This window comes from Cryptomeria japonica, chromosome 3 (assembly GCF_030272615.1).
Source record: "Cryptomeria japonica chromosome 3, Sugi_1.0, whole genome shotgun sequence".
NCBI classification, from domain to species: Eukaryota; Viridiplantae; Streptophyta; class Pinopsida; order Cupressales; family Cupressaceae; genus Cryptomeria; species Cryptomeria japonica.
The window spans coordinates 246,462,477-246,606,655 of record NC_081407.1 but is presented as its reverse complement, the minus strand read 5'-3'; positions in this window follow the sequence as shown (position 1 = coordinate 246,606,655).

Below are 144,179 nucleotides of genomic sequence, written 5' to 3'. Positions count from 1 at the left end.
ATGCACTAAATGGTTTTTGTTGACTGTGAAATGTTAACTTTTGCTGCCAGGATGGTGCACTAATATGCTCTGCTGAAGTGCTAATGTTTGGCCTGTATGCACTACTGAATAAAAGGTATGCGCTATACTGATGTTTATATGCACAAATTTGAACTTTTAATGCGCTAAGTTGTCCTAGTTTTCTCTACTTGATGATTTTTGTGATTTTTTTGAAACAACTCTATCTTGTTTGATGGATGATCTTCTGAAAGATGTTTTGAAAACACAGTAGACAAAAGCAAACAATTTACCTATGCTAAGCATATAGTGTATGTTCAATAGGATCTTTTCAAATCCTTGTTTGTTTTCACAAGTTTGCACATGAAATACACATCAAACAAACCTCTTTATTCTCAAGGGTCATTTAAAATATCGATGTAGACACAAAATTTGCCATCATAATCCCGGGTGAATCCACCCCATTTTTCATGCATTATTCCATCTATTGTCATTTATCATCATTTATCCATTATTAATATTATCATTCATATTATTATTTTTCACCATTTATCCATTATTAATAATTATTATTAATTATTATTGTAGTCACATAAATCTGTCCATTTTAATTAAATGAATATTTCGTATTTATTTGATTAAAAATCCACTAGCCATCAATTAATTAAATTAATATTTAATTAATTCATCCCCAAACATTCTTCTATTAATTAAATAAATTATTCAATTTATTTTAATTAATTCATTAAAATCAAATTCCCATCAATTAAATAAATAAAATCAATTTATTTAATTAAATCCCCCTTTTCCTCTTTTAAATAAATTAACATTTATTTAAATCATTTTAAAACCCCCCCCACTTGCATTTTCCTACAAATGCAACTTGCACACATTTATTGAAATAAATGAATTTTTATTTTAATAAAATCCTATTTTCCCTCACCCACCAAATCCACTTGCAAAATCTAATCCCCTTCTAGATTCTTCTAACCCCTTCCTAATTAACTTAATCCATCCCCTAATTATTGTCACATTCCTAAGCAAAATGGAGTCACTTCTCAAAGACTCCAAAGTCTTTGAAAAGCATTTAATGCTTTGTGTGTTCAACAAATTAACCTCCAAAGTCTTCCAAGACCACTAATGGCTCTTACATGACCATTTATGGCTCTTACATAACCATTTATGGTTATTTCAATCTTGTCTCCCCAAACATTTATTGTTTTGACCATATTCATCCATTTCACATTTGCACAAGAGTTTATCCATTTGATAAAAGCTTTATTCTTTGAATAAAGAGTTTATTCATTCAACCAACCTTGACTCAAAATCCCAAGGTCATATCAGGCATTTAATGCTTATTCCCTCTCCTCTCAACCTATCTCACATTGACACTTGTCATCCTGGGATTGGGTTGAAAGCCCTCACATGGATTTGAAATCATTCAATCCTGACCCTTGTTGAGATTACTCAATCTCAACCATCCATTGCTCCATTTTTCCTATAAATAGAGCTCATTCCTTCATAATCCAGATCCTGAAAACTTGTATGCATCTAAGCTATAGACATTTTAGAGAGCATTTTAGCATAGCATAACTAAATCTTTTCTTTTGGTTAAAATACATCATTTTAGCATAAAATTAGCTTTTCATTTCATATGTAGAGCTATACTACAATCTCAATCCTCCATAAGCATCCATAGTGCAAAAAGCTGCTGAGAGCTACACTATTTTGGAACTTGGAGAGGAGAGGAACAAGGGAGAAGAAGCTAAGGCCATGCTAAGAGGCAGTTGGAGATGTCTCATGATCATTTGTTCTATTTATTAGATATATTTAGCATGTCTCTTTTAGTGTCTCCTTTGGAATGCCTTCATGTGTTTGGTTTTTGATTAACTAACTCTAACATCTTGTGTGTTTTGTGTTCTTTGATCTTGGACTAATCTTGTGCCATTTAGGAGGGCATCATTTGGTGAACCCGACGTGAATCGAACACGCAACCTTCTGATCTGTTGTTTTTGAAAATTAACATTTTTGCTTGTTGAAACTGCCACACAGGTCGCGCTTCGGCGCTATTGAACACGTTCTAGCGCTATTGCAACATTTTCTTTTAGCGCTATTGTCCATATAATAGCGCTAATGAAAAAGTTTTAGCGCTATTGATTCCATTCTGGCGCCTTTGTCACAGTTCTAGCACTATTGAAACTATTTTAGCGCTTTTGACTTTCTGGATTTTTCTATTATTTCAGCGCTACTGTGTAAAATAGCGCTTCTGCGACCGCAGACTAGCGCTATTGTATTAATTAGCGCTTTTGCAAAAAAAAAAAGCAGAATAGCGCTATTGCGACAGAGTGTTGTCCAATTCGCTTTGTAACCCAAAATCAGCATTTAGGCTTGTGTAAGCCCACACTAACACTTTGACTATTGACCAGGTGCAGGTTCTAATCTTTTTGTGTGCAGGGAAAGGAGTTAGTAGATGCTCTAAAAAAATCTTTCTTTTTACTTTCTTTAAAAAGTTGGCTAAAAAGAATTCATTTTTCCCTTATTGCATAAGTTAAAATAAACCTCACATCTCATTTTGGAGTGCATAAAATGAACCTCAAATTTGTTTTTGGTGCTTAAAACAAAATTCATCTTTCTTTATTTGCAAGGTAAAAAGAACAACAAAATTCAAACATTTGTTTTCTTGCAAGTTAGGAAACACACTTTATTTGGTGCTTAAAACCAAACAATTCCATTTTCTTGCATCAAATCTAAAAATCACAAGCCACACTTCAAATTTTGGTGCAAATAAAATACACAATCCACTTGTCTTCATTTTTGGCAAAAACAAATTTTCCTTCATGCAATCGTGTTTTTCATTAAGTTGACCAGGACTTTCAACTTCTAGATTACAAAACATATTGCTTTGAAGTTAAAAAGAACACCATGGCTGTTGGAGCAACATCTCCAAATAGTTAGATCACATTTGCAAATGCTAGATTAAAAGGAACAAGTGTTTTACGTGTTTGGCACGCTTGTGCACAAAAAGTCAGTCGAGTGGTCCTACTTCTAACACACACTATCCTCTCCCTTGGCTCTCGTGGTCCTAGGTGCAAGAGAAAAGTGTTAGTAACGCTCAAAATTTTATCTTTTTAAGAGAGGCCTGCCAAGGGATCGATACTCTTGGGAACGACCTCGAGTGGTAAATCCTTCGAGCCGCTATAGAAATCAGGTGAGAGCGAAAGCTGTAGCCTTGGGTATAGCTGTTCCTACAGTGTAACTAGCCGAAAGGACAAATGGGCCCCACCACCAGTTACAAGGCTCTTAAGTGAGTCACTGCAGAATGAACTTATGTCCAAAGCCATCGAACATGACTAAACACTTTTAAGTAGTAGCCCACCTGTTCTATTGATTGAGAATATTTGAGGTATAATTTAGTGCAAGAGCATAGAAGGTTTTGCTCCCAAGATACTCACCATACATATTTCCTTGAGTAGAAACATAGCTTTTTGAAAGGTCACTTGTGACTTGATAAAAGTGGTGACTCCCCCATCATAGGGATCATCTATTTGTTATGCTCGCGCAAGACTTAGTATATCACATCCTTACCTGCCACGGCGGGATTCATAAGGTATGTAGTACCAAAGTCGAAGAAATATCAAGATGTGGGCTAAATTTATCACAACTGGCCATTTGACCTTAGGGATAAAGAGTGTTTGAAGTGTGTTCATTTTACAGACCTAGTGCAAATTGAGCCGACTTCAGGCTTTGGAAATACACCTTAAAATAAATCTAAAGGAAGGGTCAAAAACAAGTCCAAGGATTGGGTTAATCTAGACCCATACTCATTTGTGCCTTTGGGGGCAACATTCTTGTGTTTGTGTGCTTGCTTTGTTTTCTTGTCAAAGAAAAATCAGCAAATCACTTTCAAAAACAAAGTACTCATCCAACATTTCTCAAAAACAACCAAAAATACCAAAAACAAAGTGCAAACAAACAAAGAGTCAAAAATTTATGACCATTCTTCACATCTTGTGAAAGAAGAAGTGTCATCAGAGTATCACCTTGAAAAGGAGACCACTAAGCTCAAAGACTTTAATCAAAAGGAGGAAATTCTTCTATATCAATAGACAAATCTTTGTCTCACATAGAGTCTTTCTACATCGCATGCGTCTATACCTTCAAGGTAAAACAAACGAATTTGATTCTGAATCATTAAACCGCAGAGCTCTTATGCAATATAGAGCTCTGAGTTATCACAAAAATCAAGGAGGAAAGATTAATCCCAATTTCTTCCCAAACATCTGTATCACCTACAACACAGCTCGAGAAGTGCCACCAACCCCTGAAAGAGAAGAAGAAGAATTTGTCCCATTTGTGACACAAAGTTTTTATTGAAAGTTGACAAACATTTTCATCCATCATCCCACTCATACATCGTCACTTCATCATCAATTCATCCCAAAACTCTCAAAACATTCAGAGGTTCTTGTCCCAAGATCCCTTTTTAGATATTGCTTGAAATCAAAACACATCACTTTTAGATTGTTTCTACATCTAGGATAAGCTCATCCTAAGAGACACATCTACGCAGGTTAAAACTAGTTCATGAGTGAATCCTCTCATTGCTAGGTAGTCAAAATCTGTAACACATCTCAGATTTCTCTACACCTTATCACATCCAAACTTATCAAACAAACAAGCAATTCAAAGAAAGGAATTTCGGTTACATCTACCTTAAAGTGCTAGAGATCCCCATACAACACAAATCACCAACCAATCAATCTTGCATTTCATCACCACTCATCATCATCTTCAATCAACTTCAAAACCAAACTTGTAAACAAAATGGCTCAAACCCGATCACGATCAAGGCAACGAGAAATGGAAATTGAGGAAGAAGAGGACAACCTCAATGAATTTCAAGAAGCACTTGGAGGAAATGGGAATGATGAAAACCCAAGTACTCCCACTCCTTCAACAATCGAAAGGGTTCAGCATAACCCTCATTTTAATAGATTATTCGATGAAATACTAAGGAGCAATGCGGATGCTCACTTTTTACGACTTGCTCAAGAAGGAGCCAAACTCCCCTCTGACTTTGATCTTGCCCAATTAAGACAAGCATCAGAAAGACAAAGTCGCCATGAGGAGGAAAGGCATAGAGATCCCATCAGATATAACATCCCTTGAGGTAACCCACCACCTCCTCCTCCTAATGAAATAGAGATGTTGCGGCAACAAGTTGAGAATCTCGCCCAACAACTTCATAGTGGTGTTAAAACCAATCAATTCTCACTTAACGACATCTGTCCCTATCCGTTTGACAGGAATCTTTATATGCCACCCTTTCCACGCGGGTTCGAAACACCAAAATTCGAAAAATACAGAGGAAAGGGAGATCCCCGCGATCATGTCCGAGAATTTCATTCTGCTTGTCTTGAAGTAGCTTATGAGGACACATACTTAATGCGCCTTTTTCCCCAAAGCTTGGGAGGAACAACCACATCATGGTTTTCCCGACTACCAGGTGGCATAAGAACATTTGAGGAACTCATCCAGAAGTTCCTATCTCATTACTCTTATAATATTGAATGCGACATCACCATGGCTGATCTATGCAACACCAAACAAAAACCAGGTGAATTATTCTCAGTATTCCTGCAACGATGGCGTCAAATGTCTAGCAGACGTTCTCTTCAGTTACCTGAATGAGAACTAGTGGAAATTTTCATTTCCAACTTAAACGAAGAAATGGAATTTCACCTGGATGTCAAAGACACCGATTCTTTTAACGATATGATCACCAAGGGTATAAAATGTGAGCGGGCACTCATCAAAAAAGGACTCATCAAAATCTTTAATGAACCCAAAGATGGTCCTCGCCCGCGCTTCAATAGCGATAAACCAAACTTCTGGAACAAGAATAAGAATATCGTCAATGATGGGGTTGTGGATGCTCGGACTGTCCAAAATGCACAACCTGTGGTTCGGTTTGCAGGACAAAATCCTCCACCTCAAAATAACATAAATGTTCTTCCTAATCAAGGTCGCATCACATCTCAGGATGAACCAAGACCTCGTCTACAAAAACAAAAACGCACATACACTCCCCTAGGGGAACCCATTGAAACAGTGATGCGACAACTCATTTCTCAGAATTTGATCACTCTACCTAAGCTATCCAACTATGAACCTCAGGTCAAACCAGCGTGGTGGCGAGATACTGAACACTGTGAGTTTCATCAAGGAAGAGGACACAAGACAAGTAATTGTCACCGATTGAAAGATCTCATTCAAGATCTTATTGATCAAGGAGAAATTGAGATTGAAGGACATGATCCGAAAACGACCAATAATGATCATCAGATGTTCAAGAATCCACTTCCATCACAAGATCAAACGGGTCCTTCCATGTCTAGACGAGGTCCTGATACCACTGATTATACGCAAGCTGCGTATAATTACACTGTCAATCACCTGTATGATGCCAGTGAACAAATTGCAACTATCACCTTCAAAAATCCCACCTCAAATTGCAATGTTGTTACACGTCGTGGCAAGGTCACCATAAAGGCAGCTCCACAAGGCACTACCCCCATCCCAAAGCAGTACAATCTTGTGGAACAATTAGATAAAACACCTGCGCTTATATCCATCTTGGAGCTTTTGCGTCTGTCACCCTCTCATAAAACAATCTTGGATCAAGCACTCCAAGAGGCGTCAGTCCCTGCAAACCTGAACACGGACCAATTTCAAGCCATGGTTGGAAGTCTAAAGTCATCACCTTGTCTCACTTTTTCTGAAAGTGATAACTCTTCCTTCCAGCAACCTCATAACGCCTCACTCCACATTGAAGGCTTTGTCAACCAACACAGGATCAAGCGAGTCTTGATTGATAATGGAGCAGGCCTAAACATTTGCACACTACAGTTGGTCACAGCATTGGGCTATGCAGTAGAATCAGTGGATCCTCGCAAGAAGATCACCATCAAGGCCTATGATGATGCAGAGCGTTCATCCAAAGGAGCTGTGGTACTACCAATCCGAGTAGGCCCTGTGGTAAAGCACATCATCTGTCAGGTTCTGGACCTTCCTCTGCCATATAATCTATTATTAGGGAGACCTTGGATACATGCCATGCAAGCCGTTCCATCTACCTACCATCAATGTATCAAGTTCCCACATAACGGTGCAGAGATCACAATCTTGGGCGATGCAAATCCCTTTGCTTTTTGCCATAATATTAGCCATCAACCAGAGATTACTGTTCCTAATAATAGGGAAGCCATTTCCTCCACATCATATGTAAATCCCGCCTCTCTTGCCAGTTCGAACACCCCTATACCCAAGCAAGAAAAGCTTAAGATGAAAGTCGCAGAGGAAGGTCCTGGAGAATACAACTTGAGTCAACTCTTTTGTGTGGGACAAATGCCCACTTCTCCAAAAACACATGGTAAACCACAACAGTTGCTCCAGCAACCACTAATCACGCCAGCATGTGCCTTAACGCCTTTCATCCTTGGAAAGAGTCAAGAGGAAGAAACACAAGATGAGGACCTAGCGGACTGGATCTATAAGGATCCCATCACCACTGACATACCGCGAGTTACACTTCCTACGGAACAATATGGAAAAGGCCTCCTCATTATGCAAAGAATGGGATATGATGGTCAGAGTGCTTTGGGATACTGCAAACAAGGACGACATGAACCATTGCTGCCAGAGTTTAAGCCCAAAGGTAATACAGGCCTAGGCTTTGAAAAAGAGATCCTTCCTAAACTCAGATTTAAAGGAAAACCTAGCAAATCATTTTGCCCGCCTACTGTAAAGAGGACACCTTTCATAATCAAAGCACCATCAAACACTATCCCCACTGCCCCATCGAGGCTCACAAACCCACCGCAACCATCACCAGTGCCAAACATACCACCAATCGAACCAGTAATCCCGTCAATAACACCAATAGCAGCAGCAATTGTATCCGAACCCGCAGCGACATCTATGGCACCAGTAGTTCCAGCAAAAGCCACTGAGTCACCATTACCAATACTTCCAGTGACAGATCCTTTAAATCCCATCACGGTTCCTGCAGCACCGATCACTACAAAGATACATAAACCAATCACACCTGCCGTGTTCAACTCCAAAGACATCCCAGTATGGTATAGCAATCGGATGCTGGAAAGTGATTCAGAGACCGACTCACATGAGTGGGAATTTGATTCTGTACAGCTTAACACTTCAGATGAGGAAGACACATCACCACCTCCACCACGCAAAGACATCCCTGTTTACGGAGAAGCACAGATAAAGACCACTTGGGTACCTGAGCTGGAAACATCTTCCACAGACCCTACGTCTCATCCTACGCCTGATTCTGACAGGGAAAGTACCATCAACTACCTTCACCACACTATCTTAACCCTCATTGATACATCTCCCGCACTTAACCTAATCGATGACATAATGCCCCTTATCCACCCTGAACTTATCGAATGGAACCAACCAAATCCCCCATGTCTTGACCTCTTCCAAAACGATGAGGCTATCATTGACTTTTTGGAATTAAGGGATAATCTACCAAGCGGGGATCACAAAGCTGGATTCGCTATTCAACTTAATAGCGCAGCATACTTCGGGGCGGATGCCAAACCCTTCAGCTGCAAAAATATAACAATAAAACATGGATCTTCCAGTGAAAACCACACTGTGGCACTGTTTGATCCGACAAAAGTAAAAAGAAAGAGCGTATCCAATGGTGAAAACCTCTCTGAGGCGCTTGAGGATGAAGGGTTTGACATTCTCCCTGCTAGTACACAACAGGAACGATCGACAATTCTCATTGAGGAGACTAAAGAATACAATGTGGGGACTGTTAAAAACCCTCATATCATACATCTGGCATCTCTTCTCACTCCAGAGGAACAGCCTCAATTTATAGAGTTTTTCCAACAACGTCAGATCAACTTTGCATGGTCATATGTAGACATGCCTGGGCTTGATCCTGATTTAGTCATGCATCATCTCACAGTAGCAAAAGGAGCCAAACTTGTCAAGCAGAAGCTTTGTAAGATGCATCCCCAGATTGCAGTGCTAGTCAAAACCGAACTCAAGAAACTCCTAGATGTTGGTTTCATTAGGCCAATTGATTATGCAGAATGGATCTCCAATATTGTGCCAGTTGGCAAACCAAAAGGGGGCATCCGCATTTGTACTGACTTCAGAGATCTGAATAAGGCATGTCCTAAGGATGACTTCCCCCTTCCAAATATCGACATCATAGTAGATCTAACAGCAGGACATGCCATGCTTTCACTCATGGATGGATTTTCAGGATATAATCAAATAAAGATCGCACCAGAAGATCAACATAAGACAGCCTTCACATGTCCATGGGGCACATATTGCTGGAATGTAATGCCTTTTGGTCTAAAGAATGCAGGAGCGACCTATCAAAGAGCAATGACCACCATCTTCCATGACATGATGCATACTATGATGGAAGATTATGTGGATGACTTACTAGCAAAATCACTCACAAGAGGAGGACATCTCCATATCTTAGATCAAATCTTTGATAGACTGGAACAATATCATGTTCGACTCAACCCAAAGAAATGTGTCTTCGGAGTGACCTCCGGGAAGCTTCTAGGATACATTGTCTCAAGCAAAGGCATTGAGGTCGATCCAGCAAAGGTTAAAGCAATCATGGACATGCCACCTCCAAAGAATATCAGTCAGCTAAGAACACTACAAGGACGACTTCAATCCATCCGTAGATTCATTGCACAATTGGCTGATAAGTGTCACCCATTCACACACCTGCTACACAAGAACATCCGCTTTCAGTGGGATGCCCGATGCCAGCAAGCATTTCAGTCACTCAAAGACTATCTCATGAATCCACCATTGTTGATGCCACCAGATCCAAGTAGACCATTATTGCTCTATATCTCAGCAACAAGTACAGCATTGGGTGTACTACTAGCACAACATAATGCAGAAGGTAAAGAGTGTGCTGTATACTACATCTCTCGCACACTGGTTGGCTATGAACTCAATTACACACCTATTGAGCGAGCTTGCTTAGCAGTAATCTTGGCAGCCACTAAATTGCGGCACTATCTATTGACACACAAGGTGCAACTCATCGCAAAGATTGATCCACTCAAGTACTTACTCAGCAAAGCAGCATTGACAGGTCGTTTGGCCAAATGGGTAATGATTCTAAGTGAATTCGACATCGAGTATGTGGACCGTAAAGCTATCAAAGGGCAGGTCATTGCAGATCAGTTGGCCGATGCACCACTCATAGGCAATCATCCCCTCATTTCCAATTTTCCAGATGAAGAGATATTCATGATCACAGAAGCACAACCATGGAAACTATATTTTGATGGTTCATACACTAGGCACGGCTCGGGGGCAGGCATTCTGTTTATCACACCTCAAGGTGATAGCATCCCGAAGTCTTACAGGCTCACATTTCCATGCACAAACAACATAGCAGAGTATGAGGCCTTGATCACGGGACTCAGATTAGCCATACAATGGAAATTAAAAGAACTTCAAGTATATGGCGATTCACAACTGGTCATTCGACAAGCAACTGATGAATATCAGACCAAAGATGATAAACTCATGCCATACAAGCAAATGGTGGACAATCTAAAGGCATCATTTACTACTATCACTTTTGAGAAGATACCAAGAGATCAGAATCGAGCTGCTGACGCCATGGCTACCATCGCATCTCTCCTAGATCTTCCACAAAATTCAACACGCTACGAGTTCTTGGTAGAACAGCTTTGGATTCCCGCTTATGATATCCCCGAATCCGAAATGATATGTCGCCTTGTCGGTTCTGAATCCCCATGGTACGGTGAGTTCTACACCTATCTCCGCGATCACACCCTTCCTCCCGACCAATCAAATAACCAACGAAAAACCTTCATTTGCCAAACTGCTCGATATACCATTATTGCCGAAACCCTATACCGACGTAGTCTTGATGGTACTCTCCTTCGATGTCTGGAACAAGCTGAGATAACAAAGGTTTTGGAAGAGGTACATGAAGGAATTTGCGGGACTCACTCAAGTGGTCCATCACTAGCCAAGAAGATCATGCGAGCTGGATACTATTGGCCATCTATGGAAAAGGATTCCTACTACTTTGTCAGGAAGTGCAAAAAATGTCAAGTTCATGGCGACTTAATACATGCACCAGCTCAAGAACTGCAACCAATCACAACACCATGGCCTTTTTGTCAATGGGGCCTTGACCTTGTGGGTAAGATTCATCCATCTTCATCCAATGGCCATAAATTCATTATTACCGCCACTGAATATTTCACCAAGTGGATCGAAGCTGTTCCACTTACCCAAGTCATCGGCAAGCAGATCGCCTCATTCATCCTCAACTACATCATCTGCCGGTATGGTGTACCCATGTCCATCGTCACAGATAACGGTCTTCCTTTCAAAAATCAGGATGTCTGTGAGCTTTGTGAGAAATTTCATATCCAACACCGCTTTTCCACTCCCTATTATCCACAAGGCAATGGTCAGGCCGAAGCATCCAATAAAAACATATTGAGGATCCTAAAGAAGACAGTCAATGATGCCGGTCGTGATTGGCATGTTCAATTGAATCCAGCATTATGGGCATATCGCACTAGCATTCGAACCCCTACAGGTGCAACTCCTTATTCATTGGTCTATGGTGCAGAAGCTATCTTACCTATTGAGGTTGAGATACCATCATTACGAGTTTCCTTGCATAATCTCATCGATGATGAAACCTACAGAGTATCCCGTCTTCAGGACTTAGAGTTACTTGATGAGAAACGACAAGCTGCATACAATCACCTCAAAGCCTATCAGCAGCGCATGAGCAGAAGCTACAATCACCGAGTTAGACCTCGTACATTTGAGGTAGGTGATCTTGTTCTACGAGAGAATCCTCGCAACCAACCAAACAGAGAACATCAAGGCAAATTTGAATCAAACTGGTTGGGCCCATATGTTGTCACTGCTGTGTTCGGATCCGGGGCATATCAGTTGGCTACATCAGAAGGAGAACCGCTTGCAGATCCAATCAATAGCATGCACCTCAAAAGGTTTTATACCTAAGGTGTACAAGGCATCCAACTCCCTTGCATATCAGAAAATACCAAAAACATTCAGAAAATGTCCTAAAGAAAATACAAAAACATTCAAAAAAGTAAAGAAAAATCATGCATCCAAACGGTGAACAACCACTCCGGTGGCACCTTGGGTAAGTGCGATGGTGAAAACCTGGCAAACAGGCGCCACTCGTAAAGGCAATAGCTCCATTATCTTTCAGGCTCGTTGCGATCACATTCATGCACACACACATCCATCCATCCAAACTATGGCTTGTTATTTGATCTGCAATTAAGAAAGTACTCCACGCATCTAGCATCCCACCTTTTCATAGTTAGGTCTAAAAACTGGGGGCAATACCCTTAACCTATTGATGGAAGTGGATTCTACATTGTCTTATGTGTCATTACACTCTTCATTCAGGCAATCATCAGAAAATACCAAAAACATTCAAAAACAAATACAAAATCCAAAAACATCAGAAAACATCAAAAATCAAAACAAAAACATGACAACACCTTGTACATATTCATCCGATCAGATACAAAACAAACATTGACAAACTACTCACACAATGACCATTTACCAATCAAACCAAAACAATCAACATCCAACAAATCAGAACCTGTCTTTAAAACAAGGATGCATCCTTCCTTATCCAAAACAAAGACAAGATGACGTTTTCTTTGACAAGAAAATTATGTTAAGCTATCAAATGCTTGGTTGATTCGTGAGTAATTCATTTGTTTATCTGTATCGGGATCTTTTCAGCATTGTTTTGTATCGTTTGTGCATTATTTCCGATGAAGTTCTGGGGCATGTACTAATGGTGTCTACGTGGGAAGTTCACCAAGCTACGTGATCTTATGCAAAAATACAATCATAGATCACTACGGCTTGCTGACTACAGCGTATACCTCGACCATATGAGCATGAGCCATTACCAAGGATCCTTATTCTTTATTCTTTATGTAAATATGCTGTTTGGTTGCAGGTACAATGCTCATCCTTTGGTTCCTCTTCCTCCAAATTGGATAAAGGTTTTATTTTCTTAGTACGGTATGAGCTTGTCTCAGGATATGATCAGCCTAAGATCAAGGAGGACGATCCAAGTCATGCACGAAAGGAGATAATCCTTGTCTGTTCCGCAAGCAATACTCTGGTCGACTTGACCCTTATATCAAGTCGTTTGTATTAACTTGCTATATTAAAATCCATGAAAGAAATACTCAGGTCATCTTGAATCATTGTGTCAAGATGCTTGTATTCTCTTCCAACATTTTAAAGCTCAATGATGAAAATAGAGCACTATGGATCATCATTTCACCTCATCTGTTTATATCTTGCATTCCGTTGCATATCACCCATCCACTCATTCATTCATATGTAGGCTTTTACATGCAAAAATGACTAATAAAAACTGGTCTTGGATACACTCACAACCGAGTACTCTGATACATCATCAATGCATTATGCAAAGTCTTAAAACAACCTTGCATTCCTCATGATCATATCATCCTTGCATTTAGGTGCATCTTGCATTACGTCCATTCATGTCATTTTTCAAAACATTGCATATAGTTCATTATTGACATTACTTTTCATTTAACAATCATTTTCATCAATCATAAATAATTAGATCCATTCATGGGATTAAATTGTCTTTGATTGTATTAAATCATTTAATAAGCATTCATCTTATATCAATTATCCATTATCATTTTATTAAACTTTTCATCATTTATCCTTTGCATTCATTTCTTTATAGATAAAAGATGCATTCATTTATTACTAAGTATCTTATAAATGTTCATTATAGGATTCATTTACATTGCATTTATTATCATTACATTAAGGTGCAGTTATTATCCCCATTAGTTATCATATCATCCCATTATCATTTGCACTTACCAACATATTTAACACGCATTTAGAATCATTCATTTAGGCATTATCATATAAACACTTGTACTTTACATTTGTTTATCCATCTACATTCATTTCGACATCATCATATCAACATTTGAACTTAACCTTTTGTTTATCCATATGCATTCACTTAACATTTTGTTTATCCATATTACATTCATCTAAACACATCTAGATGCATATCCATACATAAAATCATTCATCTAACCATTGCATTGACATCATCACATAAATCATCTCATCATTACATCGCAAAAGGAAACATCATACCATCTTGTTCATCCATCAAAAACATAAGCATATATCATCCTAGTATATTTATACATAACATCATTTATTCAACCATTGCATTAAATCATCTCATCATTACATTGCAAAAGGAAACATCATCAAATCCTGTTCATAAAATCCAGCATACGCATATTATCATCATAGCGTTCCATACATAAAGCATTACATAACTTAAGAACATATCATCCTGCATTCATATGTCAGTATCTCACATCATAACTCATCATAAGAACATATCATCCTGCATTCATATGTCAGTATCTCACATCATAACTCATCATAAAAACATATATCAATAAACACATCATAAAAACCTGCATTCATATGTCAGTATCTCACATCATACCTCATCATAAAAACATGCATAAAAGAAACATCTCATCAAATGCATACATGTCCACATATACATCTAAGCAATAAATCACAAACATGCATAAACATCCATACATCATCACATGCATATCATCACAAAATGGGATCTCCTCATATATATCATCTCATATATCAGAGTACAATGAAGTCTACAAAATCGGCTACCAAGAGCCATCCAAGATACAGTCCAAAACATAGACAATGATACAACACATGTATGCAAAAATGCTCTCTCAGATGCCGCTCTGGCCAGATGCTGTACCTGCCCCACCCCTACCTACTCCACCGCTGGTACCTGCACCACCTGATCCATCTCTCCGTGGAGGCCTCATCGAACCCCCACTCCCTCCTGCATCTCCTGATCTATCCTGCCGCAAAGGACCCATCACTCCCCCACTGCTCTGCATCCTCTATGATCGCTCGGATCTGGCCTGCCGCATCTGTGAGTAACTGAGAGCTCGCTGGCCAATCGGTACCACATGCTCATATAACCCCCGCCAGTACTCTATCTCCGCCTGTGCTCGCCGTATCTCCCTCATAACCTCTCCTGACGGCCCCTGTGCACCAGTCCGCACTCTCTCCTGCAGCTCTGCCAATCTCTCCACCACAGTATCTCTCTCCCGCAGCACCACTGTCAGCTCTGACTCACGTGCAAATAGCTGCACATCTCTAGTTGCTACCTCCGCCTCTAATCTCTCTACCCGGGTCTGCAAATAACCTATCATATGCTCCCGCAGATCCCCTGCACCACACTCCCCTATATCCATGGCTGCTGCACCTGTATCACCCCCTCCACTAGGTCCCTCCCCTGCACCACACTCCCCTGCACCACCCTCTCCTGCACCTGTATCCGTCGGGATCTCTCTCTCCATCCCCCTCCCACTCAGCTGCACTCCTCCCTGCATCAACGGTCCCTGTGATATCTGCAGAGGTAGTCCCCCTCTCCCTCTCCGCTGCCTAGGCATCCCCAAACCTCCTCCACCGACACCTCCTCCTCCTCCACCTCCTCCTCCTCCTCCACCACCACCTCCTCCTCGACCTCCTCCTCTCCGTCCTCGTCCCCTCTCATCCTCAAACGCTGGGATCGGCTCCGCTGGATCTGATATCCGTCGGATCGGGTGCGCCGCCCGATACTGGGTATACTCTGCTGTAACCCCTGCATCAACGACCCTCGGTCGTAGATCCCATGGCCTCGCCTGCAATGTCCGGAACTCTGCCAGTGCCTGATCATACGGTAGCACTGGACCCCATGCATACCGCTCTCGGATCACTCGTGCATACTCCCCTGATCCGCTAGGCAGTCCCTGCTGCCGTCCAAACTGCCTCATAACCCGTCTTGGCACCTGTCTCTCTACGTGATAAGAGGTCCTCCCAATGAGGAATCGGGTCATGAAGACATACGGCAGTGCCTCTGCATCATCCTCCCATGCCTCACACTCCAAGTATGGCCGCCAGATCACTGCATCTAGGTCATCTAATGCTCGCCTCCACCACTCTAGCTTCCCCAAGTGGGGCTGGCTCATCATACCACTATACATGAACATATAGGGCTGGTCCACGGCTCGGAATCTCAGACTCACTGGTAGATGCTCCCATGCCCACACATGCAGCAGCGTCATGCCTACTGCAAGCGAACCTCTCCCCCGGTACACTACCTCGTGTAACTCCTGGTACATGTGCGCTAGCACGCACGGCCCCCAGGCATATCGGGTCCCCTCTGTCACCATCATCTCTATAACCTGTCCCCATCCGACCGCCAATCCATGTGACCGCCTGTCTGGACACAGAAGCCCTCCCACGATCCCTGACAATACTGCTGGAAGGGGCTCATATAGTGCCGCTATATCCTCCCAGGCAATCGACCCATCATCAATGAATACGTCCTCATAAAAAATCCTCTGGCAAGACACTGTCCCCCAGGATCGATCATACGTCACCAGCTGCCCTCGAATCGGAATCCGAAGAATACGCCACACGTCCTCCAAAGTCACCGTCATCTCGCCCTGAGCCAGATGGAACGTGCATGTCTCACTGTGCCATCGCTCTGCTAAAGCTGTAATCAGGCCGTGATTCATCCGAATCACGGGCATATGCATCACCTCATAGAGCCCAGTCGCCGCAATACAATCTATCTCGATCTGAGTCAAACGATCTCGCAACCCCTGTGTCGCGGGGTGGCGCTCGCGTAACTGCAACACGCGTAGATCCTCCTGCACATAGACATTCATCAAACCACCATCAGTTGTTTTGTTATCAAACTTTCTTAAGTTTAAACCTAGACTATCATCAGATACTTTGATCAAGTATCTTCGGGTCTCAACAGGTAAGCAATCATGGCCGCCTAGACTTCAACAAGCATTTCTCCTAACAAATGACCTAAGTCTCATCAGGCTGCTCTGGTTCAAAACAACTCCCACTTCACCTCGTCATCCATCAATCGTTAGCCATCCGGAGTCTTATTTTGTTTGAAACTGGGGCATCTTGTATCCTAAAGCACAAGCGCTATTTAATCTACAAAAGCGCTCATTCTGCACAATAGCGCTACAACAACATCAATAGCGCTCAAAAAGCCCTACAATAGCGCTACAAAAACACAAGCGCTAAAACCACTCTACAATAGCGCTATTAAAAGACAAAAGCGCTCAATTAACTACACCATAGTGCTATTTAATCAAAAGCGCTAAAACCTCTATACAATAGCGCTATTAAACATCCATAGCGCTCAATTGACCCTACCGTAGCGCTACTTTATCAAAAACGCTCAAACTTGCTTGCAAAAGCGCTAAATTAATGCAAAAGCGCTACAACTAGCCTACAAAAGCGCTATTGCGGCACAATAGCGCTAATTTATGGAGCAAAAACGCTAAAAACATAGTTCCAGCGCTCTTGCTCCGACTTGACTTGGACTTAGCTAAAAACATACCAAAAATGCATAAAAAGGAAGTTTTCGAATTTGCGTACCGCTGGTCCATAGTCGGCTGGGCGCTGGTACCGGCGGACTCACTCAAATCGGTGCTCGGTGATCGGAAACGGCATCGTTGCTCCTCCTTGCTCCTCCAAATGTCACTGTCAGAGCTATAGTTTTCAACTGGTCGCGGTCACAAATGATCCTATTTTCACCCCTTTCACCCCATTTATACCCCCCGACGTCCCCGTAACTTCGCCCTGCTCATCGCCGTGGTCCCCGTGAACTTCCCGAGCCCCCCATTTCTCCTTGTTTCCCCCAATTTTTTCTATTTTTCCCCAGTATACCTAACTTCTTCTCTTCTATCACCCTGCCACTTCTCATTCTTTTTCGAGAGATCGCCCGATTTTTTTTTGAAATTTTTCGGCCCATCTCTCGAGGGGGCATACCACCCATTAAATTTACATTTTATGGGGCATTTCCTCACACCAGTTTTTCTTTCTTTGAAACGATGCGATAAACTGCACCGTCTCAAAGAGGGGCAAATGTAGTCACATAAATCTGTCCATTTTAATTAAATGAATATTTCGTATTTATTTGATTAAAAATCCACTAGCCATCAATTAATTAAATTAATATTTAATTAATTCATCCCCAAACATTCTTCTATTAATTAAATAAATTATTCAATTTATTTTAATTAATTCATTAAAATCAAATTCCCATCAATTAAATAAATAAAATCAATTTATTTAATTAAATCCCCCTTTTCCTCTTTTAAATAAATTAACATTTATTTAAATCATTTTAAAACCCCCCCCACTTGCATTTTCCTACAAATGCAACTTGCATACATTTATTGAAATAAATGAATTTTTTATTTTAATAAAATCCTATTTTCCCTCACCCACCAAATCCACTTGCAAAATCTAATCCCCTTCTAGATTCTTCTAACCCCTTCCTAATTAACTTAATCCATCCCCTAATTATTGTCACATTCCTAAGCAAAATGGAGTCACTTCTCAAAAACTCCAAAGTCTTTGAAAAGCATTTAATGCTTTGTGTGTTCAACAAATTAACCTCCAAAGTCTTCCAAGACCACTAATGGCTCTTACATGACCATTTATGGCTCTTACATAACCATTTATGGTTATTTCAATCTTGTCTCCCCAAACATTTATTGTTTTGACCATATTCATCCATTTCACATTTGCACAAGAGTTTATCCATTTGATAAAAGCTTTATTCTTTGAATAAAGAGTTTATTCATTCAACCAACCTTGACTCAAAATCCCAAGGTCATATCAGGCATTTAATGCTTATTCCCTCTCCTCTCAACCTATCTCACATTGACACTTGTCATCCTGGGATTGGGTTGAAAGCCCTCACATGGATTTGAAATCATTCAATCCTGACCTTTGTTGAGATTACTCAATCTCAACCATCCATTGCTCCATTTTTCCTATAAATAGAGCTCATTCCTTCATAATCCAGATCCTGAAAACTTGTATGCATCTAAGCTATAGACATTTTAGAGAGCATTTTAGCATAGCATAACTAAATCTTTTATTTTGGTTAAAATACATCATTTTAGCATAAAATTAGCTTTTCATTTCATATGTAGAGCTATACTACAATCTCAATCCTCCATAAGCATCCATAGTGCAAAAAGCTGCTGAGAGCTACACTATTTTGGAACTTGGAGAGGAGAGGAACAAGGGAGAAGAAGCTAAGGCCATGCTAAGAGGCAGTTGGAGATGTCTCATGATCATTTGTTCTATTTATTAGATATATTTAGCATGTCTCTTTTAGTGTCTCCTTTGGAATGCCTTCATGTGTTTGGTTTTTGATTAACTAACTCGAACATCTTGTGTGTTTTGTGTTCTTTGATCTTGGACTAATCTTGTGCCATTTAGGAGGGCATCAATTATTATTGTTTATCATTTAATATCATCAATAGTATCTATATTATCATTAATATTATATTCCATTTATCATTTATTAATATTATTATTATATCACCTATTTATCATCTATCACCTATATATTTTATAATAATATCATTTATCTATTTTCACAAATACATGCAATTGCATTTATACTTTCTCCTCTACCCACTTACATTCACCTCGCACACTTGGGATCAAACTCTCACGTCCAATCTTTTATCCCACATTCATCACATAACTTGGATTCACCCGGAGAATACCAATAAAAGTAGAGTCCGTCTCCCATTTTGGGGACGATGACTTTTGCATTCAAGCTCTTGGATTTTTTAGTTTGATCTTGCTTTCTTGCATATTCTCACTTTCACATTCCTTTGCAATCATTTTTAATCTCCATTTTCTCATATCTTTCATAGAAGTGCATCTGAGAGAAATAATCATTGAATATGAAATCTTAAGAAATAGGAGGGCAATGTAGTAAATTCCCATTGCATGCGTGTGTATGTGTGTTAGTTTAGACATTTGATTTTTGCATACATGTTTATTGCATGTACTTCATTGTTGGGTGATTTATCTATCTGAATCTTCTCTCATAAGATTTTAGATAAGATTTTATCCACCTACATTTGGCACGCCTTGTGGGACTTTTCCCTTGTTTTGTTGATCAAGCTTTTGATATTCCTAACTTGTTTTACTATAGGCTATTTGACGTTTTATATTCTGTCTACAGATTTTTTCAGATTGTGAGAGCACATTTCATTTCTTATCCAATCAAACGATTCATATATCTGGTTTATGTTTGCAGGGTTTTCATTAATTTTGAGCCTTATCTATACTCACATTCTTCACAGGATTTGGGAATCAGATATAAAATCTTCTTGTGATTTTCTTGATTGATTTGATAGTCCAAATCTACACGTGTTTTGGTAAAATATGCTTATGTTTTAATAAAAAATCTGCCAGTGTTGTTTGAAAAAAAAAAAGAAAAAGAAAAGAAAAAAGAGAAGGGGCTGCCTTGGTAGACTCCACGTATGATGTAGATTCTCTACTTTTAGTTTAGTTTCTTTACATGTTTACTTCAGATTTTTTGATTTTAATTGTATTTTAATTGTAGTTTAGATTTTTTAATTTTAAGTTTAGTCTAGATTTTTCTTTTTTAATTCTAAATTTAGTTTAGATTTGTTAATTTAGTTTTAGAGTTTTAGTTTGTTTATTTAGATTATGTTTAGATTTGATTTTTAATTATTTTTTAATTTAGATTAGATTAGTATTTTATTTATTTATTTATTTTAACTTAGATTTTTTTTTTTAAATTATATTTTTTTAATTTTTAGATTTGAATTTTTTTTTTTAAAGATTTAGTTTCTAATTAGATTTTTCAATTAGTTTTTAATTGGATTTAATTTAGATTTTAAATTTTGGTTAATTAGATTAATTTTAAGAGTATTAGATGACGGGTGCGGGCTTAATAGGAGTTGAGCTAGGGCATCCATGCCCTAGCTCGTGAGCGGGTGTGTTGGCAGTGCACATGGGGGAGGGAAGCTTTTGGTTCTGTAGGGAGGGGCGACATTTTGTGCAAGTTAGTTTGGGGTTAGCAGCAAATCAACGGTGGGGGTTTGAGTGGTGGGTGTGTTGGCATGGGTGTTTGCAGCAATATTTTGTGGTCTTTGCGGGGAGAGGTGGGGTTGAGCTTGGGATCTGGTCTCGGTGGATTTTGAGTGGAGAGTGTAGTGGGTTTTTTCAGGGAGTTGGGCTTGCTCTTCCTCTTTTTCTTGTTGGGTGGGTTTTGAGGCTGGATGGGATGGCTAGTTTTCGAGAGGAAGCCTTAGGGGATTCTCCCGCCTTGGATTCTCAAGTAGCCATGGGTTCGTATTCTCCGAATCATGGTGTTAAGACTTTTGATAATAATCTCTTTGCTCCCGACTCGAGGGTTGCTGGTGCTGGTGTGTCCAATGGATTCTTGATTTTGAAGTTTAACGACTGTCTTGAGAGATGCAAAGAGAGGCTGCAATTGGTAATTCTGCTTGAGATGATTGTCGATGCAAAATCATTAATAGATCTACTTTGGAGATTGCAACCGGTACATAGACAAAAGGTAATATATTTCATTTGAATTCTAGTGAGAAGACATGCTTGATTGCACAAATTGATGAGAGTTGACTAGGGCATAAAAGGCTATGTCATGTGAATTTTGATTGCATTGTGAAGATTAGTTCAACTAAGACAGTTAGATATATACCTAAGATTGTGAAGCCCTATAATCTGGTATGTAAAGAATGTCAAATGGGAAAACAGGTCAGAACCTCTTTTACGAGTATACAAGATAAATCTAATGATGATCTTGATCTTATTCATATTGATTTGTGTGGCCCTGCTAGAGTTAAAAGTTTTCAAGGTGATAGATATTTTATGCTAATCATTGATAATTGTTCTAGAATGATGTGGGTTACTTTTGTAAAGGAGAAATCTAAGGCTTTTGAAAAGTTTAAAATTTTTAAAGATAAAGTTGAGACAAAGACATGATTGAAGATTAAATGTTTAAGGTTAGACCATGGTGGAGAATTCACATCCAGTGAGTTTAATAACTTTTGTGAGAAGCATGGTATAAGGAGATAATTTTCTGCTCCCCGGACACATCAGCAAAATGGAGTTGTGGAAAGGAAGAACAAAACTATCTTGGATGCTTCTAGAACAATGATGATGCAAGCTAGTCTACCTCATATCTACTGGAGAGAAGCAGTGAACACAATGCTTTATACATTCAATAGAGTACATATCAAAGGAGAAACTGTTAAGACACCTTATGAATTATGGTTTGGCAATACACCTATAGTTAAGTATTTAAGGATCTTTAGTAGTAAATGTTATATCAAGAGAGATGATATCATTGGCAAATTTGTTCCTAGATGTGATGAAGGAATTTTTCTTGGTTATTCTAATGAAAGCAAGGCATATATATGTTATAACAAGAGATTGTAGAGAATTGTGGAGAGCGCTAATGTCAAGGTGAATGAGCTGAATAGAAGTCAAATCAGAGTTTATGAGCAATAACCAATAGAAGAAATGATTATAACTAAACCTGTAGAACCTTTATCAGAACAGAGTGTTGAACCAGTTACTCCGGTAGTATCAAAAAATTCAACAATACTTGAAGAACCGGTATCAGTAATTGAAGCATGCCAATATGAATATTGGATGGAATCTATGGAAGAAGAACTAGATCATATTGGAAAGAATAACACATGGACTTTAGTTCCCCGACCTAAAAATAAGAATGTTATTGGAACTAAATGGGTTTTTAGGAATAAATTGAATGAAGATGGAGAAGTTGTAAGGAATAAAGATAGATTGGTTTGTAAAGGATATTCTCAGAAGGAAGAAATTGATTATGGTGAAACTTTTGCACCTGTAGCTAGGATTGAAGTTGTAAGATTATTTGTTGCCTATGTTGCACATAAGAACTAGAAAGTTTATTAGATGGATGTCAAGTGTGCATTTTTCAATGGGGATCTTGATGAGGAAGTTTATATTGAGCAACCTGATGGTTTTTCACTTTTAGATGATATAGACATGGTTTGTAAGTTAAGGAAAGCTTTATATGGATTGAAACATGCACCTAGAGCTTGGTATGCAAGGTTAGATAAATATCTTTTGAAGCTTGGTTTCACTAAAGCTAATGCTGACAGTAATCTATATTATAAAGTTACTCATGATGATTTATTTATTATTGAAGTTTTTGTTGATGGTATCATTTTTGGAGATGAAGATAAGTTGTGCATGGAATTTTCTAAGAATATGGAGAAAGAATTTGAAATGTCTACAATTGGGGAAATGAAATTTTTCTTAGGTTTGTAGATTACTCAGACTGATAAAGGTATTTTCATCTATCAAACTAAGTATGCTAGGGAATTGTTGAAGAAATTTGGTATGGTAGATTCTAAACCGGTAAGTACTCCTATGGTTACAAGTGATAAATTGACAAGGAAAGATGTTTCTACACCGGTAAATCCTACAAGATAAAAATCTATGATTGGAGGTCTGCTATATTTGACTCGAACTAGGCCCGACATAATGAATGTTGTTTGTATTGCATCTAGATTTTAGAGTAATCTTAGAGAAAATCATGAGAGTGCGGTGAAAATAATTTTTAGATACTTGCAAGGTACATCTGAATATGGTTTGTGGTACCCTAAGGATGATGACTTTAATTTATGTACATATACAGATGCAAATTAGGCTGGTGATGTTGATGATCGAAAAATTACTTCTGGTGGAGCTTTCTTTCTTGGAAAGAAAATGGTTTCATGGATCAACAAGAAGTAATCATGTAATTCTTTATCTAGTGCTAAAGCTGAGTATGTTGATGCTGCTACTAACTGTACATAGGCTCTATGGATGAAGCAAATATTGAAGGACATTAAAGTACAATGCACTAGACCGATATTTATTCACTGTGATAACTCTGCTACTATAGATATATCAAAGAATTTGGTATTTCATTCTAATACAAAGAACATATCTATCAAGTATAACTTTTTGAAGGAGAAGGTGGAAGAAAATTAAGTTAGACTAGTTTATGTAAACACTAAAGAATAGATTGCAGACATTTTCACTAAACCTTTGCCTAAAGAATCATTTGAGTACCTAAGAGGCAGATTAGGGGTTTTTACCCCTCTGACAAAGAACTGATTGATGTTATTTGACATCAATCCAGTATGCATTATCAGAGATATTATTCATTCCAACATTAATGTGGGGATGCTAATGCTCAGGGGGAGTAGTTAGCCTTGTGTTTCAGTGGTTTTTGTTTTTGCTTTGATATTTTTGTCATATTTTTGGCATTGATGTCAAACAGGGAGTGATATATGTGAAAACCAGAGCTTTATAAAGATCTCATTCACAGGGGGAGTTTGGTTTTTATTATAGAACTTCATTGGTATTTCTTTGTATGGAAGATTGTTGGATCTGTTCCATTGGGGGAGACTTGTTTGGCATTTCTTGGCACTTCGATGTTTTTCACATCTAGTGTTGCCATCAATGCCAAAGGGGCAAATTGTTGGCCATTTGGAGGAATTGATTATGTGTTGCATTGATGTTTTTTCATTGATGTCAACACTAGTTGTTTTGGATGCTTTTCCGACACCCTTCTAGTCTCGATAAGTTGTTTGGTTTCTGGTTGGATTTGATCTAACATGATGTGGTATGCTCCAGTATGTTTGGGTTATGGAATTGGCTTATTCATGCTACTCATGTTCATGTTCAGTCATTTGGTTTTGGATTTGGTGATCAAATGCTATCCTATTTGCTAGAAAGCTTGGTTTGTGGTTCCGACGAGGGTTTCACTTGCAAAGTTTTGATGAATTACATAAGTGGTGTTGGTGCGGCTTGTGGTGGAGTTTCAGGATGCTTATAGTGATCATGTTTGAGACTTAGTTGATTGGGATTATTTATTTAGCATGTATGGACCTAAATTGGGTCCCAATGTATCTAGGTTATGGACTGACTTAATGTAATGTGTGGATTGGACCTCTCGATGTGTTTCCAGAATATCTTATGAGTTGGATATTATTTATTTGGTCTCTGGACGACATGTTTTGTAATTGTGTAATATCTTTATTGTCTGGTAGCTGACCTTATTGTTTGTGGTCAAGGGTTTGTATATATATGATGTAAGATCTCATTGTAGATCATATGGGATATAGGATGGGATATGGATATGTAATGAGTGAATAATGTAATAATAATTTAGGTAGAGGATTTGGTCAATCATTGGTGATCGAGTTGGGTTTATGCAAGAGGATTTAGTCCTTCGGTGTTGAGCTTCATCGGAACTGTATTCAGGCATAGGAGATGCTATTTTTGTACTTCATTCATTTCTTCGGATTGTAGTCTAGATTTCTATGTAGTCAGTGAGACTCCTTTTGTGATGAGAAGTGCGCTTTAGGTTGTTGGCCTTCCTGCAAGTGCATGCCCCTCAATTGTAATTCACATACTTATTGTAGATATATTATCTGACTGTGGGTAAGCTTCCCACCATGGTTTTTCCCTTTGCCAGGTTTTCAACATATAAATCTTGGTGTCATGTGGATGGTATTTATTCTCTGATTATTGTTTATGATTAATTGGTTTATCTTCTATTTTGGTATTTGGTTTAAGAATTCCAGTATTGATCTTTTGGGTTCCAGCATTAAAATTTTAATTGGTAAATGTTCCTGTAATCTGTGACAACTTATTCACCCCCCCCATCTCAATTGTCTTCCAGTTATTTGAATTGTCTAACAAAATAATGTCAGCTAAGGCATAGTATGGACGCAAATCACCACCATGAACATGAAACACCTCAAAGAAATACTCCTCAAACTTCCGCAACATGCCACAATCATCATGAATGTCGCATAACATGAAGAACACTATCGAATTAAGAAAAACATCATTAATGCGCACAACGATCAACGTGGACCACCAACACAAATAGGACATGATCTATAAACATCCCCAAGCATCATGAATTACCACAATAACAACCACAACATCACCACTTACTAGAATCTTAATAATCAATATATTGGACCTCAAGAACACTAACTCAACTAACTGTCAAATTGAAAGATACGTTTTCCAACATCCAAATCATGAACCATTTGAATTGAGGACACACCAGAATGTCCTAGACATTCTGCAAATCCACAAACAAAGATATAGCAATCTCAAAGCAAAATCCAGAACACTGAACATCACTGAACAACGAAAAACCAATCGTAATACCGGATCATGTAACTCGATCAAATCATTATGCAGACCACTAAAACTTTTGCTGAATCAACTAGAGATACTTATCTCAAAATCCTTTAAACTGCAACAACTCATCTAAAATACATTGGCCGAATCAACTTACTTAATCCAAGTGCAACACTAGAACACATAGAGGAATATGTTGACATCAATGACAAAACATTGTTCTAACAAACTTCTCAACAATATCCAACAATAATATGTGTTATTTATTTTAAAAACATTATGTTGATGATTAAATATTAATATTTAGCATGTGAATGAGCTTCAATTATAATAGTTTTGTTAACACATTTCACCCCTTATTACTATTCTAAAATGTCTCTCAACATTATTTAGATTGAAATATAAGATAATATTTACAAACCTTGATAACAAAAAAATTATATGAATATATAATCAATTAAATCCCATTTACAATAATTATACAAGACACTTAAAAAAATAAATATAAACAAATTATTTTTTTAAAAGAAAATATGATAGAATGATATAAACGAAAACTCATCAATTATTGAATGAATGAATGATTTTACTAACGTCCACAAAAATAATGTCACAAAAGATTATCTGATAAGTATAGCATCTCCTTTTATAGATACAATGGATGCAATTAGAGAAAGACCATCCCATCCTTGAATGGCCTCCTTTATTGAATGGAAAAAAGAAAAGTACATTGCATAGTGAGTAAAGCATCTAAAGCTCTAACAAATATTTCATATAAAAAATAATGATATAGTTTCCACTGACCAATCTGATTAATGATAGAAAAGAAAGTGTACTCACCAAATTGAATACATTTTTTTTCTATTCTTTTCCACATTTTTGTCTTAAAGTCAGGTATTAATTATTTGATTTTGATTTTGTTAGATTAGAAATAATTTTAATTTCATTGTTTTATTAAAGATGAAGATGTTTATTTTTGAAAGTTAAAAAAAATAAAATAGACATGACAATTAAATTCACCAAAAAAAATCACACATAATAAAAATCAAATAATATTAAAATTAGAAATTATTAATAAATTATTAATATGATAGAAAAATAAATAAATAAAAAAAATAAACCATATAATATATTTTTCCAATATCATCATTACATAAAAACAATGCTAATATTCTCTCAATCCTTCCAATTTTATAAATGTCTACAAAAAGATTTTTTTTTTTTAACTATAATTGTTTAATAAAAATTTAACATCACAATTTTTAAATCCAAATCATTAAACCATAGAAATATTTCATATTCCATTCTTCTCGTCAATAGATTCACATCTTGATAATTTCAAAAGACTATATACGGCAATGTGACAATCTTTTCATTGAGAATTTCAATATAGCTCGTATTGGAGAAAAAACAAAAAAAAATAGTTGAAATGTTACGTTAAGATTTATATTGCTTTCACCAATAAGACTATGGTGACTTTTGCTGCAAAGAAATGATTTTAGAGTCATTAGTTATGTACCATTTTAATCATGAATGTCGGTGGAGAATCACAATCCTAGACAAAATAAAATTAAAAAATTATTTAAGTTAGATTTTAATCAGATCCAAATAAGAATTGTCTAGTTTTAAATTTCTTATGTAATGATATTTCACATAATTACAAAATTTATAAAATAAGATATTTAAACAAGTTAGGGATATTTTGATTTAAAAGTGAATCATCGAATATGCTTAATCTTTTATATAAATGAGTATTGTATTTTTTTTTATTTTTTTTGTATTAAAGATATTTTGTGTGGTAGACTATGAAGTGCGATTCAAAATGCTGATATAAAAATCTATCTAGAATTTTTTGCGAGAAAGTGATGTAAATTTAATCCCAAATACTTGATTGCTCACTTGATAACAAGTAAACTCGGGTAATATTTAGACAAGCTAGGGATATTTTGATTTAAAAGTGAATTATCGAATATGTTTAATCTTTTATATAAACGAGTATTATAATTTTTTTTAATAAAAACTTATGTTTCTTTGTATTAAAGATATTTTGTGTGGTAATTATGAAGTGTGATTCAAAATGTTGATACAAAAATCTATCTAGAATTTTCTACTAGAAAGTGATGTAAATTTAATCCCAAATACTTGATTGCTCACTTGATAGCCCATGCACAAGTATACACAAGTAATCTAGGGTTCTTCCCTTTCGTTGTAGGTTAACTAACAACAACTAATAGCCAACACTAAACCTACCATCCAACCTACTACAACTATTGTACGACACTTCACACGTAGCTTTGGAGACCTAATTTACATGCACCTTAATACACTCATATGATTTTTCAATAAAAGATCAGCTTCTAATCCAATTGTTAATAATCAAAACCCCATTAAAGCTATAATACCAATTGGTGAGATACAAGGCTTGAACTACAATATTAAAATTTGAAAATTGTGTACAAATATAAAATTAAGTTGCTTTAAACCAACAACCTTAACATGCTTAATACAACCACCTTAGATGAACTTAAAACAATAATTAAAAGGAAGGTAACATCACTATAAGAGTGCAATAAACTATAGAAGATAGTCTCACAACACAAGGTTCCAAAAAAAATTCACCACTTGGGAGGCCAAGCATAAATTATCTTCAAATGCAAGATTAAAATACACCCACTTCCAAATATTCTCTTTAGTGTTCAATTTGATAACATTTGTATACAAAGTTTTATTCATTCTAATTAGACACTTTCTCAAGAACCTATGAACCAATTTTTTCTCACATGCCACCTTCTAACTTCTACCTCCTTAATAATATATTATATAGTATTTCAACACATAAATGAGGCGTTCCAAATTGGTTATGAATTCCAACACCATTCCTTAGAATTTTCGTAGCATTCTTAACATAGATTTTGAGAGTTATAACTTACCCACCAAAATATACACCTATTTGTCCTTTCACTATGTTTTCCATATTTTTCCCAAGGTGCTATATAACCATGCCAAAAAGTGATTAAAAGTGTCCAAACAACCTCATGAGAAATTGGGCACTCAAAACCACTATATCCTCCAAAATTCCTTTCTGGTAAAAAAGTAACCTCCTACTAGCAAATAAATAATTGTCGACTCCAACAAAAATTGATTATTTAAATCTTGATGGTAAAAAAAATTACCATTACATTGGAGAAACCTTCATTTATTATAAGTGATTTACAAATAAAATTTGGAATAATTAAACATATAAGATAATTTATAAAGAGGGGAAAAAATCTCATACCCAACCATATGGAACTTGATTCATCAACATGCTTTCATGCTCCAACAAGATACTTGCAATAACAACTAAGATAGTCACAATCAAGAATAAAATCCTCACATACTTGATCATGATAGCCCATGATAAGATAATTGATGCAACCATAACCGGTATGTAGAGAAGCTGGTTAAGATTCCAGAGGAGCTGAAGAAGAGGTTGGCAAATAAGGAAGATGTTTGGATCAGAAATGAGCATGGGGTCTTTATCTCGAATCCTTTTAGATGTTCATGAGTTGCCTCTCATGGAACATCTTCTTTCTACCTGGGGTGTCTGATGTAGGAGAATCCTCGGTCGATGAGCAATCTTGCATCAACCAAAAATATTTCCTTTCAGTTTTGTTCTTGTTTAGTTCATTGTGCAGTTTTATGTGTTCTTACCGGTCGATACCAGTAGTTGCTTACTTTTTGTTATAGGTCTTATTTTTGGTTTCCAGGCTAGTTCATGTGCTTAATTCTATATTTTCAGTTCAATTGGGTTCTTTTTCAGTCAGTTATCACTTTCAGTTGACTGTTTCTGGGTTTCAGGACAATTCTTTTGCTTGCCAATTGGTTTTCCTTTATTACCAGAGCGGTTCTTGGCGTGTGGATCTATTTGGGATCTTTTTCGATGTTCTTTGGTGTTTGGCCGACCTTCCTGCTGAACTGGACCTCTTCATTGTTATTTTCTAGAAGGATTTCCTTAATTCTTAGGGCTAACCTAGTTACACATTTCATTTTCTTGCATTGGTAAATGTAATCTTATGAGACCGACCCAGATATGTTCTGGTGGGTATATATATGATATTATGTAATCATTTGTATGGGAAAAGGAAGTAGAATTGAGAATAAGGATCAAGAATCACATTTAGTGATCCGGTTGATTCTTAGAGTCCTGGTTGGATTGTATCTGGCTTGAAGCTTGCATGTAACCGATTAACTACCAGATGTTCTATGATGATTATATGATGATAACCGGTTGGTTACCGAAAGTTCTACGGCAATAATATGATCTGTTTATGTAATCTTGCTATGTTTTCTGGTTACTTTCATTGTGCTCTTGCTGCATAAGCCAGTCAGGTCTCTTTTAAGGGTTTCACTAGTTATGGCTGCATCAATAATGATCATTCCTTTGAGGTGGAATATATTGACAATCTCTAAATTTTGCACCAATTTGTATGTATGAAAAAAATCATCAAATTCAAATGATATCAGATCACTCTAAATGATTTTAACACTCATACTAAATGGAATAGAAACCATATCAAGATGCTAGCTCATCCAATCTAGCCATAATTCAAGCTAGGATAAATACACCATCATAGGTAAAACATCATGCTATCAACATAACAACCCAACAAACAAGTACATGCTTATCTTCTATCCTACAAAAGAGAACTCCTTGATGTAACAATAAACATAGACATGTCATAGAAAACCTCTAAAGCAACTCACTAGAGCAAAGTGTAACAAGTCCAGGAGAGGTTCTCATCTCATATATAACACATTCACCTTTTGTAACTCCCACTAATTGAATAATGTCAAATATAAAAATAAGATCAAAGCATTGACAAGTCCCCTTATAAAACTTCTCATAGAGGATGTAGCTAACTCCTCTGTCATATTGTATCAAATAAATATAGTTTCTATATCTCTCATTACTAATCCATATAACTCTCGATGAAGAAAGAGATCAAGGAGATACCAAAATATTGACAAAAAATAATGAAATAAAAACAAAATTAGTTGACCACATATAAAATGTGTCAGTTTATGCAAATTAATATCACCTTCAACATTCCTAAAATAAAAGGATCATATCAACTTCTAACATTCAAATTACGATGAAAACATGGTAGCCATAAACCTCTCATAAAAATTAGAACAAACTAGTAAACAATTCACACACCATAAGGGAATGTGCCCAGAGCCACACACAATTTATTGTACCTTTCTAAACAAGTCCTCAAAGCTATCTCCATAGCTCAAGACCAAAACAAGGAGAACAATGAAAATATATAAAACCATGCATCTACTTTTCAATACTCCTCTATAATTCACAAAGCTCAAGATTAATGTATATGATAAGACAAGTTACAAAACAAAGAATGCATCTAATAATCAAATGAACAACAATATTAGATCATTCACCTTTCAAGTAGACCATGAGTGCATCTAATAATCAAATGAACAACACATATTAGTTTGTTCACCTATCAAGTAGACTAGGAGCGAGATACAAGATTTTCTTGTGCATACAACACCAAGATATAAAAGCTTACAATAAATGGGAACCTTCTCACTATGTACATAATGGAATCACATCCATATCCAAATGTAAGCTCCTTGAACTTTTTGTTGAAAAACTTCATAACAAGTAACCCATCCAACACATATCTCTAAGTATACTAGATATCCAACCTCACCCAAGTCTCTATAACATCCACGAGAATCCAACAATCTATCCATACCAGATATTAATTAATCCTATAAAATCTTGAAGCTCCAAGGAAATAATAATAAAAAACCAAAGAGAACTAAAGATATCACTAGTAGAATCTCCAATTATAAAATCAAGAGCATATCGTGACATCATGATCTAACATCTCCTCAAAATAAGATCATATGCTTCATTGAACATATCATGTTACCAGGTTAATCTATATAATGCCAAATATATAACTCATGATCAAGAGTACATTCATCATTTAAACCAAGGACCATACATATTAAAATTTGTGTCATATCCCTGACACCTTGTGAAAGATCAAGATTCCTCCATGATAGAACAAGGTTTCAATGTATATTTTAAGAGCACATAGATCTTGTACATCCTCTATCAATAGATACAAATATATCAGTAAACCCTCACTATAACCTAAGGACAGAACCTAAGAGTTCCTTATGACACCAACAAAAATTGAAACAAATCATCCATATTCTAATTAAATATTATCCATGGATCAATACACATTGAAACAACAACAACATAAAACCAAGATCTTGAAACAAAGAAAATAGAACATACTATGTAACTGCACAAAACTACCACTAAAAGTGATACCACTTGAGCTATACATGAGATCATGACCAACATCATTGTCAAAACTCTACTAAAAGTGAATAGAGGTTCTGATACACCCTAGACTATTGCTATAGATTCTAAAAATAGCTATATTAGGTATTCCAAAACCTTTGCTTTGTATCACTACAATAATCATACTAATGTAGTCAAGGTGGCCAAGAAGAGGCCTACTAAACACAACTCTACATCATATAATTTATAAGAACTTTGCACATATATAACCTGTCAAAAAAATGAATACTTGATTAGTACTATAGTCTAACTTAAATAAATAGATTCAACCCCAAATTATTAACATGTCGAATAAAGGTAAACTAGGTATAATATGTAGATTTCCAAGACCCAAACACAAGTTCAATGCTAAACCTCATTTTCAAAAAATATCCACATAAGAGTAATCATAGACCGATAAGAACTCGACAAGCATCCAACAAATATGTAATTATTTCCATCAAAAAAACTCTAAGAGTCTAAACATAGAATTTCCAATGGATGCAAGTGCATGGTCTCCTCCAATGGTTAGTTTCATGCCTTTAATTCATGCCAATTACTAACTCGCAAAATGTCACTATATAAAAAAATATAATCAATTTTAGTAAACTATAAAAAATACCATCTTATGTTATAATTGAACTTATTTATATATTTTTTTAATGTTGGGATTTTAATGTGCAAAAAGGATAAATCATAACAACCAACAAATAAGTCATCCATGTTATGTTAATTAAAACTTAGGTAAATGATAAGAAAACTAATACTTTTCACTATATTGGATTTTGTCATGTCCACATAAGCTTCTATCATCATGACATGTTCACAATGATTTAGTGGTTTATGTGCCCTAGTAAAGCATAATTAATGTCTTTTCTACCAAACCTATTAATGGTTTGATTTCTCATTGAAGTTTAACAAAATAAAGTTTTATTTTAGTGAAAAATTAATCTAGTTTAAAAACAATATTAAATAAAGTGGATAAATTGTATATAAATTAACAATGTAATTAAGTTTGATTTATTGGTGAGAATGACTCATAAACAAATATCAACAATCAATTTGTGTTTTCTAATACAAACATTCAATTACATATCAAAATAGGTTGATTCTAGTATCAAGTTAATTATTGAACTCAATACAATTTAATAATTATCTTAACAAAAAAAATTAGAAAACAAGTAAAATATTATATTTTTGAAAATTTGTAAAACAAATTAAAAATAAATAAATTTAGACACAGTTATAATTACAAAATAGTTAATATAAAATTTTATTTAAAGAAAATTCAAATTAATATATATTTTTGATCGGTGATACAATTTTTTTATGCTTGGTTCAAGTGAGATGGGGGACTTCATCCCCAACATGAAGACACTACATTAAAACAAGTAGTTTAAATCCATGAGTTTACTAGCCCAATAGGTACACAAATCCCATGACTACATTAACAAAAGTTATCCAAACTATAATGCTCGCCAAAATACCCTAGAGAAATATAGCTATCTGACAAGCAAATAGAAACCCCTTTTTATTAACAATAATGCATCACATATTCAACTTAATGAACATATAACATTACTCCATTATTGTCTAATCATACACAATCAAATTCTTCTAACATGATCATAAACAAGTATGCAAGCTGAAATAGGTAACATCTCATTTACAATCATTCCCTAGGGTATCTCAATGCCATTACTTAATTTGACATTAAGAACATAACATCATATCCCCATAATCCAATACAATCCTAACATTAATTCTTCATTACTCTTTTCAACAATATAAGAGATCATTCATCTATCTCATTTCATACATCTACACCCATTTATGATACAATGCCATTACCCCTATTAGATTCATCTTAAGCACCAAATCCCAATATTCCTAATTTCCCCACTCTCTCAACTATTATCACAACAACATTAATCCATTGATATCATCTACTACATATCTAACCCATTTATTGATAACAATAGGCATTTACATAGTAGTTAATACACATCCATTCTAAGGTATAAAAACAATAAGGAATAACATCCTCTCCTACTAAAAATTCATATTCTATGTCCATTTAAGATCATCTAATCACAACATAACCAATCATAAATGTAAATCCATATTCCCATAGATGAACAATATCCAAGATACAATCATAGAATCAATAAGGATTACAATAACATATCCCATTACAAGAACCATGGTCTCAACCTAATGCATCTATTCCATTACATATGAATACAATGTTAATTACATCAAGATACATGATACTCAATGACAAATATAACTATCTCATGATTGTTACATGAATCACAATACATCAATTTTCTCCATGAAACCATTCAATAGCTGAAGAGATATAGAAACGATATCCATGCATAAGAGCATCCAATGAAGAACATCCCAATGGAAGAAGGCATCAAACCACCTGACCATGTGGAACCAATGAGGAACCAGCCCCCATGCTAGGAGATAACACAAGGCCCCACACACACTCTAGACCTAGGCTAACACCTTCAACCAAGGGACATAGACACAACAACCATAACTGAAAAGCAACCTCAGGGCAATAATCAAATCACATCACAAGGCTGAAAATCAAGAATATAAAACTCCCAGAGGCATATCAACAACCATGTCATATGAAACAAGGACACATACTACCCTCAAAAAGATGGGCGATCCAAACCCCTGATATGTGGAGTCGTCTCCACCTATGTGAGAACCAAGGGAGTTTGACTTATACGGATACCATATCTTCCCAAGCTTATCCCGAGTCATCCCTCAAGGGCTATGAAATGGGGCATGCAAAACATCAATTTATTATCTTGATTAGATGAATCCTAATTACCCAACCCATCTAATTAATTATTAATGTTATCACTTGATTACACAAGGAAAAATTTCATGAGCTCCTGGAAGTCTAGACCCACAAGCATCCTTACAAGGAACCTCTTGGTGGCCTATTCTCACGTGACCTCGACTTACACATGAAAGGCCACTCACCCTAACCTTGCTCCAAGACCTTAGGGTAGAAATCAGTGCTTGTGTTTGGTAACCTAACATGGTGAGCATGGAAGGTGGGCGGTTCCAGGATTCAAATTCGAGCAAGAATTATGGATCGGCATCGGGACAACATGCGGCAGATGATTCAGAGATTCTTGCGGAAGGAGAAGGTTCAGATGGTAAGGACCTCGATGATCCCGTGAACTTGGGGGACCCAGGGGGAGGAACAACACCATGTGAAGAGAAGTTAGCACTAGAGAGTGGGAAAGGGCAGGTTCAAACTTCAAAAATAGAAGACGACAACTCGAAAGGAGCCCAAGGACAACAAACGACTTGTGTTTCAGAGAACACGGTGGAAGGTAAAGATCATCCATAAAAGGTTCTTTTGTCAACGGACCCTAAAGGGGGACCCAATGGACAGACACGTAAGTGGTCCTCGTTGTTTGGGGTCAAGCCCAAAGGTAAGTCCTCATTGCCTCCTGTTAAAAACTCCTAGAATGTGTCTCAGGGCAAGTTTGCTATTGTTGTTTCTGACCAAATCATTGATCAAAACATCACTAGAATGGAAAACACTTTGATTGGTTATTTCTTTGGATCTAGACCTAACATAGAAATAGTTCGTGGATTTGTCAAAAGAAAGTGGAACCTAAAAGGTCAGGTTGATGTGGTAGCAATGAACAAAGGCTGTCTATCCTTCTCCTTTTCTTGTGATGAGGATAGAAGATAGTGGGTCTTGGGAAATAGGAAAATACATCATGTACATCCAGAAGTGGTACCCTAATGTAGCGAAAGGAAATAATTTTTTGGCCCAAGTCTCGGTGTGGGTCAAACTCCTTGGGCTCCCAATGGAATTCTGGGAGGAAGACGTTTTTGCAGGAATTGCCAATACCTTTGGGGAGCTAATCGCCATTGATCAAATCATGGCTTCTAGAAGAGGGCTGATTTATGCAAGGATCTGTGTTGGAGTTGGACCTGACATGAACTTGCCAGAGGAAATAGAGATAGAATCAAAACTGGGGAAGTGGAAGTAGAACATTGTTTATGAAACAATCCCCTTCGCCTATTATCATTATAAAAAAGTCAAACACTGGGCTAAAAAATGTCCATCTAAAGAGGATAAACCCCATACGCAAACTAAGGTTTGGAAAAAAGTGGACAAGCCAGTAAAAGTTTGGGATTCCAATGACCCTAATTAGGAGAAGTAGTCCTAGATAGTAAGGGTGGAGGAAGAAATCACTAGTGAAGTGGGTAATGAACCAAAGATTCAGATGTTGGAACAGGGTGTTGTACACAAAGAAAAAGATAACACTCAGCAAGAGGATCAGAAAGAGGACAAGACAGAGGTAGAGAAAATAAATAAACATCCCACAGATAATAAAGAGGAAGGAGATAACTTCAACCTTGTCTCAAAATCTCAAGACCAAGATAAAGAAATAGACTGGTTCCAAGAAGCCCAACATGATACCATTTTGGGCCAAGGGCTATCAAAAATCTCATTAACCACCCCAACAAAGGGAAATATGGCTTATTCGGAGGAACAAGATCCAAAATGGGGAGATGAAGTGGACATAAAAAAGGCATTGGGGAAGAATGAATCAAAGAAGGGGGACACAGAAGTTGTAGAGGATAAAAGAAAGAACAAGCAAAAGAAAAAGAATAACAATAACCAAGTAAATAGTACGCTGACTAGAAACACCAGAAGCAGGCTTGGTGATGTGGGAGCGCAACACACTTCTCCAGGAAGACATTCAAATGCCAAAAAAAGAACATTGGAAACAAGCAAGAATTTAGCAGATGGTACCCAAAGAACCATCTTTGAGGAAGGTATTTCTAAAAATCCATGAAAATCATCTCCTGGAATATTAGGGGACTTAATAGTCCTCATAAACATGATTAGAGACAAAAACCTTGACATTTTTTTGATTCAAGAAACTAAGATGGTGAAAGATAAAGTTGAAAGTTTGAATATTTTAAAAAATGGAGGAGTCAGCGGAGGTAGTTCAGAAGGTGCCTCGGGAGGAATTGTTACATTCTGGAACAAAAACAATATAGAAGGAGAGGTGTTAATTCAGGACAACAACCTGGCCTATATTAGATTTAAGCACATTAAGAATTGCACTATGTGGGTCCTAACAAATGTTTATGCTCCTAACACTAAGACTGAACGAAGCGAGATGTGGAGATATCTTACTGGGTTGAGAAGAAGATTTGCTGAGGACAACTAGATAATTATGGGAATTTCAACACTCCCCTAAAGGAAAATGAGAAAAAGGGAGGGAGTCATGCTAATTTGGATAGTAGATTGGACCTAATGGACTTTATAAACAATAATGCCATTCATGATCTAGAGTTGCAAGGAGTCAAATACACATGGACTAATCGAAGAAGTGGTGAGAATTTGATTCAGGTCAGACTGGATAGAGCTCTTCTTTCCTTAGACTGGTTTAATCTTCATGAATGTTCTTTATCTTCTCACATAAGGGTAGGATCAGATCATTACCCTATAACCTTAATGGCTGTAGAAAAAAATAGAAGGAGAAATTTCCCTTATAGATTTGAAAAAATGTGGACTAGACACCCGGATCTGGAAAGTAAGATTAAGGACTGGTGGCAGGTCAGTATTGAAGGCAATGCCATGTATAAAGTGGTCAAAAAGCTGAAGAATGTTAAAGATAATGTCAAGAAGTGGAATAAGGACTGCTTTGGGAACATCTTTACCTCAAAAGCATCGACACTCTTAGAACTCAAGGAGATCTAGGATGAGATACGACACAATGGTTATACCTATATGTCTAGAAATACTGAAGATGCTATTCTAATGAGATATCATGAAATAATAGCTAAAGAGGAAACCTACTGGAAACAAAGATCGAGAAATGTCTGGTTAAAGGAGGGGGATAGGAACACTAAATACTTCCATATGTCCACACTTAGACATAAGGCCATAAATAGAATTGTACAAATTAAAATGAATGGCAGATGTGTTGAAGATGATGATTCCATGAGCAAGGCTGCAATGGATTTTTTCTCTAATCTACTTGCTAAGGATCCGAATCTAAATAAACAGGCCCAAAGGGAACTTCTTAATAGTATACCTACCATTCTGGGGGAAGATCACAATGACCATTTAACTGCCATTCCCTCCCATGATGAAATTCTGATAGCTGTTAAGTCCTTTGAGGGTAGCAAAGCCCCAGGTCCGAATGGCTTTCCCATGTTCTTCTTCCAAATGTACTGGCATATTATTGGAGATGATGTTACCAGAGCTGTGAAAGAGTTTTTTGGTGCTAGAAAAATTTTGAAAGAAGTTAATGGTACTTTTATAGCTCTTATACCCAAAAAGATGGGGGCTGATTCAATGGATCTTTTCAGACCTATAAGCTTATGCAACTCTCTCTACAAGATTATCTCTAAGGTCCTTACCTCTAGAATTCTCAATTTGCTTCCTTCCATTATATCGCCTCAGTAAAGTGGTTTTGTCCCAGGAAGGAAAATTTTGGACTCTATCATCTCTGTTCATGAAAATATCCATTCTCTGGCCTTTTCTAAAAAAGAAGGTTTTTTTCTGAAGCTTGACCTTTCTAAAGCCTATGATAGAGTGGATTGGGATTTTATGATGGATGTTCTTTCAGCTTTTGGTTTTAATCCTAGGAGTGTTGGATTTATCGGGCACCTTGTTTCTTCGGCCACTTTCTCTGTGCTAATGAATGGCTCCCCCTCTCCTTTCTTTAAATCCTCAAGAGGTCTTAGGCAAGGGGACCCCCTATCTCCAGTGATCTTTATCATCATGGCCGAATGTTTGGGGAGATGTATTGGAAAACTGGTTGAGAAAAGGGAGTTTTGTGGTTTGAAACCTTTTTCAGTAGATCAAATATGCTCTCATCAACAGTTTGTTGATGATTCTATAATAATGGGAAAAGCCACTGTGAAGGACGCTAGAAGACTAAAAAAAGCTTTGGATATCTATGGAGAGGCTACTGGTCAGCTTATAAACTGGTCTAAAAGCTTTGTTTATTTTATCAATACCCCGGAGAGAAGGAGGATTAAAATTAGTAACATTTTGGGTGGCCAAATTGGTAGCTTGCCTGCCTCCTATTTGGGGCTCCCTTTAGGTCAAGATCCTCCGGATACCTTTTGGGGAGCCTTGGTGGATAAATTCCATAAAAAGCTATCTGGATAGAAGGGAGCTCTACTTAGTCAAGTAGGTAAGGTTCAAATGCTAAAAACCACTCTTCAAAGTATCCCTCTCTATGCCATCAGTCTGTTTAGGATTCTTACTAAGTATGCTGAGGCCATTGAAAAAATATAGAGATCCTTTTTATGGACAGGGGTTGAGGAGAAGAAGAGAATGAGCTTAATTGCTTGGGAGAAGGTCTGTAAGCCTATGAATAAAGGCAGTCTAGGCCTTAGAAGAATAAGAGACATAAATGAATACCTTATGGCTAAGCAGATTTGGAGAGGATATAGAAATCAAGGAGAGTGAAAAAAAATATGGGACAACAAATATAAAAGCCAATGTCCAAATCTTCAAAGTTTCCTTAAAGCAGAGATTATCCCAATTGGATCCAATATTTGGAAAAATATCTCTAGGACTAGAGACTTAATTATCAAAGGTAAAAAATGGAAGTTGGGGAAAGGGAATCTTATTCAGTTCTAGGAGGATCCTTGTCTTATGGAGATCCCTTTAAATGAAAACCCTGAGTGGAACATATATAAGAACCAATGCAAGGAAATATTTGGAACCAAGGTGGAGGATTATTGGAAAGATGGACAGTGGAAAGACTTATCTCAAGTGGATTAGTCTTTGGGTAGTTTGAACAAAGTCATGAGCTCACTGGTGAGGATTGAAGAAGAAGACCAGTTAATTTGGAAACTCACTGCTAGTGGTACTTTTACTATGGCATCTCTTTATCATCAACAATACAATAACATGGAAAGTCCTTGCTGGGCTAAAGCATGGGTGGCAGGCCTTACCCCCAAGATCAACATTTTCTTTTGGATAGCCCTCCAAGACAAAATTCTTACAATAGAGAATATAAGAAAAAGAGGTATCAACATACCAAGTTTCTGTACACTTTGTAAGCAGAATGAGGAGACAATAAATCATATGCTCTTTCATTGCCCCTTCTCAGCCAATGTTTGGGGAAGTTGTCTAGACCAATTCAATATCAGTTGGAGCTTCCCCAACTCGATTCAAGAGATTTTCAAGTCATGGCATCATCCTTCAAAAATAGAACCACTACCTTGCTATGGAGAATTGCTTTACCACACATGTGCTGGGGTATATGGAAAGAGAGAAATGATAGGATTTTCAAAGAAAAGTATACTAAGGCTAACATTGTGTTTGAAAAAATAATAAGAAGCATAGTGGAAAATATGAATATTATAGGTGGTATTGATAATCCTAACACTAAGGAGGATCAATTTGTCTATAAAAAATGGAGATTAAAAGCTCAAGAGAGTATCCAGAGTAACCCTAGAGAGGGAGTGATATGGACCAGCCCACCTAGGGGATGGATGAAAATCAATTTTGATGGGGCCTCTAAGGGAAACCCAGGGGTTGCAGGATGTGGAGTGGTCCTAAGGGATGAATGGGGAATATGTAAAATCATAAAATGTATTCCTATAGGAAAACAAACCAACCATGTTGCCGAAGCCATGGCAGCTTATCATGGGATTATCCTTGCCAAAGAAGCCAAATGCACTAAAGTTTGGTGTGAAGGAGACTCCTTAAACATTATCAATTGTTTAAATATGAAATTCCTGCCATCATGGTCGATTAGTAATGTTATTAAAGAAACAAGGAAAATCAGCGAAGAGTTCAAAATGTGTGTTTTTACACATGTTTATAGGGAGGCCAACTCTTGTGCTGATTGGGCAGCCAACCTGGCTTGCCAATCGGGAGACATCATCACTAGTTATGGTGAAAAGGAGATTGCAAGTGAAATGAAATCCTTGCTCAATCAGGACTGAAGCTATACAAGGCAATGTGGTACTTTTAATCATTATTTCTAATGACCTTTCCGCCTTTTTTGATGCAGGGCTTGCTTGAAGATAATGAGCTATTAAATAGGTGTCATATCATCATTATTTGGCACAGATTATGGGTGCTCTTACAGAATAACCAAAGAAAATAGAGGAAAAGTTATCAAAATGAGAGAAGGCATTGCAAGGAAGGTGCTAGAAAAATGGGAGGAAATAAGAAGAGATTTGAACCTACATCCTGCTTTGAATGGAGAAAGAACGAAGAAGTCTGGAGTATCCTTCAGCAGGGGGGGGCTTAATGTTTTCATGGAACGACTGAATGGGAAGGACCCCACAATTACCAGCTACTTCATCAAGAACTGGAAAAATGGAAAAGTTCTGATTGGATCACATATGATGAATGTAGACAAAGAGGTTATCGCTGAGGCCATGGGGATGACTACCGAGGGTATGAAATTTTACAGGGACAGAGGGATAATGTAGTACCCCTGCTAGTTTGAACTCATTAGACTCATATTTTATTATTGGTTGTTTTTCAGTGGATACATTACCATGATATATTATTCAGATTTTTATGACATTATGCTTTATTTGGAGATGAGATGTATAATTTATTTGCAGTATTTCAGTACTTGTGATTTATGGCATTTTATGTATTATTGCTATGTACTAACATTTTACTTTGTTTATGCAATGTGGAATTATATGTTGTGTGTTTGTGATTGTATTGGATGCAAGGGGATGATTTTCCTTCACTCATTTCAGTGAGACAGGGAATGTCGTTATTCTCCTTCATCAGTGTGTATGCCGTGTTTTCTATATTGTATATATATGCATGTGTGGTTCGGTGATGCAGGATATTGCAGGTACAAGTACCAGGTAGGTATGGGGTATCATCTCCACCTGGCTTCATAGGTCTGAGCGTGCCTTATATTTTCTGATGGAAGTGGAGGAGATAGTAGTTGACCCTATTTTACTCAGTTACACTCATATGAGTGTTGTCAGTTGGTCGTTTTGTCAGTTAGTTCGGTCTTCGTATTTTGTCATTTTATCTTTTATGGGTAATTGCTTGAAATTTGTTTAATTTGAGTGTTTTAGAGGATTTAATTAATTAATTAATTAAGTTTATGAAATTATCTCATTATTGTATTGTTTATGCATTGAGATTATAAATTTAGTTAATTAAAGAAATTATTAAATTAAGTTGCAAGCTACATGGTATGTGAAATATATTTTTATTTAAATAAATTAGATTAATTATATTTATTGTTTCCTTAAATAAATAAATGATTAAATAAATAAAAGAATAAATAAATGAATAAAAGGATTAATTAGAATTAAAATATTGTTTTAATTCTTTATTTAGAAAATTAATTAATGTGCACGAGAAAAGTAAAGAAAGAATAATGTTTTTTAATTATTGCATGTGATAAATTTAGAAAATAAAATAAAAATTACTATTATTCTAAATTTAGGTTTTTTGTGAAAAAGCTATTGAACCTAGAATTTTAGTTTAAATAGGGGTTAGGTCTTTATTTTAGTTACACACAGGGACACACAGGAACAGGTCAAGAATTTAGGTGAAGAAATTTTATTGGAAGTTATTGAAGGGATTAGGGCTCTTCTACAGATTTCTTCTAGGAAAGCTATACCAGGTTGGATGATTTCTTAGTTGTGTGTTTTATTAAAAATATTTCTATTTGTCTCTGCTTGATGTGCGTGTAAAATAATTGTCAAATCCAAAACCTCTTCTAGTGAATTCGAGTTTTGTTTTAAAATCCATGCCTGATGTGTATTTCTAATTTATGGGAAGTATGTAATTCTTGATAAAATTAAGAGAAATTATTATAGAAAATTTGTCGAATTTTAGGATGCATGGAAATTTGCAAGATTTGTGAGAAAGGGTATTTACCTGAGAAATGGTTTTAATTACCTTAAGAGAATAAATTTAATTACACATTAAATTTATTTGGGTTAATTAAATTTAAAAAAAAAAAAATTATGAAGAAGGATTGAAATTTTGTGAAAATGGAATTATTGGAAAAATATTGTTTTTTGTTATTATTGCTATTAAAATTTTATTAAAATGAAATTATTGAAAAAGTATTGTTTTTTATTGTTCTTTTTATATATATATATATATATATATAATCATAAAAAATAAAAATAAAAAATAAATAAACACTACCTACGATAGCATCTGCTACCGGCAGTAGTACAAAGTACTACCGATGGTAGCAGTGCTACCGGCGGTAGTAGCTACCTACGGTAGCAGTGCTACCAGATGGTAGTACTAGCTACCGACAGTAGTAGTGCTACCGGACGGTAGTACTAGCTATCGGCGGTAGCTTAGGTTACCGTGATAGGGGCTATTTGCAATTTTAAAAGTGGTTTTAATTATTATTTTTAATTAATTTCTAAACCCTGTGCACTGTTTCGGGTTTCATACCCAAGGGTTAGATAAATTAATTTTATTATGTGTTATATTATATATGTATATAAATAAATATATGTATATTCATATATGTGTTTATATATATATATATACATATATTTAATATTAGATATGTTTTCTTTTGGTAGTTATTATAATATTTTAAATATTATTTAATTACAGTTTGGAATGTTAATTTCTATGAAAATGTTGAAAATACATTAGGAGAATTATCTTTATTTTTCTTTTTGGACAAATGACAAGGTGGATGTTTTTTTTTGGTATTAAAAAGTTGTAAATTCTTGTTATCTGGAAATTTGTAAATTGCATGTTATTTATGCTTTTGGCTGTTTTTAAGGAAAGATTGTCTGTTATAGGATCTTGCGTATATTGTGTTCTCAGTCAAGCTTTATTTCATTGCAATTTTGGTTAAATTGTCATTGTGTCCTATGTTATTATTTCTCCTAGACCAGGTGTTGTTGTATAACCTATTTGATATGAGCCATTGTGTGTTTTTGTCCAAATGGTCAATCTTGGGTTGGTATTTGTGTATCCTTCATCTGTGCTTGTCAGGATTGTTTATGGTTGCCTGTTTCACCATAGAGTTCTCGTAGAGAGAAACATTTCCTGTTAGTGTCCTAGGAGAGAGAGTGGCTTTCAAGCGGGGGCCGTGCCCGAAGTGGATGACAGGATAACCCATCGAAAGTTAGTTAAAAAGTGATAACCTAATAATTGATTAGGGGGTGGGTAGATTAAATATTAATTAAGATAAATGTACCTCGTGCATAGGTGAGTGCTTGTACAGGGCTCATAATGTTACGAGAAGGCCTGGAATGGCAAACTTACCACCTTGTCTTCACGAAAGGATTGGTAGGGTCTGCATGAGACTTAGTTGGAACCAGAGGCTCAGGAGAGGTTACCAGGAGAAACTTGAGTATGGGGGTCGGGACCTATGGAGGCTGTACCATGGTAACCATCAAGCTATGTGATGACACTCTCTTCTTAGAGTCACTAGTGTTTTGTGAGTTGTGTTACATGGATGGTTGCAGAGTCTTGTAATCCTTTTGTACTTGTCTTACTTTGCTTGCTTGAGGGTTTTCTACTATCTCCTATCACGGTGGGGTGGTTCCATTTCGGGATCACATGGTCGGGTGGTAGTGCCACTTCCCATCAGATGTTCTGGATTGTATCTTCAGGCGAGGAAAGGCTTCGTTGGTGTTTCTTGGTTCGTGGTTTATGCAACAGCTCTTGTTCAAGATCATTGTTCAGTTAAGACCTTGTGGTCATTGTATCAGACTTTTATGTAACCTTGATATTGTATCTTTGTAACCAGTAGTATTATTGGAAGCCATGTATTTATGGATATTGTAATATTATTATGTCAGTGAAGTGAATGTTATTGTTTTGATCTTATGTTTAAATGGTTTATGGAAATTGGATACATTGGAATACTTTTATATCTTTATTTTGGATGTATGTGTAGTTTTAAACTTAAGTTTTCAATTTATCTAATTGAATGGATTAACTATGGTGTTAATATAATCTATGAAATTAATCTTCGTTGGTTACCCTTAGGAAAACTTATGATAGACTTCCATTGTGTTGATAAACGTGCAATGGTTATAGTTAGTGCACTTAGTCTTTAACAAAAAAAATATTATTTCAACCTTTAGTTGCCTAGTTGTGTTGTTTTCCTTTAGGGTTCTTGGCGGGGCATTACATATCAGATAAGGTTGCAGACAAGTTTCCTGTTACGGATGGTGAGAGAAGAAAGATGATCAAAATTGACAACTCCTACCACTCCCCAAAGAGAATTTGCAGGCCATGGAGGTTTGTCTTATTTGCTTCTATTGAATATATTACCTTAGATGGTAGGTTTACCAGGGCTTATGGGCATCACTTCGTCCTTCTTAACCATTTCCGTCATGGTGAAAGGGTTAGCCTACCCTATTACCTGGCCTGTTCAATGGATCATACTATAAAGGAGATCCAGAAGGACCCTAAAGGCGATCATGCCCTCCACCAGGGGCTCATGGTCCTGGTTTATAAAATGCTAAAGGGGAAGTGCATTGAAAAGCCTATTAAAGGAAAAAATGCCAGAGATGAGACTACAAAAAGTAAGGATAGTGGTTTCAACTTTGATTCTGAGACCGAGGGAGAGTCAGAAGAAACTAGCAAGAAAGGGAGGATTAGGGCTAAGAAGAGGAGGATTATTGTGGAATCTGAAATGTTAGACTCTGAAACTGATTCCCTTGAGGAAAAACCTATTAAAAAGAGGAAAGGGAAAGCCTCTGGAAAGAACGCTCAGAAAAAGAACACTAAAAAGGGTAGCAATTCTGATCTCAATTATGTTCTGGTTGAGTCTGAGGAGGAGGATGATGATAATAAGAGGATTTATAGTTAGGACAAAGAAGGGGAGGGTAACCCGATTAAGAATAATTTGGAAACCGTGGAGACCGTGAAAACCACTAGACTACATAACGAGGAAAAAGGGGGTCAAAGTGATAGTGGTGACAAAGATACCATTAAGGCTTTCTATGAGATCATCACTACTTTGGTGAAGGATATTAATAGTTTGAAAATAGATACACAGGCCATGGCAAGAATTATAGTTGGTGACAAGCCCTTGGCGGAGCATGTTAAAGAGTTAGTGGCCATTCTGCATAATGCGCAAGCTATTGAATGTATGGTTGGAAAAATCTTAGCCACAAAGAAAAAGGTCAATGAGATGGGAGATAGAAAGGAAATGGACAACAAACTGAAAGATTTTGGCAGCAGAATTGACAAGCTGGAGCACAATGTCAAGCAGCTTGCTGATCAAAATTTCCAAATTCTTAAATCTTTGGTGGACAACATGAACATCTTTATCAACAGGTATGAGAACAATGCAGAGAAGGAAGGTGATAAAGAGTAGGTGAACAAGAAGGGTCATGAAAGGAGGACCAGAGCCAACACAAAGAATAAGGTCGACATCGAAGGTCGTGAGCTGGAGGATATGAAGACCTCAGCAAACAACATGAAACAAATGGTTGTTCACGCTGAGGAGATCCTGAAAAGTATTTAGTTCCAGTTGCTATCCTTGGTTCTGTCTCTTTGTTGTCTTTTGCTTTCCTGTTGCTGTCTGTTCCGAGTTTTATGTAATTATGTAATGATGTTTTAAGCTGTGCCCTTCCGGTGGGTTCATTTTGACTTTTTGAAGTGATCAGACACTTTTTTATGCTTTTCTATTCTCTTGGCTTATAAAAGGTTTGGGTACCTTTCAAATACCTATTTTTACTTAATCAAAACAATTAAGAGGCTCAACAAATCAATCCACAATACCTTATCCGCATGAATCATCCAACAATGAAATAATGGCCAAATGCCAAATCAGATATAATAACCAAGAGCCTCAAAGAAAATCTACAAACATGAGCAAGGCATGATCCTTATTGCCCAACCAATAGTAACATAGGCATCCTCAATAAGGCAACATCATCTTGCTGGAAACATAAAATATACATATTCTCAAGCAAGGCATCCACATCTCGCTAAATCCCAAATATCAATATAACATTGGAAAGCCTCAATAAATCAAATACACCAGCTCAAAAAACTCAAGGAAATTGAAATGCAACCTCTAGTACAAAACAAAAATCAAGAAAATCGACCTAGAAAGGCTAAAACAACAGTATGAAATCAATGATGCATTCACAACACTCTATAGTGCATACAAAGGGTTCTGTCGCTCATACAATAGTTACTGTAAAACATCTAACAGGCTAAACAATGCATTTGCGACACTCTGCAACACATACACAGTTGTTACAGAACATCTAACATACTGAACAATGCATTTGTGACACTCTGCGACACATGCATAGGGTTTTGGCACACATACAACAATTACTAAAGAACATCTAATAGACTAAACAATGCATTTGTGACACTGCGATGCACATACACAAGGTACTGCCACGCATACAACAATTATTGTAGGAAATATAATAGACTAAACAACGCTTTCACAAAAATATACGACACATACACAGGGCTCCGCTGCACATATAACAATTATTGCAGAACATCCAACAGACTAAACAATGCATTCGCAACATTGCGACGCATACATAGGGTACTACCGCACATACAAAAATTATTGTAGAACATCTAACAAACTAAACAATGCATTCACGACACTCTGGGATACATACACATGGCTCTTTTGTACACACAATAATTACTGCATAACATCTAACATACTAAACAACACATTCATGATGCTATGATGCATGTGTAGGGTACTGCCGCAAATACAACAATTACTTCAAAATATCTAACGGACTAAACAACACATTCACAACACTGCGACGCATACACAAGGTATTGTCACACATACAACAATTACTGCAGAACATCTAATAGACTAAACAACACATCCACGACACTGTGGCACATACACAAGGTACTGCCACACATACAACAACTACTACAGAAGGAAAAAAATACCCGCAACTCCAAACCCAAAAAGATTCACAACAAGTATTTCCAGAAATTTTAACCAAAGAATACAATAGTCCCAACCATTACATTTATAATTGATTTATTTAATTCCTAAGCAACCCAAAATTTCCCACTGACAATCTTTTCAAAAGTAAATACAAAGAAGGATAAAACCTCCAACCTATAATAGAAGAAAATGATCAATGAAATTTGATGAAGCACAGTCCCAATCCCAAATCCAAGATCGCACAATAATGAAAATATTCTCCAGCAAGCCAATCCCCAACAATGCTTATAAAACTCAATAAATATAATACTTAATAAAAAACCATAACCCATCATGGCGGACATCAAATAATTAAAAATATTATTAATCATACCTACCTTACCCAAATTCGAGGTGAGAATGATAATAATAAAATATTATTTAAATCCCCATATCCCACAACCAATAATAAAAGAGGGTAGGCAAGGTAAATAATAAATAAACAAATGGATAAAAAGAATAAACCATAATAAATAATAAATAAGCCCATTAATCAATAAATAAAATAGAAATGGCTAATAAAGAAAATAAATAGATCAAATGCCCAATAAATGTTAAACCACAATATAATATAAATGAATAAACAAACAATAATAATATCTTCACATTAATAAGCTCTTCAGTATACAGATCCATGTCGATCTGGAGGTAAGATTAATATCACTTTGCTAAAACACCTCCTCAATTTCGAGATCATAGATTTGTGGGACAGAGTGTTGATTGGTAAGTTTTGGGGCTCTTCTGCTCAACCTTTTGAATTATGTTCTTGGGCTAAGAAGAATTGAAAAGGGGTGAAGGATGTGTTTTTTATTGACCATGGTTCTCAATTTTTTATTTCTATTTTTCCTAAAAAATGTACTCAGATAAGATTCATAAAATCAAGGGTTGGTTTTGCAAGGGTTTTGATCTATACACTTTGGCATGGTCTCCAAATTTTAACTCCCAGGCTGTAGAGATTAGATATGCGTCTTTCTAGATCTCTTTTCCACGTATGCCACTGGAATATAGAGATTTAGATCTGATAAAAATACTTTCAAAGCAATTAGGAATTTTCGTTAAGCATGACTTCATCCCTTTTAAATTCCTACATCTTTCATTGAGGGTTTGTTTATTACTGGATCTTTCAAAACCATTCCCCAGGCAATTGCCAATCACCTCAAAATTTGGGGTGCGAGACCAACCCTGGTAGTGGAAGATCCAAATATGGTTGATTTTCACATAGAATCATTGGGTCATTTAACTTCTGATTGTCAAGGGCCCAACTAACAAAATATAAGTGTCTGTGAAGACCAGTCTTCTCATGCTCTACAATGTTTTGTGTCTTATTCTAAAGACAAAACATATCAATCGGATCAACCAAACCTTGATTGCCAACGAACTATTTCTCAAGATAGAAGAGTTGAGGAGGAAAATTATTTTGCCACACATTTATGTTATATGGAGACTAGTCAGGGACTTGGTATAGAGAAAGATCGGGAGGAGCCCCTACTAAAGAATGTCTTTGAGAAATAAGTAGACACGAAGTAGAATCAAAGTAGAAGTGTGACGGTAGCCCTTATACTATCATTACATAATGAGAGGTGGGGTCGCAAAAGTAAAAAATTGCAAATGAATAATCAGGTACAATCAAGATTGGGGAAGGTATCTTTCAGGAGGTGAAATCAGATGTTGAGGAGGGGTGTCAAGAGCTTGAAATTATAATATCACCTGCACAGAATATCATTAGTTCCTTGCTTCTAGGTCTGAGACGAAAGATGTTTTATGTGTCCCTCAAGGTCATTTCCTAGATACAAAGCCTTAACACCTCTCAATCCTTCTCTATGAAAATGTGTTATCCTTGTTTTTAGCATTAGCAAAAATGAGGGTACCCCATAAATTTTTTCTTGTTTGTGGTTTTTGCCTTCACTATGGTTCACTTTTCAAGATGTTTTGTGTAGTCGAAAGTGTGTTTTTCCTTGTTTTACCCCTTTTTTGTTAATTGTGAAATTTTCATAATTTAGGTGTAATTCAGGTCCGCAAACCTGATTTACACCAAGTTTCACAATTTAGGTGTAATTCGGGTCCGTAAACCCAATTTACACCAAGTTTCATTTTTTAGGTGTAATCTTCATAGGTGCAAATCGGGCTCATAGACCCGAATTGCACTTATTTAATACACTTTGAGTTATTTGTGGAGTTTTTGAAGTGTTGGATTAGGAGTCTATTTTCCTCCTTTAAAGGCTAAATTATCTCCTTAATCTTCATTTTAATCCTTCTAAGATTGAATTTGTGGCTGGAAGGAGAAGGATTCTCAACTTCCATTTTTTGGGTATGAATTTCTTCCCTTCGATTTAGGGTTTTTATTGTTGGCATTTTCAGTAGAAAGAAAGATTGTTGATATTCATTAAGGATATTGAGAAGGTTGTTGAAGACTATTTGATATAACTGAAGAAGGATGATAACTATCTTTATAGCATTATTTTGTCATTGATGTCAAGAAATTGATTTTCTGATTCAGTATGATGTTGCCATATCTTGAGGAAATTGATTTGAAAAGAATTAAGTGGTCGGTAAAAGACACAGAAAGAATGTGATAAGAAGGGGAGAAATAAGTTATTCAATGGGCAACTATTACTGAGCTAGACAATGATGAGATCATGATGTTTAGATTGTTTTGATATCCTACATATGTTGTTGATTGTAAGGTTAATACTATCCTATGTCACCGAGCAAAGAACCTAGTCAGTAAACCCTAAGGTTATCGATATCGGTTAATGAAGGCGGAATGTCTACCGAGTAAAGTTTAGTATTTTTCGAGTTGCAACCGAGTTATGACAGAGCACATTGGATGAATACAAGCATTATTTAATGAAGGACAATGCTTAGCTGGAGATGTATAAATGATTGGAATGCTGCACATGAACTTTGTTAAGAATCTATGGTAATGAAAGATCAGTAGGAAGATCTACAATGTAGATTGAACTGCAATAACCTTGTGCAAGTTCCAAGAAAGGAATGCAAGTCCCAAGGCAAGGTAAAACTTTTTCAGATTGAAAGATGCATTGAACCTGGTCAAGATTGAAGATCTGATGGCTAAGATTGATCATGGGAAATGTGATCAAGGAGATTAAGCGGTGAGAATTATTTATAAATAAGAAATTGTTGATAAACAATGTGGGAAAATGTAAGCACAGGGATGCTACATAGTGATTACCGAGCACAAAAGCTTGAAGACCTATTTGAATAAATAGAGTAAGGAGCCCAACAGAAGACTAGATAAGTCTTATGACTAGATTGTTTTGAGCAAATAAGAATCTACTTTAGCATTTTAGATGTGAAGTTGCAGATATATTTACTACTGTTGTTTATTCTGAATAATAGAGAAATCTCTTAACCAGGTGGACTTAACAGTCTTATTTGTAAACCCTCTAGCAAGGTAACATTCTAAATGAGTGTTTGAAATCTTTCACAAGGTCACTTCTAACAAAGTGAAGATCCTAACAGATCTGAGGGAAATCCCTTAACCGGGTCACATCTAGCAATGTGTTTGTAATCTTTAACAGGATTTGCTTTTAACCGAGCATACTCTAGAAGAGTATATTTCTTAGTGGGTCCGAAATCCCACAGTGGTTTTTCCCTATTTGGGTTTCCACGTTAAATCTGGTGTTATGAGTTTTATGATGATTATATGTTTATGAGTTTGCATGTTTAGCAGTTTTTGGTTATATTGCTGAAGTATATATTACCGAGGTTGAATCTGTTGATTTTATGGAAGTTTAAGTTTGTATGCTTTACCCCCCCCTCTCATCTTGTTAGCTGTTGGCATCAACTCTTTACATTAAGTATCAGAACTATCAATTGGTATCAGAGCTAAGGACTCTGGAAGAAAAGTTTAAAGGTACTTGAGGCAAAGATCGGAAGATGTATAAAAGAGATGCACCAAAGCTGAACAAGTCAAGTTTCTCCACATGGAAGAAAAGGATGAAGCTGCATCTATCAGGTATTGGAGAATATGCAACATATTATTTGGAGAATGATTACATTGCACCAAGCACCAATCCAATGACCTTGGAAGAGATAAAGGCAAAGCAAGAACATATTCAAGCTATGATTGAAATAACATCAGCATTGACCGACTTAGAGTTTAATGATCTGGAAGGCTATATTGATGCAAAAGAAATGTGGACTAAGCTCATATCTGTTTATGGCGGTGATGAACATGTTCAAAGAGCAAAAGTAGATAGTCTAAGAGGACAAATTGAATCCATGAGAATGAATGAAGGTGAGAACATAACCCAATATAGTACAAGGCTAAAGGAGACTGTAAATCAAATTAAAGGAGTTGGAGGAACTATTGAAGAAAAGGATGTAACAAGTAAGTTGTTGAGAACCCTTCTACCTGCTTATGCTATTCGAGTATCTGCAATCAATGATTAAGGTTTGTACCTAACATGCCAGTTTCTTTGGATGCTACTATTGGTAAGCTACATGCATTTGAGTTGAGTAATTTTGATAACAGTGGGTCTTCGGTAAATAAAGTTGAATCTGCATTTAGTTCTTTTCATCTTGATGAATCTGATGATTAAAATGATAGAATGAGTAAGTACTTTGAAGGGGATCACAGTGGAGCAAGTGAAAGATTTCGCAAGAACATGGAAAAAGTGCACAAACTGTATGAAGAAATCAAGAAGCAAGAAGAGTTTGAAGCATTATTAGCCAGAAGGTTATCGAGAGGCAAAGGTAAGTATAAAGGAAAGCTACCTTTGAAATGTTTCAATTGTGACAAAATAGGACATATGGCTTCTAATTGTCCTAATAGGGAATCTAGTGAAAAGAGAGAATACCGAGAAGACAAGCAGAAAGACAACCAATACAGAGGACACCGAGACTTCAGAAGGAGAGATAGAAAGACATGCTTAATAGCTGATGAGGAATCCAACGATGAAAAATATGATGAAACTGATACTGAAGAAGTTGTTTATGTGGCTATTAAAGATGGATCTGATGAAGAAAGGTATGAAGAAAAAGCCCTAGTATCTCACATAAATAATAATGATTCTTGGATCATAGATAGTGGATGCTCACATCACATGATAGGTGATAAACACAAGTTTGTTAAATTAGAAGACTATGATGGAGGCTATGTAAGATTTGGTAATGATGCACCATGTCTGATGAAAGGTAAAGGATCTATAACACTTCTTGACAATGCTAAATGTGATGATGTATACTAGGTTGAAGGATTGAAATACAATTTGTTGAGTGTAGCACAACTAAACAATACAGGTTACCAAATAGAATTTTAGAAAGGAATTGTCAAAGTTCATGACAAGCATGGAAAGTTAGCTACTACTGGGACACAAACAAAAGGTAATAGATTTCATCTTGACTCAACTCGGAACAAGTGTCTTTATGCAAAGATAGATGATACCTGGTTATGGCATAAAAGGTTTTGTCATGTAAATTTTGATAATCTGATCAAAATAAGTAAGAAGCACCGAGTAAGAGGTCTACCAAGTCTTGAAAAACCTGAGAATGCTATATGCTGAGGATGCCAGATGGGTAAGATGACAAGATCAAGCTTTACAAGTAAGTCCTACACTTATAAAGGAATTTTAGATCTAGTACATACTGATCTTTGTGGTCCTATGAAAGTTCAAAGTTATTATGGTGATAAGTATTTCATATTATTTGTGGATGATTACTCAAGGATGATGTCAGTCATGTTTTTAAAAGAAAAATCAGAAGCTTTTCAAATGTTCAAATGGTACAAGGTAAGAGTTGAAAATGAAACAGGAAGACAACTGAAATGTCTTAGATCTGATAGACGAGGAGAGTTCACTTCTGAAGAATTTAACTTATACTGCAATGATCATGGTATAAAAAGGCAAGTGTCTGCACCGAGAACACCTCAGCAAAATGGGATAGCCGAGAGAAGAAACAGATCAATTGTGGATTGTGCCAGAACCCTAATGATAGAAAAGAGGGTACCTCAAACATTTTGGAGAGAAGCAATCAACACTGCAGTTTACACCTTGAACCGAGTTCAACTAAAGAAAGGAACCATGAAGACACCATATGAGATCTGGTATGACAAGAAACCTAATGTAAGTTATTTTAAAATCTTTGGAAGTAGATGTTATGTTCACAAAGATGACAGAAATGGAAAGTTTGATCAGAAAAGTGAAGAAGGAACATTTCTAGATTATTCTTCTAGAAGTAAAGCATTTAAATGTCTGATCAAATCATCTAACAAAATAGTAGAAAATGCAAATGTGAAAATTGATAAATTTGCAGAAGGAAATGATGAAGGAAATTCCAAAGAACCAGAAGATTATGAAGAATTTTTTTATGTTCAACCGAGAAGTTCTATCGAGAAAGCTACTGAAGAAAATGAAGATAATGTCTAGTTACTGAGTGATGAAGAAGACCATATAGAGTCTTCCGAGCCTATATTAGCCTAGTATGTCAGAAGACATCATGCATCAAGTCAGATTATAGGAGATAAGGATGATCCAGTGATGACAAGGAACAAACTGAGACAGAACACATGTCTGATTTCTGAATTTGAACCAAGAATAGTAAAAGAGGCGTTTAACAGTGAAGATTGGGTAAATGCTATGACAGAAGAGATTGATCAAATCAAGAAGAATGATACATGGACACTGATTCCAAGACTGAAGGACAAAAATGTAATTGGTACAAAGTGGATTTTCAGAAACAAGCTAAATGAAAAAGGTGAGGTCATTCGCAACAAAGCAAGACTAGTTTGCAAAGGTTATGCTCAAGAAGAAGGAATAGATTATGGTGAAACTTTTCTTTCAAAAATTTCAAGGTATATCAAATGGATGTTAAATCTACATTTTTGAATGGCATACTAGAAGAAGAAGTTTACATTGAACAACCTGAAGGATTTGTTGAAGACAAGAGTAAAGATCAGGTATGTAAACTAAACAAAGCTTTATATGGTCTGAAGCAAGCACCTAGAGCATGGTATGAGAGATTACACTTCTATTTGATCAAGATTGGTTTTATAAGGGCAAGTGAAAATAGAAACATGTACATGAAGAATGATGAAAACAATGGTATACTGATCTCAGCCATATTTGTTGATGATATTATATTTTGTGGTAATGAATCCTTATGCAAGAATTTTGGAAATGAAATGTGCAAAGAATTTGAGATGTCATTAATCGACGAGATAAAATATTTTATAGGTTTACAGATATTGCAAATGAAAGATGAGATTTTTATTACTCAATCCAAGTACGTAAAGGAAATCTGTTTAGGAGAAAGACTAGTAAGTTGGCTTAGCAAAAAACAAGGATGTATTTCACAGTCAACAACAGAAGCTGAATATGTTGCTGCAACATTGAATTGCACAAACATAGCATGGATCAAACAACTGTTGGAAGGTATAAATGAAAAAGTTACTAAGCCAGTAACTATATTATGTGATAATACTAGTGCCATTAACATTTCAAAGAACTTGGTAATGCACTCTAAGACAAAGCATATATCTATAAAGTATCATTATCTCAGAGAAGTCCAAGAGAAGAAAGTTGTACTGGAATATATCAGTTCAAAGGAGCAATTAGACATCTTCACAAAGCCACTGCCAAGGGACACTTTTGAGTATCTCAGAAGCAAGTTAGGGGTCCTACCCCTATCTTCTACTCACTGACCGAGTTTGGTGAAAGCATCAATTTGATGAATCTACAGAATATTATGTGTGGATTGATGCTAATTTACACTTTAGGAGGTCACCTAAAGTTGTGCAGGAAATAATGAATAGAGACAAGTTGCTCTGACCAAGACTGAGATGATACATAGCAAGGGAAATCACTTCACAGAGGAAAAAATCATGATTTAGTTCTTTTACTTCTTGGTATTGTTGTCAAAGGGGGAGAAGACTAAATGGTAAAAATCCTAAATGAAGAAGATAACAAAACACTAATGACAGGGGGAGAAGACTTTCAGAAGAAGTCTACAACTCAAGGATAACAGGAGAAGTCTAACAACAATCTGAATCTGAATCAATTTGAATATCTTGTTGGTATTACCATTTAATTGTTGGTTTTGCCATCAATGCCAAATGGGGAGATTGTTGGCATTTTCAGTAGAAAGAAAGATTGTTGATATTCATTAGGATATTGAGAAGGTTGTTGAAGACTATTTGATATAATTGAAGAAGGATGATAACTATCTTTATAACATTATTTTGTCATTGATGTCAAGAAATTGATTTTTTGATTCAGTATGATGTTGCCATATCTTGAGGAAATTGATTTGAAGAGAATTAAGTGGTTGGTAAAAGACACAGAAAGAATGTGATAAGAAAGGGGAGAAATAAGTTATTCAATGTGCAACTATTACCGAGTTAGACAATGATGAGATCATGATGTTTAGATTGTTTTGATATCCTACATATGTTGTTGATTGTAAGGTTAATACTATCCTATGTCACCGAGCAAAGAACCTAGTCAGTAAACCCTAAGGAACCTAGTCAGTAAACCCTAAGCTTATCGATATCGGTTAATGAAGGCGGAATGTCTACTAAGTAAAGTTTAGTATCTACCGAGTTGCAACCAAGTTATGACAGAGTGCATTGGATGAATACAAGCATTATTTAATGAAGGATAATGATTAGCTAGAGATGTATAAATGATTGGAATGCCGCACATGAAGTTTGTTAAGAATCTATGGCAATGAAAGATCGGTAGGAAGATCTACAACGCAGATTGAACCGCAATAACCTTGTGCAAGTTCCAAGAAAGGAATGCAAGTCCCGAGGCAAGGTAAAACTTTTTCAAATCGAAAGATGCATTGAACCTGGTCAAGATTGAAGATCTGATGGCTAAGATTGATCATGGGAAATGTGATCAAGGAGATTAAGCAGTGAGAATTGTTTATAAATAAGAAATTGTTGATAAACAAAGTATGTGGGCAAATGTAAGCACAGGGATGCTACTTAGTGATTACCAAGCACAAAAGCTTGAAGACCTGTTTGAATAAATAGAGTAAGGAGCCCAGCAGAAGACTAGATAAGTCTTATGACTAGATTGTTTTGAGCAAATAAGAATTTGCTTTAGCATTTTAGATGTGAAGTTGCAGATATATTTACTACTATTGTTTATTCTGAATAACAGAGAAATCTCTTAACCGAGTGGACTTAACAGTCTTATTTGTAAACCCTCTAGCAAGGTAACATTCTAAAAGAGTGTTTGAAATCCTTTCACAAGGTCACTTCTAACAAAGTGAAGATCCTAACAGATCTGAGGGAAATCCCTTAACTGGATCACATCTAGCAATGTGTTTGTAATCTTTAACAGGATTTTCTTTTAACCGAGCATACTCTAGAAGAGTATATTTCTTAGTGGGTCTGAAATCCAATAGTGGTTTTTCCATATTTGGGTTTCCATGTTAAATCTAGTGTTATGAGTTTTATGATGATTATATGTTTATGAGTTTGCATGTTTAGCAGTTTTTGGTTATATTGCTGAAGTATATATTACCGAGGTTGAATCTGTTGATTTTAGGGAAGTTTATGTTTGTATGATTCACCCCCCCTCTCATCTTGTTAGCTATTGGAATCAACTCTTTACATTAAGTATCAAAACTATCATTTATAACCCTTTTTATATTATTTTTTCCGAATTCATATGCTATCAAATCATTCTTCATAAATTTTTACTCGATCAAATCTTTTGATCCGAGTCGGGTTTTATTTGATTCATCAATTTATAAAACAATGGTGTCGTGACGGGGCCATAGGCCCACCACACAACATTAATTTGTTTGTTTTACACATTGTATTTGTATCACTGAGGAGTTGTGGATGGCCAACATCTCGCCACATACCACAGTGTTGTGTGTGGTAGGTACATTGTTTCTATCTCATAGTTCTTTCGTGGTGTTGGCAGGGCCTTCGACTTGCCATACACCATGGCAATAGATAGAATACCCTACCAATACCTTGTCATGCCCTAATTTTCTTGCAATGTGTTCGTGGTGTTTGGCAGGGCCGTAGGCCCACCATACACCACTAAATAGTGTATGTCGGGTTGGGTCTACTACCTCGCCCGACACCATTTCAATTTATTTTTTAAAGCACAATGTGGGCTTATAAACTTGCCTTGTGTTATATGGTTTTCATGCAATTTTTAAGTGTATGGCAAGTCTATAGACCCGACCAACACTTTGGTGCTTTTAATGTGTATTTCAGATCTATGGGTCCAAGTTACACTTATTTTTTGGGTTTTTTTTTTCTAAGTGTAATTAGATTATTTTTAAGTAAATTCTAATTACGTTTATCGTTCTACACTTTTATAAATGGATTTTTTGAAATATTTTTTATTTAAAATTTGTTTATTTGCACACACGTAAATGTCAATTTTTCGTTCCATTTACTTTGGAAATATTAAGTAGGTTTTTTGGAAAACCTAATTATCTCAAATGTACTATTGTTAGAGTGTGTTCAAATTATATGAACAAAAATGAATTATCAGATGTATAATGTAGATACTAATGAATTTCTCTTTCTCTCGATATTGTTATAATGACAAAGGTATCCCCAAACAAAATAGGGGTGAAATTCAAGAAGCAAGACCTATATCTAGTTTTTCCTTTTTCTTCAGTCACTTCTAATATTGATCATATTAGAGACATAGAGATAGGTCATGTTGACCTAGAATAATTTCTCAAAAAAATCAAGAAACCACCTTCATATCGGGATATGGAAGTAGTTATCAATAGTGGTATACACTTAGTTGCAACTTTTCCCATGTTAGCATAGGATCCCTAGATTGTGATTGTAGTGGCAAAGCATTTTGATCCTAAAAGTAGAAGCATGAAAGATGAATTTGGAAAGAAATTAATCAGGCTTGATGAAGAGTTCTTTGATTCAGTGTTCAAATGTCCAAGTATTGAGAGATATTCAGATATCACTATGCAGTCATTTGTAGCCTACTTTGACATAAATTCTGACAAGTGTAGGCATAATATTAATGATCATTGGCTTAAAAATCCAAGGCCAACTATTTCTAGATGGACGGAAACTCTTCCTAGGTGTGAATTCATTGAAGAAGTCAATGACTTGATAACTCTAATACAAAATAATGGGATGTATCAATACATCCATGTGATCAGACAAAATAATGAGAAGATATTTTGGGGAAAGAAAATCAATGATGTCATTTGTGAGTAGCTCACCAAGGTTCCTACTACTCTTAATTTCTATATGACTTCTTACTTGGTGTATGTTGTGGCTTCAATGAGACACTTTCCTATCTTAACTACTATGGTGACAAAAGGCAAGTTGAGGTACATGAATATTATACCCAGTTGGTCTTGAAATAAAGTTATAGTCATTTCAGAAGAGTCAATGATGTCTTTTTTGGTTATTATATGGTCATGACGGATAAAAATCTATATAATAAGAGGGTGTTTGATCATGCATGGGAAGTTGTTAATCAATATGGATGCATGTTTCTTCAGTTTCCAACTTTTACCTATATTAGGGTTGGATGTTTCAATGGTGAGCCCTTCATGCTCCCTAGATATCCTTCTAACAAGATTGTGCTAATGGAGCTTGCTTGTTAGATGAACCGAGTAAATGAGTCCCAATTTGGTTCTCATAAGATAAGTTTGAAATTATCTCTCTATTGAGAGATATTCTTTCAATTCTATTTTCAAGTCCAGAGCCATGGAGGATGAGATGAGAAGAGTCACTATGAGATTCTTCAAAGACATGAAGGATTTTGATTATAGGGGTATGAGAAACAAATTGAAGAAGGCCTATGTGCATGCCCATTGGATCAAAGATGTTTGGGCTGATTGTAGATCCAAGCATGATATAAGGAAACTTGATTATTGTCGCTTGACAGTTGAGGAAATTGAGAACTTTGGTATTTATGATGTTCCTGATGGTCTAGAAGAGGATGGTGATATCTTGGATCCTTTATATGAAAATAATAGGGTTTCTTATACTCCTTTGCCTCTTATTCAATGGTCACAAAAGGAGTATATTTCCATTAGAGCATGTTTTTCAGAGTATTCTCACAAACACTAATATTTGGTTATCTTTACAAGGTGTTCCCCTAAAACCTTTCTCCCATGTTTCTGATGATGACACTACTAGCCCAATGGGAAAGATATCTAAGATAAGAACCAATAAAAAACAAGATGTTGTGGTTCCAACAAAAGCTCCTAAATTCAAATTCACAGTTGGATCCAAGAAAGGTAAATCTCACGGAGAGCCTTCAATTTCTAATGTTCAAGAGATATCAAAATTAGATGCACCAAATGATCAAGAGGAAGGTGAAATTCCTGATGAAGAGTTAGTTAATGAACAAGAGGGTGATTAGGAATAATTTGAGAATATTGAGAATGTTTTCTCGGCTTTTCCCACATTGTTCAGAGTGTCTACATCTATATTAGATGATTTTGATAAGTTTATCAACAAGTCAGCTCCTAGGTCAAATAAATCTTCACTAGAAAATCCCACCAACGTGATCACCATAGGCTCTCCTTTTGTGACTACAACTATTCAGGATTATATTAATCCTTCCCAGGATGTGGTAGTTGGTGGGGAAGATGATTCTACCTTGACACCTTGGTTGTTTTCTAATGGCCCAAAAAGGAAGAAGCAAGTTGTTTCCCTCGAAGGTTTTGATTTCAGTCAAATTGTTCTTGTCAAATCCAAAACTACCAAGAAAGCTAAGACTTTGTCAAGAGTTAAGGTCAATAAGGATAAGAACAAGTATGTTGAGGTTGTCATTCCTCCCCAAGATTCAATTATTGGTTAATTATAGGATACTAATTATACTATTCAGAGGGTTGAGTTGGTAAAACAAACTCATTATTGTACTTTGATGAATACTAAGAGGGGGGGGGGGTGAATTAGTATACAAAAAAATACTATACACAAACTCTTAAATAGTTTAGCAGATAACTGGTGCAACAAATTCACTAATAAACCAGTTAAGATAAATGCAAACCAAATAGAAAACAAAGCATTCACCCACAAGAGCACAATCACCATAACACAAGATGTTTGACATGGAAACCCAAATGGAAAAAACCACGGTGAGTAGAAACTCACAAGTAACTATCTGTAGAATAGAAACTAGACCGGTTAAGGTCATACAATATTCTTCATTAGAACAAATCCTGTTAGGAATCTAGATCTCTGTTAGGAGATAATTCCTGTTAAAGACTACCTTGTTAAAGGATTTCTGTAAGTCCTGTTAAAGACTACCTTTTGAAAGGATTTTAGATCCACAGTTGTGAACTATCTTGTTAGAGGATTTACAACAAGTGCAACAGATTCACTAATAAACTGGTTAAGATAAATGCAAACCAAATAGAAAACAAAGAATTCACCCACAAGAGCACAATCACCATAACACAAGATGTTTGACGTGGAAACCCAAATGGGAAAAACCATGATGAGCAGAAACTCACAAGAACTATTTGTAGAATAGAAACCAGACTGGTTAAGGTCAGACGAGTTAAGGTCATACAATGTTCTTCATCAGAACAGATCCTGTTAGGAATCTAGATCTCTGTTAGGAGATAATTCTTGTTAAAGACTACCTTGTCAAAGGATTTCTATAAGTCCTATTAAAGACTACCTTGTGAAATGATTTCAGATCCACAGTTGTGAACCACCTTGTTTGAGAATTTACAAAGGCTTTGTTGGGCCTACCCGGTTAGGGGTTTTAGACTTGTCGAAGATATTAGTAATCAACAAGTGAATGATCTAGATACTAGCACAGTATGCTTGGTTAGATTCTTGACAACTCATTGTTAATGCATTTCAGCATTACTTCAGTCTTCAATATCTCCACACTCTATCTCTTCACACAGACCTAATCTTCTCTTCAATGATCACACATAAGCTCTTCTATTCTATCTCTCATACTCTATCTCTTACATGCAAACCCTAGACATGATGTCCTTATAAAGGAATCTGATTTCATGTCGGTCCAATAGGATTAGACTACAAGTTCCTAGGTTTAGTGCATCTGGACACATTTGGTAACATGACACAAAATCACCACTAAAGTGTCGGTGGATGATAACTCATCACACATTACAGTAATACTGGTTGGTAACTCATCATAGAGTAATAACTCATACATCAAGAAAGTGTGTGTTCATCATCAAGAAAGTGTGTGTCCATCAATGACAATCAAAACATCATCAAAATGCCAACAATCTCCCCCTTTGGCATTGATGGCAACACTTAGGAAAATTTTGACATCTAAGTGTTTTTACAACAAAAATGCCATAATCAAAATTACTCCCCCTAAGCATATACACTATCCCTAAATTACAATGTACAGTACTTCCCAAAATGGTAACATTCACTAAAATTTTAATGTACACTACTCCCACTTTCCCAACAATGACAAAGTAATGCAGAATAACCCCTTTTTGCATATATAAAAAAGAGTAGATGTTCATGACAATAAGGAATGAAATTTCTTAAAAATAGATTTAAAGTCCTGCATAAAAGTTTTCATGGCCAATGTCCATGACTCAAGTAATGAGGTAGTAACCTCACTTTCAATCTTCATCTGGAATACCATTTCTTCCATTGCATTAATGGCACTCATCTCTTGAGTTACTGTGATAGGTTCTAGGTTGAGAAAAAATTTCTAAAGAATCTGTAGTCCTGGCAATAAGAGCAATTGAAGTTCCTGCAAATCTTTAGTTTGGTTGTTGATCTCTTAGTCCATCTTGGCTGTCTAAAGCTGATAATGATGAACTATTTGCCCATATGTAGTGAATGAATCATATGGCATCTTGAAATTGTGTATATAAGCCTGTAACTTTGATTGGAGTTGAGCTTTCTATTTAAGCACATCATCACAAAATAGATGGGGTTGGTAGATTTTACTCAATAGTAATTTACCTTCACCCATAGTAACACTAATATCATTCTACTGTTTCAGTAGTTGTGACTGCAGTTCATTCATTTGCTTGACTAAGGCAACATTGAGTGCCTTTTCATGGTTCTTCTTTGCAGTGGCTTCAACAACATCTTCCAAGCATTGTACCTAGTCCTCCACCACGGTACAAAGAAGTTTAAGCTTGGATAGAGAGGAATCGGTATTGGGGAGGTTGGTATCGAGAATTAGACTAGTAAGGGTGTCAACCACAGTTTGTATGACATTCTATTCCTTCTTCCTCTATAATTCTTCTAGTCTTTCCTATGCAAGTTTGATGCTATGCAGTAGCCCAGACTCATCTACAAGAGTTAGATCAATAGGACTGGTGGTATCAACCTATTTGGTTTGATCATCAGTTGCCTTAGGAGTCTCAACTTGATTGTTCTTCTTTGCTTCCTTCTCCTCTTCTGCTCTTTTCTTATCTTCCTCCTTCCTTTCTGCTTTCTTCCTCTTGTCTTCTTCTTTCTTCTTCTCTTCTTCTTTCCTCTTCTCCTCTTCTTTCCTCTTCTCCTCTTCCTTCCTCTTCTCCTCTTCTTTCCTCTTCTCCTCTTCTCCTCTTCTTTCCTCTTCTCCTCTTCTTTCTTCTTCTCTTCCTCTTTTTCAGATTTTTCCTTGTCCTGTTCCTCTTTCTTTGCTTTGTCTTTATCCCATTTCTCTTTCTCTTTGTCCGGAGTGACATCCTCACTATCTAATGCATCAACATCAATAGAATCAATTTTCTCTGTCACTCTTTCACCTTCATTGTCAAATGCCTCATCCGGTTTGCTTGAGGATAGGTTAGGTTCTTGTTCAGCCTTCTTATTGGCTTTAGATACTCGGTGCATATTGATAGTAGCTTTCACATGTATGTGTGTGTCCTTTTCCACTTTAGAAGCTTTACCTTCTAGTATCCCGAGTCTTCTCCTTCTCATGAAGAAGATGCCTTTGTTCTTATCCATTATTTCAAACAACTCATAATTAGAAGCATCAGGAAAATATTGCACAATTTTTTTCTCTCTGATCTCCTGTTCTCTCTCAATGGCAATGCACCATTTGTTATCTAAAGAATTATACAAAGAATCTGTTGTAACCGATCTAATCTCAAATGGCAACCGATCATTAATACACAAGTATTTAATAACTTCCTGTCCTACCTCCTCTTTCTCATTATCATTAAAATCATCAAGCACTTTTCTCCTAATATTCTTAAGAGTCCTATGACAATGTGTCATTGGATTATAAGAGGAAATATCTATATTTACTGGTGCTGAAGTTGCAGGTACATTACCGATAGACTTTGTCTTCTTGCTAGATTTCCTTGTCTTCTTTGTTTGAATTTCTGATTCAGTGTCCTCTGACTCTGGTGAGTTGATTTTGGTTTTTTGCTTCCTCTCAAATACCTTTTCTAGAGTAACCCCAGGTTTCTTCTTAGCTGGTGACCACTTGGTCACTTTCGGACTAGCAAAGGTAACTGGTACAGATACCGATGGCACTGCTTTGTCCTTTTTCTATTTTGGGTCTTCAACTGATGTGACCCTTTCCACATAGGTACTGGTTCTCTTCTTCTTAGCATCCAATGGTGAGGCAAGTAGGGTAGAGGGATACCCGATCAACATGTCATTCATTACTTCATACCCCATTGGTTCAACTACTTCCTTTCTCGGTTCCATCGCTTCCATTATGCAGTCATCTATCCTTATTATGAAGGAAATGTCATCTTCATACTTCTTCACAATATCATCAGATATCCTCATTCTCTGACTCATTTTCTACTTGAATTCATCAAAATACTTGTTAAGAACCTCAGGATATCCAGTTCCCACTATTTGTAGACTTTCCTTGATTTGCCTGCAAATCGGTAAGTTAGCAGACCATTGCATATCACCTACTCTAGGGAAATAACCTTCAAAGTAGAAGAATAAACCGACCAGAAGTTGGCCAAATCTGAACCTTAGAGAATTTTCCTGTTTGATGGACTTCAGATTCAACAACAATTTCTTCTGTAGATAGGTACATAGGTCAAATGTAGTGTCTTCCTTGATCATTCTGTAAGTGACATTCACCGCAACATTAGGAAAAGAGTTCATTCTGCTGGCATAAAATATCCGGTAACCAATCACCATGCAAGCATATTTCACCAGATCATCAAAGATGGTGTTGACGGTCATTGGTCACTCATAGAATCAGTGAGCTTTGTCATTTCAGTTTTGGTGACCTTTCATAGAGCTGGTACCTCTCCAATATTGTAGAAACTGGTGACGACATGAATTGCTTCCGGTGTGATGTCATGTGTCTGCTCGAGATACATCTTATCACCATGTACTCTGCTAAGGATGATGCGAATATGATCTTCTGTGAACTCTTCTAGAAAATATACTGTATTGTGTAGTTTCATCTTCTCAAGGATACTATACTCAGGTTTGATCTTCTTATCATCCCCATAAAATAGACTTAGTTGGGAATGAATCACTAGGGATCCTAGGTCTTGCAATTTACAGTCAATATACCTTGAAATATCTCCCTCAACAACAACTCTAGCGGGTATTTGGGATAGGGCATTGTATTTCATTTTCTTTTGAAGAAATTCAACTAAATCTATAGGTGTACTAGAACTAGAGTGCGATGTAGAAGCCATGATAAGAAAGAAATTCAAGAAATACCTTCACAATCTGAAATTTAGGGTTTGCCAATGTCACCCACAATGCACCTTTTCAGTTGCTAGATTACCGCTTAGTGTTCTTCACTGATAAATTGAAAAAGATCTCTGGATTCCTCTGCAAGATTTTTGAATTCACTTTGAATTGCTAGACGAATCACTCTTTGTCGCTCTGCTCTTGAAAATTATTCTCTCAAAAATAGATAAGTGATAATGACAACAAAAATCCCTTTTAAACAACTCTTACCGACCACAATAAATGCATCACCACTAGGGTTCAAACCCTAATTTTTCCTTTTACTGCTTCAGGTCTTCTGCCAATTGACAGGTAACAAATACCGGTTAAGGTCTTTACTGATATAAATCAGGGGTTCAAAATATTTCACCTATATGTTCCCCCTAAGATTTTCTGAAGCTCAGTTTGCCGGTTCAGAGACTTCCACACTAGGTGTAGAAATCGGTTCATCATGTGACACTTCTTTTGATTTCTTTTTCCAAGTCCTATTCATTTCTTTTTGAACAGTTTCAACATCAATCTTCCCTTCTGGAGTGATCGGTATATCATTTGATAGGTTCTTTTTCAGTCTGCAAGTTCTAGTAGTGTGTCCCAGTTTGTTGCAATGATAGCATACCATTCCAGGTGTTCTCTATGGTCCATTATTCATACTTCCATTCTTCCTTCTACATGTTGCAATGGTGTGACCGCTACCATGACAGATCAAACAAGTTGTTCTCCAACTAGTAGCCGCTTGATAACCAATAGGCCGATGGTCATAAGTATTATATCGGTTGGGATTCCGGTTCATAGGAAATTCTGGAATAACTCCTTGAGTCCTTGGAGGATATCTCCTAGTGTTGTGCAAAATAGACCTGCATTAAAATTCTCTATGCCCAAACTTGTTGCATGCATAACAGTTTCCATTGAATCTATTGGATCTAGGCATATTGTTTTGAAAATAAGGAAAATTGTTGTAGGCCTTGCTTCTACACACATTAGCAATATGTCCTTCTTTGAGACAATTAAAGAAAATAGGTTTAAATTTTTACTTACCTTTTCCTTTGGATGTCGGTTGCTTCTTTGATGCTTTAGCTTTTGTTCCAGAGGTCTCACCTTCTTCATACCCAAAGAAACAAAGTCTAGTGGTATTCTTTACTAGCTTTGCCGATTCTAGCTTTTTCTCTAGCTTAGCAGTACTTTGATTGAATTTGGCAAGTATCTCCTTTGACTCAGTAAGCTCCTTGGAAATAACAACATTAGATTCCATCAAGGTTGCATTCTCAAAAATAGCCATGTTTAGTTTGCCTTGCATTTCTTCTTTTTCCACTTTACTCTCTTGGAGGTGAGCGGTAAGGGCACTGATTTCTTGCTTCAGCTTGGAGATCTCATGATCTTTGTGTTTTACTAGATCTTTAGCTTTCCTCCTATTCTCAAGCTCCTGACTCATTCTGATAGTCAGTCCTTCCAACTCTCTTCTCAGGTTGGCTTTAGATTCATTCAGTTTATCAACTTCTTCAACTAGGGCATCCATGTCTACTTCATCATAAGAGTTATTTACAGTGAGTTCCATCAGTTTCTCAACTTGCTCTCTTCTTTTGGCCAAAGAGGCTTAATACTTGACTTTGAGTTCATCATAGGCTCTCTTAGATGATGAGTAAGTTCCCTCACATTGTATTCCCTCATATCTCCTTCCAAGTGGTTAGACTTATAGAGAGGTTGGCTCTGATACTAATTGATGAATACTAAGAGGGGGGGGGTGAATTAGTATACAAAAAAATACTATACACAAACTCTTAAACAATTTAACAGTTAACTGGTGCAACAGATTCGCTAATAAACCAGTTAAGATAAATGCAAACCATATAGAAAACAAAGTATTCACCCACAAGAGCACAATCACCATAACACAAGATTTTTGATGTGGATACCCAAATGGGAAAAACCACGGTGAGTAGAAACTCACAAGTAACTATCTGCAGAATAGAAACTAGACCGGTTAAGGTCAGACGGGTTAAGGTCATACAATGTTCTTCATCAGAACAGATCCTGTTAGGAATCTAGATCTCTGTTAGGAGATAAGTCCTGTTGAAGACTACGTTGTTAAAGGATTTTTGTAAGTCCTGTTAAAGACTACCTTGTGAAAGGATTTCAGATCCACAGTTGTGAACCACCTTGTTAGAGGATTTACAAAGGCTTTGCTAGGCCTACTCGGTTAAGGGTTTTAGACTTGTCGAAGATATTAGTAATCAACAAGTGAATGATCTAGATACTAGCATAGTATATTTGGTTAGATCCTTGATAGCTCATTGTTAATGCATTTCAGCATTACTTCAGTCTTCAATATCTCCACACTCTATCTCTTCACACAGACCTAATCTTCTCTTCAATGATCGCACATAACCTCTTCTATTCTATCTCTCATACTCTATCTTTTACATGCAAACCCTAAACATTATGTCCTTATAAAGGAATCTGATTTCATGTCGATCCAATAGGATTAGACTACATGTTCCTAGGTTTAGTGTATCTGGACACATTTGGTAACATGACACAAAATCACCACCAAAGTGGTGGTGGATGATAACTCATCACACATTATAGTAATATTGGTTGGTAACTCATCACAAAGTAATACCGGTTAATACAATATACTGATTACCGGTTGTGAAAAATAAAGACTGGTAGATCATAGTGTTCTGATCAAAAGTTAAATACCGCTTGGGTCCTTCGTATCACTTGTGATCCTCGAACCACTTGGGATGTCCATACTGCTTGATCTCTTAAGTCAATTTGTGACCGTTAAACATCTTCTGCAAAATACCGATAGTCTAACGACTATACATTCAATAATACACAATATCGGTTGGAAGAATAACTGGTTATACATCAAGAAAGTGTGTGTCCATCAATGACAATCAAAACATCATCAAAATGCCAACATACTTCAAGTTATGCAATATTGGCTTTGGAAGCTCTTGTTGCTAGATATTATGAAGACAAGGTTAAGAAAGATCAACTCAAAGAAAGGATCGAGCAACACACTTTGATCTTGATCAAGTTAAATAAGTCTCCTGAGACTATTGAACTAACAACTTTTTCCTTGGATGAGATGGTTGTTAAAAGAGCTGAGCAAGTGACATCTCATAGTAGAGTTGTGGCAGAATGGATGGAGCACATTTTGAGTCAAGGCACATGACTCATAGGTTCAACTAGTACCATTGTCAATAACCTAGATATTGTCAAGACAAAGATAGATACCACTATAGAGGTCTTCTCCCAGGAGCTTGAAACACAAGAAAGAGACTTTGAGGCTTGGTTGAAATTTAAAGATTATAATCCCGATGAACTCATACAGAATAATGTTATTTCTTTGAACACAAAATGAACATTCTTGAGCTTCTAGTAAAGGATATGAGGAAATATTTAAAGGAATGAGTTGATAAGAAAGAAGAGATTGTTACAAAGGTCTTAGAAATCTCATGTGTATTCTTTGATCAGGATGGGAAAGTGCTACTAGTAGATGAGATCATTAAAGAATTTAGTTTACTTGTAACTATTGAAGTTGATAGAGAGGATTTGTCTTTATCCTCGATTGATAAATTGGTTGACCTTAAATTTGTTCTGGATTTCTTAGATACTATTCTAAGGAAGCATAAGAAATGTTGTACGGATTTAGAGGATTCCATTACTAGAGTCAAGATCATCACCGGTAATACCCAGGGACCTAATGGAGTTCAGTTGAAGCATGCTTTCCCTAAGTTTGAGGAATTTCAGAAGAAGAATTCTACCTAAGGAAAGTGACACTTAGTCAATTTCATGATTCTCCAGTGGCTTTTTGTTTTATCCAGCGACACTTCAAGTGTCTTTTTGTAATTGCTCTTGTGCACCTACTGAGTGCACAAGTCCTAAGTCAAATCTAACTCTTATTTTTACTTAGTCATAGAATTAGTTATATTTTCCTATTTTCATGTTGCACCCCTCTTCTATATATATGAGGTTTTTATTGTAATAAGGATCTTTTTCCATCTTTATTTCATGGAAAAAACTCTACCCAAGTGAAGAACAATTTGAGACTTTGTGATCTTTTTGTGAATTTACGATTTAATAAAAAATGGTTCAAGCTTATATTTCAAACTTTGTTTTGAATTCAATCTTTGTGTGATATTGATGTTCTTATGTCATTGAGTATCATATGCTCTCAATTGATTAAAGTTGGTGAAAGTTATTGAAGATATATATTGAAGAACTTTGGATTTTTACAAGTAATATTTGAGTTACTTTGAAGATTCAATAATTAGAATCTGGTTAAGATAATATTGTTTCAAGTCTTTGCGCTTTTGCAAATTATCCCTCGAGTTAAATTTGAAAAGATAGAAAGTGATGTCTTTATGCTACCTAGACTATCTAGTTAGAGTAGAATATCTTTCAATATATGTGTTAGTCTTTGAGCTAACAATATATTTGGGTTACAGTGGTTGATAGGAGTAATAACACATAAAAGAATCTTTGAGTTTTTAAGTGTGTGAGTTCTCGTCCCTAGGTCATTTTCAGAAAAGGAAAGTAACGAGAGACTTTGTTCTTTCATGGACACTTTACTTTCCAAAGTAATTAGTTTAAGTATTATTGCAAGTTTTCAAGTTATTTAAATTAAGGGAAAAGTCTATTCTTAAAAGAGAATTATATGGAACTAGTTCTGAAAAAAAAGAACTAAGTTGTTGTTGTACCTTTGATTAGTGTAAAGTTAGCAGGTATAAGAAAGTAGAATAATTGTAGTAGAAATGGGGAGGCTTCCCTTATAATAAGGAGGGAACGTGTCTTGTCTTCTGAGAGATATTATCCTGAGTGTTGTCGTGAAACACTCTTTTTGTAACCCTTTACAAGTTTACAAAATTTTCACCCAACAAAATGTCATTACCTGATACGTGTCACACCAGTCTACTAACAACATTTTTAACATATCACTTGGATAGGAATAGATATTTTCATAGATAGTTTAAATATTCTTTTATTCTAGGCATTCAGGATAAACTTGTTGAGAAGAAACTCTCCAAAGCATGTTCCATGTTTTTGGGCAAATTTATAGAGCAATAGGGTAGCATGCTAGATCTGGAAGACCTAATGGGCTTCTATAAACACAGTTCAAAATGAAAGAGTGTTTTTTCTGTTCTACCATCAAAAAGGGGGATTATTAGAAGTTCTTGGGATAATATAGAGTCACAACAAAGGAGTGTTATTTTAAAAACTCAGCATGATGAAAAAACTCAAGATATTCCTTTAGTCGTATCTTTCATCTACCAAACAAGATCTAGAAAAGCAGCTATGCTTAGCAAACCTAAAGGGAGAGTGGATAGACCACCAAAGAAGAAGAGAGTGACAAAGAAAACCAAAGAGGAGGTTAAAGCAGGAATACAAACCATGTTAGTTAAAAAAAATTGTCCTTGGAGGGTGGAGAACTCTCCAGGACATCAGTGAAAATTGTGACTTGGAATGTTAGGGGCATTAATTCCCCTAAAAAAAGGCACCTTATCAAATCTCAAATTGAGAATTGCAGGATCGACATTTTTCTACTTCAAGAGACAAAATTTTTCAGAAAATATTGAGACACAACCTTTCCAAGAATGGAAAAATTGGAAATACATTGCATCTCAATCCATTGGTGCTTCTGAAGGATTGGCCATTCTTTGGAAGTCAAGTGTGGGGAGAGTGGAAACTATTGCAATTAAAGCAAACTTTATCCATGTCAAAATAGAAGATTATATAACATCTCTTCATTTGATTTTAGTCTATGGACCAAAATCGATAGCAATAAGAAAGTAGTATGGGATAGTATTGCACTAACTTTGATGAATTTTCTAGAGGATCCTCTTATTCTAGGAGGAGATTTTAATGTTGTTCTATCTTCACAAGACAAAACTGGGGGCATCATTCCTCCCCCAAAGGTCATGCAAGATTTTAATGACTTTGTTTATGCAAATGCTCTAAAAGATTGTGTGCTAGCAAATGGATGTTTTACTTGGCCAAATAGAAGGCAAGGCTTCCTTCATATTGTAGAATGTTTAGGTAGGTCTCTGGTGAAACCTAATGGATGTTTTACTTGGCCAAATAGAAGGCAAGGCTTCCTTCATATTGTAGAATGTTTAGGTAGGTCTCTGGTGAAACCTATATGGACAACTGCATATAGTATCCCTACTTCCAATATTTTACCATTAACAAGGTCTGACCATTTTTCTCTCTAGTTGGATATCCCATTGTCATCTATACCATGGAAGGGTGCATAATATTTAAGTTCAAATAGATGTGGTTTAGGGATGTAAATTTTTTACCTAAAATGCAGGAATGGTGGTTGTCTTCTCCTTTTGTTAAGGGCTCTAGAATGTTTCAATTTTGTAAAAAGATTCAATGGATCAAATCAAGAATCAAAGAATGGAACACTTCAGTTTTTAAGAATATTTTTCAGTTAAAGGAATAAATTGAGGATAGTATTAAACTTCTTAATGAAGACATTGTTCAAAATGGAATAAATGAGATGTCCTACAAGCAACAAAATCTTCTTAATTTGCAACTTCAAGAAGTATTGAAAAGGGAAGAGCTATTATGGAAGCTTGGATACAAGAAGGGGATAGGAATACCAAGTTTTTCCATGCCTCTATCAAAATGAAGAGAGAAAATTGCCTAATTTCACAAATTAGGATTGGAGCAATGGAGTTTTTTGTGGATAATCTGAAAATACAAAAGGAAGTTGTGACCTTTTTCTCCTCTCTCTTTTCAAATTAGGTGGTTGAAGATGAAGATGTGAGTAGGAAGACCTAAGACATTCTCCAACACAACCCTTGTTTGATCACTAATCAGGACAACTTGGTATTAATGAAACCATTTTCCTTGGAGGAAATTAGGAATGTTGTATTCTCCATGCAACCTGGTAATTCTCCAGGCTTGGATGGGCTTCCAGCTCTCTTTTTTCAAAAATGTTGGAGTTTATTGGGTAGGAATGTCTGGATGATGGTTGTGGAATATAGAAAACATGGTAACATGTTAAAAAATTTAACACCGTCCTCATTGTTCTAATCCCCAATATGTCCAATCCATTATCCTTAGTAGATTTTAGACCAATTTCTTTGTGTAACACAATCTATAAGATTGTTACCAAAGCCATTTCTATTAGACTGACATATTTTATTCCCAAGATCATTTCCAAACAACAAGGTGGGTTTGTACCACAGAGGTAAACATTTGAAGGGGCTTTAGTAGTGCATGGAATAATAAATTCAGTCACATCTCATAAAGAATAAGGAATGATGGTTAATCTTGATATGTTGAAAGATTATGAGAGGATTAATTGGAGTTTCTTGCATCAAGTCCTTCTTAGATTTGATTTTTCCAAATTAGGGTGTAAGTGGATTCTATCTTGCTTATCATGGGCCAAGTTCTTAGTTTTGGTAAATGGTAGCCCAATGAGCTTCTCTTCTTCCTCCCAAGGGGTCAGAAAAGGGGACCCTTTATTCCCATCCTTATTCATCATTATGGCAGAGACTTTAAGTAGAATGATATCAACCTTGCATGACTCTTCTTCTTGGAAGGGAATTCAAATTCCTTAGACTCAGATAGTGGTTACACATTGTTTATTTATTGATGATACAATATTATTTGGGGATGCTTCAATTAGGGAAGCAAAGGTGATCAAAGGAGCACTTCAACTATAAAAAGATGTCCTAGGAAAAAAAGTGAGTGAGAATAAGTCAAAAGCTTTTCTCTTTCACTGTTCTCCACTTTTATAAAAAAAAAAATACTATCCACTTTGGGTTTTAAACAAGCAAGTCTACCTTGTAAGTATCTTGGAATACCACTGTTGTTAGGAGGTAATAAAGGTTTCTATTGGGAATCGGTAGTCTCTTCAATTAGGAACTGCATAGAATCATGGAAGAATAATTGGTTATCATTAGTTGGGAGAATTTTGTTAATTAAAATTGTTATGACATCAATTCCAAATTACATTATGTCAGTTCTCCCTATGCCTTCCAAGATTAAAGAAGCTCTAGAATCTCTTCTTAAAAATTTCTTATGGAAGGGAAATAGAGATCCAAAAAAAAAATTACATCTATTGGCATGGGAGAAAGTATGTTTTCCCAAATTCTATGAGGGGACAAACATTCCATATTTTGAGGATAGAAATATTGCCTTAGGTGCCAAACTTATATGTAAGCTGTATTTGGACACCTCCTCAATCTGGTCTTCTATAATTAGAGGTAAGTATCTTGATTCAAAGGAACCTAAAAGAATTTGTATAGTCCTCGATCCTCCAAAAGGATCAAACATGTGGAATTTTCTCTTGAAGTGTAGAGAGAGTTTGCTTCCAAATCTAACCTGGATTGCTCATAATGGAAGGTCAATAAGATTCTGGGAGGACACTTGGAATAGCTATCCCCATCTAGATAGTGTATCGGGACTAGATGAAATAAAGGTAGTTTTGTAGACCACTTGGGGCTACTCATTAAGTAGTCAATTTCAACCATCATTGGTTAATGGGTTTTGGAAGGGGAATTGGAAAAGTTTAGATATTGTCTCTGCCCCACTTCAACAAAAATAGTTGTTATCTTTCAAACTAAATAATAAATTATTTTTCTAAAATGGGACAAGAGATAAGCTGATGTGGCTTCCCTCTAAATTAGGATCCTACTCAGTAAAGGAGGGATACAAGGAATTGGCATCTCATGGTCTTGACCAACCATCAAGAAAATTTTCGTTTTACTGGAAGGGATATAGTCTACAAAAGACTGGATCATTTGCATGGTTAGCATTAAAGGGAAGAATTTTAACTAGTGATAGATTGGCATTTTTAAGGATTGCACTACCTTTCAACTGTGTTTTTTGTAAGCAAACTACTCAGATAGTAGATCATCTACTACTGGGTTGTGAAGTGGCACAAAAATGTTGGAAATGGTTACTTAGTAAACTTGGGTGGACCTCCCCTTTACAATCCTCATTGTCTGAGGTTTTTGACCCATGGCCAAATCTCTTTATAGATTCTTTTTTTGTAGTTATTTGTGAAGTGGATCCTTCTATACTCATCTGGAATCTCTAGTGGGAAAGGAATAGACCCATTTTCCAAAAAGAAAATTATAATGTGCAAAGCATATTAAATAAGATAGAAATGAGAATTTTAGAATCCATCAATGCATACACAACTAAATATAAAAAAAAGGACTCTTTATACTTCTTGGGACAATGATATAATGAATGGATGGAAAATTTTCAAACTCCCATTCAAGGGAAGTCTAATGGTAAATGCAGACATAAGAGTTAATAGGAAAGAAATTAGATGGAGACCTCCTCAAAATAACTTCTTTAAGCTAAATTTTGATGGGGCTACAAGGGGTAACCCGAGAGTGTCTGGAATTGGGAGCGTGCTGAAAAATCAACAAGGTCAAGTAGTGAAAGCAAGCTATGCAAGAATCCCAAATGGTACAAATAATATGGCAGAGGCAAGAGCTCTATTGTTTGGCATCAATTTAACCATTTTAGAGATGGTTAAATATTCAAAGATTGAAGGGGATTCCATGAATATTATATCAACATTAAAAAAAATCATGCTCCTAATTGGAAGACGAATTACATTATTCAAGAAGCTAGAGAGAGGATCTCACTTTTAAAAGGATATAGCATTATGCATTGCTATAGGGAGGAAAATTATTTAGTATATTTACTAGCTAATATAGAATGTGAATCAAATGATGAGGAGATAACTCTATCTCTACTTCAAGTTCAAGAAGACATAAACCTAATATTGCAATGAAGGAATGATGTGGGGTCATTATCCTAATTATTTTTTCCCTATGTTGGTACTTTTAGATTGTTGGCTTTTTGTATATATATTGCATTAATGATATGTTGTCATTGATGTCAATTGAATGAGTGAATGATATTCATGATATTGCTGATGTTATTGTTGTTATTCCTATTGTCTTCTAACTGGTATGATAAACCTTGAGGAAGATATTGTAAACTTGTATATGGTAGTTTGTAAGTTGAACCGGTGTATAAGGTTAAACATTTCTATGTTATGTAAACCGGTAAACCCTACCAGTTGTTTTGTGTTAAACCCTAACCAATCAAGTTTGTTGGTTTATGTTGAGTGGCAATGATGGAGACACATGTGATCATTGTATGAGGATAAGTTCAGATTGATTTGGTGCATTTGATTGTCTTGGAAAGGAGAAAAGTGGATTGCATCAAATGCATAGCATGTGATGAGTTACTAAGTCCGATGTAGCGGTGATCATGGAGCGGTTGGAATTTTCTTAATTAATGTGAAGAGATTGTTATGATTTCTAATGGCCAAGATTGTACCGAATTTCTTGTAATCTCGATGATGAGAATTAGGTTTTTGTTGTGTTACCGACCTAGTTGATTTGTATTTAAGGTCGATGAAGTTGTTTGTAAAAAGAGCTGGCAAAGTTGGCAGAAATTATTTGAGTGTGTGGTTGCAAAACCGGTGGATGGATCTATAGCTTGTGTAAAGGTAGATTGAAGCTTAAAAAGGATCTGATCAAGTAGATGTAGTGTTATTCAGACAGATCAAGAAAACCTATTGTTTTCTAACAAAAACAATAGAAATCAAAATCCCCTAACCGGGTAATCTCTAACAATATTGGTTACTTATTAAATCCTCTAACAAGGTGGTCCATTAGTTTGGATTCTCAAATCCTCCAACAAGGTTACTCCTAATAGGGTATTGTGTTTTTCATCAAGGCATATTTGTAAATCCCTTAACTAGGTGATTCCTAACTAGAATTAGTTCTTAACATGACTTATTGTAAAAGCTTTAATAGGCTTGGCTCTTAATAGGGAGAACTTCATAAGAGTTCAGATAGATATCCTTGTGAGTCTCATCTCACCATGTTTTTTTACCTATTTGGGTTTTCCAGGTATAAATATTTGTGTCAAGTGGTGAATTCTTTTGTGGTTATGATCTTATTTGTTGATCCGATTAACTAGTTAACTATTCTAACAAGGCATGATAACTGGAAGCATGAGAGATGAATATGTTGATATTTGATTAAGTATTGTTGATGTTTGCAAGATTGAAGTTGTTTATTGTTAAGTTGGTATAATAGTCAAACCAGTTGATGATTGATTGATGTTGGTAATCTTTGAGACATTATCTTGGCAGAGTTATTTGTTGATAATTTTATTTTGAGATTGGGAGTTTATTATCAGTTTTTGAGTATGCTGATTCACCCCCCCCTCTCAGTATTCTACCAGATACTTATTCTTTCATCATACCATCAATTGGTATAAGAGCATCTTAGGTACTCTTAGATCTCTAAGCCTAACACCTTGAGGAAAAGATCATGTAGATCATGATGAAGAAAGAAGGTCTGAAGTTCAACAAAGATAAATATAGGCTATGGAGCGATAGAATGAAGATTTACATTAAAAGTCTTGGTAGTCAGTATTGGGAGAATGTAGAAACTCTATATGTTGCACCTACTGGTACTCTGACTGATGATCAAAAGAAAGAAAAATAAGAGAATCATCAAGAATTAGAGGCTATTATCAGTTCCATGTCTGATGCTGAATATGTAGATGTTCATGGTCTTGAAACTAGATATGTAGTGTGGAAAAAACTTGAACAAATTTATAGTGGTCATGAACATGTTAAGATTACCAAATAAGAGAGTTTAAGAGGAAAGTTTGATGATATGAGAATGTCTGAAGACAAAAATATCCAACAGTATGGTCAAAGGATTAAAGAAATAGTTGGTGAAATAAAGAGTGCAGGAGGGAAAGTGGAAGATGCCACAGTGATCAGTAAGGTACTGAGAACCTTGCTACCATTCTATGCTATTCGAGTTGCAGCTATTCAAGAGCTGAAATCCATTAACAAAACAAAGGTATCTCTTGACTCTATTATTGGCAAACTTATTGCTTTTGAACTAAATGGCTATGATGGTAGTGTACAAAAATTAGAATTTGCATTCAGAGCTTCTGTTTCTAAATCATCTATGAGAAGAAGTAGAGATACCAACCATAGCTATGAATCTAGATCCAACAGAGATGTTGATGATGAAGACAGTTTAGTGGAGCTTGAAGCATTATTGGCAAAATTACTGCCTAGAGGCACTGGTAAATACAAAGGTAAGATACTATTGAAATGTTTTGATTGCAATAAGATTGGTCATATAGCACCTAATTGCCCTAATGGTGAAAATGAATACAAGAGAGACAAATTTAAGAAGTATAAGGGCAAAGGTAAGAGAGATTGTCTTGTAGCTATTGACAGTGGTATTACTGATGAAGAATCTAATGATGATGCTAGTGAAGATATTGTGTTTGTAGCTATTAAGGAAGAGATATCATATCAGAAAGCACTAGTTTCCAGGATGGATAACCTTGATGATTGAATCATTGATAATGGTTGTTCACATCATATGACTGGTGATCAGAGCAAATTTCTTTCCTTAAAGGAATTTGATGGCAATGTTGTCAGATTTTGCAATGACTCACCCTATATGGTTAAAGGTAAGGGAGTTATTTCTCTTAATGGGAAGAGCAGTGCTAACGATGTCTATTGGGTTGAAGGCCTAAAGAACAATCTTCTGAGTGTGGCACAACTCAATGATAGAGGATACCCACTGGAGTTTAGAAATGGCATGTGCAAAATCTTTGACAAAGGTGAATTGATTGCAATTGGTAAAAAGACCAGAGGTAATCTATTTCATCTTAATCCAAAAATTAGTAGCTGTTTGATTGCAAAAATAGATGATAACTGGCTTTGGTATTGAAGATTTTGTCACAAATTTTGATAATATTGTTAAAGTGAGTAAGTCTAAGACACTAAGAGGTCTACCTCAGCTAGACAAACCGGTTAACGCTCTTTGTAAAGAATGCCAGTTAGGGAAGATGACTTCTTCTACCTTCAAGAGCAATTCTTTCTCAATAGAGCACTTGTTAGATTTGGTTCATATGGATCTATGTGGACCAATAAGAACTAGAAGCATTTCTGGTGAAAGATATTTCATGATCTTCATTGATGATTATTCAAGGATGATGTGGGTCAAATTCTTGAAAGATAAGAATGACGCTTTTGGTAAATTCAAGGCATTCAAGGCCTCAGCAGAGAAAGAGAGTGGAAAAAAGATTGAATGTCTGAGAATAGATCAAGGCAGTGAATTCACTTCTACGGAGTTCACTAAGTACTGTGATGATAATGGTATCAAGCGACAACTTTCTGCACCAAGGATACCACAACAGAATGGTATAGCAAAAAGAAATAATTGGCCAATGGTTGAAGCAACTAGAACTATGTTGATACAAGGAGGTGTGGCAAAAACATTTTGGAGAGAAGTTGTGAGTACAACAGTCTACACAATGGACCAGGTTCTGGTGAAAAAAGGTAAGGACAAGATACCTTATGAGTATTGGTATGGAAGCTCACCTAATATTAGTTATTTCAAGACATTTAGTAGTAAATGTTTTATCAAAAGAGGTGATTGCATAAGCAAGTTTGAAGCTAAGAGTGATGAAGGCATATTTCTTGGCTATTCAACCAAGAGTAAGGCCTACAAATGCTTCAACAATTGGACACAGAGAATTATTGAGAGTGTTGATGTTTGTGTAGATGAATGTCTTGAAGTTTCAAAAGCAACTAGTTTAGAGAGAAAGGATGAAGATCCTTGCATTTTGCTTTTAGAACCCGAAACAGTTAAATTTGAAACCAATAAGGCAAATCCTGATGTACTTGCTCAACCAGAATAGATAATTTCAGAGGAAGAAGATGATGAAGAAGTTGACCTTGAGGAGAACGATCATGTTATTCCTAGATATGTGAGACTGAATCACATTCCTGAGCAAATTATTGGGGATAAGGATGCTAGAGTACTTACTAGAAGAAGAGTTAGAGAGAACTCTTGCATGATCTCCACCTTTTAACCTAGAAGTGCTAAGGAGGAATTTGGTGATGATCATTGGGTGAAAGCAATGGAAGAGGAATTGGATCAAATTGAGAAAAACAACACTCAGACCCTAGTACCCCAACTGGTAAACAAGAATGTCATGGGTACTAAATGGTTGTTCAAAAAAAAGTTAAATGAGGATAGTGTTGTAGTTCGCAATAAGGAAATATTAGTATGCAAAGGTTATGCGCAAGAAGAAGGAGAGGATTATGGAGAAAATTTTGCACCAGTAGCAAGACTGGAAGGAGTAAGAACATTACTTGCATTTGTAGCTCACAAGAAGTTCAAGGTATACCAGATGGATGTCAAGCTGCATTTCTGAATGGGATATTGGAAGAAGAGGTATATATAGAACAACTTGATGGTTATGCATTGACAGACAAAGAAGACATAGTATGCAAATTGCATAAAGCTTTGTATGGATTAAAGCATGCACCCAAAGCATTGTATGAATGGCTTCATACACATTTGATGAAGATTGGCTTTGTAAGAACCAGTGATGACAACAACATTTATCTCAAGTCTGAAGGAGATAAAATACTGGTTAGTGAAGTATTTGTTGATGATATTATATTTGGAGGTAATGATGTCATGAGCAACAGTTTTGCATATGAAATGAAGAATGAGTTTAAGATGTCATTAGTAGAGGAAATAAAAATTTCTGTAGGCTTGCAGATACAACAGATAAAGAATGGTATTTTCATTACTCAATCCAAATATGTGAAAGAAGTTTTGAAGACTTTTGACATGAGTGACAGTAAGACAGTTGGAACTCCAATGATTACAGGTTGCAAATTGTCCAAGGAAGATGCATCTAAGTCTGTAGATGAGGAGTATAGGTCAATGATTTGAAAATTGCATTATGTTGTTACAGTTGACTGGATACTGCTCATGCAATTGGTATTATTTTGAGATTTCATAAAATTCCAAAGGAAGCACATCTAATAGCAACCAAGTGAATCTTTAGATATCTAAAAGACACAATTGACTATGGGTTATGGTATCCATATGGTAGAAACTTTGATTTGAAGGCATACATTGATGCTGATTAGGCAGGAAATATTGATGACTGAAAAAGTACTACTGATGGAGCATTCTTTTTAGGAAGAAGGCTAGTTTCATGGAGTAGTAAAAAGCAAAGTTGTACTTCACAAGATGAATATGTAGTAGCTTATATGAATTGCACACAAGTTATTTGGATGAGACACATTTTGGAAGGTTGTAAGATGAAGATCTTGGAACCTATCAATATTTTGTGTGATAATACGAGTGCAATTAATATTTCTAAGAATCCCATTTTTCATGCTAGGACTAAGCACATTGAATTGAAGTATCACTTTTTGAGGGAGAAAGTTCAAAGTAAAGATGTTATCTTAGAGCATGTTTCTACCCAAGAGCAGATTGTAGATATCTTTACCAAACCTCTGCCTAAGACCACTTTTGAGTATCTTAGAAGTCAGTTGGGGGTTGTCCCTCTTCATGAAGTCAATTGAGCATGATGTTGATTGCGTTAATCCCTAAATTACTTTCAAAATCTTACATGGATTGATTGTTTTTGGAAGTGAAATGACATATTGTAAAAGACTCATATATATATATATGTGTGAGATCTTATAGGTCATTTAGATAGAAGATAGACAAAAAGATATGATATAGATGAGATTCTTGTATAAGGTGATATAGTTGACAACAAAGGTTTTTATAATAGACTGAGCTTAAACCGGTACTGAACTTGGTATAGTTGAACTTATCTGAAGCAATACATTGTATTGGATTTTAATAATCCATTTGTAAGTCAGTGAGACTTATGTTTTGTAATTGAGCAATGAGCTCTAGGCTACTAGCCTTCCTGCATGTGCAGGCCCCTCATTGTAAGTAATATTTATTCATTGGCCAGTGAGTGAATATTGTGGGTCACAAATCCCACTGAGGTTTTTCCCACACCAATTTTCCTCATTAAATATCTTGTGTTATGGTGTTTTCTCTATGCTATCTTTGTTATTTTTATTTACTGCATTAATTCTTATTTACCGGTACACTATTTTGGGATACAAAGTTCTTAACAAGTTTAAATATTCTGCTAACCGGTAGACACTGACTCACCACCCCCCCCCTCTCAGTGTCTTTGGGACTGTCATTGATTCTAACAATTGGTATCAGAGCTTGGTCCTCTATTTTCAAAATCCTAACAGCTTGAAGAAGATTCTGACATCGGTATAGATGGAGAACTTAAGAAAACAATTGGAAGGAGCTCTTGTATATTATGATGCAAAGAAATTGAAGAATATCAAACTTGAAGATGATATAAGGACTACACAAGAATTCATTAAAGGAATTCAGGAGAACCTTGCTATAGCACAAAATAAAAGAAAAGAACTTCATGAGAAGATGCCGAAAGATGATGAGGAAAAATAATCTCTTAATGAACTTGCAAACATGTTGAGACAGGAAAACAATAATATGAAGAATGAAATGCAAGATATGACTATGAGGTTATGTAAAGATATTGAAGACAAGAAAAAGAATGAAGAAGACTTGACTAGAAGACTAAATGATGTTGGACATGAAAATCTAAGACTTAGTCATGAAAATGATATGTTAAATACAGATCTGATTCACATACAACATGATAAAACTGAGCTTATGAGACAAAAGGGAATTCTAGAAAATAAGTTGGCTACTGCAAATCAACACAAAGAGAAATTCAATAAAAGTTTAGAGGAGCTTGATGACATGCTGAAAAGTCAGAAACCTAATGGAGATACTAATGGACTTGGATTTGAAGTTGGAGAAAGTTCCGGTACTGCAAACAATCTAGATAAGAACAAACCGGTAAGACAACCTAATGCTTATAAGTTTAATAGAAAATGTTTCAATTGCAACAAATATGATTATAGAGAAAATCAGTATAGATTTAGAAGCAATCAAAATATGAATGCACCCACCAGTCAATGTTCCAAATGCAACAAAGTTGGTCATAATTCAGAAAACTGCAGAATGAATATAAAATGCTATATTTATGGAAGATATGGACACCTATCTAATCAATGTAGAACAGAAACCGGTGTAGGATATGGAAAGGCTATTCAGAGGAATAATGTGACTTTTTATGCTTGTAACAAAATTGGACATATTGCTAAAATTTGTAGAAGCAAGACTTCACTAGTAAACAATAAAGGATCCAGTTTGAAAGGCAAAGAAAAGGTAGATGAGGTAAAGAAAGAATTTTCAAAACAATAGCTTAGGAAGAGAGATCAGAATGTTGATGAAACTATCTCTATACCGGTAGAATAGAGTAATCCTTCACCGATAGGAGATTATTCATCCAACTGAGAAGTAACCCTTTGGGGGTATTCCAGTAAGTTGAAAATCATGCAGATTACCCTTGGTTGATGGTGAGAAGATAGATTTCTTCCTTATCGGCAGATGTGTTAAATTTTCACTTAACCAATGACCATTTAATGCGGTTGGTGAGAGAAATGTCATTATAAATCAGCTAATTTCCTTCATTTTTGATTCACCAAGCATTCAAATTAGAAGAGAGCGCAAAAACGAGCAAAAGCATTCAAGGTGAAGGTGCAGAGTGATTTCTTCAGGCATTCAGAATATTTTTAGGCAGCTAAAGGTATTTTTCAATGGCTTCTTCTTCTGCTCCCGAGTTTATTCAGAACCCTACTATTGTAGAAAATGTGAAATGCCCTAGGCCTGTATTTAAGATAATTCCCAAAGTAGCTAAGCAAGTTGACTCTATAGGGGCATTTTCAAAAATTCCTAAAGGTGCAGCTTTTGCAGAAGACCCTAGGATTTATATACATTGCAATATAGAAGCACCAAGTTCCGAAGAATTGATGAAAATGTTTACTAAAGTGATTTGTGATGAAAATGGTGTTGTTAAACCCGAACACAAGATTATAGAAACTCTAGGTTTTGTGGAGATATTGAACATTCCCCAATTTCCAGAGGAAGTAGTAAGAATTGTTTTGAGTAGAGCACATGGAGAATTCTTATGGTTGGATTTTGTCTACAAAATAACCCAAAAAGAAATTAGGGTAGCAACTGGTTTACCCTCAACCAGTAGTAGACCTGATAAAACAAAGAAGATTCCTAACAACAAAGTGATGACCCTAACAGGAGCAACATTTGACAATAGATCACTGAGAGTGAATGATATCAAAGACATCAATGTAATATATGTAAGCATGGTGTTAGGATACAAGACTACACATGCAAATAGGATAAATTCAGTTTCTAGTCTTTGTATTAACAGTGCTTATGAGGTGGTTAACAACAATGCAATGATAGATGTGTGTGAATGGCTAAAAGATGAACTCATTGACAATTTGAAAAAGATTAAAGGAGATAAGAAAGGGACATTCCGCTTTGGAAATCTTTTGGTATGTTTAATGTTGTATTTCACTAAGGAAATCCCTAGTATAAGACCCAAAGACTTTGGATATGATATACCGGTAGGAAAAAAATTACAAGAAACTTTTACTAGCATGGGAACTGCAAAGGACAACAACATAATTGAATACTTAAAAACCTTCCAAGCTAAAATTAAAACTAGAGAAAGGCTACCACAAAGTGTAGTGGACAAATATAACAAAGAAATTTGTTTTGTTATCAAGAAAGATGAGACATGGATGAAAGTTGTACTCCCTAGGACTGTATGGGTGACTGAAATGGGATATGAGGTAGATCTTAACATTCTTGAGACATATGCTAAAGCTTTACTAGATGCACTGAGAGAACCATCAGAACAAGTTTTTGGTAGTGTTGAGACTATTGAAAGAGATGTAAAAACATTGAAGAAAAGGAAGAAAAGAGAAAAATTTATTAGAGATGCTTCTAAGAAAGTGAAGGAAATCAAGGAAAATGTAATGAACATTAGTGGCATATCGGCTAGTGAACTTGAAGGACTAAAACCAGAGGCACACATTTCATCGGTTGACACATCTTCTATAACCGACAGTGACAAGGAAGCAGATAATAAAAGAGTTGAAAGGAGGAAGAGAAAACCTTCACCGGTACCCTCTCCTTCACCTAAGAGAACAAGGACTTTGAGGAAGAAACAACAGGCAGTAAGGGAACCACCAAAGAAACTGACACCAAAGAAGAAACAACAACCTATTACCCCTTCTTTGAATGACTTATTGAATGAGATAACTGATGGTGGAAATTTGGCCAATGTACACCAACTATATAACACATTTAATGATTCTGATAGGGAAAGCATTGAGAATAGTATAATTTTACATCTGGACATATACAAAAAGGTTTTAATTGAAGTTGTGGATGACTTACCTTATGATTTGTGTAGGAGATTGGAAGAAAAAAGGATTGCAGTGATGGAATTAGATAAGAAACTAAAAGTTGAAAAACTTCTAGTTGTACATCCTGTAAATTCAAAAGATGAAATTGATGAGTTAATTTCTGAGGCTAGCCGATCTATTTTTACTAGTGGACACTAGAAAGTAAGTTTAATGTCAGGAAGAGTAAAAGAGATTGCAAATGAAACTACTGATAACTTGGATATATTTTTTTGTGAGAAGGAAAAACAAGAGGAAATGAACTAACCAAAGAAGACATTTAAAGTATATTAGAAGGATGAGGAAAAGGGAAAAGGTAAAATTGGTGGTATTCCAAATGTCAATATCATTGACAATTTACTGCCACCTTTGGATACTGCACCGATACATACAAATGATCCACCAGTTATCGACACTAAAGGTATTACATATGATGACACAAATCTTGAATCTGAGATACTCTTCACCATGAATGTGGATACTCAAGAATTGAATATTAATGTAGATAAGGATAGTGCAGAGGTTAAGGAAGAAAATGTTGATAGTGGCAACATGGTTGAGAAACTGGTAGAGACTGTTGAGGTTGAGATTCCAACCCAAACATAGCAACCATTAGAAACAGTGAAACCTACTGAAGGAATAGATGGTGGCACAGGGCCACCAGAGACTGAGATACCGATAGTTGAACTTATTGAGGTACATACTAAGGTAGAGGTACACACTGAGGAAGAGGTACATACTAAGGCAGTGAAACCGACAATCACTGTAACATAAAAGTAGTCTGAGAAACCCTTGCTAGTTGAGATGCAAACACAGACTGATCCACCAGAGATAAACAAAAGTAAAATAGTTACAACTGATGGAAGCTCAGAAGTAATTAAGGCAATTGGCTGGACATCTGATAAATCAACAAGTGAATTTAGACCTACCAATGTTACAGAGGTACTTTTGGATTCAATCAAAAAGATAACGGATTGCAATGCTTTGGCCTACAAGGAAATTGATAACATTGTACCAATTCTTAAATTGATTGCACCAAAATGTAACATAGATCATATTAAGGATTCTTTAAGTAAATTGGACACACTGTCCAAATTTATTGCTGACAATGTATTAATGGTTGATAAAGTGAACGAGGATACAATAAAGGAGAAAGTTGAAAAAGAGAAGAACAAATTCTTTGATGACACCATAAAGAAGTGCACTGAACATCTGAATACATTATTACTAGCACCGAACTCTACTAATTTGGAGTACAAAGAGCTATATAGGGAAACATGCAAACCTCACCTTCTGACAACAGACATAGACAAGGAGATCAACAAAATACAGAAAGAAATTGATGACATAGCTGATAACATAATAGGTTCATTTGGTCACATATCAGTTTTTGAGCAAGAGATGGCAGGTTTTGAGGAAAAATTAGAGAAACTTGAGAAAGAAAAGACAAGGATAAGGTCTAATGGCAAAGAGCTTAAGGATAAACTTGGTCCTAAGTTGGAAAATCTTATTTCTCACAAAATTGAAATAACTAAGGTATTCCTTTAGGGAGAACGATCAATGGAAGATCACATGCATCATCTCACTGGCACAATCCAATAGACTGAGGCAACCTTGAATGACAACAAAAGGTTTATGCAGAGTCTAAATTTGGTTTTAGCAGATATCTTTCAGATTGTAACCAACTGGTTACAGAATTTGAGGTGAAATCTTTACACTCATTTGACAATTTTTGACAATCTTTGTCATTGATGTCAAAGGGGAAATAGTGGAGAGAAAAATGCTTATTTAGAGCAAATCATTTGCTCCGGGGGAGCACATCTTTATGGAAACTTTTTGGACTTAAGTTCTTGGAACAGTTTTTGGATTTTTCTCATGAGTGTTGCCATCAATGCCAAAGGGGGAGATTGTAGGCATTCTACACTCTTATGAGAATAGTTGATGTTGTCATTGATGGCAACCAACTGGAAACCAATTGAAAATCATCTGGCTACCCATCGGCTGTTATTGGCACTAGCAATAGACTTCCACATACACCAACAAACACTTCACTGACAATGGCAATAATGCATACCAACACTCAAGTTGACATGGAATAACCTTTGTTTATTGTTTTATATTACCTTTTGTAAAAGCCGACATGGCATATTGTAAAAGACTCATATATATATATATGTGTGTGTGTGTGTGTGAGAGAGAGAGAGAGAGAGAGAGAGAGAGAGAGAGAGAGAGAGAGAGAGAGATCTTATAGGTCATTTAGCTAGAAGATAGAAAAGAAGATATGATATAGATGAGATTCTTGTATAAGGTGATATAGTTGATAGCGAAGGTTTTTGTAATAGACTGAGCTTAAACCAGTACTGAACCTGGCATAGTTGATGTTGATCTGAAGCAGTACATTGTATTGGATTTTAATAATCCATTTGTAAGTCAGTGAGACTTCTATTTTGTACTTGAGCAGTGAGCTCTAGGCTGCTAGCCTTCCTGCATGTGTAGGCCCCTCATTGTAAGTAATATTTATTCATTGGCCAGTGAGTGAATATTGTGGGTCACAAATCCCATCGAGGTTTTTCCCACATTGGGTTTCCTTGTTAAATATCTTGTGTTATGGTGTGTTCTCCATGTTGTCTCTATTATTTTTATTTACTACATTAGTTCTTATTTACCAGTACACTGTTTTGGGATAAAAAGTTCTTAACAAGTTTAAATATTCTGCTAACCGGTTAGACACTGATTCAACCCCCCATCTTAGTGTCTTTGGGATTGTCATTGATTCTATCAGTTATTGTCTTGTAACCGGTATGATAAACCTCAAGGAATATGTTGTAAATCGGTATATGGTATAGGTTAAACATTTATATGTTATGTAAACCGGTAAACCCTACCATTTGTTTTGTGTTAAACCCTAACCAATCAATTTTGTTGGTTTATGTTGAGAGATAATGATGGAGACATGTGTGATCATTGTATGAGGATAAGTTTAGATTGATTTGGCGTGTTTGATTATTTTGGAAAGGAGAAAAGTGGATTGCATCAAATGCATAGTGCGTGATGAGTTACAAAGTCCGATGAAGCGGTGATCATGGAGCGGTTGGATTTTTCTTGTTTAATGTGAAGAGATTGTTATGATTTATAACACTCAATATTGTACCGACTTGCTTGTAATCTCAATAATGAGAATTAGGTTTTTGTTGTGTTACTGACCTAGTTGATTTGTATTTAAGGTCGATGAAGTTGTTTGTAAAAAGAGTTGGCAAAGCTGGCAAAAATTAGTTGAATGTGTGGTTGCCAAACCGGTGATTGGATCTGTAGTTTGTGTAAAGGCATATTGAACCTTAAGAAGGATCTGATCAAGAAGATGTAGTGCTATTCAGACAGATCAAGAAAACCTATTGTTTTTCAACAATTACAACAGGAATCAAAATCCCCTAACTGAGTAAGCTCTAACAAGCTTGGTTACTTATTAAATCCTCTAACAAGGTGGTCCATTAGTTTGGATTCTCAAATCCTCCAATGAGGTTAATCCTAATAGGGTATTGTGCTTTTCATCAAGGCATATTTGTAAATCCCTTAACCGGGTGATTCCTAACCTGAATTAGTTCTTAACAGGACTTATTGTAAAAGCTTTAATAGGCTTGGCTCCTAACAGGGCAAACTTCATAAGAGTTCAGATAGATATCCTTGTGAGTCTCAACTCACCATGTTTTTTACCTATTTGGGTTTCCTGGGTATAAATATTTGTGTCAAGTGGTGAATTCTTTTGTGGTTATGATCTTATTTGTTGATCTGATTAACTAGTTAACTATTCTGATAAGGCATGATAATTGGAAGCATGAGAGATGAATATGTTGATATTTGATTAAGTATTGTTGATGTTTACAAGATTGAAGTTCTTTACTGTTAAGTTGGAATAATAGTCAAACCAGTTGGTGATTGATTGATGTTGGTAATTTTTGAGATATTATCTTGACAAAGTTATTTGTTGATAAGTTTATTTTGAGATTGGGAGTTTATTATTAGTTTTTGAGTATACTGATTCAACCCCCCCATCTCAATATTCTACTGGATACTTATTATTTCATCATACCACAACCCTAATGTTTTCTTGTCTCTATTGCAGGGTTCATATTTCTTCGCCTTGACAGGGGCACCATAATTCTCCATATTTTGTTTGTATTGGAGCTTATTTTGGAGTCATGAAACAACATGTGTCACAAATACCCCTGTCAATTTGCTAAATTTATGGTACCTTGTGTAACATTGATGATATTAGTGACACCTCTCATGAATTGACAATCAAGCTTATGCTCTCTCATCTTTGCTAGTTTGGGGGAAATATAAAAGGCATATATGAGTTGGATTGTGTGAAGACACTTGGCACCCAGTTTTACCTCCCCATGCATACCATTTTCCTTTCTCATACCTGGATGAAGGAGTTTTGCATGATTAGAGCTCAAGTGGTTAATGAAATTCAGTGTAAAATCTATGAGAAGTATAAACAATGGACACATGGAATAAAGCGGACGGTGATGATCTGGGTTCGCACTTTCTCACATGAATAGGGATGGAATAACATGAGCCTCAATTCCACCTCATTTGTATGGCTCAATTAAATATGGGCCTATGGGATTTTCTTCATCAATTAAGTTATTTCTATCATTGGAGGCTTCATAAAACTTAGAATTCTTTTACAGGGTGGATTTTTGTGATTTGGCTACAAGGGAATGTAAATCCTCTTCACCTCAATGAGGTCTTTGAAATTGCATGTATTAATATTGATTGGGCAATTCACATAATTCTTGGGGAAGGCTGGTTATTAGCAAACCCTTTTTCTCCTCCCTCTTTGGTAGTGTCTAGAATGGCATCGATGGTTATGAACTTGACATGTTTGACAGACTTTACAAAGTATCTAGTTGGATCCTTTGTGCATTCCTCTTTTTTCACTTAGGAAGAGTTGAACTCACAGTTGGCTAACTATGATTTTTGCTCAAATGATGTATGGCTAGGAGGGGTTTTCAACAGGGCTGAGGTTATGCAGGAGTTTGTATCAAGGTTTGTATATCTCTCCTTTATTATTTACCTTCACTACGCGTCTCTTGCTCCATTCTTCCATTGGATGCAATCTTATGCCACTGTCATAGGAGAGTCATTGCTTTCAAATGCAATTAAAAATTTTAATGCCATCTAGGAGCTCCACACTCATGCAAAGATAGATCCCCATGGGTATTTGTTATCATTTCCTCAGCCTATTGACATAGCTTCATCTCAAAAGTTGGGAAATGGGCTTTGAAAATATATCTAAGAGATCTTTGTAAACAACTTTACCCAATTGTTTGTTACTAATCTGACATTTGCATCAAGATAACCGATTTTGAAAATGGGCTAGGGCAAGTCATGGCTCTGACTAACCAAAAGATAGCAGATTTTTGAAGATGGCCTTGGGTGTTTAGCGGTCCCGAAGGTTTTTTTGACAAACCTTGTTTTTCCATCTCAGATAGCACCTGCATGTCTAGTTGTGTTTGAAATATTTCTTTTCTGAGGATGGCAGAGTTTGGCATGTTGTCTTCCCCTCAAATAATTGTCACAATGTCACCCCAAGAATCCGGAGTTGGTCTCAAAAATTTAGCATGGAGGTACTTGTGATTTTTTTTCACAATGGGTATGATGTGTCCCCTAAACAAATATTCGTCACATGATTGGAGATTCTAATAATAGGATCAAGTGAATTCTGGCTCTGATTGAACAAAAGATTGCATATTTTGAAGATGGAATTTGAGAAATGGTTGCTTGACCAGTAGTGATTAGAGGTTGGTAGATTTTGATGAAAGTTGCAAGAGATTCGTCGTATCAGTTTCAAGAATGAGGATGGCAAATTATGATATAGGATGCAATGATAATTGTTAGCAATTGACACTTATTTGATTGGTTTCAATATGTTGTCATTGATGGCAACATGTTTGGGCTTTCATAGTTTGGTTTGGTTGTTCATCGACAAACACTTCACCGACACCGACACCAACATGTATCTTCACTGGTAGGAGGAATTCTTTAGGTACCGACAATTTAGGCCGACATGACTTCATCAGGATATAGGTATTGTAGGCTGACATCATTTGGGAGATCCAACAATCGGCAATTGATTTTGATATTTATGTATATATGAAATTGATCCAACATGTATATTCATTTTGTAATTATCTATGTAAGCCGACATAAGGCATGAAGGATTGTAAGGGTATATAGGTCAGTTGATTAGATCATTTTGTGATATAATGTGAGAATGTGAGTGAGAGAGCTAATTGTAATGTGAGGAATGTTGATTATGTAAGAGGTTATTCTGGTAAGGGTTTAGGGTATCAGAACCGGAACAAACAAAGCTTAACCAGAACTATAATCAGGCATAGCAGATGCTATCATTGTAGTTCACTCATTTATTTACATTGTAGTATAGATTTGTATGTAGTTAGTGAGACTCTTTTTGTGATGAGCAGTGTGCTCTAGGCTGTAAGCCTTCCTGCATGTGTAGGCCCCCATATTTTGTAATATCTCTTCATATGGCCAGTGGATTGATATTGTGGGTCACAAATCCTACCGTGGTTTTTCCTCTTTGAGGTTTTCCACATATAATTCTCTGTGTTATGGTATTCATTTGTGTGATTGTCTTATTGATTTCTTTACTTCTTTCATTCTTATATGTATCAGTTTATGGGTTGGTGAATGCATTTTAATAAGGTTAAAATTGACCATTTTGGTAGAACATTGATTCACACCCCCCCCTCCTCAGTTTTCTTGGATTCCAACAACTGCATACTCAATTGTTTTGCATATTTTTCAACGAAGTGCTAAGCATTAGGACTTCACTATGCAAATTAAATTAGCTAAAATGAACTATTTATTGATGCTCCTATCTTTTGGGGGCAATTCTGGCCCTATCAGCTTAAAAGATAAATGTTGTTAGTATGTTAGGTTATAGGGTGCTCCATTTCCCTCTCATTTGAATTTTCTATTTTAGTCATATTGCAAACTCTTATATATATATAATATATTATAGGCCTAAGCCTTTTGCTAAAAAAAATTAAAAAAATAATATCTTCACAATCACAACTCCTAAGAGGGCCAATCATAATAAGGGATAAGTAAATAAATAACCAATAAATAAATAAACAATAAAGAAAATAAATAAATAAATAAAACAATAAATAACCCAATAATAAATAAATGAATAAATTAATAAATAAATAAATAATAATAAATCCAATAAATCAAAGGCAAATAATAAATATTCAAATAAACATTAAACCATCGAACAATAATAACAAAAGGCACCAATAAAATATAAATACATAAAATAAACATTAATGAATAATAATTCCCCAATAATAATACACAAATTAATATTAAATATTAATGTTATCCATTAATTTATTTTAATACCTAATAAACTATATGAATCAATTAATTATTAAATTAATAAATAATCATATACTCACAGGGAAACCCAACATAGGGTTGAACAACATACCACATGACGTTGACCAACAACTCAAGCCAAGACACTAACTGACAAGGCTATCAACTTCAAGGCTAGAGTCTAGGAACTCATACCATCTCCAATCAACTTTTCATTGAGATTAACACACGCTCAAACCTGTGAGACCAAGTGGAATTGATGTCTAGTACCTGTAGCCCTGCAACCACCAATAATCACAAGACAACATGTACAATTTCATATGTCATAAATATCCAGGCAAGTGAAGAGAATCACACCATCATATCATGCTCGTAATGAGTGATATGACATCATCTCTATCATGAATACAGTAGCAAGAATTAAAGACAACCATAACATCTACTCTCCAATATAATCGTGAAGTGGGGTTGGCACTAGTAAGATGTCATTGTATCCTCATGAGCAATATAATCCATACATGAATAATGAGTGCATATAGATCATGAAATGCAAGTCCAATCATCATAATAGTCCAGGATATAACACCATCCACATAAATCATAATGAACCCACTAATGTCAAAGAGAATATCAATATAAAGATTGAAACATGAAGCATCAAGAGTATGAACAAGTCCAAAAATATTTATCGCATCCTCTTATAAAGGATGAATTAGGGAGGGGCACTACATCCTTCCCCCTAAAACTTGAATTAGTCCTAGAAGTCACAAAACTTAGAGTGAAGATACGCACACATTAGTCTAACACTTCTTTTGAACATAACCAAATTATATCTTTCCTTTAGAATAATTACAGTGAATATACCTAATCTTCTCCCTAAAGGATTCATCAATCATTAAAACATCTTAGTCCAATATTTTCCTAACTCAAAGTAAGATAATCACAACCAAAGTTTTCCTTTAATTCCTTCAATAATTCAAATTAATGCATTACACAAGAGGTAGAACATGACACAACACTCTTACTAGTTAAAATGAGCATTCTAAATCATTAAAATATTTTCAAGAGAACATCATCTAGCAACATTTGTGAGATAACAATAAAACATCATCATAAAACTATAAATCCTATCATCGATTTAGCATCTATAAGAAAAAATCACAATAACTCACACCATTCAAGCATGACAACACTCCTTTAACATCTATTTGCACACAATTAAGAATATATATATACATTTTACATAATATTTTACACATAGGCACACCCCTATATTACCGAAGAAGCCATGTCATACATCTATATAAAGGGGGAAATTATTTCAATAAGCTTCCTTAAAGACCAAATAAAATCAAAACATCCCACAATTTTTAGAAATCTATATCCCATAAACTAAAGAGGAAACAAGATTTATGACATTCAAATATCCTAGTTTCCACCACACTTCTGTTGTGCTAGTCTGATACAACATTCGATGCATCCAGCTTCATCCAATCAAATCATTCAAAGATGCCCTTATCCATTAATTATACATGATATATACATAAGCACTCATTGAAGACAGGAAATCAGCAGTTCATTTTCATTTATCTATTTCATATATTACAAACTTCTCAATTCCAAATGCACTTCTATCTAACATTTTATAAAATCTAGAAAGTTACAAATACATTTCATCTTATCAACATATTTCATTTACTCAACTAATATCAGCATTATCTAATTGTCTGCTAAGTCCAGTTCACTTCTTTGTGGTGTCCTCCCTTGCACACACTATCAAAGGTTTGAAATGAACATGATAGAGACTACACTTAACACAAACGAGGGCCCACAATACTCAACATTTGGGATGAACACTATAGACAATCATCAAAAGAGAAAGTCCAAAAAGAAAAGAACATCAAATTCAACGTTAAATCATGAAAAATTATCGCAAAATCAATAAGAAATAAAGAGTGACAAATGCCACCAAAAGAACAAAATAGATGAAAGAATAATTTAGGAATCCGAAAATCATATTAACTCCAATTATACTTCATACAAATCATGAAATAACTCAAGGCAATATAGCCAACTTATCCAAATCTACATCATGAGGTGACTGATATCAGTCACAGCAAAGGGAGTAACTGCTACACAACACCCGAAGGTACGATTCCCTGAATGTGTTAGAGAGTGTGCACCAAATATTTAAAACCATAATTTTATTTATATATGCGTATTCATTTCATCAATTTAATGCAATGCAATATTTTATGAAAGTCCAAGTAAATATCCTTATGAAAGAAGACATATGCATAGAAGAGATAAAGTATCTCATACACACACAAGGAATACACTCATATCATTACTCATATTCAAAATATCCTATATATATAATGTTCATATTTACAAGGTTATAATAGAAATAGGTATCAAAACCTCAATTAATCGCTTGATGGCATACTATAACATACACCATTTCTCTTAATGCATAATAAATAGCATACAAATGATAGAATGTCCTTCATGATGTCATTACACAATTTAGTCATTCATATATTCTCACAAGAAAATTACTTATAAGAAATTGTATGTGGGAAAAGCGGGTCAATAGAACTGAAAATGTGAAAAATAAAGCTCTAGGGAGACTTGTCCACACACCCACAAGACTTCTTGGTGCAAGCTATGGAGTCATGAAGTATCACTTAGCTTTCCAAGGTTGGTTCCATGGTTCTCTATCTCACAAGGTCCCTCAAACCAATTTCTTTGCTCTTAGATCACTAAGCAAAGTGGTTTAGGGATGACAAATGTAAGAACGAGGGATGCTTTTGATAGATTTTAACATGAAATGTATCCTAAGCTATGCATTATCTTACAAATGCAATAAACTAGATTATAAGATGACAAGATTAGTAGCAAGACTATCCTAGCATGATATACTAGTCTATGATTAAGCTAAATGATAAGGAAAATACTCTAAACATGCATATTTAGATTAATTCCTATTCAAAAGAGAGGCTAAATGATGAGCATAAATGAGACATTAAATCTTGCATGGATTTGAGTATAAGTGTGATGCTAAAGACTTGGATATATGAAAATGGAGGAATGAGAGCTCTATTTATAGCAAAAATAGGGCAATGGATGGCCAGGATTGAAAGATTTAATCAAGGGTTGAGTTTGAAAGTTGGGAATCCATGTTTGCAATTTGCACCAATGAAATGGTGACAATTGTCAACATAAGGTTGGGTTGGGAAGAGAGGTAGGAAGCATTAAATTCTTGAGAAGACCTCATGGTTATCTTAGGGGTTAAGGGTTAAGGTTAAGTTAAGATTACCCATTGGATAAAGCTTTTATCCAAAGGAAAAACTCTTATGCAAAGGATTAAGGGATAACCATGGTCAAAGCAATGAATGCTTGAGGAGACCCTTGGGTTACATGGAGGTTGAGTTTAGGGAAATTCTTTAATCATGCTAGAGGGTTGAGTTAACTATTAATGGTTTGGGAGACTTTCAAACTTATGTTGTTGAAGCCTTTAAGGGTTTTCAAATACTTTGAGGGTTTGAGAAGTGACTTCCCCTTGCTTAGGCATGTGACAATATTTAGGAGATGGGTTAGGTTAATTTAGAAGTGATTAGAAGAGTCTAGAAGGGGTTAGGAATAGGGTTTAGGAGGCAAGTGGGAGATGTAGGATTTTGCAAGTGGATGGAGAGATAATAGGATTTAATTGAAATAAAGTTAATTTAATTCAATTTGGTTGCAATTTGGGGAAATTAAATAAATTAGATTTATTCAATTTAGGATAACTATTTAATTAAATTTGAATTTAATTAAAAGTGGATAGAAGGGATTTAATTGAATAAAATGATTTATTCCATTAAATGGAAAAAGAGGCCTAGTGAATTTAATTTAAATAAATTGAGTAATTTACTCAATTTAAATAGAGGAATGTGGGTGATTTAATTAAATTGGATTTAATTAAATAGAGAAATGAACATAAAATATTCATTTAGGAATATGGTCATTTTTATACGTCTACATTTTGCCCCTCTTTGAAGTGACGTGTGTGCACATGTTAATTCAAAGAAAATGATGTGTCGTCGTGATTTATGATCAAATAAATTTTTAATGTTGTTTTGAGATATGTCATGCCCCATTTTTGATAATCGATGTTGATAATGCCCCCTTGAGAGATGAATCAAAATTTGGAAAATTTGATTTGATTTGATAATCGTGTTTGCATTGTAAAATGTTGGCTATATGGAATGCTTAAATTGATTCATCTCCCAATAATTTATGTGTGCAAGGGTACGAGGAAGACCACGAGCGAATTACATGCTCAATCTCCTAACCCTAATTTTATTTTACCCTATAAAAGGGGAAAAATGCATTGTTTTGTCTCATTTGTGCTTGTTGACCTTGGAGAGAGAGACTTTTGGAGAGAAGACAAAATGTCTATTCCGTATTCTACGCATCGATTCGAGCATGTTCGGAGGTATCGAAGGCCTTCCGCGTATGGACCACCGGTAAGTCAACCTTTTTGACCCCTTTTTGATTTTTGATTTTATCATTTTTGGTCATGTTTTGAATTTTGGCATGCGGTTTTTTTGTTTTAGCGCATAGGGGTCGTTGGTTAGCACATACAAAATTTTTTGTAGAGCATAAGGTTTTTGATTTTGGGTAGCATCTGAAAACTTTAGGGTAGCGCATAGATTTGCTTGGTTAGCACACAGCTATAGTTTAGCGCATTAGGGACACAGGGTAGCGCAGAGGGTTAAACGGGTAGCGTGTCAGGTAAACCTAGTGCATTGGGTGCACAGGGAGTCACATGGGTAAGGGTAAGTAGCACATAGGTTGGACCTAGCACATAGGGTTAGATAGGTAACGCAGTCAAAAGATAGGTTAGCTCATGGGATAGGTGTAAATTGTTCATTTCTGTGTCCGTTGTCATGGTTTTGATAGTTTGTCCAATATGAGTGCTGATATAAATTGGTTTGATTTGCGATTTTTCAAGTTATTTATAGATATTAATGTGGAATTGATATAAACTTGATTTGATTTGCATTGACTTGAGTTGTTTTATAAGTTAATATGGATTGGAAACTTGAGTTGTGTTACAATTTGATGTGATGTGGGAACTTGAGTTGTGTTACAAGTTTGATATGATTTTTAATAACTTGAGTTGTGTTACAAGTTGATATGGATGGATATGATGTCGAACTTGATTAGATTTTCAAAATTTTCAAGTTTTTGATGTGATTTTGATTTTGATATCTATGTTTTGATGAGGAAACTATTATTGGACTTGTTTTGCTTTTTGATAGGAGCGATTGGGAGTGGTTCAGTCACGTGAGTAGTTCCCTAGACCACGGGCATTGATACCACAGTTGTCACAGGCTGATCTAGAGATTATTGAGAGATGCGACCTATCTTCCATATTAGATATGCCTCGGTTTACTGTGAACCGGGGTTTACTTACAACACTGGCAGAGAGATGGCATAGTGATACGAATACCTTCCACTTTGCCATAGGTGAGATGACGGTGACCCCAGAGGATTGTTACCGGATCTTGCGTATACCTATATTAGGTGCACTATTACCTTATGAGCAGTCAAAGGAGGGCCGAAGAGAGGCACTTCACCGGATATTTCGTGATGACACAGTTTGTGGATATGAGATCCCTTGGCAGGAGTTTTTGGATTTGGACTATGCACCTCTTCCATCGGTACTGGCAGGTTTTATAGGTGGTTTCCTATGTCCCGACTGTAGGTCGAAGAGACTATCTATAGGATGGGGATTGGTGCTAGAGGAGATGGTGACACAGGGTCATAGATTTGCATGGGGATCAGCTATGCTAGCCCACTTGTACAGGGACTTGCATGAGGTAGTATACCTGGGTTACGACAGTTTGTTAGCTGGCATGACACTTTTACAGGTATGGTGTTGGGAGCATATTCCTGTAGCTAGGCCACTGGTGGATAGAGATAGGCCTATTGGGTGTGCATACGCATACAGATACAGGGGGTTAGTTGTCCAGTGAAAGCTGGGAAAACTTGAGCATTGGAGGAGGGTATTGGATGACATTGATATGGTCATCTAGCGACCGTATACAGGTTGCGAGGTTTTGGCTGAGGATGGACTGGAGATGCCATATGTTTTTATGACCTGATATTTGATAGGGCAGACCCCATTTGTGATCGAGAGATTTTTGGTTACCAGAGTTTTGTTGCAGTATGGTCGGTAGTAGGGGATACCACAAGGGACTTGTTAGTATGCGCACCAGAGGTAGGATATACTAGATTGGGGTCTGACTATTAACAGTGCAGTGACCATAGAGGAGTTTGTGCAGTTAGCAAGCCAAATATGGGACTACGCCCTTGAGATACTAGATGCTGGTGAGGATATTAGATCCAGCGGAGATGCGGTCCACTTTTGATGATGATGAGGATGAGGGAGGGGGAGATGGGGATGATGGAGATGATGGAGGAGGTGGAGGAGGATGACAAGGGAGAGGAGATTGGGGGAGGAGAGGAGACAGAGGTAGAGATGGTGGTGATAGAGGGGTGCAGGTGGAGAGAGAAGTTCGATGAGCTATGATGGATAGAGGGAGAGGAGGTTTGGCTATCAGAGCAGGGGGTGAGGGGAGAGTAGGAGAGGTGATAGCAGTGGTGGGAGGGACTAATGAGTTGAGATGACCAGCTCAAAGGAGGAGGACTGATGTACTACCTCCACTAGCACCGAGGACAGGGGGAAGGACGTGGAGTGCATCTTCCTAGGTACCCCTTCAGATCTGAGTTTTGACGCATTGAGAGGATGCTCAGATTAGGACCCTACAGTTGACAGTGCAGTAGCTACAGACACAGTTATTGGCGTAGCAGCGTCAGATTACCTAGCTGACCCTAGAGCGTGATACAAAGATAGAGCGGCGGGGTCAAGCAGAGGAGGTGGCAGGGAGCTTACAAAGAGCAGCATCAGGTGGTCCGATGAGAGACACCCTGAGAGAGCTAGCTTTGAGAGCCAAGGAGGTGGAGTACTACCGGTGCCACTATGAGGATGTGGTGCCTAGGGAGCATCGTGTGCAAAGTTTTGTGTAGTCAAGATCGAGTCGATCTCGAAAGACTAGGTCGCGGTTAGAGAGCAGAGGCATGATAGGGCCTCATAGACAGGATCCACCTGGAGATCCAGGGGCTAGGACATTTGTGGTGAGACCATCTCCTTCAAGAGATAGTCATACTTGAGAGACATTGTCTCTGTTGTATTTTTGATCATTATTTTTGTTGTACTGGGCACAGACATGACATATATTGTATATTTTGATCATTTTTGATATATTAATGACACCATTTTCTTTGATCATGTGATGTGTTATGGATAATGCTTTCTATATGCTTGTGCTTATTTTATGATGATGTAATGCTTAGATAGATGTATGTGATGAACATGATTTATGATGTTTGATTTATGAGATGTATCTTGAAAATGATATGCAACTAATTGTAAAATGATATGCAAATAATTGTAAAATGATATGCAACTAATTGTTTTTGAGCATCCTCATTCTGCATTTGTCATCCCGATATAACCACATGTTATTTGCTTTCTATATATGTATCATCATTGAGCATTTATTGATTTTTGGATATGTTGAAAATTTATACAAGCATAATGGTATAATTGAACCATGATGACCTGAGAAAAATTTACATGATGTTTGATTTTGCAAGATAGCACAAGCGTCAAGGTATAATTGAACCAGGACGACCAGAGTGCGGATTGTGTATAAACAGACAAGATTAAACCAGTTGTATGCGTAAAGCAGATTCATGTCTTCAGTGATATATTGTGAATCACATCTCAAGACAAGTATCTACACAGTACAAATGATTGCCTTACAAACAGAAGACTAAGAAAATATTGGAGTTTCTTGATGTTTCTCTAGTTGTGAAGCATTGTGGAGTAAATATAGAGAATCCAATAATTCAAAAAGTTCAAATGCAAGAATAATCAAAACTTTATGCAAAATGCAACATTTGATACTTCATAAAATCATCCATTGTATTTCTCTTGTGAATCTTTTGTTATCGATTGATGTTTTGCATTGTGATTGTGTAAGTTTTTGGTTTTTGGACATGATGTTCTAAGTTTTGCAAATATTCTTGACAGTTTGAACATGCTGCAAGTTTTGATGATTATTGCCCTGAGCTAAGTGTACCTCTCAATGTGAGTATGTACAGTGATTACCAAGCCATGGTGAGATGTGGTAAGGCTAGATGGATAAATCAGGATAGTGACTACGCTGAGTATGTCCTAAATGGATATTTGCTAAGTGTTAGGCGATGGCCGATAGTGCTTTACTATGCAGATAAGGATATGGATATAGATAGAGGACCTGTCCTCTCACAATAGCACCTGTTACCAGGTTTTCACCAGTTGCTTTTATTGTACCTTTTTATTTGCTTTTTCTTGATTTTTTGATTGTATTTGACTTTTTCCGTGCATTAGACTACTCAAGTGTAGTATTTCTTCAGATGAATGATGTTAGTTGGTTCCTCGAGCACATCTCCTTCTGAAGTTGTTAGCTGATAAGCACCTGATCCATAGACTGATATGATAACATAGGGACCTAACTAGTTAGGTTCAAATTTCCCTTTCTTTTCTCGATCTTGCTGATTTCTAGGATTTTCCTTGAGTATGAGGTCACCAACTTTAAAATTCCTAGGAATGACCTTGTGGTTGTAGCTTCTACACATGCATTGCTGATATGCTTTGAGATGAGTATAAGCATGTTGACGTCTTTCATCTAATAGTTTGAGTTCCTACAGTCGATTAACTCGATACTCTTCATCTGGGATTAAGCCTTTAAGAGAGACTCTGAGAGATGGAATTTCTACCTCCAGAGGTAAAATATCTTCTGATCCATATACCAATGAGAAATGTGTTGCTCCTGTAGGTATGCGGATGCTAGTTTTGTATGCCCAAAGTGCTGGATTGAGTTGTATGTGCCAATCTTTGCCTGCATCATTCACTGTTTTCTTTAGGATTTTCAATATTGTCTTGTTGGATGCTTATGCCTGACCATTTCCTTGTAGGTAGTATGGTGTAGAGAAACGATGTTGGATTTTGAATTTTTCACATAGTACTCATACATCTTGGTTTTTGAAAGGTCATCCATTATCTATGATGATGGAACTCAAGATGCCATATCTGCAGATCAGATAGTTAAGGATAAAAGAGGCAATTTGTTTCCCAGTCACTGTGGTCATGGGGACTGCTTCTATCCACTTGGTAAAGTATTTTGTTGCGGTTATAATGAACTTGTGTCCATTTGATGATGAAGGATGAATTTTGCCGACCAAGTCGAGTCCCCACTAACAAAAGGGCTAGGATGTTGTAAATGGCTGCAATTCCTGTGCTGGTGCATGTATAAGATTTCCATGGATCTGGCATTTAGGACATTTTTTTGCAAAATGATAAGAGTCTTTTTCCATTGTCAGCCAGTAATATCCCATTCTTAGAAGATTTTTAGCAAGAGTAGTCCCACTTGAATGTGTGCCACAAATACCTTCGTGAAGCTCATGTAAAGCAAAGTTAGATTCATTACGATCAAGGCAACGAAGAAGAGTACCATCTAGACCTTGACGGTACAAAGTATCAGCAGTAAGGGTATAATGGGCGGCTTGTTGATAAAATTACGTTTTTGGTTTTGAGATAGGTCAATGGGTAGGATTTTGTTCTTTAGATAATCATATATCGGTCCATACAAAGGATAATCTGAACTAGTCAAGGTAGAGATAACATGGGATTCAGAGTGGTCATAGGCTGGGGAGAATAGTTGCTCTACCAGAACTCGTAACGACTCTGTTGTTCTGGAATTTGTTGTAGTGAAGTGATAGTAGCCATTGCATCGGCTTCTTTGTTGTTCAACCTTGGTATTTGCTTGAAGGTGATGTGCACAAAATACTATTTGAAGTCATCCACCATTCACTTGTAGGGTAGCAGCTTGTCATCCTTTGTCTGATAGTCATTGTTGATTCGATTGACGACTAGTTGTGAATCTTCGTAGACCTTTAACTCTGTGATTTTCCATTCTATGACCATTTTGATGCCTATAACTAATGCCTCATATTCAGCCACATTATTTGTGCATGGAAACATCAGCCTATATGATCTTGGTATAGTGTGTCCTTCAGGAGTGATAAATAGAATGCCAACACTTGAACTATGTTGTGTGTAGAATCCGTCAAAATATAGGGTCCATTGTTTGGTAGAAATAACAAGAACGTCCCTGTCCAAAAATTCAATCTCCATAGTTTGTTTTCCTGGTAGTGGTGCTTCAGCTAGTTGATCTACAATTGCTTGTCCTTTGATAGCTCTTTGTTATGTGTAGTGGATATCAAATTCACTGAGAATCATGACCCATTTAGCCAATCTGCCTGTAAGAGCTGCTTTGCTAAGTAGATATTTAAGAGGATCAATTTTTGCCACTAGCTTAATTATGTGTGCTAGCATATAATGTCAAAACTTTTAAGAAGCGAAGACTACTATTAGACAAGCCTTCTCAATGAATGTATAGTTGAGTTCATATCCATTCAATGTCCTACTGATGTAGTATATAGCTCGTTCCTTTCCTTGTTGATCTTCTTTTGCCAATAGTGCCCCCAGTGATATATCTATTGTTGAAATGTATAGAATGAGTGGCTTTCCTGCTATTGGTGGTACCAGAACTGGTGGGTTCATTAGATACTATTTGATTTGATAAAAAGATTCTGTACACCTGGCTTCCCATCTGAAAGGTACATTCTTATGTAGAAAGTGATTGAATGGTAAACTTTTAGTGGCTAGTTGAGCGATGAATTGCCTGATTGATTGAAGTCATCCTTGTAGAGAGTGGAGCTGACTAATATTCTTTGGTGGTGGCATCTCCATAATGGCTTGTAACTTTGCTGGATCCACTTCAATACCTTTAGCTGAGACTATGTATCCTAGTAACTTCCCTGATGTAACCCCAAAGACACACTTCTTAGGGTTGAGCCTGACTTGGAATTTCTCTAATCGATCAAAAATCTTTGTTAAGATGTTGAGGTGTTCTTCTCTGGTGAAGGATTTAGCTAGTAAATCATCCATATAGTCTTCCATGAATGTATGCATCATGTCATGGAAGATTGTTGTCAATGCTTGTTGATAAGTAGCTCCTGCATTCTTTAAGCCAAAAGGCATAACATTCCAACAGTATGTTCCCCAAGGGTAGGTAAATGCTATTCTATCTTGATCTTCAGGGGCTATTTTTATTTGATTATAGCCTGAAAAACCATCCATTAGTGAGAGCATTGCATGGCTCGCTGTGAGGTCTACAATTATGTCAATACTGGGTAAAGGAAAGGTGTCCTTTGGACAGGCTTTGTTGACATCTCTGAAGTCAGTACATATTTTGATACTACCGTCTGGTTTTGATACTGGTACTATGTTGGAAATCCATTCTGCATAGTCAATGGGTTGAATGAATCCGACATCTAATAGTCTCTTTAGTTTAGCTTTGACCATGAGTGCCACCTGTGGATTCATCTTTCTTAGTTTTTGCTTGAGTGGCTTAACTCCTAGAGAAATGGACAAGTGATACATGATTAAGTGTGGATCAATTCTGGGCATATCTGCATATGACCAAGAAAAGTTGATTTGTTTTTCTTTAAAAAAGGTGATAAATGCTGATCTTTCTTCCTCTATCAGAGATTCTGCCAGGTGTATGGTTTTGGCCGCTTCTGTGGTACTGATGTTGATTGATTGAGTGGGCTCAATCAATATGGGTGATCGCTCATGAAAATGTTTAGGAAGAGTGTCAAGTCTCCCATCTTTAGGTGCCTTAAAAAGGTTTTCACCCTCAGATGCGTCCTTTATTTTTACTTTTTTGTGATCCATAGCTGCCATTGATTGATTTTCAGCTATAAATCCTTTATTTGGTTCATTTTTGTGACTGAGAGACTTGGCACACCCTGGGTAGTAGACATCGTTACTTTGTTCACTGGTAGAGCCTATTTCTGGGTTAATGGTACATAGATAGTGGATAATAGATTCATCGTTTGGGAAAATTGGTATATCCTGTATTTCGGGTTCATCCTAGTTGATGAGGTCAGGGAAGATAAGGGGTAAAGAGTCATTTGGTGGATCAAGTTCTACTACTGTAAGTGTCAAGATAGAGGTTTCATTGTGATTGGTTTTGGTTTTAAAGAAGTCAAGGATTTTGTCAAGGTCTTTGATGGTATCATTTTCTATATAGAATTGCTCATAATGTCGCTGCTCGTTTGCCATGACATCATAGATATTTTGTGGACCAAATTCAAGTGGTCGATACTTTTTGCTGCATGCTTCTTTAGAAATGGGTGTATGACTGCTATTTTCTACAATATCATCAGGAATATTAGAACAACTGCCCCATTCATATTCATTGGAATCGGTTGCAGAGGTATCATCCCAGATTCTATCAGTGCTGTGAACTGGTATGTTGTATGGTGAGAATAGATCCTTAATGATTGATACCAGTTTGATAGTTTTTTCTGATTCTGTGTCAGATCCTACTTCTACCTTTTGTATTTGTTCATATAGTGTTCCTCCTTGGGAAGGAATAATGGTATTAGGAGATGATTCTATTTTTTTAGATATTGGTGCTTGAATATGACCTATTGCTGTAGATGTTGCCTTTTTGTGAATGATGAGCTTCCCCTGATGTTGCTTCTTTTCTTGATGTTCACATTCCTGACGAATTGTTTCTGTTGACTCAAATAGTGCTTCTTGCCAGGATTCTTCTTTGTACTTCTTCTTTGCTTTCCACTGAGGTTTTGGATTCTTGCATGGTATCTTTCTTGGTAGGAAAGTGAGTTTATAGCCCAATCTTGTTTTATCCCTACTGAGCTGTGAAGAAAGGTCTATTAGTTCAGTGACTCCTTCTTTGCGCTTTCTAATAGGTCCTTTACCATTATATCCCATTTGTTGCATGATTAAGTAGCCCTTTCCATATAGGTGTGTTGGTAGAACTATTTCGAGAGCAACTGCTCTATTATCTTCTTCCTCATCTTTGTATAACCAACTAAGGATGTCCTTTTCCTCTGATTCATGTGCTAGAGTACCGAGTTGGATGAAGGTACCATCAAATTTGGTGATGGGCTGAGTTACCTGATGTGTTGATGTTGTAGGTAATCCATGAGATTTGGGTGATGTTGGTAGTTTAGCCAAACACATGGGTTCCAAAGAATATTCCCCCATGCCTTGTTCTTTGATTTGCATTTTTTGCTTGAAATCTCCAGGTAATGATTCACACTTTGTTTGTTGAAGATCTGATGTTGAGGATTTCTATTTTTCTCTATTATGGGGAACCAAACTGTCCTGGGCTGCCCCCATTGCATTACAATATTGAAATGGATTGTGATCAGCAGATATAGAGGCCTCTTGTCCAATATAGGGAAATTTGACACACTGGTGATATGTAGAAGGCACTGCTTGCATTTCATGTATCCAGGGTCGACCTAATAAGATATTGTATGTGAGGTCTATGCCTAAGACCTGGCACATAGTATCTCTTTGTATGAGTCCAACTTGAATAGGTAATTAATACTATCCCTTTAGAGGATCTTTCCTCATCATCATATGCTTTTATAGTAATTTTCTTGCGTGGATCAATAGACTCCTCTGAGAAGCCTAATGCACAGATAAGTTTTAAAGTACATATATTAAGTCTAGCTCCTCCATCTATCAATACTCGTTTTACTTGGTGTTTATAGATGATGACTTGAATATGGAGAGGAGTGTTATGCGGATGACTTAATGAGATATTATCATGCTCTGAAAAAGTGAGATTATGAGGTCTTGTCATATGAGTGACCATGGCTTGGAATTTGTCACCATCAAGATCTTGAGGTACATTTGTTTCTAAAAGCGCTTGTTCCAATATGTCTTTGTGTTTTGGCGAAAGTTTTAGTAACTCCAAGATAGATATTTGAGCAGGAGTTTTGTGCAGTTGGCTGACTAAATCATATTGAATTTTGGGTATAGTATTTGTCGTTGATGTATGCCCCTTCAAGACATATTTTTGAGCTCTTGTTGTTACATTGACAGATTCATGATCATGTTGGTCTTGGATCATGATGACGTTTACATGATTGTCTACAACTGATATGTGATTGATGGTGTTATTGTAGATGTGATTGATACTAGCCCCATGAGTATCATTTGAAGTTGAAGCTCCATCTTTGTTGTAGTTTGGAAGAGGATTTTTAAAGGCTCCATGGTCACCATTTGTCTTGAGACCATCCACTATTAAATCACCTCTATCAATCATGTCTTGAACAATGTGATTCAATCTCATGCAATCATTTGTTTGATGACCTTTGTTGCGATGGAAATCACAAAAGTGTGAGTCATTCCACCAAGGTGGTTTGATTTGTGGTTCATAGTTGCTAATCATGGGTAAAGAGATAATTTTGTCTGCCAGGAGTTCTCTGAATGCTGATTCCAGTGATTGACCCAGAGGTGTGTAGATGCATTTTTGAAAATTTGTGGTGTTACCTCGTGAATTGTTATTAGGTCCTTGATTTGTGTGATTGTTTTGAGCATTTTTGGTGTTATTGGTGTTGTTGGTATTGGGTTGACCTTGATTGGTATTCGGTGCATAAGTATTAGTGTTTGGGTTAGCACCTTTAGGATTCTTTGTAGTTTGAGGATTTCTTGATAAGGTGAGCACGGGTTGTTTAGATTTTGGATCATTTGGTTCATTGCCTTCTTCATTTCCATTGTTCTTCTTTCTTGTCCAAAATCTAGATTTGTCTAAGTTGTTGTTGTTTTGGTTATTGTAATGAGAGTTGGATGAATTCGTTCCTTCTTTGAAAAATTTCAATGTCCCTTGCTTAATACATGCTTCTTCTACTTGAATGTCATTTTTAATCAATTTAGTGAAAGATGGTATGCATTGGAGTTTGAGTAGGTAACTCATCTCGCTATTGAAGTTGTCAATGAAAATTTCCATCTTTTCTTTTTCGGGCACATCTCGAGGATATCTCGAAACCATCCATCGCCAACATTGAAGGAATACCATGAATGTTTCATTGTTTTTCTGCTTGGTATTACAAACATCTAGCATAGTGATAGCATGTTGAATGTTGTAGGAATATTGAGTTATGAATTTGTTGACCAATTCATCAAATGATCTGACAGGAGGTGTGATTTTGGATAACCATTCCATTTTTTTCCCTCCCAAGCTTCTTGGGAACAACCTCATTAAATAGGTGTCATCATGAGCGAATTCAAGACTTATGGTATAGAATTCTTAGACATGATCATGCAGATTGCTTTTCCCATCATATTTGTCAAATTTTGGAATGTCTGAGTTTGGGGGAAAAGGCACCATGTTCAACTGTCTGTCAAAAGGATAAGGACAAATTTCATTTAAGAAATATCGTATTGTTGATCCTTGTTGCATGTCTTGCATTTGTCTTTGCAACATTTGCATTTGTTGAGTAAGGGCAACCAAAGGCGCATTATTTTGCTGAGGGAAAAGTTCTCTTCCTTGTATTAATCCTGGGTTGAAATGGTGTATGGAATGGTATGTTTTGCTTGGGGATGTTTTGTTCAGGAATATCTTGCTCAGGGTCACGTGCATCTTCTTCTCTTTGTCTTTCTTGATATTCGTAATTTTGAGATCTTGTTCAAAAAATGTTTGGGTCAAGGTCCTTAGGAATTTTAACTCCTTTGCTTATGAGCATGAGTAGGTATTTCTCTTTGTCATTTTCCATGAGTCTTTCTACAAGTTTTTGGAATGAAGCACTTTCTTGGCATTCCTGAAGAAGTTCTTTAGAAATTTCAGTATCCTCTAGTTGTGGACCTTCAAAAGGATTTGATAACCTCGGATTCATACTGGATTTTGCTTGTGTCTCGCTTGGCTTGTTTTGTTGAGAGTGAGTAAGAGACATTTTAATAGAAACTTTCTGTGACAAAGGGGATAAAATCCTCTTCGATATGTTGCTCCGGGGTTGGTGGTTCAAATTGAGGTATGTTGTAAGTGATGCACTCATCGGGAAAGAATGCAGGATTGATCTTTCCTCCCTGGTTTATGATTTGACTGAATGTGGATTTTTGACAATATGCCCTAGTCTTCAAAGGCTCCTTGTCAAATTCATTGGATTTGTTCTGGATATAGAGTTTGACATGATGAAGAAATGTTTGATGAGATTTGAAGAGTTGATGATTGATGTATAAAAATTTATTTCTTTTGACAAATTTGGAAAAACTTGGTTGTTGTTTCTTCAACGTGGTGTTACGATAAATATTCTTTCTTCTCAGAATATGAGGATTAGTCATGCATAAGTGATTAATGGTTTTCTTTGATTTGTTTTGGATTCAGGTTATCTTGCTTTGAAGACTTCAAGTTTTACTTTTATCAAAGTGAAGGTTTAGATGCCCCCTCATGACAAAGTGTGCCAAATGATATGGATAAAGTCTCCCGATATGGAAACTTGATTTGACAACCTCAGGTTTTGAACAAGTGCGTTTGAGATAAAATCCGTGAGATGATAAAGGACCTATTTGTCACTTGCGATGATGTTTCTCGATTTTGATAGGATAGATATATTTATAGTGTAACCAATTTTAGATACTTGGACAACTTTTGTTTTGACACGAATTTTGCTCAAGAAATAGTTTTTTAATGCTCTGTTTTGATACTTTGTTTTGACAAAGATGAAGTTGATGAAAGGAGGTTTCCAAAAATGTCTTCAAAATTTTCTAAAAGTTTTATTGTTTTTCCCATTGTTTTTCTAGTTTTGATCATGCGCTAAAGTAGAGACGGGATGCGCTACAGAAAGTTTTCAATGTGCTAAGGAAAAGGCCACACGTGCTAGGCTGCCCCCGGCTATGCACTAACTGGTTAAGACTATTTACTTTTGCTTTCTACTTTTCTCAAAAGGCCATGCACTAGTATGGGCCTTCTACACGCTAACTTATAAACCCTATATGCTAGTTTTTGACTCCTACGTGCTAAGACGATGCTTCAACGGGCTAGGCTATTTTTTGGACGCGCTATCTATTTAATGCCATTTCTAAATTTTGATAAAGCACTACTATTAAAACGTGATGCACTAAAGTGAAGGTTTGATGCGCTAAAAGATGTACCACATGCGCTAAGAAGTTGTTCTCACATGCTAATCTGTCCTGAAATTTGCCTTTGGTTGGTTTTTGCAATTTTTGAAATTTTGTTTTGAGTTTTTCAGTACTGATAGATGATTTCCTGAAGTAACAAATGCAAATACAACACCAAAGAGACAACTATTTTGCTTAATCTAACAATAAGGGTATGTTTTGTGAGGATGTGTTCAAATCCCCAATGTTTTAATAGGTTTGGATACAAATAATACACTTTAGAAAGACTCTTTATTCAAGGGTCATAAGTAATACCATAGCCCACTAGTCTCGATACTCCGTCAGCTCAAATAGCTGTGTCACCCGCTAGAGGGCACCCATTTTTTTTCTTTTTGTCAGAAATTAACTCAAAGTGAATTGCTTCACAATTGAGTAGTTATCTTGGGAGATATATGGTGAGTAATCTTGGGGGCGTATTCTTCCCCACCCTTGCACTATGATATTACAAATGTTTGGTTACTGACTCGGCTCAAGGTTTCTATTTCTAAGGTTCGTAATCAGGCTTCCTGTTTGGCCATTAGTGATAAACTCCCTCAGGAGGCTTCCCAACCTTTAGAACAAAGGCTTTACGTATCTCAAGCATAGTGGGGGAAGGCTAATCGCTGCACGCAATCGTTGAAAAGGACTATCGTCACTTTCCACTTTTGATTATAGTGGGTTGGAACACTTGGCGTTAAAGCCGTTTCCCACTTAGGTCGTTCCCCTCACACCGGCCATAAATGGATTTAAAAGTTATTTTCAACCCCTCGGGAAGGCAGGCCTGCTAAAGCTTTAAAAATGCTTGAAATGACTGAAAGCGTAAGAGTAGTCTGGCTTTTTGATCACCTAGTTAAGGGGAGAGCATACACCTTCTACTTTCGAGACAAGGCAAATAAGGTTCTTTTTACCTTTCAAGTCAGTGATTTTCTAAGATCTATATGGAGATGTTGCTCCACAAAAACATGGTGTTCTTTTTATTTCCTTCAAAGCAATGATTTTCTATTTTAGGAAAAGAACCTGGTCAACAAAGCAAAACTTCAATTTTGGTGGTCAACAAAAGAAATCGATAAAAGGGGAAGGACTTCCCTCTTTGATTGCAAACAACAAAAATTAAAGTGAGGTTCCTTTTTCTTGCAAACAAAAAATGTAAAATTGATCCTTTAAGCACCAAAGGATGGTGAGATTCTTTTTAGCCCTTGCTTGGCAAAATATAGATTCGTTTTGTTCTTTTTAGGACCCAAATTGAGAATTTTTCTCTTAGAAAAGCAAGAAAATTGTTGTTGTGGTTCATTTTATAGCCCAAAGTAAGGTGAGTTCAATTTTATCCAATTAAAATAACTCTAAATTTTAACTAACTTTAACTAAGCTAGCAAAAATCTAAAACTATTTGTAATTCTACAAATAAAATCCAACTCTACCTGCAATAAAATGTCAGAGTCCTGCAAAATTTCAATCAAATAGTTAGAGAAATCTGGGTTTTGGTGGACTTCTACAAGTCTAATTTTTTTGATTTCGATTACAATTTTCCTTTTGTTTTCCATCTTTGATGCACTACAGGACACACTGCACGTGCTACAAGATGACTGTGATGCACTATCTGATAGATCCGATGCGCTAAGCTGGTTCCCAGATGCGTTGCTCTATTTTTCTCCTGCGCTGAGACCTACAGGAAAATATTAGTGGGATGATGTGCTAAGGTAAATACTTCACACGCTATAGAGTAAACCCCATGTGCTAAACAATAAGCGAGATGCGCTAGACTACTAATCGGATGCGCTAGGGAATGTTTCCCACGCGCTGATTCTTGTTTCCCACGGACCTGCAAAAGTGGTTAAATTCAAAAACCAATTTGATATATGGGGTCGGGTCCCACAGTGGGTGCCAGACCTTATCCTATAAATTTTCCTCATTCACAAATCATCCTATCTCGCAAAACCTACTACATGTGCTAGAAATGTATGCGGGAAAAGTGGGTCAATAGAACTGAAAATGTGAAAAATAAAGCTCTAGGGAGACTTGTCCACACACCCACAAGACTTCTTGGTGCAAGCTATGGAGTCATAAAGTATGGCTCAGCTTCCCAAGGTTGGTTCCATGGTTCTCTATCTCACAAGGTCCCTCAAACCAATTTCTCTGCTCTCAGATCATTGAGAAAAGTGGTTTAGGGATGACAAATGTAAGAACGAGGGATGCTTTTGATAAATTTTAACATGAAATGTATCCTAAGCTATGCATGATCTTACAAATGCAATAAATTAGATTATAAGATGATAAGAATAGTAGCAAGACTATCCTAGCATGATATACTAGTCTATGATTAAGCTAAATGATAAGGAAAATACTCTAAACATGCATATTTAGATTAATTCCTATTCAAAAGAGAGGCTAAATGATGAGCATAAATGAGATATTAAAGATTGCATGGATTTGAGTATAAGTGTGATGCTAAAGACTTGGATATATGAAAATGGAGGAATGAGAGCTCTATTTATAGCAAAAATAGGGCAATGGATGGCCAAGATTGAAAGATTTAATCAAGGGTTGAGTTTGAAAGTTGGGAATCCATGTTTGCAATTTGCACCAATGAAATGGTGACAATTGTCAACATAAGGTTGGGTTGAGAAGAGAGGTAGGAAGCATTAAATGCTTGAGAAGACCTCATGGTTATCTTAGGGGTTAAGGGTTAAGGTTAAGTTAAGATTACCGATTGGATAAAGCTTTTATCCAAAGAATAAACTCTTGTGCAAAGGATTAAGGGATGACCATGGTCAAAGCAATGAATGCTTGAGGAGACCCTTGGGTTACATGGAGGTTGAGTTTAGGGAAATTCTTTAATCATGCTAGAGGGTTGAGTTAACCATTAATGGTTTGGGAGACTTTCAAAATCAAGTTGTTGAAGCCTTTAAGGGTTTTCAAAGACTTTGAGGGTTTGAGAAGTGACTTCCCCTTGCTTAGGGATGTGACAATATTTAGGAGATGGGTTAGGTTAATTTAGAAGTGATTAGAAGAGTCTAGAAGGGGTTAGGAATAGGGTTTAGGAGGCAAGTGGAAGATGTAGGATTTTGCAAGTGGATGGAGAGATAATAGGATTTAATTGAAATAAAGTTAATTTAATTCAATTTGGTTGCAATTTGGGGAAATTAAATAAATTAGATTTATTCAATTTAGGATAACTATTTAATTAAATTTGAATTTAATTAAAAGTGGATAGAAGGGATTTAATTGAATAAAATGATTTATTCCATTAAATGGAAAAAGAGGCCTAGTGAATTTAATTTAAATAAATTGAGTAATTTACTTAATTTAAATAGAGGAAAGTGGGTGATTTAATTAAATTGGATTTAATTAAATAGAGAAATGAACATAAAATATTCATTTAGGAATATGGTCATTTTTATACATCTACAGAAATAGATCTCATTACTTTATTCTTAACAAAAATTGATATTAGATTCCAATCACATCCACACCTATTACCTATAAGGATTTCCTAATATATTGTTAACTATCTATATTAAGCATGAAAATGGATATCATAGCCCTCTTTGCAGAAACTTAATTTCCTTTTTGATCTAATATCACACAAATTCAAGTACATATATTATTTTATTCAAACTCATCTCCTATCATTGATTAACTATAACATTTGTGGACTAAATATTTTCAGTATTTCAAGGGAAATTGTTATTTGGAAACACATAATAACCTCATTCAATTCATTATCAATCCATCCTAAAAGAATTTGTTGAAAAAGCACTTAATTAAAATTCAAATAGAGTAAGAAGATAACATCTTTCATTAATCTATCCATTTGATCAAGCATAACATTTCATTGGCAATGCACCAATCTTTCATGAGGCTAAGACTTTTATCTTACCAAACCAAATAAAGACACAATGGTATGATTTCAAATTTTCTATACTATACATACAATGCACCAACTTTACTTCATTCAACACATATATTATAACATGATCTTTTAACCTATTAGTTCATAAATTTTTTTACATTATTTATGCAAGAGATATTCTTCCTGGATAATTATTCTTTAGAATGGAAACCATGGATGCAATACATGAATTTTGATCTTCAATGCAAATTTATTCTATCCAAACTTCTCTTTTAGTGTATACAAAATCATGTTCCTCAATGATTTCTCAAAAAATTCTATTTAGTATCAATAAACTCCTTAATCACTTTGAATCTTATATCCAAATGGAGAGAAGAGGAAGAAAGAGAATTTCCAAACAATCAATAGATGCACACAAAAATTATGCATGAACAATTTGAATTTCCTAGGCATGCCATATTTATCATACAATGTAGCTACTTACATTATTCTCTAAAATATGCAAATTCAACCTTTCGTGAGGTCTCCTAAAATTACAAAATGCAGCTAGAAATCTCAACTCCTTATTGAATGTTATAATTTATTCAAAGTATCTATTATGACATGCAATATTATACATGTATATAAAAACCCAATACTTCTATTTAGTACCCATACATCACTAGTTAACATCCTTACATTTTACATAGGAGAGTAAGAACAGACAAGGGCATCATTATGCCACTATTTACTTATATATAAATGCATCTCATGCAACTTCTTCATTTACACATCATGTTTTACACTAAATCATTCTTATATGCATAATACAAACACTTCATCTTCTATTCATAGATAAATTAATATATTGTTCCTATGTAACAAGATAATCCTATAATCATAACACTAGTTAAGAGAATACACACAATTTCCTCTCACTTTATAACATAATCATTTATATAGTGAAAACAACCTTTAACATTCAGGTAAGTAGTAGAAATTACAAAGAAAATCAAGACCACATAAACTCATATAAATGTTGCTCGCATCCAAAATACAAGCATGAGAAATGAATATACATGTTACACGCATCTATGTTTCATGGAAAGGATTAAAGAGAGAACACAAATCTCAAATATCTAAAATCTCCAAGTTTCTAGTGACCCTTTTCGAAACACAAATCTCAAGAATAACCTAAGTCAAGAGAACATTGTAACGCACCACACAAGACTAAGAGAAACTACCTTACCTAGAGATCCTAGTGTTTGCAACACTGGCTCTGATACCAGATGTAATACCCACCAACATACCCTACAGAAATATACCTATCTGACAAGCAAATAGAAACCCTTTTTTATTATTTTATTTTATTTATCAGCACTAATGCATCACATATTAAGCTTAATGAACATATAATATTACTCCATTATTGTGTAATCATACACATAATCAAATTCTTCTAACATGGTAAGAAACAAGTATGCAAGTAGAAATAGATAACATCTCATTTACAATCATTCCCTAGACTATCTCAATGCCATTACTTAATTTGACACTAAAAACATAGCATCATATCCATTACCATAATCCAATTCAATCCTAACATTACTTTCTTCATTATTCTTTTCAACAATATAAGAGATCATTCATCTATCTCATTTCATACATCTAAACCCATTTATGATACAATGTCATTACCCCTATTAGATTCATTTTAAGCATCAAATCCAAATGTTCCTAATTTCCCCATTCTCTTAACTATTATCACAACAACATTAATCCATTGATATCATCTACTACATATCTAACCCATTTCTTGATAACAATAGGCATTCACATAGAACTTAATACACATCCATTCTAAGGAATAAAAACAATAAGGAATAACATCCTCTTCTACTAAAATCACATATTCCATTTCCATTTTAGATCATCCAATCACAATATAACCAATCATACATATAAATCCATATTTCCATAGATGAACAATATCCAAGATATGATGAATAAATGATGAACAGTTAGTACGAAACCGGTACTGAGACGGGGGGGTGAATCAGTACAAACAAAAATCACTTTTCCTGAACCGGTTTGACTGCAAAGAATGCACTTGACTGGCAATCACTAACATTGGTCTAAACTAGATTACTATTGGTTAAACACAGTGAGACAATGAGGGACCTAAACCGGTAACACTTAGCTTTCCACATAATCTAACATCTTATTTCCACTTCACCCATACACATACACTAGTACTCAACAATTAGAAATATAATAACCTGCTAGCTCAACATGATTTACCACTTGACAAAAAATAACAAAGCATCACATGAAAAGGCATTACACATGACACATATTGTTTTCACGTGGAAACCCAACTGGGAAAAACCATGGTGGGGATGAATACCCACAAGTTGTTCTTTGAACCCTTTTGAGGTTTGCTTTGTTAGGAGCCTGGTCCAGTTAAAGATTGTTACAATAGGTTCTGTTAGGAACCGATCCTACTAGGGATCACCCAGTTAAGGGATGGCTAAATACCTGGTTAAGGGTTAAACCCTGTTAAAGGTTACCTTGTTAGAGGATTTTAAGAACTCAATGATTTTGAGTCACCCTGTTAAGGGATTTACAGCAAGCTAGTTAAAGCTACCCTGTTAAGGGATTTTCCAACTATTGAAGTGGTTAGAGATCAATAGGTATTACAGTGATCTAGTAACAACACTCAATGCCAATGCAGATCTACTTCAGTTCTTTCCTTCTGCAATCACACTTTGCAAGTATGTATTCTCTTATCTGGTCTGGCAAGAATCACGTATCTTTGCACTTAGATACACTCACAACATTTGCGAAGAACCTCAACATGAAAATCAACATTGACGTTATAGGAAATAGATAGGTCGGTAGCATAAACCCTAAACCCTTAAACATTTAGGTTAAGCAATTTAGTCGGTTCAATCCTGACCATTGAACACTTTGCATTGAATACAATAGTCTTGAATAGATCTCAAGACGCTCTCCATCATTCATTTTTCATCGCTTTTTGGAGGATGATAAGCCACCACACGTTCTCCACCATTTACAAAGACTTCACACATTCCCAAGATAGATAGGATCAATCTTCTTCATGCAAGATCCTTCACGCGCACAAGGCTGACGTGGCAACACAATCTTTTCTTCATTACAATGCTAACTCATCACACGATGTCACTAGTTGATTCACACAGGCATAGAACACTTCAACCAGAAACCCTGAAGCTAAGACTACCAACCCGTAGTCATACCATATGAAACCTTGATACAAAACATTCCATATACTGGTTCACATTCCAACATATTGGTTCACTTGGATAGACATACCACTTCACTTTTTCACATATACCGGTTCACAACATCATACCAGTTCTCTTGCAAGTTGCTTGCTTCAATATACTAGTTCACTCTTCAGCATATTGACATCAATGACAACATACAATATCATCATGTCATCATACTTTGCACATATGCCAATAATCTCCCCCTTTGGCATTGATGGGAATATACAAAGATATCTCTCCGCTTCACATCTTCTCCCTCAATACTGCAGATATCTTCTCCGCTTCACATCTTCTCCCCCTTTGACAATAATGCCAAAGTGGAGGCATATATATCTATGTTCTACTATGCTTCTCCCCCTGAGGAGTAGCATCCTTCATCACACCAATCCTGAAAGAGGTATATAAATGTAAGTCCCGACTGATGTGGAGCACACACCTTTAGTTCACCTCTTGAAGGGGCAACACCCCTAATTCATCTCTCAAATAGGTAAAGGTAGCCTTTGGTATAGGCTTGGTGAATATGTCTGCTAACTGCTCCTTACTGGAGACATGTTCCTATAAAACTTCTTTGTTCTGAACCATTTCCCTTAAGAAATGATACTTAAGCTCAAAGTACTTGGTTCTAGAATGTAAAACCAGATTCTTGGAGATGTTAATCGCACTTGTGTTGTCACAAAATATACTTACCGGTTCAGATACAGGAACTTTGGAGCCATTTAATACATGCTTCATCCAAATTTTCTGGGTGTAGTTCATAAATGTTGCAACATACTCCACTTCTGCTGTAGACTGAGAGATACAACTTTGCTTCTTACTCATCCATGAGACTAGTCTACCACCAAGAAAGAATGCACCACCGGTTGTTCTCTTCCAATCGTCCACATTACTAGCCCAGGCAACATCTATAAACACTTTCAGGTTGAAATCATTACTGTGTGGATACCATAATCCATAGTCAATAGTTCCCTTCAGATATCTTAGAATCCGCTTGACTGCTACCAAGTGGGATTCTCTTGGGCTTTTTTGGAACCATGCAGTAATGTCCACTGCATGTGCAATGTCTGGTCTGCTATGTACTACATAGTTCAATTTACCAATCATTGATCGGTATTCCTTCTCATTTACCAACCCTGAGTCATCCTCCTTTGATAACCGATTTGCTGTCTTCCATAACAAAGGTCTTCAATACCTCTTTGACATACTTGGACTGAATGATAAAGATGCCTTCTTTCATTTGTTGAATCTGTAGTCCAATGAAGAACTTAATCTCTCCTATGAGTGACATCTCAAATTCCTTCTTCATTTCATCTGTAAAGTCATGACTCATCTTGTCATCTCCACCAAAGATTATGTCATCAACAAATACTTCAAAGATCAGAATCTGATCTCCTTCTAATTTCAAGTTGATATTGCTATCTTCACTTGTTCTTTCAAATCCAATCTTCACAATATGAGAGTGCAAGTGTTCATACCATTCTCTAGGTGCCTACTTTAGTCCATACAAGGCTTTATGTATCCTACACACCATGTCACTATCTTCTGATAGGGAAAACCCATCTGGTTTCTCTATATACACCTCCTCTTCAAGTACTCCATTTAGGATTGCAGATTTTACATCCATTTGATATACTTTGAATCCCTTGAAAGCTTCATATGCAAGAAGCATACGAACTCCTTCCAATCTGGCTACAGGAGAAAAGGTTTCTCCATAGTCTTCTCCTTCTTCTTGGGCATATCCTTTACACACCAGTCTGGCTTTGTTTCTAACCACTGAGCCATCTTCATTCAACTTATTTCTAAAAACCCATTTGGTGCCAATGACATTTTTATGCTCCGGTCTGGGTACCAAAGACCATGTACCATTCTTTTCTATCTGGTCAAGTTCCTCTTCCATTACCTTGATCTAGTCTTCATCTTTATGTGCCTCTCTGAATGTGCTAGGCTCAAATTCATAGATCATGCAAGAGTTTTCTCTGACCTTTCTTCTTGTAAGGATTCTTGCATCCTTGTCTCCTATGATCTGCTTTGGATCATGATTCATCTTTACATACCTAGGAATGATCTTGGTTGTTTCATCTTGCTTTTCTTCTTCATCCTCATCTTCATCAGCATCAACATCAGCATCTACCGATGTAGGAGCACTGTTACTGGTGCTAGGTTGTTTTGGAACCGGTTCCCAGAAGGTTAGTACTGGTTCATCTCGTACTTGCTCACTACCGATTTCCTTAGATTTCTCAGGGGTTTCATCAACTCTAACATTGATGCTTTCAACAATTCTCTGAGTCCTATTGTTGAAAAATTTGAGAGCTTTTCTCTTTTTGGAATACCCTAGGAATATTCCCTCATCACATTTAGCATCAAACTTGCTCTGATATTCACTCCTCTTGATATAACATTTACTACCAAACACTCTGAAGTAGCTTACCAGTGGTGTCTTACCGGTCCAATACTCATAAGGTGTTTTATCCTTACCTCTTTTGATGAGTACCCAGTTCATTGTGTAGACTATAGTGCTCACCACTTCTCTCCAAAAGGTGTGAGAAACCTTCGCTTGGATCAACATAGTTCTAGCTGCTTCAACCACATTCCAGTTGTTCCTTTTTGCTAGGTCATTTTGCTGTGGAGTCTGGGGGGCAAATAGTTGCCTCTTAATTCCATTCTCTTCACAATATTTATTGAATTCACCTGAAGTGAATTCTCCTCCTTGATCAGTTCTTAAGAACTTAATCCTCTTACCGCTTTCTTTTTCAACCAACGCTCTGAAGACTTTGAACTTTCCAAAGGATTCAGATTTGTCCTTCAAGAATGTCACCCACATCATTCTTGAGAAATCATCAGTATGAATCATAAAATACCTATCTCCCTGCACACTCCTAGTTTTCATAGGACCACACAAATCAGTATCCACAAGATCAAGTAAATTGTCTGTAGTGAAAGGTTTACCTTTGAAGGTTGAGGAAGACATTTTCCCTAGTTGACACTCTCTGCACAAAGGATTCTTCGGTTTTCTCAGCATAGGCAATCCTCTAATTGCCTTGATCTTACTAGCCTTCACAATATTGTCAAAGTTTACATGGCATAGTCTCCTATGCCATATCCAACTATCCTCAAACTTAGCCATTGGACATGTACTGACATTAGCATTTAGCTGAAATAGGTTACCTTTGGTCTGCATACCGGTAGCCATCAGTTCACCATTCTTTCCTTTGATTTTGCACACTCCATTTTTGAATTCCAGAGTGAGTCCATTATCATTCAGTTGAGCAACACTCAAAAGGTTGTGTCTGAGACCTTCTACCCAATACACATTGTCAGCACTGCTTCTTCCATTCAGAGAGATGGATCCTCTGCCTTTTACCATACATGGTGCATCATTACCAAAACAAACCACACCACCATCATACTCTTCCAGAGATAGAAACTTACTCTGGTCACCAGTCATATGGCGAGAACAACCACTATCAATAATCCACTCATTGGAATTATCAAAGTGGGAGAGAAGAGCCTTCTTGTTTGACACATCTTCCTTGACAACCACAAACACAATATCTTCATTTTCTTTATCTTCTGATTCCTCATCAGTGACACCTTCATCAACTGCTACAAAATAGTTTCTTTGGTTTCCTCCTTTGAACTTCTTGAACCTCTCTGGTTTGTCCTTGTTGTCACCATTAGGGTAGTTTACAACAATGCGTCCTATCCAATTACAAGAAAAGCATTTTAAAGGAATCTTGCCCATGTATTTACTGGTTCCCTTGGGAAGTCTCTTGGCAAGAAGAGCTTCAAATTCCATCAAGATCTCCTCATCATCCATTTCTCTACTTTGTCTTGGTTCACCACTAGTACTAGCTTCTTTGCCTTTCTTAGATGGTGCAACAAATGCTCTAAAAGTTGATTCAGTCTTTTGAATACTGTCATCATAATTATTTAGCTCATAAGTTGTTAACTTTGCAATGATGGAGTCCAGGGATACCTTTGTCTTGTCTACAAACCTCAACTCCTGAATATCAGCAACCCTTATTGCATAGACCGGTAATAAGGATCTCAAAACTTTGCTAGCAATAGTGGAATCTTCTATTTTACCACCTACACTATTGATATCTCCTACAACCATTTTTATTCTTATTCCATATTGTTGAATGGTCTCTCCTTCAACTATCCACATGTCTTCAAACTTTCCCCTAAGGATTTCTTCCTTAGCTTGTTTCACATGCTCATCATCACCATAGATATTCTCAAGGGCATCCCATACTTCTTTGAGATTCTCTTTATCCTGAACATCAATAAACTCAATGTCAGATAAGCTGCTGATTAGGGCTTCCATGACTTGCCCATTCTCTTGAATCTCTATCTTTTGATCATCAGTGAGAGTACCGATAGGGATAACATAGGCATTCTCAACATAGCTCCAATGTTGAGCACCCATCCTTCTGATGAATATCTCCATTCCGTCCTTCCATATTTTAAAGTTGTCTCTGTTGAACTTTGGACCTTCCCTCTTCATCATTAGAGTAGGATCTTTTCCTCAAGCGGTTAAGCTTACAACACAGAGGACCTGGAAGATGCTCTAATACTAATTGATGTGTAATGATGAACAGTTAGTACCAAACTAGTACTGAGAGGGGGGGGTGAATCAGTATAGACAAAAACTTTCCCTTAACCAGTTTGACTGCACACAATGCCAAGGTAGATCCACTTTAGCTCCTTTACTTCTGCAATCACACTTTGCAGGTAACAACACACTTCTCTGGTATGGCAAGAATAATGTATCTCTTCACTTGGATACACACATAACATTTGCCAACAAGAAAATGAAAAACATCATCGATCTTATAGGAAACAAATAGGTCGGTAGCATAAACCCTAAAACCTAAACATTTAGGTTTAACAGTTCAATCGGTTCAATCCTGGCCGTTAATCATACTACATTGAATACAATAGTCTTGAATAGATCTCAAGACGTTCTCCAACGTTCATTCTTTTCAAGTTCAGGAAGCTGATAACCCATCGCGCACTCTCCACCGTTTACAGTGACTTCGCACATTCCCGAAGTAGATAGGATCAATCTCCATGCAAGATCCTCAAGGAAATCCTTCACGCACACAAGGCTGACGTGGCAACATGATCTGATCTTCATTACAATGCTAACATATCACAAGATGTCATCGGTTGAATCACATAAGCTTGGACTGCATCAACCGAAAACCTTGAAGCTGAGACTACCAATCGGTAGTCATGCTAAATGAAACCCCGATACAAAACTTCCCATATATCGGTTCTCATTCCAACATACTACTTCACTTTTTCACATATACTGGTTCACAATATCATATCGGTTCTCAAATATACCGGTTTGCTTACTTCAACATATTGACATCAATGACAACATACAATATCATCATGTCATCAGGCTCTGCACATATGCCAACATAAATAACCAAGCAAGTGAAGAAAATCACAACATCATATCATGCTCGTAATGAGTGATATGACATCGTCTCTATCACAAATATAGTAGCAAACAATCACAACAACCATAGCATCTACTCATCCAATATAATCATGAAGTGGGGTTAGCAAGTGGGGTTAGCACTAGTAAGATGCCATCATATCCTCATGAGCAATATAATCCATACATGAATAATGAGTGCATATAGATCACCAAATGCAAGTCCAATCATCATAATAGTCCAGGATATAACACCATCCACATAAATCATAATGATACCACTAATGTCAAAGAGAATATCAGTATAAAGAATGAAACAAATGGCATCAAGAGCATGAACAAGTCCAAAAATATTTATCTCATCCTCTCATAAAGGATGAATCGGAGAGGGGCACTAGACAAACCCACAAGTTTACTAGCCCAATAGGGAAACAAATTGGGCAAGCACCATGAATTCCAACTTCAATGCAAATGTTCAAATTTGTGAGCACAATAGATAAGTGAGGGCACAATGTCCTTGATCACAAAAACCTAGCAGGATTTTGAACCTTTGTGACTATAACAATAATGTCATGATTTAACCATCACATTATAACTTGAAAGATGTCAAAAAAATTAAATATCATAAAAATATAATCTACCTTAAATTAAAGAATCTTACTATAACAAATACAACTATGTATTTTAATATTAAAAATTTTGATAAATGATTATGTTTGAATATCTATATAATTATAAGATTAAAACATAAGATAATGGTAGAAAATATTATTTGACATAAAAGTATTATACAAAAACCTAATAATAATTCTAAATTAAAGAATTCATAAATGAATAATGTGTAAAAATATAAAACTACAAAATTAAAAAATAATCGAATTCAATAAAACCTTCGACAATAAAAATACAAGATACCTAAATAAAAAATAAATAAACATGTTATAATAACATAAATGAAACCATATCAATTATTATATTTTCACAACAATATTTAACTAATAACAAAAATATTATATGATAAGAATAGCATCTCCTTTTTATAGATGCAATAAATACAATTTGGTAGAAAGACTATCCATCCACCTTTATTGAATAACGAGAAAAGCATACCTATATAAAGCTTTAACAGATATTTCATTTAAAAAAGTGATAATCTAATTAATGGTGGAAAACAAAGTGGCATCTTCTTTTATTTTCTTTTCCTTATTTTTTCTTCAAAGTCACACATTAATTATTTGATTTTGACTTTGTTGGATTGAAAATACTTTTCGTTTTGATTTTTTAAATTAAAAATGGAGATTTTATTTTTGAAAGGTTTAATTTTTTTATAAAAATTAAATAAATATGATAATCAAATTTAGTAAAAATAGATCAAATGATTTAAAAAAAAACGCGTCTATTCTTCATACAAAACAACACTTGATCAAAAACACAAAATCTACAAATCACAACAGATTTTTATGTCATTTCTATTGATCCATGTCACAACCCTCCTTTATCACTTTGGGATTTAAAATGCAAACTCTATTATATTTTTTGGATAAACTATTTAAATGATTGAATGAATATCATAAAAGAATAAAATAATAAAACTCACACACACACACATGGAAAATATACATTTCTCTTAATTAATTATTTAGTTTTCCTCATCCAATTATGGCACATGTTGTAGGAAGAATAAGAAGCTTCTAGAGGATTCTCCACCACCTTACATGTAACTTCTCCACTAAGTCTAATCAATTTTGCATGAAGTCCAAAATTGGGAAAGAATCTCTTTTTTTTAATTAAAAGTTTAGGTAGTGGAATAGAGGGACTTTTCTTATAAATGATATGCAAGTTTTCAAAAATGGGAGTTGGTTATTCCATAAAGAAATTCTTCTCTCAAGTAAATTTTTCTTTTGTAGTCATATTTCATTTTTGAAAATAAGTAAGATTGCTTTGGAGAACTTCTTTCAAGTTTGAAGGATCAATGGAGACTAATTGAAGGATTCATAGGGGATTCTACATCAATTTCAAGCATCCAGGTTCTTTCAATTTAGTTTTACTTTATCATGCATCTTATTCTTGTTGCAAATTAGATTAGGTCAATTTGTTTCAACTAAATCAAATTGTTTCAATTCTTGTTGAGAACTAGATTAGACCAATTTTTATTTCTCCCTCTAATTCATCTCTCTGGTTTTCGAATAAAAACCTGAATCGCATAGATCTCGCTGTGGATATTTCTCTATGTTTCTCATTTGATTCTATACATATTTTCCATTATCTGGTTATATATTTTCTATGAAAAATTGTTGAAAGAAAGGATAGAATTCGCTGTGAACAATTTTTTGCAATATTCTCATTTGTTCGAGTTTGGTTATCTACTCCTCTCTAGAAAATAACAGTTGAAAACCAAGGAATGAATCCCTCTGTGAATAACTCTCTATATTAATTATTCCAATATGCAAATCCATATCGCTTTATTTTTTGTATTCTGGTTTAGTTTTACTCTCTGTATTAATTATTCCAACATGCAAATCCATATTGCTTCATTTTTGTATTCTGGTTTAGTTTTACTCTTTGTATTAATTATCCCAATATGCAAATCCATATTGCTTCATTTTTTGTATTCTGGTTTAGTTTTACTCTCTGTATTAATTATTCCAATATGCAAATCCGTATTGCTTCATTTTTTTGTATTCTGGTTTAGTTTTACTCTCTATATTAATTATTCCAATTGTGTGGGGGAAAAAGCGAGACTAGGTTATCATGCCCTAATCCTACCTCTTGTCACACACTACGGAATATGAAAGAGCCTAGAGGTATCGCACAATTGGCTACTTCTTTTTGTGAAAGAGAGAGCCACGGGCTACCTATTAGGGTTTCTATTCCCTTGTTGAAATTGTAAGATCAAGTAATGCAAGTTAAAACCCTAATCCCAAAATGCAAGTATGAACTAATAACAAGATTGCAAAATTGAGATTAAACAATGAACAACTATAAATACAAGGATGAAATAAGAATGTAGATGTGTACCCAAAGTCAAAATCGGACTGAAAATGTTCAGGACGGGGGCGTGGGCACCACTGTCCTGAAAACTGCACTGGAAACTATCGTTCTGCACTCTGAAACACTATCGGGAAGCTGTCTGAAAGTTGTCTGTCCGGAGGACCAGGGCACCCAGCACCTCTGTCCCAGGGACCAGGGCGCCCAGCACCCCAGTCCTGGCAGGACCAGGGTGCCTAGCGCCCCTGTCCCAGTCTTCTGCTCTGCAATTTGATACAGAGTGCTATCTCGACCTTCTCTCCCTGGATCTGTATCCCGCGGCGTCGTCCGAATCCTGAAACTTGCAATGATATCTGAAAAAGGGGGTATGGGCGGCTATATAGGGTTTTGCCTTAGTCAAACCCCCGCTTCGGTGATTTCCACCTCCACGAATAGCCAAGTTGTTTTGTAAAATGTATTGTGTGTGCAGACCTAGTGTGTGTGCAAGGTCCTAAAATGCAAGAAAGCAAACTAGAGAAACCTAGAAAGTAAACCCTAATTGCTTGTAAATGATAATGTAAATGCTCTAAATCAAGATGCAAAGTGATCTAAAGCATGAATGAAGGATATATTGAAGCTTTATGCAAAGACATGAAAACAACATGAAATCATACCCAACCCTCAAGGGAGAGGTACAAGCCAATCTTCAGTCGGTAATCTCCTATTGTTCTTCAATGTCTTCCAAGCCCTAAATGGATGAATGAAATTGATGAATGTTTGATAGAGGGATGTTGTAAGATGTTGAAGTCTTCAAAGATCTGCTCTTTCGCTGCATATGAAGTTCCTGGAAACAAAAATCCGATCCCTTCAAATGAAGAAAGAGAGCTCTTATGTATGAAACCCTAGGTCGCAATTGCCTCTTTTGGCCGACCTAGAGATTGAATATCCCACCAATTTCTTGGGGTTAAGCTTTATTTTATGATTGGATCGCGCTCCTAAAATTTCGGGAAAAATGTCCGGGACCGTGTGCACTCCGGGCGCCACGGTCTCGACAACTTTTCACCAAATTTTCAGGGCCGTCAGATGTGATGATTTTAGAGAGAATCCCAAAGTTATAGGTGATTTCGAGATGTTTTGACCCCCGAAATCAAGCCCCCAAGCTTAGAATAGGGCCTAATTAGGGTTTTTGATTAAGTGATGTATTGGAGGAATAAAATGAAAGGGGCACACTTTAACGAAAGGGCCCGACTTTGTGATGTGGAAAATGGTGAAATAGAACCTTTAGACCTAATTAATTCTATTAATTAAGTGCTAAAGGGGAAATGCAATGCAAAGTGCAACTGCACCAAGGCGGGTGCTAAACTAGGTGTTAAATTGTACTGCTTTAGCAAGTGCGTATAATTTATGACGTTACATTTAGCCCCCACTTTAGCGGTCATATGAGTACTACGTGCATATGCAAGCTAAAGTACAGAAAGTAAACATTATTTGAAAAAGGATATATCCATAAGTTGTCAGACGAAGCCCCCAGCGGCATCTGCAGTACACAGTTAGGAACCGCACCCTACAAAACACACGTTAGATCACAAAAATCACCTAATGCTTACTAAGGAAAGTGATGAAATTTTTGAGTAGCTGTATGCCCCCCCCTGTTTCGACTTGCTTATTAGGGAGGTGAAACAGGGTAGCATGTTTACTTACGACAAATTGTGTAAGAGAGTATTGATGAGGGATGTTCCCTGAAAAGGCTTCATCAGAGCACTTTTTGGAACATCCCGAGAGTAGGGGAATGAAAATACGATTCCTACGCAACAAACGGTTCAGAAATCGCATCTCCCAAACTCAAGTTATGATGAAATGAGTGAAAGAGGAAAATTAGGGTTTTGAAAATAAAGGTACAGGAATGAACGTATATACCTTGAAAGAGACACTTGCATTTGTCACTTTGTTGATTCTGAGTACTGTTCATTACAGCGGAGCCCACATAGCTATAATCATGCCTTCATGACGACCGGAGCATCCCACGAGGGTTGAGATCCTGCGCCAGGCCGTGATTGACGATGAGCCACTGGATGAGGTGAGTTGATTGAACTTTGACTTTTGATTTTCTGCTTTTTGACTTTTTTGTGATCGTATGCGGGCCCTGAAGGCTGACCCGGGGCCCACCCAGGGTGCCATGGTCCCTGTGGGGCGCCCTGGTCCCCCTAGGGTGCCATGGTCCCTGACAAGGGCGCCATGGTCCCTTCAGGGCGCCATGGTCCCCTCAGGGCGCCATGGTCCCTGACAGGGTGCCATGGTCCCTGACAGGACACTATGGTCCCCAATCAGGGCTTGGCGAGGGGTTTCAGGACTAGCACATGATGTTCGACAGTTTGCATTAGCGATTTTGATGATCGAGTACTGATTACGGTTATGTTTTTGTGTTGCAGGGCCTTCCGTACATGAGAGAGCATACAACGGGACATATTCTTCGCAGTTTGCGAGATCAGATTTCGCGGCTTACTCAGTCAGAGAGAGACACACTGTCGATAGTAGGATTATGGTATGTGATCCTCATGCCAGCCATTCGGTTCCATCCTGCGATGCTGATGGCATTGATGGAGCGATGGGATCCTGACACATGCACATTTCATCTTCCAGTAGGGGAGTTGACGGTCACACTCGAGGATGTGTACTGTATACTTCATCTTCCTATCAGAGGAGTGACTGTTACATACACGACCGATCGGTCCGCGGAGGATCATCAGAGGGAGCAGGTGTATTGCATAGGGAGAGTCATGCCAAGCGAGATGAGAGGTCGCATCATGGTCAGCTGGCTCTTACATCCTACAGGTGAGGTACCCCTTCTGAGACGCCTTATGATAGCCATCATAGCACTAGCCATCTGCCCTAATGGGCGAGGGACGCACATGCATGGGGGTCTCACATGGTGTATCAGAGCGATGGAGAGACACAAGAGAGTGTATGCTTGGGGTCAGAGTATGCTTGCACATCTCTATCACGACCTTGAGGAGTATGTATTTGGATAGGGGTTCAGTTTGATGACATGCACACTTCTGCAGGTGTGGATTTTAGAGCACTTCACCTGCACCAGGCCCATCGGCTTTCCGCTGAGTACAGCGAGCGAGTGACCTAGGGTGTTCACTTATCCACTTACCAGCAAGTGGAGATTTGGAGATTTGTTATATTGGAGAGTGATTTTTGATAGACTGACAGTCGAGGTGACAGTGTGGAGACCCTACCTACGGATGCACAGATGGGATGGTATGGAGAGACAGTTAGCATGCCTACAGAGGAACTGCCTACTGCGAGGACAATATTCACACATCATAGTCCCTTTCTACTTTGACCGAGTATGGAGGCAGTTCGGGCTAGAGCAGTGTGTTCCAGCCGATGTGCCCATCTATACTCGACACTCACGGGGGGGGGGGGGGGGGGGGGGGGGGGGGGGGGGTCCTTCCCAGACCTAGAGCAGTACGCGAGACCAAGGACGATAGATGACATCGAGACTATGGATATAGAGGGAATCTGATCAGGATGTAGTCACTAATTATTCTGCAGAGCCTCGAGCACAGCGCAGGTATGTCTCATGGTTTATGAGATCATATCTAGGTCCTATCTTTCCACCAGATCACCCGACAGGCCATCCAGGCCCATGGAGACATGGAGATCGAGATGAGGACCAGGGATCCAGGTCAGAGGAGCCAAAGGAGGGAGAGGGTCATGAGGAGGCGGGAGATCCTGATCCACCTATAGGCGATCAGCCTGGCGCCAAGGAGGAGGAGGACACAGATGGAGATGAGGACGAGGAGGAGAGAACTGATGATGAGGAGGAGTCAGATGCAGATGAGGATAGAGATGATGAGGAGGAGTCAGATGTAGATGAGGATAGAGATGATGAGGAGGAGTCAGATGCAGCTCCTCACCATTCAGGGGATGATACCATAGCTCTGGATCCTCCTCATATTTCCCAACAGGGGGAACATGAGGCGATACGGAGACCTGTTCCTAGTACCGCCCAGCCTACACCCATCGTGCACAGATTAGTCGAGCGAGGGGAGCCTAGTAGATCCCAATCACAGATGCTACCGTATCATGATCCCTACTAGTGTGAGGGAGACCCAGGTATAGTAGGTTTAAATTGATTATTAATGTTTTGATGATATAGAATGGTACTAATACAAAAAATCTATTCTACTGCCACAGCTAATGTGCAGGAGTGGCGTTCCTTGATTCAGCAGGCAGTGACAGACATTTCCACGATAGCACAGATCCCCAGTTCCTCATAGATTGCCTATAGGCCTCAGGGGAACGCGGGTCGGCACGAGGACTTGTTTTCCCCATTCTGAGTTCAGGTAGACATATGGAGGGAGAGAGAGAGAGTCCTATCAGAGGACCTTCAGCGGGCGCGGTGAGATCTAGCAGCAGCTCAGGCCGAGGCTACCACCTATCATGCGATCCTTATGGATAGGGATCGTAGGAGTTCCTCTCGGAGTCACTCACGGTCTGTATCTCGCTATACACCCATGGGTCCACCTTCACAGCCAGATCAGGAGGGAGCGTCCATTCGACACTCTCTAGCCACCAGTCCTAGGGATATGAGATGATTTTATGATGTAAAAGAGAGGTCACATTTTGGATATACAGTGACCTATATTTGTATACGATCCACACACACACACACACACACACACACACACACACACATATATATATATGTATATATACATGCTTCTCTTTTGTCTCAAATGTGTTATCTTTAATGCTTAAATGTATATTTTGTTTTGATTAAATCTAATTCATTTGGTAAATGTACATGTATGTTCAGAATTTAATTTCCATGTGATTGATTTCTCAATGCTCCATGATTAAATTGATACATGTGTGACTTAATTAAATATTTAATCAAGTACTACATTGATGATAAGGAAGACATATGCATTAAGTCTAAGAATCATATAACTAATGTGATTTAATTCTGAACTTAAACACAACATGATACGATTCTACTTAACACATAAAGACACTGTATAATATGCTAGCATAATGGAATGTAAATCTTTCACAATTTACATAAATGAATTCAAGACAAAACCATAAAGTAAGAAGACACGCTTGTCAGGAATGAAGCAATATAGATTAAACAACATAACATTTAATTCTATTTTGCTTTAATTAAGAGACACTAACATATTATCCAATGTTTGAAGAATTAAAAAGAAGATAGATGAAGAACGAAGAATTAAGCATAATATCTACGCAAGTGCATAGCATTGATAGATTCTTTAAGAGGCGTACCATCTACATCCGCTATTTTGTAAGTGATGCCCTCCTAAATGACACAATGTTAGTCTAAGATCAAACAACATAAAACACACAAGATGTTAGAGTTAATCAATCTAAAAACCAAACACAATGAAGGCATTCCAAAGGAGACACTAAAAACATGCTAAATATATCTAACTAAAAAAGTAAGACAATGAGATATCTCCAACTATCTCTTAACATGATATTAGTTCTTTCTCCCTTGTTCCTCTCCTCTCCAAGTTCCAAAATAGTGTAGCTCTCAGCAGCTTTTTGCACTATGGATGCTTATGGAGGATTGAGATTGTAGAATAGCTCTAAACATGAAATAAAAAGCTATTTTAATGCTAAAATGATGTATTTTACCAAAAGACAAGATTTAGTTTGTTTATGCTAAAATGCTCTCTAAAATGGCTATAGTCTAAATGCATACAAGTTTTCAGGATCTGGATTATGAAGGAATGGGCTCTATTTATAGGAAAAATGGAGCAATGGATGGCCAGGATTGAAGGGTTTAATCAAGGGTCAAGCTTGAAAGTTGGGGATCCATGTGCACAATTTGCACCAATGACATGGTGACAAGTGTCAACATAAGATTGGGTTGAGAGAAGAGGTTGGAGGCATTAAAGGCCTGAGAAGACCTCATGGTTATCTAAAGGCTAAGGGTCAAGTCTAAGTTAGGATTACCCACTGGATTAGGAGTTAATCTAAGGATAAACCTTTGTGCAAATGATTAAGAGATAATCATGGTCAAAGCATTAAAGGCTTGATGAGACCTTTGGGTTGGGTAGAGGTTGAGTCAAAACAAATGTTTTAACCATGTGGGAGGGTTTGAGGTAACCATTAATGGTTATTGGAGACTTTGTGGATTAAGTGGTTGAAAGTTGAAAGCCTTCAATGGTTATCAAAGACTTTGAGCCATTTAGTGGTTGAAGACTTGAAGCCTTTAATGGTTATCAAAGACTTTGAGGTTTTGAGAAGTGACTTCCCTTTGCTTAGGGATGTGACAAAGTTTAGAGGATGGATTAGGCTAATTGGGAAGGGGTTAGAAGAATCTAGAAGGGGATTAGGTTTTGCAAGTGGATTTGGTGGGTGAGGGAAAATAGGATTTTATTAAAATAAAAATTCATTTATTTCAAAATGTGTGCAAGTTGCATTTGTAGGAAAATGCAAGTGGGGTGGGGATAATGATTTAAATAAATGTTAATTTATTTAAAAGAGGAAAAGGGGGATTTAATTAAATAAATAGATTTTATTTATTTAATTGATTTGTATTGGATTTAATGAATTAATTAAAATAAATTGAATAATTTATTTAATTAATAGAAGAATGTTTGGGGATAAATTAATTAAATATTAATTTAATTAACTGATGGCTAGTGGATTTTTAATCAAATAAATACGAAATATTCATTTAATTAAAATGGACAGATTTATGTGACTACATTTGCCCCTCTTTGAGACGGTGCAGTTTATCGCATCGTTTCAAAGAAAGAAAAACTGGTGTGAAGAAATGCCCCATAAAATGTAAATTTAATGGGTGGTATGCCCCCTCGAGGGATGGACCGAATTTTGTTTTGAAAAATCGGGCGATCTCTCGAAAAAGAATGCAAAGTGGAGGGGAGGTAGAATAGAAGAAATTAGAAACAACAGTGAAAGAATGGAAGAAAAATAGAGTGAATACGGAGAAACAACAAGCCAGTGAGTACCCTGAGGTCATGCAGGAGATACAGTGAAAATGTGGTGTGGGGTTTGGATTGATGCTATACAATTGATCAAAATTGGTTGGACAATCTGGTGCAATCGGTTTAATTGCCCCGGTCAAGTCAAAGCATGACAGTTGATGCCAGTTGTTTGCTTGGACAAGATAAAGTCTGAGTAAGTGAATCAAAGTGACCTAATGTGACTTAGACAATTGATGTAATTGCCCGATGAAGTCAAGGTATATGAAGCAAAATACTCGTTGAGACGTAGACAATTGATGTAATTGTCCGTTGGATTGTGTTTGATTGGTTGATCAATTGATAGTGTGTGCGTGTGATGGATGGTTGTGGGGAATCATGGCAACCCCGTTGAGACTAGGTCATTATGATAAATGCCTGATGTAGTCTAGGATTACCATAATCGATTACCTGTTGAGACCCGAAGATACATGATCAGAGTATCTGTTGATAGTCTAGGTGTGTGTGAGTCGATGTACCTGTGCAGACAGAGTAACTTGCTTGGCTTATTGGATGACTTAGCATAGGAAACACAATCCCTGCTATTTAGAGATAGATAGTGATGAACGTGGCTTGATTGGGTTGATTGAGAAACGATGTAGGGTATGTGATGCTGATTATCGAGATGGGGAGAGTGAGGGGGGGTGGGTTCGATGTTAGATAGAAGAAAGGGAAAACCTATGACTCATTCCTATGGAAGAAGAGGAAAATAGAGTATGCATTATTATGACTATGTATGCATGATATGCAACTATTATGAATGTATTGATGGGTGGAATGCAACGAAATGCAATATATACAGATGAGATGAAATGACGATCCATAGTGCTCTATTTTCATCATTGAGCTTTAAAATGTTGGAAGAGAATACAAGCATCTTGTCATAAACATTCAAGATGACCAGAGTATTTCTTACATGGATTTTATATAGCAAGTTAATACAAGCAACTTGATATAATGGATCAAGTTGACCTGAGTATTGCTTGCGGAACAGACAAGGATTATCTCCTTTCGTGCATGACTTGGATCGTCCTCCTTGATCTTAGACTGATCAGATCCTGAGACAAGCTCATACCGTACTAAGAAATAAAACCTTGATCCAATTTGGAGGAAGAGGAACCAAAGAATGAGCATTGTACCTGCAACCAAACAGCATATATACATAAAGAATAAAGAATATGGATCCTTGGTAATGGTTCATGTTCATATAGTCGAGGTATACGCTGTAGTCAGCAAGCCGTAGTGATCTATGACTGCATTTTGCATAAGATCACGTAGCTTAGTGAACTTCCCACGTAGACACCATTAGTACATGCCCCAGAACTTCATCGGAAATGATGCGCAAACAAAACAAAACAATGCTGAAAAGATCCCGATACAGATAAACAAACGATTGTACTCACAAATCAACCAAGTATTTGATAGCCTAACATAATTTTCTTGTCAAAGAAAATGTCATCTTGTCTTTGTTTTGGTAAGGAAGGATGCATCCTTGGTTAAAGACAGGTTTGGATTGTTGATGTCGATTGGTTTGGTGTGATTGGTAAATGGTCATTTGTGTGAGTAGTTTGTCAATGTTTGTTTTGCATCTGATTGGATGAATATGTACAAGGTGTTGTCATGTTTGTGTGTGATTTTTGATGGGTTTTTCGATGTTTTTGGATTTTGTGAGACATTTTTGAATGTTTTTGTATTTTCTTCAGGACATTTTCTGAATGTTTTTGTATTTTCTTCAGGACATTTTCTGAATGTTTTTGTATTTTCTTCAGGACATTTTCTGAATGTTTTTGTATTTTCTTCAGGACATTTTCTGAATGTTTTTGTATTTTCTTGATGATTGCTTGAATGAAGAGCGTAATGATATATAAGACAATGTAGAATCCACTTCCATTACGAGGGTAAGGGTATTGCCCCCAGTTTGTAGACCTGACTATGAAAAGGTGAAATGCTAGATGTATGTGTGCATGAATGTGATCGCAACGAGCCTGAAAGATATTGGAGCCATTGCCTTTACGAGTGGCGCCTGTTTGCCAGGTTTTCACCATCGTACTTACCCAAGGTGCCACCGGAGTGGTTGTTCAACGTTTGGATGCATGATTTTTCTTTACTTTTTTGAATGTTTTTGTATTTTCTGATATGTAGGGGAGCCTGATGCCTTGTACACCTTAGGTATAAAACCTTTTGAGGTGCATGCTGTTGATTGGATCTGCGAGCGGTTCTCCTTCTGGTGTAGCCAACTGATATGCCCCGGACCCGAACACAGCAGTGACAACATATGGGCCCAGCCAGTTTGATTCAAACTTACCTTGATGTTCTCTATTTGGTTGGTTGCGAGGATTTTCTCGAAGAACAAGATCACCTACCTCAAATGTACGAGATCTAACTCGGTGATTGTAACTTCTACTCATGCGCTGCTGATAGGCTTTTAGGTGATTGTATGCAGCTTGTCGCTTCTCATCTAGTAACTCTAAGTCCTGAAGACGAGATACTCTGTATGCTTCATCATCGATGAGATTATGCAAGGAAACTCGTAAGGATGGTATCTCGACCTCAATAGGTAGGATAGCTTCAGCACCATAGACCAATGAATAAGGAGTTGCACCTGTAGGGGTCCGAATGCTAGTTCGATATGCCCATAGCGCTGGATTCAATTGAACATGCCAATCACGACCGGCATCATTGACTGTCTTCTTTAGGATTCTCAATATGTTTTTATTGGATGCTTCGGCCTGACCATTGCCTTGTGGGTAATAGGGAGTGGAAAAGCGGTGTTGGATATGAAATTTCTCACAAAGTTCACGGACATCCTGATTTTTGAAAGGGAGACCGTTATCTGTGACAATAGACATGGGTACACCATACCGGCAGATGATGTAATTGAGGATGAATGAGGCGATCTGCTTGCCGGTGACTTGGGTAAGTGGAACAGCTTCGATCCACTTGGTGAAATATTCGGTGGCGGTAATAATGAATTTATGGCCATTGGATGAAGATGGATGGATTTTACCCACAAGGTCAAGGCCCCATTGACAAAAAGGCCATGGTGTTGTGATTGGTTGCAGTTCCTGGGCCGGTGCATGTATCAGGTCGCCATGAACTTGACATTTCTTGCATTTCCTAACAAAGTAGTAGGAATCCTTTTCCATAGATGGCCAATAGTATCCAGCTCGCATGATCTTCTTGGCTAGTGATGGACCGCTTGAGTGAGTCCCGCAAATTCCTTCATGTACCTCTTCCAAAGCCTTTGTTATCTCATCTTGTTCCAGACATCGAAGGAGAGTACCATCAAGACTACGTCGGTATAGGGTTTCGGCAATAATGGTATATCGAGCAGTTTGGCGAATGAAGGTTTTTCGTTGATTATTTGATTGGTTGGGAGGAAGGGTATGATCGCGAAGATAGGTGTAGAACTCACCATACCATGGGGATTCAGAACCAACAAGGCGACATATCATTTCAGATTCAGGGATATCATAAGCGGGGATCCAAAGCTGTTCTACCAAGAACTCGTAGCGTGTTGAATTTTGTGGAAGATCTAGGAGAGATGCGATGGTAGCCATGGCATCAGCAGCTCGATTCTGATCTCTTGGTATCTGCTCAAAAGTGATAGTAGTAAATGATGTCTTTAGATTGTCCACCATTTGCTTGTATGGCATGAGTTTATCATCTTTGGTCTGATACTCATCTGTTGCTTGTCGAATGACTAGTTGGGAATCGCCATATACTTGCAGTTCTTTTAATTTCCGTTGTATGGCTAATCTGAGTCCTGTGATCAAGGCCTCATACTCTGCTATGTTATTTGTGCATGGAAATGTGAGCCTGTAAGACTTCGGGATGCTATCACCTTGAGGTGTGATAAACAGAATGCCTGCCCCCGAGCCGTGCCTAGTGTATGAACCATCAAAGTATAATTTCCATGGTTGTACTTCTGTGATCATGAATATCTCTTCATCTGGAAAATTGGAAATGAGAGGATGATCACCTATGAGAGGCGCATCGGCCAACTGATCTGCAATGACCTGCCCTTTGATAGCTTTACGGTCCACATACTCGATGTCAAATTCACTTAGAATCATTACCCATTTGGCCAAGCGACCTGTCAATGCTCCTTTGCTGAGTAAGTACTTGAGTGGATCAATCTTTGCAATGAGTTGTACCTTGTGTGTTAATAGATAGTGCCGCAATTTAGTGGCTGCCAAGATTACTGCTAAGCAAGCTCGCTCAATAGGTGTGTAATTGAGTTCATAGCCAACCAGTGTGCGAGAGATGTAGTATACAGCACACTCTTTACCTTCTGCATTATGTTGTGCTAGTAGTACACCCAATGCTGTACTTGTTGCTGAGATATAGAGCAATAATGGTCTACTTGGATCTGGTGGCATCAACAATGGTGGATTCATGAGATAGTCTTTAAGTGCCTGAAATGCTTGCTGGCATCTGTCATCCCATTGAAAGCGGATGTTCTTGTGTAGAAGGTGTGTGAATGGGTGACACTTATCAGCCAATTGTGCAATGAATCTGCGGATAGATTGAAGCCGTCCTTGTAGTGTTCTTAGCTGACTGATATTCTTTGGAGGTGGCATGTCCATTATTGCTTTAACCTTTGCTGGATCGACCTCAATGCCTTTGCTTGAGACAATGTATCCTAGAAGCTTCCCGGAGGTCACTCCGAAGACACATTTCTTTGGGTTGAGTCGAACATGGTATTGTTCCAGTCTATCAAAGATTTTATCTAAGATGTGAAGATGTCCTTCTCTAGTAAGTGATTTTGCTAGTAAATCATCCACATAATCTTCCATTATAGTATGCATCATGTCATGGAAGATGGTGGTCATTGCTCTTTGATAGGTCGCTCCTGCATTCTTTAGACCAAAAGGCATTACATTCCAACAGTATGTGCCCCATGGACATGTGAAGGCTGTCTTATGTTGGTCCTCTGGTGCGATCTTTATTTGATTGTATCCCGAAAAGCCATCCATGAGTGAAAGCATGGCATGTCCTGCTGTCAAATCTACTATGATGTCGATATTTGGTAGAGGGAAGTCATCCTTAGGACATGCCTTATTCAGATCTCTAAAGTCTGTACAAATGCGGATGCCCCCTTTTGGTTTGCCAACTGGTACAATGTTGGAGATCCATTCTGCATAATCAATTGGTCTAATGAAACCAACATCCAGGAGTTTCTTGAGTTCTGTTTTGACTAGCACGGCAATCTGAGGATGCATCTTACGAAGCTTCTACTTGACAGGTTTGGCTCCTTTTGCTACTGTGAGATGATGCATGACTAAATCAGGATCAAGCCCAGGCATGTCTGCATATGACCATGCAAAGTTGATCTGACGCTGTTGGAAGAATTCTATGAATTGAGGCTGTTCCTCTGTAGTGAGAAGAGATGCTAGATGTATGATATGAGGGTTTTCAGGAGTCCCCACATTGTATTCTTTAGTCTCCTCAATGAGAATCGTTGATCGTTCCTGTTGTGTATTAGCAGGGAGAATGTCAAACCCTTCATCCTCAGGCGCCTCAGAGAGGTTTTCACCGTTGGATACGCTCACAGTGTGGTTTTCACTGGAAGATCCATGTTTTAATGTTATATTTTTGCAGCTGAAGGGTTTGGCATCCGCCCCGAAGTATGCTGCGCTATTAAGTTCAATGGCGAATCCAGCTTTGTGATCCCCGCTTGGTAGATTATCCCTTAATTCCAAAAAGTCAATGATAGCCTCATCGTTTTGGAAGAGGTCAAGACATGGGGGATTTGGTTGGTTCCATTCGATGAGTTCAGGGTGGATAATGGGCATTACTTCATCGATTAAGTTAAGTGCGGGAGATGTATCAGTGAGGGTTAAGACAGTGTGGTGAAGGTCGTTGATGGTACTCTCCCTGTCAGAATCAGGCGTAGGATGAGACGTAGGGTCTGTGGAAGATGTTTCCAGCTCAGGTACCCAAGTGGTCTTTATCTGTGCTTCTCCGTAAACAGGGATGTCTTTGCGGGGTGGAGGTGGTGATGTGTCTTCCTCATCTGAAGTGTTAAGTTGCACTGAATCGAATTCCCACTCATGTGAGTCGGTCTCTGAATCACTCTCCAGCATCCGATTGCTATACCATACTGGGATGTCTTTGGAGTTAAACACGGCAGGTGTGATTGGTTTATGTACCTTTGAGGTGATCGGTGCTTCAGGAACCATGATGGGGTTTAAAGGTTTTGTCACTGGAAGTATCGACAGTGTTGATTTAGTGGCTTCTATTGGAACGGCTGGTGCCATAGATGCTGCTACAGGTTCCAATATAGTTGCTGCTATGAATGGTTTTATTGATGTGATGACTGCTGTGGATGGGATTACTAGTTCAATTGGTGGGATTTTTGGCACTGATGATGGTTGCGGTGGGTTTGTGAGCCTCGATGGGGCAGTGACAATATTGCTTGATGGTGCTTTGATTATGAAAGGTGTCCTCTTTACAGTAGGTGGGCAAAATGGTTTGCTGGGTTTGCCTTTGAATCTGAGTTTAGGCAGGACTTCTTTTTCAAAGCCTAGGCCTGTATTACCTTTGGGCTTGAACTCTGGCAGTAGTGGTTCGTGTCGTCCTTGTTTGCAGGATCCCAAAGCACTTTGACCATCATACCCCATTCTTTGCATAATGAGGAGGCCTTTGCCATACTGTTCTGTAGGAAGCGTAACTCGCGGTTTATCAGTGGTAACGGGGTCTTTATAGATCCAGTCTGCTAGGTCCTCATCTTGTGTTTCTTCCTCTTGACTCTTTCCAAGGACGAAAGGTGTTAAAGCACATGCGGGCGTGACTATGGATTGTTGGAGCAACTGCTGGGGTTTACCATGCGTTCTAGGAGAAGTGGGCATTTGTCCCACACAAAAGAGCTGACTCAAGTTATATTCCCCGGGACCTTCCTCTGTGACTTTCATCTTAAGCTTTTCTTGCTTGGGTATAGGAGTGTTTGAACTGGCAAGAGAGGCGGGATTTACATATGATGTGGAGGAAATGGCTTCCCTATTATTAGGAACAGTAATCTCTGGTTGATGGCTGATATTATGGCAAAATGCAAAGGGATTTGCATCGCCCAGGATTGTGATCTCTGCACCATTATGTGGGAACTTGATACATTGATGGTAGGTAGATGGAATGGCTTGCATGGCATGTATCCAAGGTCTCCCTAATAATAGATTATATGGCAGAGGAAGGTCCAGAACCTGACAAATTATGTGTTTTACCACGGGGCCTACTCGGATTGGTAGTACCACAACTCCTTTGGATGAACGCTCTGCATCATCATAGGCCTTGATGGTGATCTTCTTGCGAGGATCCACTGATTCTATTGCATATCCCAATGCTGTGACCAATTGTAGTGTGCAAATGTTTAGGCCTGCTCCATTATCAATCAAGACTCGCTTGATCCTGTGTTGGTTGACAAAGCCTTCAATGTGTAGCGAAGCGTTATGAGGTTGCTGGAAGGAAGAGTTGTCATTTTCAGAAAAAGTGAGACAAGGTGATGACTTTAGACTTCCAACCATGGCTTGAAATTGGTCCGTGTTTAAGTTTGCAGGGACTGACGCCTCTTGGAGTGCTTGATCCAAGATAGTTTTATGAGATGGTGATAGGCGCAGTAGTTCTAAAATGGATATGAGCGCAGGGGTTTTGTCTAATTGTTCCACAAGATTGTACTGCTTTGGGATGGAGGTAGTGCCTGGTGGAGCTGCCTTTATGGTGACCTTGCCACGACGTGTAACAACATTGCAATTTGAGGTGGGATTTTTGAAGGTGATAGTTGCAATTTGTTCACTGGCATCATACAGGTGATTGACAGTGTAATTATACGCAGCTTGTGTATAATCAGTGGTATCAGGACCTCGTCTGGACGTGGAAGGACCCCTTTGATCTTGCGATGGAAGTGGATTCTTGAACATCTGATGATCATTATTGGTTGTTTTTGGGTCATGTCCTTCAATCTCAATTTCTCCTCGATCAATAAGATCTTGAATGAGATCTTTCAATCGGTGACAATTACTTGTCTTGTGTCCTCTTCCTTGATGGAACTCACAATGTTCAGTATCTCTCCACCATGCCGGTTTGACTTGAGGTTCATAGTTGGATAGCTTAGGTAGAGTGATCAAATTCTGAGAAATGAGTTGTCGCATCACTATTTCAATGGGTTCCCCTAAGGGAGTGTATGTGCGTTTTTGTTTTTGTGGACGAGGTCTTGGTTCATCCTGAGATGTGATGCGACCTTGATTAGGAAGAACATTTGTGTTATTTTGAGGTGGAGGATTTTGTCCTGCAAACCGAACCACAGGTTGTGCATTTTGGACAGTCCGAGCATCCACAACTCCATCGTTAACAATATTCTTATTCTTGTTCCAGAAGTTCGGTTTATCGCTATTGAAGCGCGGGCGAGGACCATCTTTGGGTTCATTAAAGATTTTGATGAGTCCTTTTTTGATGAGTGCCCGCTCACATTTTATACCCTTGGTGATCATATCGTTAAAAGAATCTGTGTCTTTGACATCCAGGTGAAATTCCATTTCTTCGTTTAAGTTGGAAATGAAAATTTCCACTAGTTCTCGTTCAGGTAACTGAAGAGAACGTCTGCTAGACATTTGGCGCCATCGTTGCAGGAAGACTGAGAATAATTCACCTGGTTTTTGTTTGGTGTTGCATAGATCAGCCATGGTGATGTCGCGTTCAATATTATAAGAGTAATGAGATAGGAACTTCTGGATGAGTTCCTCAAATGTTCTTATGCCACCTGGTAGTCGGGAAAACCATGATGTGGTTGTTCCTCCCAAGCTTTGGGGAAAAAGGCGCATTAAGTATGTGTCCTCATAAGCTACTTCAAGACAAGCGGAATGAAATTCTCGGACATGATCGCGGGGATCTCCCTTTCCTCTATATTTTTTGAATTTTGGTGTTTCGAACCCGCGTGGAAAGGGTGGCATATAAAGATTCCTGTCAAACGGATAGGGACAGATGTCGTTAAGTGAGAATTGATTGGTTTTAACACCACTATGAAGTTGCTGGGCGAGATTCTCAACTTGTTGCCGCAACATCTCCATTTCATTTGAAGGAGGAGGTGGTGGGTTACCTCGAGGGATGTTATATCTGATGGGATCTCTACGCCTTTCCTCCTCATGGCGACTTTGTCTTTCTGATGCTTGTCTTAATTGGGCAAGATCAAAGTCTGAGGGGAGTTTGGCTCCTTCTTGAGCCAGTCTTAAGAAGTGAGCATCCGCATTGCTCCTTAGTATTTCATCAAATAATCTGTTAAAATGAGGGTTATGCTGAACCCTTTCGATTGTTGAAGGAGTGGGAGTACTTGGGTTTTCATCATTCCCATTTCCTCCAAGTGCTTCTTGAAATTCATTGAGGTTGTCCTCTTCTTCCTCAATTTCCATTTCTCGTTGCCTTGATCGTGATCGGGTTTGAGCCATTTTGTTTACAAGTTTGGTTTTGAAGTTGATTGAAGATGATGATGAGTGGTGATGAAATGCAAGATTGATTGGTTGGTGATTTGTGTTGTATGGGGATCTCTAGCACTTTAAGGTAGATGTAACCGAAATTCCTTCTTTGATTTGCTTGTTTGTTTGATAAGTTTGGATGTGATAAGGTGTAGAGAAATCTGAGATGTGTTACAGATTTAACTACCTAGCAATGAGAGGATTCACTCATGAACTAGTTTTAACCTGCGTAGATGTGTCTCTTAGGATGAGCTTATCCTAGATGTAGAAACAATCTAAAAAGTGATGTGATGTGTTTGATTTCAAGCAATATCTAAAAGAGAACTTGGGACAAGAACCTCTTAATGTTTTGAGAGTTGGGACGGATTGATGATGAAGTGATGATGTATGAGTGAGATGATGGATGAAAAATGTTTTCAACTTTCAATAAAAACTTTGTGTTACAACTGGGACAAACTCTATCTCTTCCCTTTCAGGCGTTGGTGGCACTTCTCGAGCTGTGTTGTAGGTGATACAGATGTTTGGGAAGAATTTGGGGTTAATCTTTCCTCCTTGATTTTTGTGATAACTTAGAGCTCTATATTGCATAAAAGCTCTGCAGTTCAATGATTCTGAATCAAACTCGTTTGTTTTACCTTGAAGATAGAGACGCATGCGATGTAGAAAGACTCTATGGGAGACAAAGATTTGTCGATTGATATAGAAGAATTTCCTCCTTTTGATCAAAAGCCTTTGAGCTTAGTGGTCTCCTTTTCAAGGTGATATTCTGATGACACTTCTTCTTTCGCAAGATGTGAAGAATGGTCATAAATTTTTGATTCTTTGTTTGTTTGTACCTTGTTTTTGATGTTTTTGGTTGTGTTGACAGATGTTGGATGAATACTTTGTTTTTGGGATTGATTTTCTGATTTTTCTTTGACAAGAAAACAAAGCAAGCACACAAACACAAGAATGTTGCCTCAAAAGGCACAAATGAGTATGGGTCTAGATCAACCCAATCCTTGGACTTGTTTTTGACCCTTCCTTTAGATTTATTTTAAGATGTATTTCCAAAGCCTGAAGTCGGCTCAATTTGCTCTAGGTCTGTAAAATGAACACACTTCAAACACTCTTTATCCCTATGGTCAAATGGCCAGTTGTGATAAATTTAGCCCACATCTTGATATTTCTTCGACTTTGGTACTACATACCTTATGAATCCCGCCGTGGCAGGTAAGGATGTGATATACTAAGTCTTGCACGAGCATAACAAATAGATGATCCCTATGATGGGGGAGTCACCACTTTTATCAAGCCACAAGTGACCTTTCAAAAAGCTATGTTTCTACTCAAGGAAATATGTATGGTGAGTATCTTGGGAGCAAAACCATCTATGCTCTTGCACTAAATTATACCTCAAATATCCTCAATCAATAGAACAGATGGGCTACTACTTAAAAGTGTTTAGTCATGTTCGATGGCTTTGGACATAAGTTCATTCTGCAGTGACTCACTTAAGAGCCTTGTAACTGGTGGTGGGGCCCATTTGTCCTTTCGGCCAGTTACACTGTAGGAACAGCTATACCCAAGGCTACAGCTTTCGCTCTCACCTGATTTCTATAGCGGCTCGAAGGATTTACCGCTCGAGGTCGTTCCCAAGAGTATCGATCCCTTGGCAGGCCTCTCTTAAAAAGATAAAATTTTTGAGCGTTACTAACACTTTTCTCTTGCACCTAGGACCACGAGAGCCAAGGGAGAGGATAGTGTGTGTTAGAAGTAGGACCACTCGACTGACTTTTTGTGCACAAGCGTGCCAAACACGTAAAACACTTGTTCCTTTTAATCCAGCATTTGCAAATGTGATCTAACTATTTGGAGATATTGCTCCAACAGCCATGGTGTTCTTTTTAACTTCAAAGCAATATGTTTTGTAATCTAGAAGTTGAAAGTCCTGGTCAACTTAAAAAACACGATTGCATGAAGGAAAATTTGTTTTTGCCAAAATGAAGACAAGTGGATTGTTCTTTTTACTGCACCAAAAATTGAAGTGTGGATTGTGATTTTTAAGTCCCAATTGATGCAAGAAAGAAAGTTTGTTTTGTTGATTTTAAGCACCAAAACAAAATGTATCCCTAACTAGAAAACAATGAAAAACTGTTTTTTTTTGTT